We start from the raw sequence: 123,312 nt of genomic DNA, 5'->3' as shown, positions 1-123,312 counted from the left end.
TTTGAGACCTTAGTCCTGCTGAAACTGCCGTACGTGATTACATCGGGTGTCTCCGCCTGCTTGAAAGCTTCAGCACGGGCTCGGGACTGATGCAAATAATTCCCATCCCTGCAGGAAGAACTGGCTGGGTTTGTCGTTCGAAGCCTGAGCTTTGCCGCCCGCCGCAAGTTTTCTTAAAATCTGGCTTTACAGATGGAAGCCGACAAGAAATGTTCCTGCGACTTTCTCCCCGAGCCAGCAGGCAGCCCAGCCCCGCACCCAGCTGTCACGTGCGGGGTGGCCGTCTGAGCGCCCCAAATCTCCCTCCGTTTCTAGATGAGCTCGCTCGATGGCTGCGGGGAGGGGGGCTCGTTCCTCCCCCCACCAAAATGGAAAGAAATGTCGTCGTCGACTTCACAGTCGTTGATCTGGGGAAGCAACACCCCACCCCCTCCTTCTTCTTCCCCGAACCAGGGAACTGCGAGTTGTCAGTCTAAATGGATCTGGTTAGATTGATATCAGCCAAAGAATTGATATTCTTTCTGGTATTTAACCAAAAAAGTGATAGTCTTATGTCACTCCAAATGTGGTTTTAGATAAACAGATTCTCTCCCCTCTGTTGTTAGAAAACATTTAGTGTGTCAACATTAGGGACTGTATCAATTATCTGGCTCTAGCTGCAATGGGAGGGAGGGGGATTTCCCTTGTGTAGAGGCGGAGGGATTTGGGTTATCATCCGTATTTATCGAGAGCCCTAATGATTTTGCTGCGTTTACTTTTGTGAAGTACGGGATGAAACCTTTAGAAAAAGAAGAGTTGCTTTGTAAAGCATTAGTCACAGCAAAATGATTTTTTTTTTTTCCTTTTAAGACAGCGTTAGGGCTCCAAGCAGTGTTAGACCCTGCCTAGAAGAAAGCAAACCCGAATGACACGCTCTTCTTCAGGATAAAGATCGACGTCGTACCACAAGCGGAGGGATAAGAAAGGCAGCGGGAAAATGTAGCTGCAAGTGCCGTGGTTGTGCTGGGGGGTCAAAAGGAGGTTTAAGCCACGTGAAACCCTGCCCTGGTCGCACAGCCGGAGCAGCAGGCAGCAAGCGCTCCCCCCGGGTTTAATTAAAGTAAGCAAACCGTTAACTCCGAGGACAGGGTACAAGGATGGCAGTGGGTACGCTCCTGCGAGCAGGATTTGTTGTTGGATCAGATCTTTGCTCATCATCTATCCGCTCCTGGGGAGAGCTGCGTTTTCATGCTTGCACGCAACGAGGCAGGGAGAGGGCAAAAGGAGAGGCGATGCTGGCTGCCAGCAGCCTGTAACCCTGGGGGAGCAGGTTGGTGCAGCACAGGAAGGAACAACTTGATTTTCACAGTATCTCTAAGGAACAAGAAATGAGAAAATGCCACTTTTCTGTTCTGGTAGAAGCTCCTTCCTCGTGCCGGTGCAAGGGGTAGGTACGTGCGCTTTGGCGTGCTGTTTTGGGCTGTGTGTTACAGCGTCTGCCCCCACGGCAGGTTAAAGCTCCGGTAAAGCACGGTTCACCTCTTCCCACGTAACCCGAGTGACACCACGGGACTCCCCCTCAAGAAAACGTGGCCAAGGGGCCAAGGCTGTTAAGGCAGCGGGCGGTCTGAGACCAGGCAGAGTTGACAGCACGAGGCTCGGGGGACGGCACAAGCTCCCTGCCCCGGGGGCGGCAGCTCAGGGAGCCTCTCACCCACCGAACGGCCAGCTGCGATGGGGTCAGCGCTTCGGATGTGACCAGAGGCGGCAGGCTCTGCGTCGGGCCCCTTTTCTGCCCCTTTTCTACCCGAAGCTGCAGGAGATTGGTGATTCAGTGAAGAGGATCAGTGGTGAATTAGCCTAAAAAGAGAAATCGGTTTTGCAGATGGGAAGGGAGCGGAAAAAAAATCAGCACCACATCCATAAAGCAGAGCAGCAGCAGCATCCCCACAGCAAAACGTTGTGATGTTCATATTTTTCCCTGTATAGTAGAAAAAAGGGATTTTTTTTTTTCCAGGTATATTATTTAATTCCTCCTCAGATGGAAAATCTGCTTCTGACCTGCTCTGTAATCTGTTGCCTTTACTTCTGCTGTGCCAAGCCTTCCTCTTACACCCTGACTGCCTTCCCTGCTTCATCCCCATCTCCAAGTCTATTTGCTGGCCCTTTGCTTTTCCTCGGAGAATTGATCCTAATCCTCCAAACAATTTCGCTGGCATTTGAAGGGCCAGGCACTTCTTATTCCACTAATCTAGGGAAGAGGATTCTGGAGATCGCTTCGTACGCACCTCTTCTGCCCCCAGCCCCGCATGACCTTGCCTTTATCTCCACAAATAGTAACGCTGAGGAAGCAGACAAATAAGTCTGCATCAAAGTAAACTTATTATTTCCAGGTTTCCTATTCTTTATTTTTAATCACATATTTTAAAGGTCAATAGCAATTGTTAGGCTCCCATCAAAGTAAGAATATGTATTTCCCCAAGGAAATGATGAAATTTGAATTTTTTTTTCAGCAGCTTTTGGGCTTTCACCTTTCTATGTCTTACTATTTGCTCAAACAATTTCAGAATTAAGGCAAAGTCTGCTTTCCATGTCACGTTCCCATGTATCTTCTATCACCACCCGTATTCTGGCTGCCATGTCGGTGTCACTGAGCGAAAGGTGTTTGCGTTCAAAAAAGGAAGAACATTTTGGAGTGAGTCCCTCGTGGTCAGAAACATGCGCCACGAGGTGTACGTGCTTTTAGGGCAGGAAGAACGGAGCTCCGTTATCGGGGCATGGCTGGTTGCCTCAGAGATCTCTGTTAGTTGCTAAATTCAACCATTATTTCACAAAAAGGAGAACAGACAGGGAGAAGTGGCAACCGAGGCAGGCGAAGACTCACATATGCTGTGCGTGGGCCTCGCAGAGCCTCGGCGCCATGCGGGACTACCCTCTGCGGCAGCAGTAGGGAGGCCCTGCTCTACCCAAACCCTTTGGCCGCTCCCTCGGGGCCTCACGCTCCCCTCAAAGGCACGGCCGTGGTGGCAGCCTGGGCAGGGGGAGCCAGCCTGGGGCCCAGCCCTGCCGCAGACAGGGTGGAGGCACACCGTACAACCCCCCCGGCCTGAGGAGAGCCCCCTCTCCCTGCTGCCTCCTACTCCCTCCCGGGACTCCCCTCAGGTTCCCGCCAAACCACATTTCCCGTCGTGCCCCGGGCCCCACCCCGGTGCGGACTCCATTTCCCATGCCGCCCCGCGCCCCCGCGCCCTCCCCCATTGGCTGGCAGGGGCGGGGCCGCCCTGTCCCAGCATCCCCCTCTCTCTCGCCGCTCGGACTCCGCCTGCCGTGAGGCGCCGGGCGGCGGCGGACTCCATCTCCCGGCGTGCCTCGCGGGAGCTGCGGTGGGCCGCGGCCAATCAGCGCGGCGGCGCCGCAAGGGGCGGGCCCGGCGGCGGGGGAGGCTGTTTAAAGTGGCGCTTGCGGCGCGCGAAGGGGATGGCGGAGCCGGCGGACTATCCCCCGTTCCAGCTGGGGAAGCCCCGCTTCGAGCAGGTACCGGCGACGGGGGGGAACGGGACACACGGGACAGGGAGCGGCGGCGGGAGCTGCCCCCACCCCCCCCGCGCGGCGGCGTTCCCCCCCCCCCCGCAGTGAGGAGAGACCCACTCTCCCCGCTCCTCTCCCCCCCGCCCTCCCGCAGGGCGGTGCGCTGATTGGTGCGCAGCCCCCCTGCCGTTGGGCCGCGCCGCTGTCACTCAGAGCCACCGCCCCCCGCCCCGCGGCGGCTCCCGCGGCGGGCGGTGATTGGCGCGTCCCGCCGTGCCCCTGTGGCTCGGGGCGGCGGGGGGGCGGGAGCGTGAAGGGCTAAGGCCGCGGGTTCGAGCCCCGCGGCCGCCGCCGAGGGCAGCGGGGTTGGGCGGGGGTCCCGGGTGCCAGGGCACGGCGCGGTAGGACAGTGCGAGGGCTGGGCCCTGCCCCGGCGGGCGTGGAGGCGAGCCCAAGGTTGCAGGGAGGTGAGGAGCTGCCCCGGGAGGGAGCAGGGCCTCCAGGGCAGGGCCCCGGGGCGGTGGGGAGGAGTGGGTGGGTGTGGGAGGCAAGGCCGCTCCCGGGTGGGCGCTTCGGCTGCCTCACAACGGGCTGTCCGTGCTGTGGGTTCACATGGCTGCTCGGCCGCCTCCACGGGGTCGGGGTGGTGGCTGGGCAGGGTCTGATGGTGGCGAAATGGCGTCGTGTGGGGTGTCTGAGGTGGCCGCCGAGGAAACGTGGTTTGGGACGACGCGTGAGGTGAGGAAGCAGCACCCGCGCGGCAGAGCCGCCCCGTCCTCGGTACCCGATGAGCGGGGAATGGCGAGGAAGGCCTCAGGCCCACAGCAGCCGTCCCCGGGTGAGGAGAGCTGGTGCGGGGGTCAGAGCAGCTCGGCCCTGCTGCCGCCTTCCACAGCCTCTGCTCGCAAGTGCTCTGTGCAGTCCCTGCCACGGCACAGCTGACAAAGACCGCTCTTGGTTCTCGCGGAGCCATGTCAGGCTTCTGATACAGCTGACAAAGTTCATAAAACCTCCTTCAGTCGCTCTTGAGCTGGGTAGGATGCCTCTGGAGAGGAATGAGCCATTGCAATTACCAAATCAAGAATGAGTAGCAGGAGTCTGCTCGTTAATAGGTGTTTCCCCCACACACACACTATTGGGGCAATTTCCAAGGAGACTCTCTTCCCACCATCCACATGAAATCTGTATGGGACTGCTGTTTGCCAACCATCTGACTTGACAATTGCAGCTCGCAGAGCTTGGCTTGACCGAAGCCACCCGTTCGGGTTGCTGAGAAGTCCAGTTGCTGATTTCCCATGGGGAGCCAGCTCTCGGGTGGTGGGTCTACGCGCCTCTTCCCCCGCTGCCTTATCCCTATCCGGGAGGTTGTGGTGGGACCTCCTCGGAGCGACAGATCCCCCGCAGCAAGGAAGGGGTGACTTCCCCGTGCCGGGAGCCTGCTCGGCTGCGTGAGCCGAGGGATGCTCAGGCTGGGGAGACGGAGCTTTTTAATAAGGAGAGGAGGAGGAGGAGACGCTACTCCCTTCTAGACACCACAGATGATTCGAGGCACACTTGGCAGCGAGTCAGGCACAGAATCGGTGCGTTCTGTTCATTAAGGAGCGACTGTCACTTGTAGCAACATTTAGAAAACGTTTCGAGGGGTATGGCAGGATGTTAATGATTGCGTGCGCGTTTGAGCGGAGACGTCCTCTCTCCTCGCTGCCACTCGTGGGAGATGAGCTGGGTGCATTTACACTGCAGCCCAGATCCAGGGTGAGGGTTGCCCATCAGCAAACGCGCCCTTGGGACTAGATGCTTTGGGAGTGCTTTGCCGGAGGGCCACACCGAGCATTGGAAATCATCCCCTTCTCTTCTATAGTGGTTTTATTCCTTTCCTGTAAAATTTTCTGCAAAGCAGCGTGGAGGTCCAGTGGGAGGTGTAGGATGGGTCGTGGTGCTGGTGTCCTGCCGGCTCTCACCCCGCGCTCCCCTGTTTTCTCCTGCTCCATCTGCCCACGTATGAAGCGCGGCTGGACAGCCCAGTTTAGGATCCGGCAGCGTTGTGGGGTCGCAGAGCAAGAGCAAGGCTCGAGTGTTGCCGTGGCTTGGGGTGCCCGGTTGGATCCTGCGGTCGGCTCTGCTCGGGTTGGGACCCAGCAGCCTGCCCCATCAGCGCTGCAGCCATGTGCCCGCTCCCGTCACCCGACCGGGCAGAGCCGAGGTCCTTCTTCTCTGGGTCGGACAGAGGGATCAGCAGACTTTAAACACCGCCATGCTTTTCTATCAGCAGTTCAGTGCCTTTCCCCCCCCTCAGCTCTCTGCGTTTCCCATTCTTTCAGTGGCCTGTTGCAGGGTTTTATCTGTTTATAAGATCTTGGCTTGAGGGGCCTTGCTGACAAAGGATGCCCTTACTTGTTTTGGAAAGGATTAGTGACGCTTCGGGTAGTTGTTTAAATTCTAGACGTAGCCCAGTGTGATGACAGCATTTACTTTTCCTCTGAAACGCTGGCTGGGAGCGGGTCTGGGGCTATTTAAGGGGAGATTTGACTAAAACTGGGGCTGGGAGAGATGCAGGGAGCTGTGCTAAGCATCTTTGTCTCTGCGGGGGAAAACAAGGAAAAGTTGTGTGTTAGGAACAAAAACCTTGGAGAGCAAACTCGGCTGCCTGGGGATGTGGTTCAGAGGAGACACGGTGGTTTCCTTCCCCCGCCGTGACCCAGAGCCCCCGGAAAGTGGCTGAGCAGAATTTAGGACAGCAGGCGGGAGACGTCCGTCCCCAGCACCACCTCTGGAGGTTATTAAATTCCCCTTTTCCCCTTCCTTGTTTTGCAATTCACTTGTTTTTCTTGATCTTCGGGCAAGGGGCATTCTGTTGAGTCACCTTTTTTCTTCCCCCCCCCCCCCCCTTTTGCTGGAAAGAGCCTCTGTCTCCCAATGAAAGCAGGCTATTTTTAGGTAAAAGTCGAAATGAGGATGTTAGGCTTGAGAATGTGTGATAAGGACTTAATTTTCTGACGAGTAGTTCTAATTTGTTAGGCATACTCCTTTATTTTTTTTTCTTTTCTTTAAGGATTTGCTAAGTGCTCCCTCTGCTAGAGCCAGAGCACTAAATGTGTGTTCCCAGTGCTCTGGGGTCTTTGCCTGTAGCCCAGGCATTTACCCTGGGCAAAATAAATGCATTTTTTTTCTGTCAGAAGAGCTGAGAAAACCTTTCCAGCAAGGGTCTAAATAAGGTGTGGGTGCGGTTGTTTGCTAACCAGGGGTGTTAACTGCTGGAGGAAGATAGTGCTGGTTAAACTCTGGTGTTTTTATTGGGCTCAGCCCTCTAAAAACAAACACGAGGTTGTCTGGGCTGGTACAGGAGGACTGCAAGCACAGGGGAAACCAAACAAGAAGTGAGCTGACTTTGTTCCCAGCTGAAGTCGAGGGTGGTCATCTCAACAAGCAGAACTCACGAGCATGCCTTGTCCTCTTTGCGAAGTGGGAAATAATAATAAAAAGAAGTCGCAGATCGTAGGGGAAGGAGAGGGAAATAAACCCAAACCAGAACTGTAAACATCTTTTATGCCTTGAACAGCTCAGCGCGTATGTACGGTCATGGAGTACATGATGTGCTTAGGATGTTTTATTCTGTTGGGCAAAAATGCCATTTCTATGGCTGCGATACTAACAGCATCGTTAGAGATGTGCTGTTGTCAGAGCTTGACCTTGCAGATATTTTAAATGATGGAACTCAACACATGTTAATCTCAGAAATGTCTTATAAGGACATAGTGCTAGAAATCATTATTTCTTGCTCTTTGTATACTTTAATCTGGTATGTTTAAAGCACAACCAGGGTTTATTACCCCCCTTAGCAAAACCACGTCTCCTATGTCCAAGATAACCCTTGCAATAACACACAGATAAAGACGCTGTTGATTAGATACGCCTCTCAGGAGCTTAATGGCTTGCTGCTTGCGTACTGGGATTGCCGAAAGCCCTGGTACAGGCAGCGGGAGGAACCAGAGCTGTATTGTAATGTTAGCACAGAAGTTTCTCCTCGTGCTGCTCTGTGTCACGTTATTTTCCACTTTAAAAAAAGTGAATGAAACTCCTCTCTCCTAAAGGGTCATCATTATGGAGAAGGGATTTTCTTAAAAGGCTGCGGAAGGATGTTTAAGGTTGGTTCATAACTGCTTTAACTCTTGTGTACGTGCAGGTCCAGCCCAGCATGTACAAGCTGCCTGAGATGAGGTTGGCAGATGCTAACTGGTGTTTGCTGTTGCCAAACGTGGCTTTCTCAGCCCTGAAGTCGGGCTGACCCTGTTTATCCTATGCAATCCATTGGGTCCTGCAAACACATGCTTAAAGACGAATTGCAGAGAAGAGGAGGAAATACAGACACCTTTGGGTTTGAGGTTTATCTGTTAACTTCACAGAACCTGCCAAAAAAAGCCATCCGTTGGCTTTTTTACATCTCTATCAGCCAGGATTGGATTTTAAATAGGGAGTTTGTTTGTTTGTGTCTTGTGCTACAAGATGTAAACCCCTACTACTCCATGTAATGCCCGTGAAAGGTTTCCATGCTGCATCCTGGCTGCGTTCACATTCATGAGCACACCTTTCAGTGCAGGTGGCTGAAGTTACTGAGATGCAGGAGCTACTCCCATAGAGACTCTTGGCCCTTTAATACTGTAAAGTCAAATTGGGAGCAACAAAGGACTCAGAGTCCGTAGCTTTAGCCTAAACTTGTAATGGGCTGGACTGCAAGTGTGTGTGCAATTATACAGCTCTGCTGTCCGGCCATACTTTGCCAGAATCCCGTTGCTCAATGGCTTGAATTTTCTTAATTTTGTTTGGTTTAGCTTAAATCTCTTCCTAATTAATTTAAAGCTGACATAAGCCTGATTTTTTTAGCTCAAAAAAAACCCCAAATCTGCATGCCTTTTGCTCTGGCTTAATTAAATCCTTTTAAAAATCACACTGTAATTAAATTGGTAAAGTTGTGCATATCTCCTGTTCTTCCCAGGGCTGCCCAGCATACAACTTTCAAGGAATACTCGCCCTCTTTAAGGTGATAAACAAGCACTTGCTAATGGTCTCTCACCTGTCTCTCGCTGCCCTTCTTCAAATTTCTTGAGCCTGCAAGGAGTAGTTTCCCTCTAGTTCTTACCTCGAGTCAGCTGGATCTTGCATGGCCCGCACCACAGGCACTTTAATGAGCTGGATCTGTAACGTACTCCTGTGCTCGGTATGAACTGCTGTGCCATGGAAGGGAATTAATATTCCCAGCCTCTTTGCAGAACTTCATCTTGCTTGCAGGCTGGTGAGAAGTGGTCCCAAAATAACCGCGATTAATCACAGGGAATTGGTGTTATTCCATTTTCTTCCCGATAACTGTTTACTACAACAGATGTTACAGGAATAAAATGGCGAAAAAGACCACGGATGGATATTTGGGAGCTGAAGGTCAAACTTCTGGGTGTCTTGCAAGCTCCATCCCTTGCATGAGTATGACGGCCAGAGCTGGAAATGATCCTGTTAAAAAGGAACCATCCTGAATTCTCACTTAAATCTGGGTTTGGTTGACTGCAGCGTGCTGTAGGGCTGCCGCTGTGCTAGCGCGCTGAACAGTGCCTGGCTGTTCCTGTGCTCCGGGGCTTGATCCTCTATTCCATTCACTTGTCCTAACAACTGTTGGTTTGCTGGATGGATGCAGAGTTGGTGTGTCCAGTTCAAACCTTGGAGGGAGGTGGAAATACCTTGCTTTCCCCTTATTAGATGATAATGGGCATGGAATGATGGAGGAGAAAGGGTCAGAAGGAGGTATGGGAAAAGAAAGCAGTTCATGTATGATGTACAGCAAAGGAAGACACGCTGGAACAGTGAGTAACACTGTTTTAGGACTGAAATGGCATTTAAAAAGCAAATAAAATCAAATTCCCTCTTCTTAGTATTTGTAATAATGAATTAATGAATGAGCGTGTGTTTGCCAGAGCCTGGGACAGGGCGGTAGCTGGCAGGAGAAGGGCTGAGCAGTGCCTTGGCTGTCTTGAGTTGCAGGAATAACAGGGTGCTCCATCGTGATGACCTGCAGAAAGTGGTTCCCTAAGTATAAGGATTTACAATATGGACTATGGGCAAGTACTTGCCACAACGCCTGGCCTTTCCCTGCTTGTCCTGCACCCCAGGAGTTTGTTTTGGCACCATTTTGCTCAGATAATTCTGTTACGTACAAGAGCGCGAGCTGCTTTGTGTATCCTAAAGCCCTCTAACTAACAGAGCTTAAAAAGAAAGCAGTCATAACCCAGGGAAGTAAACACTTGTTAGCAATGGCAGAACTTCAAGCAGTTACAGAAGAAAAGTATAAAAACTAGAAACTGGAATATTGTGCTTCACCTGAGGTCAGTCTCTTGTTTTCCCGAGGCTGAGGCTTTCAATGAGGCATCTCTTTGCTGTAGAAACCCCAGTATGATGTGGCAGTGTCTGGTCTAACCTAGCTTAACCCCAAATTTTAAATAGCTTTTTCTGATAATAAAGAGAAAGGAATAAGAAAAATGTCTGTGTAACATGTTTCTGAATTTTTTTCTTCCAGCGGTTTTAAATTAGCGTCTTCATAGGGGCTTCTCCATTCCTCTTAGCAGAGCCAAAAGGTCCTGTAAGAAAATTGAGAAGGTCAGGTCAGCGCCTGCCCAATCGCTTGGCTTTACCTGGTGCTTTGGAGTGCTCAAAGAGAAGCAATAATGTCCAATGGATTCATTTGGTGTTGGAAAATCATTTGGGAGTTGAATGTATTTTAAGTTGCAAGAATTTTGTTATGTCTTTATTTATTTATTTCTCATCACTTTTATTCACAGTTAAACACGATGCTCCCATCACACAAAGCGCTGCAGTGCTCAGTGAAGCCCGAGTGCAAGCAAGGAGTGTAAAATGTCAGTGTGTAAATGAAAGTAAAGGTGTTCAGGGGGTCTCTGGGTTGAGTGCTCGTAGCCCCACTGTGAGAACCAATTTTTTTAGTTTGTTAGAGCCAAAGAAGCCCTTCTTGAAGGCTTCTTGTCTGTGGTCAGTCTGCAAAAGAGGCTGTTGTATTTTGGCTATTGATTTCCTACTTATCCTGTAGAAACTTGGTATTTGCAGGAAAGGATTTGAATCGGGATCGGAGAGCAAAATCCTGATCTGTTCTGTGAATTCAGTTTTGTGGTTATGTTCACGAAGGCGTCTTGAGTTGCAATTGATGTGCAACAGTTGGATCTGATTTAATTTGCCCCTAAATTTCTGAATGATTTGGATTTGGGGTTTTTTTTGCCTTTTGTTTTGCATGCAACTGTGTGAAAACAAATAACAATCTTTACACTAATGAAAAAAAAAAAATCTGATGGCTTCTAGTCAGGAGAAGCAGGGAACTGATCTGGATGATGAAAAGGCAACCAGCAAGGTCTAGAAGTCAAGCAGCTTTCCGTAGTCATCTGAAAAGGGAAAAAACAAAGTCCCATGGCTGGATGGCAGTAAAAACAACAGATATTTTTTGCTCAGGGGCTGTACAGTCGTGACAAATACACTGCCGCTTAGGAGGGCTGAGCAGTGAAATACGCAGTGATGATGTTTAGATGCAGCCTCAAGAAGACAACTTTGCTCTTGGTTTGAATTTGGTTCCATTTTATGTGGTTCGCAGAGAGACCACAGAAAGAGAGCTTTTGTTGTGGAAAAATGAGGTTCTCGTTCATCAGAGTTTAAAACAAAACAAAACTTCTTCAAACTCATACTCTTCTACTTTTTGGGGCTGTTTTTTTTCATGAAACAAGGTATGGCACCGTGAATTGACTTCAAGATGTTTTATGTGTAGAACTGGCGACTTCCACCCATCCTGCTCTGCCACTCATCTCGCTTTCATGTTGCTCTCCCCCGTCCAAGGCTGAACTTTATTTGCTTCTTTTCCCCTGGGTTTTTTGACTGCAGGCGAGCCCAGCTTGCATGCTCCCGAGGGGGAGAAGCGGGATGGGGAAAGTGCTTTTTTTACCCATTAGAATGTTTTTTTTTTTTCCCAGTTGCTTGATTAACAAAGCTGCTCTATTTAAAGTCTTGGCCTGGATGAGGGAGTGAAAGAGGTTTAATGCAGTTGCCTCGTTTGAAGAAACTTGGACTAGAGGCAGCAGAGCAAGCATGTTGTTAATGGCTTGTCTTCTGTTGTGCTGTCCCGTGGTGGTGATGAGGGATGTTGAGCCGACCTGTGAGCATGCTGAGCTGATCAGGAATGTGTTAAAGGATAACTCGTTGTCACGGGACTGCAGCTCATCCTGTTTCTTGGGATCTGGGAAAGAGAGCAGGCAGATTTTGGCTTCAATCGCCGTGATGGAGATTGAGCCTCGGGTTGACAATAGCCCTTCTGCTGGAAAGGTTGGGTGGTGGTTGAGCACCAGAATCCCCTTCGTGGGAGACTTTTAAGAGGGGTTTTTCACTTCCAGGTGGCTCATAAGAGCAACAAGGAAAAGCAGGTTTATGTAATTGCATTTTAGAGGGCTCATGGTAATGCAAAAAGAAAGTGGAAACCATAGCCGATGAGTTGGATCTTGTTGCCTGCCTTAGGGGAGGGAGGATGGACTCGAGCTCGGGCCTCCCCGCCTGGTCTCTTTGTGCATCCCTGATGGTCAGAGATGTTCTTGAGAACTGGCTTCTGCCTTGTGTTTCAGCCTAGGGAAGAAGCACATGTGCGTTCCTGCTGTCCTTTCTTTGAAGTAGCAGTAGCAAGAGGGTAATTTCTTTATTTTTTTTTTAAAGTGTGGACGAAAGAAGCAAGCACTGAAATAGTCCTGCCTGCTGGCAGACAAGCGGTTGGCCCTAAGTGACCTTGCATGGTCAAGTGCCTTGTGGTATCTGAGAAAAGGACGCTTTGGCCATCGTCTCCTAGCAAGCCCGTAGCACAGTGCCTGCTACTTGTCCGTCTTAATTTTCTTGGTTCCTAGCCTAGCCTGTATATTCAGACTTTTTTTTCCAGGAAGAAGTTTAGGAGGATAAAGTGATTTTGCTTCTTGGAGAAAGCCTTCAGAAAGCCCCAAGACTTTCTCATCCAGAGCTTTTTAAGTTTCATGAGACTAGAAAAGCACTTCTTCCCTTACTGGGTTGCAGCATTTCTGGTTGGTTTTGTGTGTATGTGTACTGAAAGGTATGAATGTTGGCCATAAGCGTTTGAAGGAATGGTCAGCAGCTCTGCATGGTAGAATTCGCTTTTTTCTTTTTCTTTTTTTTTTTTTTTTTGTTTTTTTGCTCTGGACCTTACTGTACAGTTCCATGGGAGCCTGAGTGAGGGCTGTTGTCCTGACCCTGCTCAAATGGTCCTGCCCTTGCCCTGGGGCTTGTCTGACTGCAGAAGGAACAGGTTCAGGCAACACCACCACCTGAAAATGAATCCCTCATTTAAGGATTAGACTTTTGGCACTCTTAGCTCCCCGATCAGATGGTTGCAGCATCGGGTGAGTGTCAGCGCTGGCACAGGGCAGGAGAGGAGGAGGGGACGTGGGAACAGGATTGCGGCAGGATGGGTTTGAGCTGCTGAAACGTGTCCTTAGCTGGGTGTTGCTCAGGTTTTACCAGGCAAGGATCAGAGCAGGAGACCGGTGCTGTACCTGAGCCAAACAAACAATAACCCTGGGCTACGGGACCGGCTTCCTGAGAGCCTCTGCAGCTTTGCAAATTTAAATCTGTACTTCTAAAATAACATTTATATCATGCACATTTGAACTTACGGTCTCATTCCCCCTTCCTTGTGCCTTGTACTGTCAATTACAGCTTTGTAAAGGGGGTGTAAAATACTGTTGTTCTATTTAGTTCTATTTAATACTGTTTTTCTGACTGTGAAATGCATATCACAACAATAAAGGCAGTGGAGAAGTCGAGACCACTTAAATATAAAAATCCCCCCCTTCTGTTCTTGTTTAAACCATGTACTTACAACTGCTCCGAATTCTGTCATTGCTGTTCGGCGTTGAGCAAGTGCAGAAGGATGGGCAGTGGGAGAGGGACGATGGTACGTGGGAGCGCTCAGGATAACGTGACGAGGGACCAAGTGAGTCACGCGTTAGTCATGTCACTCCCTGCACCACTGGCAAGCATCGGGCAGTAGTGATGTGGAGGACAGTGACATCTGCAGAGATCTTTATACTGAAAAGGCAGCAAAATGTCAAGCTCGCAAAAGCTAGAAAGTACCAGAATTAGTGTTAATTAAATCAATGCTAATTAAAAACTGCTGGGCTTTTTTTTTCTGAAGTTATGTGAAGCTATTTTGTTTAGTTGTGGGTTTTTCTTTTTTTAGTGCAGAACATGGAAAAATAACAGCAGAGAGTTTTGTAAGCAGCTGAGAACGGGGTGTTGCAACGCGTGGTGGACAGCAGTGTTGCTGGAAGCTGCCATTAGAGAGGGATTTCTGCCTGAATAAGTAGGCAGTATTATTGGTATTTCTCTGTGCTCGATGCATTCAGCAGAGAAGAACCAGCATGTTTCATAAAATTATGCCAGGCTGTGATTAAATGCCATTCTCGCTGCTGTATCCATATTCCACTCCTTTTATTTATAGCACGCTTCTGCATTACAAACGCAAAAAGAGATTTGCCTGCATGTGGCTGGGGAGCACCCAGGGCAAAGGGGTCCTGATATTCAAGAGCACGTGGAGGTCCATGACCTGCGTCCTTTCCGCATCCGCGACGGGCTGCAAACTCTGCTGGGGAGAAGCCGCAGGAGAGAGAGGAGCCGCTGGACCGGGCCGCCCCGTGTCCGTTCGGCCTTGCTGATGTCCAGATGAGAGTTTAGGCTGCAGTAAAGCGGCGCTGGCACTCAGCCTACTTCTGCATCCAGATGAAAGAGTCCAGACTGATGTTTCAGTGATGGACGTACATGTATCCTGAGTGCTCTTAATATATCAATATCTCATGGTCCGGTGCTTTGGGCTTGCCTAAATTCAATTTTTGTTTTTATATTTTTTTCTAAATGCTGAGTCAAAACTACTCTCCTTTCCTTTGGAACTGCCCGTGATCTTTCCAGCCTGTTTCACAGATATCTCCCCCTTCTTTCAGACTCTGTTCCCTGTTCTCTGGATCCCTTTCTGGTCCTTCAGCCACTTTTGCTGCTCTAGGTGAAAGGATCTTCACCAGCTTTTGCACAGTGTTATCCCTACGCAAGCATATCTAGATTGGATTTCTCAAAATGTGCCACTAAGAACAAGCCCAAACCATAAAGTTATGGTTTCTTTTACATATGTTAAGGTTCATGGTCCATCTTCTGCTCTGTGTTTGTGTAGGGACTGGCACAATGAAACCCAGCCCTAGTTTAGTGCCTGGACAATTCTGCAATAAATGTAAGACATGAAACTGGGTTTGTACTTAGTCTCGTCTTTTACCTTTCTCATTCTTCCCATCAAGGAGAAAACTGCTTGTTCCCTTCTTGAGACTTTAAACTCTTTTTAGAGCATTTGGAAATATAGTTTCACGTACCTTTTTTCTCCAGCAGTGTACAGGTGGGGGAGTTTCTTCACACTAGTCTCTCCCCAAAATCAGAGACCCTGTGGTAATGCTGGTCCTGCGAGGTGGGTGCTAGCAGGAATGAGGACAAGCAGGACGGGGACCATGTTAAAGACGTTGCAGGGTGGGAATTCCTTCGACAGCATTGCTCGGTGTGGCAGGTCTGGAGCTGCGCGTTGGGTTTTTGTGGCCTCAGACATCTCCCAGGAGTCCCATAGGGAAGCAGGCAATGTTTCATTTTTGGGGAAAAAGTAAAGGATATTGTAGCAGCTTGATAGTATCCCTTTATTAAAGCATCTATATTGGTATCCTGTTAATAACGACGCTGCTATTAGCAGGGTCCAAGCCCTCATCTTTTCCTTTCAGACTTCCTATCACAAATTACCAGTGAATAGCTTCTATATTATTTCTTTTTAGTTGCTACTTCGTTCTGCAGAGGAAATAAAACCTTTCTCTGCAGCAGGTGAAAAGCAATTTCTAACTGAACATGTTTTGTTTTTTTTTCCTGTCTTCCAGACTTCATTTTATGGCAGATTCAGGCACTTCTTGGACATCATCGATCCGCGCACTCTCTTTGTTACTGAGGTAATGTATACGAACCTTGTTTTCTGAAAGTACTGTTTATTAGACAGGTTTAGATTAAAAACAATTTCTTCTGTGAACAGCAGAAGTAATGAAGCCGGGTTTCCAGTGGATTTGTGTCTCACAGTTGATTGATTGCCCAACTGAGCTCTGTTAAATCCGTAGCAGAAACTTGCTTTTTATTAGACATCAGTGAAGCCACAGCTGTCAGTCTCCCATCTCCCTCTAGTAACTGGTGAGACCCTGAACTGGTTTCAGTCAAACTTGCCAGTGATGTGGTCTTCTCAGAAGGAAAATTCCTACAGGTCTTCATGGAAAAAAAATGCAGGTGAGTAGATGAGAGAGCAAATATTAATCCTCGTGGAAGAAGTGAGCTGGGTGGGTTCTCACCGCAGTTTTTCAGTGGCTGCACTCAGTAAGACCTCTTCCGAGCAGAGTGTTGTAGTTTTCCTGTAGTTATTACCCTGTTTGTAACGGGCTCTTGGGTTTCTGGCCCATTTGTGCTTCATTAGTGTTGTTGAGCATTATTGCATTTCTCTGCTTTCATAAAATAGTGACTAATAGTTGTGGGGACTCCTTTAGAAGAAATATTCTACTGGTGATCTTAAATTCTGCCTGTTGGCCAGAAAACTTAGGATTTTGCTTTCAGTGAAGGGCAGCTGCTTTTTCCTTTTTCTTTTTTCTTGTTTCTTTTTTTTTTGAGGCGGGGTAGTGTAAGATGAAAATATATATGCAAGCAATTCTCAAAACACAGGGAGCTGAACTGCTCATTGTAGCTAGCGGTGAACTGAGTCCAGTTCCTTACACACTGTGGTGGCAGGGGGAAAAAAGACCTGATGCAACTTTAAATAATCTTTCTTCTAAATCAGCTAGCTTTTTTTAGAAACATACGGCTAAGATGTATCGTGTTGTTCATTTTGAGTACCTTTTGTATGTGTGCCCAAGAGAACCGCACACAATAAAGTAGCTGTTCTTAGACCATCAAATTGAAGATTATACTTTCCCTTGTAAAAGCACAGGTTCAGATCAAGCTGAGATCAATTTTCAGAAGCCACCAACCTCAATACGGAGCTCAGGCTGGGGAGGTAACCTGCTAGCAAAAGAACGTCGCAATTCCAAAGAGGCGTCGTTGTGTCCTGATAAAAGGGAATGAAAATCACAGTATTACCTGAGGATGCAGCGCACTTTGTAGATGCTAGAGCTGCTGTTTAAAGAGGATGTAAGCATATATGCCAGAATAAAAACAATACTACACATTAAAGGCTTGGTGCTGCTCTTACCTTAGCAGAGATTTAGTGCTGAGTGGAACGCAGTGCGTACTGAAGGAGTGTGTTTGACAGCGTGGGGAACCCTCCAGTGTGCATTTGTGGTGATGCAAAGGCCATTGTATGTAGTTTGTCAGCTCTCTTTATATATTTTCGTAATTTTGATTCTGAAATTCATAAATGGATGCAAAGGGCCTTCACCACCTAATGATGCTTTTTGGAGGGAAGGAGAGGATACTTAGCGTGCAAAAGAGAATGAGATGCTGGAGAAGGGAGACCGTCTGTGTCCATTTTTGTCATGCACCGAGAATGCTAATTGAGCACCTAAAGACAGGGAGGAAACTGAGGCTCAGAAATGGATCCAGACAACCACTGAAACACCACTCTCTCACCAGGCAAATTTGCACCAGAAAGCTTTGCAGAGTTGGTATTTGGTAGGTTTCCGTAAACGTGTGCTTTCCAGCCTACTGCTCTGGGGCACGATGTCTGTGACAGGATGTGCTCGGGATATTTGAGGGTGAACACGGGTCCTGGGCTCCAGGCAGCTGCACCAGGCGGTCCTGAGTCAAGGTCACTTGGACAGAGGTTCTTCTGGTAGGTAGGACAGAGGCAGGTGATTCTGCTCATCTTTTTGGTGGGTTTTGTTATGCCTCAGCTTGTTTTCTTTTCCTCTTTTTGGAGGAAATGTCTGCTAGGTGGAGATCATCCATCCAGTTCTGTTCAGTTAAAATTTCTCTTCCTTTGGGAATGTTTCCATGTTCTAATAATAATCCTCACCTTTCGCAAATCTCCGTTTAAGCCTATAGCGTGTGTATGTATGTAGGTTTTGTTTTTTTTTTTTTTTTTAAGCTGGGTAACCCACTGTGCACAATGCAGGACCAAACTATTGGTTTTTACAATGGCGTTAATATAAAAAAAAGACACAATTCTCAAACCTCTGGTGTATCACCAAAGTGGGAGGATATGAGTGAACTTGATTGAGTTAGTGGTTCTACTTTTTGCAGTTACAAAATAGGTTTAAGAAGGTGGCACTGTGTTCCCATTTGGGATGGGGTAAGCACTTTCACTCTATGGTTGTGGTAGTATAATGAAACAATTTAAATTGAGCACTATAAGTCAGTCTGGTTTCACTGTGTACCCCAAACCTGTCATTCTGTCTGCCCATTTTGTTACCTCCAGCAACAAGCAGTTCTGGTTCCAGAATGAAGACAGGCATTTTTGATCCTGAAAGGCTCACTTTTCCCTCCTTTGTGAATTTCTTACTTTTTAAGGGCTGAATCTCTTCTGCCCTTTGAGGGCAGTCACCTCTGTTGAATATGGAGAGCATCTAAACTCTTGGGTAAGCTATCTGTGAGTTGGGTACATCCTCTGAACTTCGATGAGATGATCCCTCCTTTGGCTCAGCCGCATGCTTTTCTACCTTCCCGTTGTCACCTTTTCAAATCGTTAGAAGTTTTTGAAGAGGTTGGTGAGGTTGGGGGTACAGAGTGGTCAGCTGGTGTAACCTAATTTTTCCAGACACCTTTTGACGAGGTTCTTCTAAGAAGATGAGACCTAGGGGAAAAAAAAAAAGAGCAAAATCCGAGTGGCCCATTTTTATCCTGGAGACAGCTGTCAAGGTCTGAGTGCCTCAAGCAATTCTGGACCCCAAACTGAACCTCAGCGAACGAGGGAGGTTTGGTGTCCTTCTGTGGGGTCTAATAAGCATAGGTCTGAACTTCATGGTCTTCAGGAAAGGCTTGGTGGCTTTCCAAGGAAGGAAATGCCCTCCGTCCATTTTCTTTGGGAGTTTGAATTACATGATAGTGATGCTTCAGTAGACCTTCTGCAGCACATTTCGTGAAGTCTACATGAGTTCTCTTTCCCTAGAGGAGTCTCTTGGCAAAGTAGACGTGAACACCTGGGGTCACGGGAAGCACTTCTCAGAGCACAAAAGCTGCTTTCTTGATTGTCCTGCTTGCTGTGCTCTGTATATCTGATCTTGTGCTTTAAAATACTCTGTGTGTATACACGTATAACTGAAAGCTGTTTGGTTTCCTTTGATAATTTAGGTGGCAAATTAAAATCTAGAAAGGGTTTGATGAGAAAGCAACCGTTTACGGAGAGCTCCTTCCCGCTGACAGATGGCTGCATCTTTCAGGCCCGGGCTTCTCGGGGAACAAATAAATTGCTGTTTGTCTTGGAGGAGCTCAGTAGCAAATGAAAAAAAAAGTAGATAAATGAATCTCTAATGAGAATGGAGGTTAATCCCATGGAAAATGCTGGGGAGTGTAATAATTTTCTTTTTTTCCCCCTACATCCTTTTTTTAATTGCTGTGTGTTACATCATTGCATCCTACTGGTGGCTGTGTTTTGAGGAAGGATGAAGTGATCCCTCTGAGTGGGGGAAACCAAGCACAGTGATATCAAGTATAATTAGTCTCAGTGACAGTCCTCTCTTACTCATTTATTTGTCAATAAAGCAAATTCTTAATGCAATTAAGAACTTCCTTGTCTTTTAGAGGTTCTTAAGCATTAATCCTCAAGAGATGCGTACTGAGTACTGGATTATGTTGTAGCTGTACTTTGCAGTCTGAACTCGCAAAAAGAAAGCGCGTGCTTGTGCGAGGCACGTGGCAGGGGTAGTTGGAAGCTAGTTGCTCCAGTTTTATCTTTAGTGGGTTCTGGTAGAATAATTCTCTGTATCAAACTTACCTACCAATTTTATTTGCTTTCTGAGTGCATATGATACTGAAACAAGGCACTGACCTTGTGTCAATATTGCATGTAACCTCTAAAGAGGAGGTTTTCTTGTGCGCTAATTCATATCATTACTGGCTTTCTAATGAAATGATTTTTTGGCAGCTGCAAATTTGCAAACTTTTCCAATAAGCAGGAAAATGTGTCATTTTGGAGGTCAAGCCCGACAAGTGCTGTCGCTGAGACCATGAGAAACCCCTCAGTGGGTGTAATGCCTATTTTTGCGATGTGTGAGGTTAAAATGATTGGAATAATACTTTTAATTGCTCTGTAATTAAGGTCCATCGGGAGAAGCAGTAGGGACCAGCAGATATTTTGATAAGGCTAACTTATCCCATCTGACATTAGCCTGGACAGACTGTTAATGCTCTGTGGGAAGCTCTTCATGGAGAAAGCTGTGGATCTGATAACAATTCAAAGCAAAAGTGAAATAAGAATTAAACTGAGCTCAGAAGGGCTGTGTGTTATCTGCTTTTGCTTTATCTCATTGTTCAAAGCATAAATCTGCAGAGCGCTGAGCATCTTGCATTCCCATATTTGGGTTGAAAATGGAAGCAGGATTAGATGTATGTTATTTATATGAATGATACCTTCTTACTCAGCAGATTGACTGTCTGTGTTTATTCAGTGTCACATCTGCTGGCTCTACTTGAACAAAAAGTTTCTGGCTCCTGTTGTCTGTCACTGTAGATCCAATACAATAGGGCCAGCTGGAGTCAAGTCTGCCGTATGTATCGTTCGTAGAGTAGTGAGACAAAATCGGAAACTGTTGAGTTGCTGATGGCAGAGCACAGCTGGATTTCCATATCCCACGTGGAATTTGTGGTGCCGGTGGCCAGAAGACTCTTGCTTTGGATCACGTGCCAGTAAGTCATCGTTGGTCCGAACCTAAAACCAGTGAAACTCGCAGGCACGCAGCGCATCATCACTGGGGTAATGCGGCCTCGACACCCCGATACAAGCCCGGTACGAGCAGAGTGAGACGCAAACTGTTCCATCGTGCCCCGTCCCATCAGTGGATTTTCTCCTAAAAGCCTCAAATGCAAAACTTGACTCTTTTTCTGTTGATTCTGTAACAGTAATGTTGTAGTACTACTGGCATAATGACTGTTATTACGGTCTGTATGTGCACATATGGGTTTCTGGAGGCAGCTCTAAGCCATGTGTAGGCATCAGTTGAGATCCAAGAGAAGACAAGGCACAGATCTTTCAGACAGAAACAGTGTGCCCTTGAGCAAGGAGGACAAGGTGAAAAATCAGTACCAGAGCTCACGTGCTGGATGGAGGTGTCTGACGCCTGTACGTGTGTGCAGTCATCGATGGGACCCAACGCAGTTGTCGTCCATCCCACCAGGGTGCTGGAGTGATGGCCGTGAGGGACTCGGGGTGCTAATGAAGGGTTCCTGGAGGTGGTAGTCAGGTCCGTGTGATGTGGGCTACTTTCCTGCTGGCATCTCTGGTTTTGTTCTTTCTCCTCCTTTCTTTGACGTGCCAAACTAAACCCCTAATAACGTGATCCTTCAGCAACTCTTTCTACAAAGACTGAAACATTCTGCTGATGTAGTCCTGCAAGTGTATTTCAGGCAACAACCTTCTGAGTCAAGGCCTGTTGGCCTGAGTCAGGACAGAACAGGTTACATTAGCTCTTTGCACTAAAACCTATGGGTTAAATCTAAGCCGGTTCATTCAGACTGAGTCAGGTAGCGGGTTTTTGGCCGTGCAGCCAGCTGATGTGGCTTGTGCCGTGCAGCTGAGCGCTCTTCTTCTCCAAAAGGTGCCTGCTGGCAGCTCTCCTGGCCCATGGTAACTCCCAAACTGTGACCAGGAATCACTTGGCGGAGGGCTGGATGGTCTGAATCAAAACTATGCCAGAGATCATGCTGATGCAGGCTGGTGGCGGGGCTCCGACTGGTTTAATAGCACAGCCATAACCGTAAAACCCAGGCTCATGGATCAGTGGTAGCCCATTGCATACTTCTCATGGGCTTAGTGACCTGAGCTGTAGTTCAGAAGCTGGGTGTTTTCCAGCCGTGTTCAGCACGAGGCAATGATGGAGCCTTTTTCCAAAGACAACTTCTTGTTGGGTAGTGTCTCCCAGGTGGATGTGGCTTAGACTGCTGTGGTGGAGCACCAAGGGTAGAGTTTGTGCTTCTGAATCGCTGAGCATGGTAGATCCCTGGCACTGCTTCTGGGCTTAGGTTTGTAAGAACATCCTCCGGGTGCAGATGGTCTGTCTAGCACCCTATTGTGAGAGCTGAGACCCCATCATCCACCACTAGAAGTGCTCTAGTTTTTACGGGAAAAGGGGTATGAAAGAAATGATACATACTAGTAAAAACTGTGCTTGCATTTTTTTTTAAGTGACGCTGTAAAAACTCAAGTGACACTTCTTCCTACAGATAGCAGTAGAGAAATCAAGCAACAATAAATATTGAAACAGTAGCACAACCTTGTAGACAGACCTCTTTTTTTCCCCTGTTAAAATGGAAATGAAGTGCAATCATAGATGTTATCAACTATCATAACAATGCTGTATCGTGCTAAAAGCCAGGGAGTGGAGCTGGTTGGCATTTGGAGCTGTTGCACGATGTAAAGTTATTTCCTATTTTTTTGGAGGCTCTGGTTAAAAGAGCATGCTTGACTTTTCTAGAAGGGATACAAGGCAACCGTGTCTTTTCACTAACGAAACTTTTAGGCTGTGGCTCGTTCGCTAAAACTACCTGAACACATCCAAGCCATGTGAAAAGCATCTTCTTAATGTCGTCCTTGCGTTTAACACTTTTGTTCGCTTTCTGTACCACTCTTTTGTCAACCTCGGGAACCATCAGCAGTGTTGGTCTAGGACTCTTTTCTTTGAGAAAGTTCCCCTCTCTCCCCGTGGAGCTGAAAGAGGAAATTCATGAAGACTGCAATTTTAAAAGCAAAATCGGGCTTTTTTGTTTTCTGTTTGTTACCATACTAAACAAGATGGGATCTGGCCAGGGTTGTTATAGTAACTACTAAGATTTCCTCAAGAGAAGGAGAAAAAAATAGAACACAGACCCATTCATCTATTACTTCCAGTTTTTCATTCAGAGTTACATGCTGTTCTGTGGAGATAATTTGCAAGACACACAGTGTAGGTAATTTCAGTGACAAAAACACATACCAATAATGAGCACAAATGGCTCTCCAGAATGTTGTGCTGGCACTCCTGGGTTATTTTCTAGCTTTGGAGGCAAGAAGGGTTGTCTTTCCTGGATCTGCAGTCATTAGTCATTCAGCTGTCTGGCTTTTCACCTCTGGATTATCGGGCTGTCTACAATATTATACAATTATATTTTATTGATACTCATGCTAGGTAACAGCTTTTTCCTAATATAATATTTTTAAACAACAATGAGGCCGATAGGGCAAGGAGCTATCAAGAACAACTTCAAGAGGTTCAAGTCCTGTTGTGATCTTGTATGAGTACTTTTCTTCACAGGTTGGAAATGCCTGAAACAGCCTAAAAATCCTATTTGTTTCTCATGCCTGCAGTGCTTCATAGTGTTCTGGTGATCAGCCAACACGGTCTTTCCTGTAGTTGGTCATTCCAGCTACAGAGCCCTGAGGGTCTTGCAGAAATTTGAGCCTGCCTGGAAGAGCATGGCCACGTATCCGTGCCGTTGGATTTCATCCCATGTGCCCGTTTCTCAAGGTCGGCTTTTCTTCTGTATGAGATCCTCAGCCCTTCTGGAGGACCAGTACATCACCCAGTGCTGCATCACCGGAAAACATCATCCTAATTCATAACGCTTCCTTTTTGTCCAATGTCAAGAGGACTTGGCTTAAATAATAAGGACTCATTTCTCCATCTGGGATATTGGATAGATGTGGAAGAGTATGACCAGTGACTGGCCTTATCCACTGAAGTATTCAGGATGCACTTATGCTCCTAAAGAATGCAGGCTCCTTCCAGGAAAGGACTGATGTATTCACTCTATCACTTGCATATTATTTTTTTATTAAGATAGGTTTAAATTCTAAGACAGATTTAGCATACGTATACATAAGGGAAGGGGGCTAAGAGTTAAGACACAAACTTTTGTTGCTATATACAGCTTGTCTGTTAGGTCTCCTTGGATGATGGCAGTTTGGTTCAAGGGGATACAGAGCAAGCAGCTGGAGGAGAAATCCACTGAAGATCACTAAATCTGCAGAAACCTCATCAGCCTTGGCTGAAAGCAGTGGGAGGCTGGGAAGGTGCTTAGGGGAGACATTATTTCTGCTTGCAGCCTTCTTGCTTTTCCCTGTGCACCTGCTTGTGGCCACTGTTGGAGAAAGTTTGAGTTGGGTGGATGTTTTTTCTGAACCAGTAATGAAAGCTTTTATATATAAAGTCATTCTCTGATTTTTGGAGCAAGGCACAGTGTTTCCACAGCCAGCTTTTTAGGTGAAATGAGTGGTTGCCTGGCCTTTGAAGAATGGGGGGAGATTCTTGAACACACTCAATCATCCTTCATCTTCGATACTCTTTGTAAAATCTGTAAAAACTGATGAATATAGTTTTCTGAATTTCACAATGCCCCAATAAAATGGGAATAGAAGAGCAAAAGAAAGTGCTCGCACCTGGCACTAAAATATAGTCCAGTGTTGGCCTTAACTGTCTTTCTTTGAGATCCTTCCTGCTCTCAAGATAGCCTGGTCCCCTTTGGGACGGGGAATGAACGCGCCAGCAGTCGAGGGCGATGCTTGAATCTGCGAGTGGACCTAAGCCCCATCGGGTAGGAGGAATCCAGAGCAGCTCTGGGAAGTCCCAAGCAAGTGGCTTAGCAAAGCGCGAGAAGGGTGATCGGCAGCTCTTTCTGCAGGGGCATGTCAGGCGTGGAGCGTGGGACAGGCTGAGTCAAAGAGGGAGAAGAGGGAGCCAATTTCAGGCCAGCATGCCCAGAAATAGGGCAGAAAACAGAAGATTTATCACTTGTTATGTGTGTGGTGACGCAGGGCTGTGAGCTTCGGCTGGTAGCACTGACCTCGGCATTAGCACCCAAAACGAACAAGCCCCACCTCTGAGGCCACATTTTGCCAAGGATATATAGTTTTTTGCAGAGGTCGTTCCTATCTGATGCTAAGCCTCGTCTGGCGTCTTTGTACAGACTCTCCACTTCTGCTGAACAGCTGCTGATCAGCGCAAGAATATATAAAATATATAAAACACCGGTGCTGGAAATAACGTGACGCTGATGATGTGAGCTCAGCCAGCGTAAAAACGGCCATGGATCCGATCCCAACCCGCTCGCTCTGCAAAGTGAAGGAATTGCCACTATTCCATATGTCTTGTGTGTTGAATGTTTTAAGGACAATAGTCATTCATTAATTGCTGCTTTCAGGTTGGCGTAACTGCTGGCGCTTCCAAGGAAACAACAAAGTACTCTTTGATGTTTGCATGAAAGGGAGAAAAGTAGTTTCCCTGCAACCGATCCCATGGATGCGAGCTCGTAATGAGCTCAGGGACGCTCGCCTTATTTACAGGAGGGTTGTGAGAGTGGAGCTTGCAGTGATGATGAGGAGCCTTGACACGAGTACACTAAAATCACAGGGCTTTAGATGAGCCACCATCACACTACACGTTATTTTAGACAAAATATTCTGTATTTATGAAATGTCCTACGGCATTAGTATTAGAAAAGCTGCCAAGACAACAGAGCTAGTGTAGAAATGTCAAACTGAAGTCGATGTTACTCATCTGGATGACAGATAACCTGCAGGAGGCTTTTGAAAATGTTTAGTTGAGTGATTTGTTTGGCTTCAAATATTTGGGAGCCATTACTCGATGATCTGGTGCTTTCTGCAGGCTTGGATAAGCAGATTTAACCCCACCGAAGCCGCTCTTTATATCCTGACTTGTTCCTCTTTAGCTTGGACTAATCAAAGAATCTTTCTCCCTGTCTACTTCTGCCTTGTGGTTTTTTTTTTAATTTCAAGAAATATGTATGTATCGTGTGTGTATATATATACACTCTATATAATACACTATATAATAGAGTATGTATATATACACACACGATACATATATATTTCTTGAAATTATTATATATATAGTTCTTGAAAGTATTATATGTATATATAAACTTTGACTGCTTCAACTGCAGAACACTTTTTTTATATTTTTATGTATATGAATAACTGTTCTGGGAGTAAATTGATGATTCTGACAGGCTGGTAGCATGCCTTAATGCTCTTGTGATCCCTTGAACACACGAAATGTATTTATTCTTCTATTTTATCACAATGTGAGGAAGCTCTTTATTTACACATGCATGTATTCGAATCGCTAGTGATAGTTGGAGTCTAACTTTAACTGCACTGATGACTGACTTTGGTATTTTTAGAGAGAACGTAACCGGTTGCGAAAACCCCCTCTGAGTGAGTGTGTACCAGGCGCCGTAAAAAAGCATCACAGGTCAGCGGTTCAGCGTAGCGGCACTCTGAGATCCGTCTGAAGTATATGAAAATGTCATGGTATTTCAGCTAAATTAACTTGACTTGGACTTCAGTGTGCGATTGCAAAGCGGTGCTATTGCGTTGCCTTGCGTGCCGTTAAACGCTAGATCCAGTGGAGCTGCTCTTCTTTATATGGCTGTGCTGAGATCGGGCTAAAACTTGCTGCGTTGTGACTTTTTAGTGGGCACTGAGTTCTTAGTGGTGATGCTTAATATGGGCAGGCTTCTACCTTGCTCTTCCCTTCAGCTGTATCTCCCCAGTACATGTACGGGGAGAGGGCATGGGGGCAAAGTCAGGTCTTCAATCTAAGCGGTTTCCCTGTTGACATCACTGGGAGATATTAATCTGAGTGTGGCATGGGGTGATACCGATGTCTGCGATGGGTATTCTACATTGCACCTGAATATATCCGTTTGTCTTAAACTCTTTTCTACCTTGAAGTGAGAACTCATTCATCTCCAAGATTTATCAGATCTCGTACCACACTGAAGATGCTCGAGTTTTTATGATGTCTTCTATAGACGCATTGCAAGGGGGAGTTTTTTCTATTTTCTCTTTTGTTTCTTCCTCTAGACCACTTCTGTAGTTAGATACAAAACAGCAGGGCTGTGCTAACCACCAAAACAAGTGTCCATGCATCCTTTTTTCTTTTATATCATATGGGTAAAAGGACCTATCATAAGGTTTGCATGAAAAGAAGATACAATTCTGTAATTAAATTCGTTGCCTTCAATAAATGAAGTGCAGGACAAGCATTACAGACCATGCTGCTGTTTTTTATTCGCAGAGTCGTCTGAAGGAAGCTGTGCAGTTGTTGGAGGATTACAAGCATGGGACTTTGCCCCCAGGAGTCACCAACAAAGAGGTAAGAGGAAAAAGCCTTAGTTAAATTTCTACTTCTTCCTGTGGTCTAAAGTGGGGACGATGAGGTGGCATTTTAGGCTGTGTCTACAGTCAAATGCACTACTGCAGGACTTTTTTGGTGTTTCCACTGGTAAAATCCCGTACCGGCTCTGTTCAGTTGATTGCTGATTTCTGCAGTGTTGCTTCTGGTCCCTTGCAGCTCAGCTGCCAGTGTGTTATAGTGAATTTGGGTGGTTGTGAAGTTCCCATATTATAAATGTTGCTGAGCAGAAGTGATAGCAAGGGGCTTGCAATACAAACATACAAGTTTTTGTTTAGAATAAGTAGAAAGTTTGCAGTTTCTGACTTGCAGAGTTATCGATTACCTTTGGCCGATGCTATTGCTTCCCTTCCCCTTGCAAAGCGTGCTTGTACAATTAAAAGAAAAAAAAAAGTCATTTTCTTTTTTTAGCTGAAGGAAACCTTGCTGTCAGTCCTGTAGGTTCTTGTACCAGCAACTGTGATGCATCAGCCCCCTCTCCTACTGTGTTCCTGTTGGTTATAATAACTGCCGTTTCTTCACGGAAATAAATGTTGTTTGGGCTATGTATAACCTTCTGGATGTCCTCACATTGTAGATGATACCATCAGTAGTGGTACTTCTTGCTGGGTGATGTTTCTACTGTTGGGATGGAAGCTGAAGGAGGTTGTGGAAACCCCACTGATGCGAAGGTCTTAGCAGGGTTTAGGCATTTGCTGAGAAAAGGGTCATTTTTGGTTGAACAACTTGATTCTGCTTTGGGACAGAGGGATGGGCTGGGTGATCTCTCCAAGACCCTGTCAGTCCTGTTTTCTGGACTTTTGTCTGATATTCATCTATACGAACACATGAAACTTGTGGAAGCAGAGATGAGTCTTGCAGAGGAGCTAGACTGCTTTTTGAGCCTTTTACCTCCAAATCAGTAGCGTGAAACAAAAATCATTGATCTTCCTGTGGGTATTATCTCAAACTCTGTTCCTTATCTGTCCATGTGTAAACACCTGACCATAACACCGACACCGGGGCTTTTTTGTGGTGCGTGTTTGTGCATCTAGCACAAAAGACTTCAGCCCTGTGTAATTTAATGTAGTATAAAGAACAGCATGAATTGATTGGCAGACCTGCTTCAGGAGGCATAAGAAGCAGCCGTGCCAAAGGACCAGCGCACCTCCCAAGTAAACAGTGATGGAAACAGTAGAGAGCTCTTCTCCCATGCCCTGTAGGTCAAATAACCTCTTTTATTTCTTTTTCCTGTTCACGTGTGATAATTTCTTCTCATGAAAGACAAGTATAGCAGGTAAATGAAGAAAATTAAAATTTGCATGCACTTTAGAAAGTGGCTACTTGCGTGGTAGGTGCTGTGTTGGGAGAGAGGCATGGCTTCAACAAAAAATAAACGGGAAATATCCCCTCCCTGCGCGATGTGCAGTACGAGGCGTTGCTCTCCTGGTCTTTTGATGTCACTGCATTCTTTCAACCATAATCTGATGGTAAGAAAAAAGAAACTGAGGTTGAGGAAAGGAGAAAAGCAGAGAATGATGCAGCAGCAGATGATTCAGTTCCCATCTGCCTTAAGGCAGATGAAATACAAGTCATTCGCTGTGGCAAACCACACAGACTTTTGACCTACATTCTGGGTTTGCGTAGTGACAAGCCTAGGATATACCCAGAGTTCATTCAGAATTGCACTGAGAGAGCAAACAAAAGTATCGGGTTTCTTGTTTCCCTGGGTCATGACATGCAGGAGGTGAACCTTGTTACGCAAGTTGGAGGGTTCTGAGTGTAAAATAAAGGTACGGGGCAGAGCAGGAGAGAGAAAACGATGCCAAAAATGCCTTTCCTAGAGAAATGTTAGCACATCAGTGTAAAAAGTAGTATTTTTTTGTAGTAAAATCTTGACACGGTTCACTTTGATCACAGTGTCGATTATGTTAGAGGGGTTTATGTAGTTTTACTGACTGTAGGATAAAGTAGCTCTCCCAGGAGGAGCCTGGGGTAGAATTGCAGCATGTGCTTGTTATTGTATTTGACTGTGCTTTGCTGCATTAATTAAACCAAACCACAGGGAACGGTGAGCAAGCTATGGGTAGATCCCAGCAAGGCTGTGAGACTTGAATGTTCACCCAGGATACCACAACCACTCTAAAAAGGGTAAAGATGGAAGGGACCTGAAAGCAGATGACAATCAGTGTGCCCGGGCTGCAGTGGGACCGGAGCAACCACAATTATGAAGCAACCGACGCTGCCTTGTTAACCTGGAGAAAGGATGCATGAAGCCAGCAGGTATCAGTCCTTCATTACTCCTGGAGCTGGCTCGTTCTGATGAAACAGGAGGTAAAATGGGCAATAAAAGCGTCAAATGCTGTTTGGCACTCTTGTGTTCCATCTGGGTGAAGGTGAATGGGAACTTCTGACTGGGTTAATTGGGAGCTTCCCAGCGTGGCACGATGGGCTGGCCAGCTCTTGGGCCGTGATGGTGACGTTCCTCGAGGGACACCTGAAAACCCTGAGTCCCTTTTGTCTGAACGCTCTTCTTCTCCCAAGTGTGCTCTTGAGTGGACTTGAATAAACGACTTGCCTGCATATGGTTGCAGCGAAGCAGGTGAAAATCTGCAAAATGGGGTTGTTGATTATCTCTTGTGAGAGCATGATTATCGCCAAACGGGTGGCTGTCTTCATCCTCTCAAGCAGAGCCACCAATTTAGAAACAAACTTCTCCCGAGGGAGGGCATTACTTTGCAGTTTTAAGCTGTGGAATTGAAAACTGCAATTAATCATTGCACACGTGGATATTCTTATGTGCTTTTCTCTTTGCATCAAAGGTGATCTTTGTCGTCTTTTATTGCCATTAGTTGTTTCCATCCCCTGGGGCATTTTCTTGTCCTGCAGCTCACGTGATATCATTCTGCCTTTGTGTTTACTGCTGTGCTGCAGTCACAAAATAACGCTGAACTTTCAGCTTTGCCGGTGATGACCATTTCTACCAAAGAACTAAAAGGGCCAGATGATCTGTATGAAAATGGGGTTTCATTGAATGCGAAGGTTGTGGTGACATCAGGCGTTAGGTACTTCTCATGCTGATTAGCCAAATACTCTCCTTTCCTCCTCTGAGACGGAGAGGAAGATCTAACAGTAAATCTGATGGAAACAGGGCTGTGGTTATTGTCTCTACATGGAGGACGTAGGGCTGGATGCAGCTCTCGGTGTACGCCACAAAACTTGCGCCCTGAGCATCGGTTGTTTTCTAACTCCAGGGGCAGAGGGGAAGGTGGAGGGGAATGTGTGGGGAGATCTGGGTGGCTGGCAAGCTTCCCAGTGCTGAGTTAAATACGAGTGTGCCAGATATATACAGCTGTAAGTGTCTCATTAATTACTGATGCATTTGCAGAACATACGATGTGCCGGTTGATCGCTTTGGGGGAGGGGAAGCATCTCACTTGCATAGATATCACCCCAAATTCTCTACCGGTGAACCAGAGACACCTGGAGAATACATTTTTGCTTTCCTCAAGCTAAGTTTTACCATTTTTATGGCTTTTCTGTGCACCACTGTCTGCAGGATGGACTCTGGCTACAAGGCATTAACAATTTGCAGTTGTTCTAGTGCTAATTCGGGAAAGGGATTGGATGCAGCTCTGGAGAGGTGCCCACTTTGGGGCTGGCGTGCATGGGTTGATGTTGGAATAAAAGCCTGAGCCGTCTGATGTTTTACGTAGCTGGTAACCGAGTGTCACACACACCTCTGATGCACTGATGAAGTTGCCACATGCTGGCAGAAGACCAGCAGATGAGAGGTAATTTGATTTTTGACTGGTTTTTTTTTTTTATTTATTTTTATATTTTTTTTTTACCACTCTGCCTGCGAACAGAGCTAATCACCTCGTGTTCGCTGCGGGCAAGAAGCGTATGCTGGAGCAGTAACTTGGCTCATCTGATGTGGTAACGCAATTGTATCTGAGAGAGGCTGATTCGCCATTGTTACACATCTAAGAGGCTGGGTAGAGCTTCATGTGATGCTCAAGAGAGAAGCACTCAACTTTATCTTCTTTGTTTAAGAGCTGATTCAGGTTTGGTTGGTAGAGCCCCTTCGAGATGCAGTTGCTACCCTTATAACAGGCTCTTCAGGCATGGATTGGGTGTGGCATGTGCGTGAAGAGATGCCTGAATGGGCTGCTAGGCTTCATAATCAGAATTAAAATCATGATCACCTTAGAAGCCTTTAAAAATAACAGTTTGGGCAGAGTTTTAATGCATTAACTTTCTAAGAACCTAACACCCCCCTCCTCCAAATATCAGCTTTGAGATCAAGAAGACAAGTTGTTTTGACAGAGTTGTTTCGCTAATCTCCTGACTGATCCACTTTTGTGGTACGGCGCATTTGACAGTGTTCAAATTCCTTTTTTTTCCCTCATTCAGAAATTCGTGGTTCTCATGAAGGATGGCAGGCAGTAGCTGAAAGCATAACAACCGCTCAGCACAATCTATATCGCTTGCTGAAATGGTTTCACCACATGAAAAATGGAAAATATAAAAGCCTAAAGCTATGTAACGTCAAGTATCTCCTCCACACTTATCTTCTTGACAGGGTTCTTGTAGAGCGAGTCTTTCTCTTCTGCATTTTCAGAGCAGATTTTTCAAAATGAGCTGAAATGGAACAATTATGCACTATCTAAAGAAAAAAAGCCTCTGAAGAGCCATAATCAGCTAAAGAAAAACACTGAAGAGCCGTAATCGTACTTTGCTCCAGTTCCCCATGACCATCTCTAAGGCAGTTTCCAGAATAAATGCTGCTTCGCTCCACTTACTCTCTATGAGATGATTCATGGGCAGCAACACTTCCAGCACCTACATCTCTTCCACTTTCAGGTCTCTCGCGCTCATCCAGTAGCTCTTGTACTTGCTCTTGAACTGGAGTGATTTCACCGCTCAGGAAAATGACCATTAACTCAAGGTGGTAAAAACCTATTTCTTGGGCGTCATTAGCAAAAATGAAGAATTGATCTCTTAACTGTCAATAGCTGCTAGACTGCTGATAGCTTTTTGTTGAGGGAAACTATAGGGTTTTTTTCCTACATTAGAAAAATGTTTTAAAAACATGATTTTTATCATAGGTGTATCAATTATGTACTCAGCAAAACAGAGGACAAATAGCTGCTTGATAAGTATTTATTCAGTGCTATGTATTGGAGCAAGAAAACATGCTCCAGTCTCCACTTCTTCAGCTTAGCTTATTTGCTCAACTTTTTCTTTGAATATTTAAGAGCCAGACTTGTTTTTTATTAGATATGAAGTTGAGTGTTTCACATTCCACTTATTAAAACCCCACAAACCAAAACCATTCTGTGTAGCGGAAATACCCCACACTGTAATTAAGCCCCCTCTCTGACAGGCTCTTATGATTTCATAATTTTTCTCTAAATAAAAAGATATTCTTGGTAATGCAACCTTTTGGGGTGTATTTCTGTTCTCTTGGTTGTTTGGATTAGATATTTTAAGAGGATTGAAGAATATGCTTGGAGAACAAACCTCCCTGAAGGCTTTGGGGAGGTTTGGTCTCCTGGTGGGGGATTTTGGGTGGTTGCGTGTTTCTGCATTGGGTGATTGAACTCCACGGATCCAGAAGTGTTTGATGGAAGAAACAACTGTTTCTTATAATGGTTTAGAAGTATAAATTTTTGCTGTGAAAACTTCAAGAGAATTGGTGAGTTCAGTAAACTTCCTATTGCTTGGTGACCGCATCCATCGATGTCCTCCACTTGGCTCCTTCGGCAGAGGGTAAGTGCATTTGAAGTGCCGGCGTGTCATCTGATGGCGTGTATCCCCTTTCATCTCCCCGTCCCAGAGGAAGCTAGAAAATCGTAGGATCCTTAGAAGGAAGGGGGAAAAGGAAATGTGTAGGATTCATGTTGACGGGAGAAACTGGTTCAGTTGTCATTTATGTCCCGTCTTTTCCAGCTTCGTAGGTACTGTTGTATTATTGCCCTTCTATAAGGATTCCTTCGTCTTGATCATACATTCTTTGCACTTTGTGCTCCTCATTTAAGTGGCCTCTCCTTATACTTAAGCAACCTTTTTAGCCTGCATTCCTTACAGACCTCTCCGCGGCAAGAGAGAGATGTGCTAAAAGGCCCACTGCTGCAAGCCGTTTTTAATGACGGTTTCCGCCGGCGGCTCCCGGGGTTGGCAGAATCCGGCCCTTCGCACGAAGCTCCGGTGGCTGGTGCGATCTGCGAGTGGGTAGGTGAAAATGACACACACAAGTGCACTGGGAGCCAATTTGCAGCAGAAGGTATAGACTGTAACATATCCAATTCTAAACAGGGCAGGCAATTCCCCAAACTGCCTCCTGGAGGGAATCTCCGCTGGAGTAAAAAGGTTTCATTTGAGGGAATAGTTTCTCCTATAAAAACAAGGGCTGTAAAATATCAGCCTGATAAACAAGGATGAAGAGCCAGCTCGCTTAAAAGCGGACGTTTTTGCTAGCTCGGGAGCGTCGGCGCTGAGGTTTACCCTCAAACCAAAAGGCTGTACCAACTGCAGGGCATAATGATGTGGCTTTTGTCCTTTATCCTCAGGCTTCTTTCACTAATTTGTAGGATTGCATCTGTGTCCTCTGTGTGTGTGAGTCCCTTTCCCAACCTGTCCAACAGACCAGCACAGATTGGAGGAACAGATTGATGCTGGCATGTCAGCAGTGGTAAAAGTTAAGAGAAGCAGCACTCGGCGGCTATCAGATACGGAGAGATTTAAATCACTCCCGTTTTACGACACAGCTGCTTTTTACTGTGTGATTTTTGTGCTCAGTGCCGCAGAAATGTGCACGGCAGAAAAGCCCTTTTAAAAGCTGATGAACGTCGGATGTGGACAACGGTGTGCGGGCACTGAAGGTCTGCCTTGGAAGGACAGCAGTAAGGTATCGGTGCTGGGGAGATTTCATTATGAACTTCAGGCTGCTCTTGTCTTTCAGCTTTTCCCCCAGAACGCCTTATATTTTTCTTTTCTTAGCTAGAATTCCCTGCAGTAATTCCATGCTTGAACTACGCTGCTGGCATGCCTAGCAAAACGTGTCCTTTCCATTGCGTGCTGAATCATTTTTGCCTTTGAAATTGGAGTAGAAATAGCTGCTAAGCTATCAGCTTAATATCACTGCCTAATATCACTGCTCATCAGCCTAATAGCGCTCCAAATATTGAACAGCAGCAGCCTAGGCTGCTGCTGTTCAATATTTGGAGCGCTATTAGGCTGATGAGCAGTGAAGTTAGGATCAGAGCCCTGATTTTTGCCCCATCTGTAGATACCTACCACTCCGTCCTAAAAACGTAGTATCTAACCAAGAAGTAGAATACCATCTAAGAAATACGGCGATGAAGGTTCATTGTCCTCTTCTACCTCCCCTCTGTCCCTTTGGTCCTGATCTCAGGCTGGCACCCCGGTTTCTCCCTATGGTCCTGCCAGCAGAGAGAGGTAAAGAGCCACAGAATAGCAGAAGTGTCTGAGGGTGCTTCGTGTGCATTGAACAAGGACTCTCAAGAGTGAGTGGCGCTTTTTCTGTGCGAGGTTTTTATTTTTTTAATGCCAGCATAGGGCCAACAAGAGGTTTAAAAACTCATGGAATTAACTAAATGCAACCCTTGTACATATGCAGCCGTTAGTCTTACGGAGATGACTCTGACCTTAAATGTGCACCCGCAATAAAGACGGTACCTATTAAATTTATCATTCCCTGAACTTTATATGTGAACTGGTACAAATTTGTTCTGTGCCCAGAATATTGCAAGGCAAAGTGCGATGCCATGGCAGCGTGAGCTGATCTAAGTCAGCACTGCCATGTCTCTGCCTTCTCTCCTCCCGGCCATGTGTTCCCACCTCCTTGCTGGCTTCCCCTGGCACAGCTGGTTCAGAGAGCTGATCTTAATAAAAACTAAAGCTCCCTTCCCCCACTCCCAAAATGCTTCATTTTTTGACTGGAGCAGCTCCCTATATTTTCTGTCTGCTTTACGTTGCCTGTACAACGTAGGGGATGGAGTGCAGGCCCAGGATGGGGAGGGATGGTGGGGCTGTGGTTCCATAAACATATACCGGCTTGAGCTGCTGAAGATAAGTCTGTGATGGAGGCAGGAAATTAATCCAGGTTTCATAACACCAAGACTAAACATCTTGGCCTGGGGATCTTTTGCTGACTAAAATCCTTGTAGCTCCGAGACACCAGTTGTTCAGATTTTTGATCCATCCGGATCTTCCTCTTTCTGTGCTGTAGGATCGTAGGCTAATTCAGGCTGGAGGGGACCTCAGGAGGTCATCTAGTCCAACATAGGTCCCTAGATTTACTGTTAGAAATCTGTCTGGTCATTTGACTGTATGTTTACGTATACATGCCTGTTAAGATGCATGAATATCTATTTGTTAGAAAACAAGATAGCAGCGAGACAGCTCTATTACCCGATTTTGTACCCTTAGAAACTCCACCCTGAAAGCTTCACCCCTTCAGTGTAAGGGGGTGGTTGGAGGGGGGAAAAAAAATAATTAAACCCAAACTGAATGATCTGTAGTGAGAGGAAAAATGCAGCTTTTTGAAATTGTCCCTTGGAGACAGACATTTGCTATTCTCCAGCCAGCCCCTTCCTGCGAGCGTTGGCGGAGCATGAACTGTGGTGTGTCAGTTGTGACTTCTCACTCTTCAGCCTTTCCAAATGCAGTTTTGGCAACTTGCTGTTTTGAAACTGTTTCATTTCTTCCCCATTAGTATCAGTGAAGTGAAAAGAGGCTCACCAGCTTAATGGGCATATATTTATTACTGTGTTCTTCCTTCAATCATGTTAGCAGCGGGAAGAGCTGCTCATGCTGTCCCAGACACAGCAGAGAACAATGAATCTATCAGAGTCTAAACAGCATCCCTTTTGGAGAATAATAGCTTTTCTTAACAGTGTTGATGAAGAGCGAAGAGGTCCATTTGCAGTAAACTGTACTTTTTTTCCCCTCTGGTCTCTTGCAGGATACGATAAAACGGGAGATATATCGGTTGTCCTGCTGCTTCCTTTTCTTTGCAAGAAAGTAGCCTGTTTGCTGGTCCAAGGGCTGAACTTGGACCTTCTCTCTTCTGCAGTCTAAATAGTCTCTGTGGCACTAAGATGGTCTAAGATGGGTCAAACATTTTAGGCATCATTTCCAGACTGTCAGAGGACAAAAGGCACCTTGGGAGCTTGGGCAGAAGTGGTGTAGGTTAATGCACCTTAAAGAAACCGTGCTAGATGCTACTGTTGATGCTCTTACTCAGTTACAAACCGGCTTGGCTTCATCTCATCATTGGAGGATTAAGACAGTTTATCTAAATTCACGTCTAGATTACAAATCAAATTAGATTCGCAAGCTCCGTATGGCTAAAATAAGCTGAAACAAATCTGATCTTGAGCAACCTAGTTGGATTAGCAAGCCTGGTTTCCAAAGCTGTACTTTAAACCATGTTATGGCATCTAAGTCCTTCTGCAACCCTGGTGCAAGTAATAGTTTTCTGTGAGTGCTTCTTACTCTGCTTAAGTCTTTCCAGTAGAATGCTGTGAGGATTAATTAGTTAATGTTTATTGAGTGCTGCAAAGCTGCAAAGTGTTATTTAAGTGCTATCTTTTTTTATCAGTTGGGACTTGATTCTGTTTCCACCTACACTTGGGTTTGTATCTGTGTAAATCTGTGTATTGCACGGCAATTGCTCGTGGTTTCCAATCCGGTTCCCAACGCCGAGGCGCTTGCCTTGCTGTGCTGCCGTGCAGGCAGGTATCTCAGCCGATGCTCTTCAACACATGGATATGTTCGAAGGCTTTATGGTTCTGCAGACGGGCAGCAGCTCGTGGCGCTGTGACTCAGCAATGCTTAGGACAGGGAAGGAGTTTTCCATTGGCATCCAAGAAGAGCAGTGGCTTCTGGTGCCTCTTCTGCTGACTTATTTCAGTACCAGGTGCAGGGCAGAAAATGTATAGATACCCTTTGTGATTTATCCCACGTATTGGGTCATTGGAGCTTTATCTCCTTAGAGCTAAAACCTTTTTAATGTAAAGATTATTAGGAGCAGGGTTGTAAAAGGTCCATTGGTGAGATTTCCTACTGAGGAGTAAGTGTAGACAGTGGTTTCTGTTACCTTGTTTTCCATGTTTATTATTAAAGCCAGACATCAGATTCCATACATATTGGCAGGTAGGGTTAGGCGCATCAGCCAGGTTGACAGCCATTCAGGTGACATGAAACGTGGAACCGAAAGGTCTGGGATTCCACCATTGTAAATCTATAAATCTTGCTACAAGCATTCAGCCCTAACTGAATGCTTTGGCTGGAGCTTGTGGTGTGCATTTGTCTCTATGTTAAATATCACTTTTCAAGAAATGGGATTTTGGGACTGAAGCTGGAGAGAAGTGGGAGAAAGCCACGCAAAGCATGAGTGATCGCACTCCTGGGGGAGAAAGTACGGGTGGAGAGCGAAGCAGAACGTGTTGTAGCTCTGTCGAGCTGCACCAGACTGCCTTGAGTTTGGCACTGGTGTTTAGTTTTAGTGAAATACTAAAAATAGGTAGATACTTCTTTGTTTTCATGTGACCTGCTGAGAGGTTCTGGGGATGCTGCCTGGAGTGGACTGACCACCATAAATGCCTTTAAGAACTAGGAAGGCAGTAGGGAAAAATGTGGTGCTGTAAGAGAGGATGATGTGTTGGAGAGTGCAGTGCAGCGGGCACTTGGGAGATCTTCATCCATAACCGTGTAAACTTAAAAATGATAAAAAATCTCAGAAGCATAGTGAAATAAAAGTGAAATAGTATCACTGAGAAGCACCTGTTGTCTGGGATGGACCTCCTGTTTCAGCAAGTGGGGCTGCAGCAGTGAGGCCATGGGTGGATGTTCTTCTCTAGCTGCATTTGCTGCAGACTCTACCTTCTTGCCAAAAGGGCTGCGAGGAGCAGTTTCAAATGGAAATGTCCCACGGTACTGCTGGCAAAAGGGATCGTGTGAGTTTTCCAGTATGTTTAACCTTATAATGAAGATTAATATGAGCTAACCCTGCTGACGGGGTGTGGTGGAGCTGCTGCTGAGTGCTTCTGGTTCAAGCTGGTGGCCCTGGGGAAGGACCAGATCTGCTCAGCTAGATTTGTGGGAGATCTGTGTGGACAAGGTGTAGTGCTTAAGTCTGGGATTTCTAAATGTTGCAACATGAAATCTTCAACTTTCATCAAATCCCCATTGGAATCCAAAGAAACCGTATCTTTGCAAGCCATGCTGAAGTCGGTACGAGCTGCAGGTGCTTGACACTTTGGGATGTTTTTACATCTTGAGCCAAACCCGATTTGAGCCAGAACTAATCGTGTAGGTCCCATCTTAAAGTCAACGGAGAAAAGCAAGCACTGCTGGAGTGCAGGTTGTGCAGCCTGTACTGGTCATCTAGTCGGGATGACTCGAACCGCTGACATAAAGGAAATCCAGAGAATTTGCTGCAGTAGGTATTTATTATGTTGTAGATGTCTGTTAGAGGGGATGAGTCCCGCCTCCAGTGTCTTACTCTGGCCATTCGACTACCAGTTAAGGGATCTAGAATTAAGTTAAAACTTGTTCAGGGTCATCACTATCACTTGACGCTAATGCTGTGCCAGATCCCTGTTGCTGGTCTGAAGTGTTCCTCAGTGAACTTTCCAAGCACAGTAAGTTATGCCTTTTGAGCAAGGTTTTCTTTCTTCTTTTTTCCCTTTTTTTTTCTTTTTCTTTTTTCCCCTCTGATTTCATATCATTTAAACAATTGGGGTTATCGGAAAACACATCTGGTTTTGGAGGCTGTCCCTCCGAATGGCCACGCACATGAAAGCAGCTTGCTGTTCTTCAGAACGAGCTTTGCTGCATCACACGTTCTGCTCCCGACACCCAATATTTGGAATTCAGTGTGGGATAGATAATCCGAGCTTTGCTTTAACAAACCTTGCAACTCCCAGAGTGTGAAACTACTGGCAAGTTCTGATGGGGTGCCAACTCCAGGCTGTTACCTTATTAAAATCAAGATTTCGTGGGTGCAGGTGGGGTCTCGTGAAAGGGTGAGAACCTCCCTGATGGAGCGGGAAGGGGATGAGCAGATTTCGAGATGGAACTGTGTCTCCGCTTGACTGGACAGATGACATAAATTAACTAAAAATGCTCATTCTTCTGAGGATTTCCTTTTCAACCTTGTCTTTACCGGGGGAATTTTGCAAACTGTTGTGAGTGATGATGGTGCAAAGTCTAACGCAGGTAGACCACTTAGTCTTTGCAGAAGTTAAATTGCTGTGTTTTCTCTTACACATAGGGCTCATCTACCATGTGACTCCTCATTAGCTCTTTGAAAATAACTGTGCCTTGTCATTATGCATGTTTAATGTGCGGTTAATCAGTAAGGGCTTCTCTCCGTAGAGTTATTCCTGACGTGGCATATCCAGAGCACACACTCCTGGATTTAAGATCATTTCAATGTCTACTGCAGTATTGCGCAAGGGACGTGGATCCTGTTGGCGCGTACAGTCGAGGGAGGGAAGCATTAGAGCATCTATTACAGATTCCCGACATCAAATCTGCTTTTGTGTCTCCAGTGCCTGTAGGGAGGTGGTTACTGGCAACGCAGGGGAGTAGGTGGTGTGAATTTGTCAGTGCTCTCCTGACCTTAGACACCCGAGGCCAACTTCAGCGATGTAGTAGGTGGTCTGGATACAGCCAACTGCACTCGCATAGCTGGCCGCTTGTCTTAGCAGCGCTGGAGCCTGCTGTAAACAAGGGTGAACAATTTGTAAACGTGGTTTTCTAATCTAGGTGAAACTTTGTGCGGGGAAATCCCATCTTTAAGTCCAGGACCATGAAATCTTACTGGATTGAATAAGAGGGAAGTTAATCTCTTAAGAATAGCTGATACCCTTTGTACTGTTTTTATAGTGGCAGGTGTTAGCTAATAGATTTGGGCCGGATTTATTCTTTAAATAAATACTTTTTCTGAAAACTGTCTCTAAGCTGCGATTCTGCTGCTAAATGAGGGATGCTAATTAATGTCCTGTCAGCCAAAGATCATATCTATTCCCCAAGAGTTATTCCAGTCTCTAGCTCCTTACCACAGCTTTGATTCTCTTTAGATCATGGCAGTCTTTGATACCCTTCCTTAAACGTCATAAGCACGTGATGTTTCTGTATAACTGAGCTCAGTTCATGAGTTCAAGGTTTTAAAGCTATCTGCTGTGGGTGGTGAGCAAAGTGGTGAGTAGCTTTTCCTCAAAAAATTGTAGAAAAACCAGAATCCTGGGAAGGATGGATGGAAGTCTCATCCATGAGTCCGCTGTCCTGAACTGCTGGTGCTGGGAGCACTTGCGAACGGTCCTGGAGCCGATTTCTCCACAACCATGAAGGACATCTCCATGAAGCAGAGCCTGATCTGTCCTGGTGGAAGGTTGCAATGGCCACAGGCTGGAGAAACTTGTTCATCGCTGCCTGCTTAGGTTGCTGGGCAGATAGTGAAATATGTTAACAGTATTTCAATGCTCTTGCCCCCTTGTCCTCCGGGCTTCTTTGGTGTAAACCCATGTATGAGCAGGTTTTGTTCTTGCACCCAAATTTGAATGGTGGCAAAAGTCCTCTGTAGCTTTGAGCCAGTAATACACAGCAAAGCTGATGTAAAGGAAGATCATCTATACTGGGAGACCCACCCAGTATAGGCTGACTATATTTAGAGATCATGGACCCAAATCTAACATAAATTAAGCACTAATCTGGAGTCGTTCCATGTGCTCCAGTGAAGATGCTTTGGATTCACGCTAGTGTAAAGGAAATCAAAATCTGACTGCTTCTCGAAGGTGGCCAGAGCGAGCGTGCATGAAATCCCCGGCAAAAAGAGAGACTTGCTCTCAGAAGCAAGCCCCCCGGCTGGCGAGACTTGTCAGAGTACTGGAGCTATTGAAAAATGCTGCAGACAGAAAATGAATTAGAGGATAAAAAAGTAAAAATGAGCTGGCAGAATCTTTAGGTGACTCATCAGGTGCATCTTGTAAAGTCTCTTTCTGAGAAGTAATGAAATCGCATGTTCTAACAATATTTGCACTGCAGCAGGAAAATGCATAAATATTGGGATCAATTAATGAAATTAGATAATTTGACCAAAAAAGCCATAGCGCTGGCTCAGAAACCATCCCTCCTCCTTTTTGCTAGTCTTGGTGCTTGCAGTTGGAGAGGAAAATCCCGTGTTTCCGTTTTACATCTAAGATATGCGAGACCTGGGCAGCCACAGGGTTACTGGGACGCTTTGGGTAGTCACCTGCAGCTCCAGGACTTCCACTTTCACCCCATGGAAGTCCTCGAGCTGGTGGGCAGGCAGGTGCAGAAAAGCCCTGGTAGCCGTCTGGGCACGCAGCCTCCCACCCTTTGGGTTTTAGGATTGGTGAGGGTAGATACATCTTGTCTCTACCAGCCACGAAGCTTGTCTCTTCGTGTCCTTCAACCTCTGTTTTTCAACTGTAAAATGGGGAATAATGATTTTCCTTCAAAAGGGAAGTTTTCCTCAGGAAGGAGCCCTGTGGATATGAGCATCAGCCTGTGACATTTAGATATTCCAGTAACTCATTGCACGCAGTGGAGTTCATCATGGAGCTTCAATTCTGGAGTGAGAGCTGAATTTGGAGTGAAATACTGGGGTTGCTGGTATCAGTGGGTCAATTTATGCCATTTATAATAGAGTAATTACCTTATTCCAACAGTATTTTAATGGATTTATATTTGGGGAAGGCACTAAACCTCGAGTAAAGAAGAATGGCAGAACGGGGCTTAATTTATACCATAATAATGATAAAATCTTAAGCGTGAATGCCTGTATTGCAGAATATGCACACAGCGCTTGGGTAAGTATTCTGGTGGGTAATCGTGAGCTCTCCAAGCAAAAAGAGCTATCGCCGTCTTCAGATTTATCAACAGCAAGAGCAGAACTCATCAGGTTAGCCTGCCCTTGGTTTGGCACTGGTACAACTGTTGTTGGAATAATTTATCTGGTTTCTGGCGTCCTCGATTCAAGAGGATGTTGACAAATTGGAAAGATGTAAAAGAGCCACGAGGGTGGTTAGAAGATTGGCAAACGCGCCTTGCCAACGAAACAGCCAGTCTCCTGGCTCGGGTGAATTTTATATTTTTTTTTTTTTTTTTCCTTTAAGCGAAGGTTAAAGGGTGGCTTTAGCAGCTCTGAGTACCTGCGTGAAGAACAAAAACAGACAGCGCTGGAGGCTGTCAGACAGAGGTGTAACGCAAGCCGGTGCCTGGAAGTTGAAGCCAGACTTGAGCTGAACAGAACAGTTTTTAATAGTAAAAGCAATGATCTGTTGTGATATTTTACAGGAGTCCTGGTTTTTCATCCATCTCTAGAATTATATACATCAAAATTGGGATTTTTTTTTTTTTTTTTGAGATTATAATTTATATTTAGGCATAATTCATGGAGGAAAGCCCTCTGGCTTTATTAAGCAGGGGGCAAACTATGGGTTTATGATATGCCAGAGCGTCTCTTGATGTTGTGCACCTACTCATTAGCTCTACCTGCACCTCGTGTAGGATGTTTCTTCCTCGGTGCTCGTAGATCTCCGCTGGCTGAGCCTGATTTGAGGTGTTTTGATGCTGCTGAATTACAGGCAGTAAATAACAGTAGGCGCTCGTGAGAGTTTTAAATGAGATTTTTCCTCTTCACGAGCATTTTTCGGTGTGTTTCCCTTGTGAAAAATGAAAACTAGTGGTGGTTTATTCTGAATCCAGGTTTTATCCGAAGAGATACTTCTTGTATTTCCATGCAGGGCTTGCTCCACCTTTGTTCCCCAGCAAGCCTCGATTTCCGTAGGAAGCTCGTCCAAGGAGAGGCTGTGCTAAATTTACCTTGAGATCTACGTGCGGCAGAGTTACCGAGATGATTCTCGATTTCTAAAGCTTATAGCAGAGCGTGAAGTCTGGCTGTTGTTATTCTTTCTTACCATTTAATGTAAGAAAGAATATCTTCTCTGCCTTGCTGGTCTTACTGGCCACGCAGATTTGAAGGAGCTCAGTGTGTTTAAAGGATCTTTAAATACATCCTGGAAGGATGCAGAAAATGAGTCTGTTTTAAAGCAGTTCCTCGCATTCGTTTACTACAGCAGCTAAAAGATGAATTATTTGGGGTTTGGTATAAAACTACACTGCTCATTTTTTTAAATGCACTGTTCTCTTTTATTTTTCTAGCTGTGGGGAGCTCAAAAAATAAAGCAGGTAATACGCTTTTTTTATATTTCATTGTTGTTTTCAACTATTGCTGCTTTTTTCCTTTTTGCTAAGCGATGCTGTCCCCTTCTCCATCATTGACTTTGCCAGTTGCTGTTTTGTCTTGCCACAGAAATGTAAATGCAGAGAACACTGTTGCCACCAAAGAGTCTGATTTTTTTTTTTTTTTTTTTGTATTTATATATTTTGATGTCTTCATTTTCTCCTTCCTGTCTAGTCAAGAGATGTCTTGCCTCCAGTCTTTTGAAAATAGTTTGACAGTTCTTTGGTAAGGCTTGTAACTGTCGTACCCTCCTCCTCTGCAGTACCGGATCACTTGGGTATTGATTTTTCATCCCCAGCCAGTTAATGCCAGTGCAGCCTCCTGGGCTCAGTGTAAAATTTGGTAAAAATGGGCCAAGTGAGCTTTGTTGTCTGTTTATCGGTAAAATAGATTTAGGATTTCCGTGGAGGCTGGGCTGTCCACAGCCGGCAGCGTTGACTGAGAAGCTGCGGATACACATAAAGGTTGAATTATCTGGCAAATCCAAATCCCGTGGCACGCGAGGGGATTTTATTTGGGTCACCCTTATGGTGACAACCAGAGCAGACCATACCTGCACGTTTTTATCCCAACTCAGCCGGATCCTGAAGCAGCATTTCAGGCTTTCTACGACATGCCGCATGGGCTTGTGCAGGCATACCTGCAGATGGGGAAGATGTTCCTCGGTCTGAATCCGTCCGCCGTGGCTAAGCCACACAAGTCCTTACGGGGGTCTCCTGCGACCCATTCGCTTCACGAGCAGCATCGAGTGATTTACACCCTCGTTCCCTTCCGAGCAGGCAGCCCTGCCCTCCCCATCCCTCTGCCACAGTGAGGGCTTTTCCTTTCTTTCATAGGGAGAGTTTCAGCCAGGACATTAAGCTGCACCTCAGTGGAGATGCTGAAAACAGGCAGGAACAGAAAATAGGTTTCCCTTTTCCCCTCCTAAATCTGCATTTCCCCTCCTGGGGTTCAGGTACAGCGGTGGGTGGCCTTTGGGGATATTATAGTACCAAGACAGAGCCACTTTCTGTATTTCAGATTAAATTATTTACTTCTAAATTATTAACTTATGCTAAATTATTTAAGGAGAGGGGAAAGCAGCAGTGGGAGGAGGTTTGGTGGAGGCTGCCGAACAATAACTGCCTCTGGTCGGAGCTGCAAAAGCAAGGAGGGTGCCGAGACGCATGAAGTCCCCCGGTACTCTCTGGTTGAAGGTGCTATTTGTAGAGGCTGAGTGCTGGCTTCGCTGCGCCTTGCCAACTGTTGCTGTGCCTTCACTGTGTCTGTCTGCTGACTGTTTTACAGGCCATCATCCATCCCGATACAAATGAGACCATCTTCATGCCTTTCCGAATGTCAGGTATAGTATGTCCCGGTCAAACAATCATTTATTTTACTGGGAATTTGTACAAAATGTTATTTTGTTTTCTCCTGTTTTTGAATTGAATCTTGTAAACATTTAGACCAAGATCAGAAGGTAATGCAAATGCCTAAACCACTTTGCAGTCAAGGAGAATTAGGATCCTAAATGCCTATGCGAGATCTAGTGCTTAATATTTTCCCTTCCTTCAGATATTTTAATGTAGACTCAAGCTAATATCCTTTCTGGCATTTTTGAGGTATCCATCGCTATAACAAGCATTTTAACTTTGTCGTAAACAACGAAGCTTGATGCCCCACGAGCAGCTTAGGGTTTTACACTCCAGGAGAGAATGGGATGAGTCCTATTTTTCCGTCTGCGGGGGTACCTAATAGCCATGGCATTGGGAGCCCAGGAAGGATCAGCTTGTCCGTGGCTTAACCAGGCTGCTTAATGATTAAACCATTGCGTCCTTCTTCCCGCTTTGGGGTGTCCCTCTGCCATGCACAGGTCCACAGCTACCTCTGCTGTGGGTTGAAGAGCAGCTTTCTTGAGGATGCAAATGCAGCCTTGGTCCTTTCCCAAAGGCTCTATTTAAATAAATAGGACCTTTTCCATATTTTTGGGGGGAATGTCTTCACCGGAATACTAGGCACAGGGAAAAAATAACAGGGTTGGTGGGTTATGTTCTCCAGTTCTTTGAAGAAAGGTGATGTTGAGGGTAAAGTGGAGGGGAGAAAAGCCAGGACCCACTGCTTTGCTGCCTTGTTTTGTATTTTTTTTTAAATTTTTCTTCCTCTTGGGTCTTTCCCCTTTCTGACTGTAAATTGGATCCATGAGGCTTAATTCAGTAATATTGGTAAAATACTCTGAGACCTTTTAGTGGAAGTCATAGAGATGAATTATAATTATCACAAAAATTGGCAGACTTAGCAGGGGAAAAACGTGAAGCATTTGATTTTCGTGGCGCTCAATAAGATTTGGGGTAAAGGCTTATCTCTAATACAGCGAGCTTTAACTTACACCTGTGATTAAAATAGTCCCTCTGTCCTCCATGATGCAAATATACTTTCTTCAGCTTATACCCTGTTCCTTTTTCTACTGACCTCGAAATAAATGAGCTCTCCTGGTATAAAATCACTAGCGGAGAGGTTGATAAAGCAGATGGTGAAAGAGGGAGGTCCCACCGATGGTGGCATGGTCCTGCTCCTTAACTGGCATGGGCTCTGCAGCTTGTTAGACGGCTTCATGAGCGTCTTCAGCGTGCTATCCTGGTGGGACCAGGCTCAACAAGAGGGGAAGGGGCACAGAAAGCTGGAGAGTTTTCTCCTGGGTTAGCGAGGGTAGGTTGTGGGAGGGTCTGATGAGCAACAGAGCTGGCACGAGGGAGGGAACAGATTGCGTGACTGAGCCTGGGAAGGGGGGCAGGATCTCCCCCTTTCCGTGGCAGCAAGCCACTAGGTCAGCTCAGTTAGCACCACCGCGGCAGCATCCAGCTCCTCCTGGTCCGGACTGAACAGCTCCTGGTCTGAGCTGTCAGCCCTTCGCTTCTGCGGATTGGAGTTTTTGCTGGCTGCCTAGCCCAGCTCAACAACACGATGCCCTCTGAAGCGCTAATACCACGTACTGGCAGAGACTGGGTTTACTGGAGTAAGCTTTAGGGTCTAGATGTTACAAGTTTCAGGGAAACTCTTAGACCGCAACCCAAGAAAAGCAAATGGAGGATGGGAAGGAGATTGGGGAAGAATCAGGAGGCTGCTCTAGTTGATGCTTGGTGCGTCAGGTGTAGGTCCACAGACGTCCCCGTGGTGGTACGGAGCTTGTGGAAGTGATGTGGCTTCTACCCTACACTGGTAGATGTCTTAGATGTGATTTTTTTTCCATCCCAAAACTGCGTATTAAAATGCATGCATCTCTTTTTTCTTTTTTTTCTTTTTCTTTTTGTTTTTTAATAGGTTACATTCCCTTTGGAACACCCATCGTAAGTATTTTAACATCTCTCCCCGCTTTGTTTGCGAGTACCAAGAAATGCATTTTTTAGCACTCGCAGACAATTCTCCAAATTCCACCTTACCTCCTCGCGACACGTTCACACAGGGTTCCCACCTTTCCCGTCACACGTTAGCAAGGGCTTCGTCGTGTAAAACCTGCCCTGTGGATGCAGATTGTTGTGCTCGAGGTTATTTATCTATTTAACGTCGTTCGCCCAGCCCCCTGCAACGTCTTCAGCTTTTATCTTTCCCTTCTGGAAAGGGAAGACCAAGATGAGCTCATTGCCTGCAAAATGCAACTTCTACAACTCTCGGATTTCATCTTTGGACACTTTTTTTTTCCATTTGCATGTTTTACAAGTCGCTTCCCGAACGTGACGAGCTACAGCACGGCGAGGCCGGTGTCGTGCGCTCTCATCTTGATTAATTAAAACGGCGAGTGCTTTCCGTGGGGTTATTGCTAAGGGCATTTTTAGTTTGTACTTGTTATTGTGAAATTTGTAAGCATTTGGGTGCTCTCGATAACGAAAGCCAGAAGGGAGCTAATTCTGCCTGTCTTCCTAATGCTGAAACCTCAGCTCGTCTTCAGGAACAGGAACGGTTAATTAACCCCATTTTATGAATGGGGAAACTGAGGCACACAGTTTTGCCCAAAATCGCCCGAAGTTGGTGCCAGAAGGTAGTTGGTCCTCCTAGCCGCCAGCTCTTGGCTCAGCTTATTAGATCACGCATATTAAAATGGTTGAAGGAGCAAATTCTGCTAAATTTAATCTTCCTAAACCCAGTGGACCGTGGCATAGTACTTGCTTAAAGGTAACGATCCTTTCCCGAATGGCGGTAGCGGGGTTGCTAGCACCTCAAAGCAGAAATCATCGCGGCTGTTACTATTTGTTGTCGTGCGTAAGGGTTTGGTGGTAACTTTGTATGGGGCATTTTAAAAGAAAAGGTTAAACAAAAATGAGTTAACGATCAAATTGACAATGAAATCGGCCCACATCCAGAGCTGTCAGAGGAGCCGAGAGCTGTCAGATGAGCCCAATTTCACTAGCTGTAAAGGATAAACTGGAACCTCTTGTCATTTAAAAAAAAAAAAAAAAGAAAAAAAACCCAAACGTTTCAAATGTTAAAATTAAAATGTAACATTTATGCCAATCGATCTGTGAAATTTAGTGACAAAATTGGCAGCCTGCTCTAGCATAAAAACAGTTTGAGTCTTGCATTTCACATAGGGGGATGGGATTTCCTCAAGAGAGACTTAATGTGCCTGCGGTGGGCTCTGGCTGAGCGAGCGTGGCTGTCCTCGCCCGCAAAGCCGAGCCGGCGTGCCGTTGCACCCGCGCTAATTGTCCCGGTGTTCGGGGGTCAATTAAACACCCTGCATAGATACCGGCAGAAACGTGATCAGATTATGTATTAACAGGTTTACTGCCTATCAATCAATACATGATGCTGCCTATATACATGGTGGTTTTTTTTTCCCCTATAGCTAATGCAAAATAATTCAGTATGGTTTAGCTCATTGTGAAAGAGATTAAGGTCTTGCTGAAAATAATTGTTTCTTTTCTGGCCGAAGCAGCTACTCCCCTGACACAACCAAATCCTGCGGCTGTTTGTTCTTTCCCCGAATTGCAATCGTTTTCTTTTCTTTTTAGCCTCCGTCCTTTCTGTGCTCAGGTTTACGGTTCGACCCCAGAATCGATTGCAGTGGCAGAGTGGGGACAGGATGGGGTATATGTAAGCGTAGGGAGAGTTTGTGTTTGCCCACCTAGATTTCAGCCCAGGGGGGAGCAAATCCAGCCGCTCGCATGATCTCCCTTTGCTGTAGGGGTGAGATGTGCAAGGCGGCTGCGGGGCTGTAGCCTTTTACCCTGGGTTTGTGTTTCATCCCAAGGATGAAAGGCTCCAAGGAGGAAGATTTATCTGCATTTAGGAAATTCAGCCTAAGACTCGGGCAGTGAAGATGGAGCAGAAGCCGTGCTGCTGTTCCCAGCTGCCACCCACAGCTTTAAGCACCTTATTTTCCCCAGCCATTGAAAAATGGGGGGGTCTTGCTGAGGTTTCGAAGTGCGTAGAGAAGACCTGGGTGTTAATACGGGGTTGCAGATGACTCTTGCAGACACACGAGGCAGGACTTGGGGCTTGCAAGAGGAGAGCTCGTAATGCAAACGCGCCGCGAGGCTGCTCAGAGCCGACAGATGTCCGAGCGGCGGCTTTAGCCCTGGCTTTGGGGCCACGAAGGGCCGTTCACACCTGATAGGCAATTAAATCTTGTAGCTGGTACTTTTCTAGTGTTTAGAAGCTTTTTTTATTTTGTTTTCCTTCTTAGTTATTTTTTCCCCTCACAGTAATTAAAAGTGAAACTGTACATTTCTTGACAGACTCTTGCACATATGGAGAGTTTGCATTTAAACGTGCCTCTTTCAGTCATACAGATTTTGGGTGCTCTTTTTTATTTATTTATTTTCCTCCTTTATTTTTCTCGGCGCTCAGCTTCAGCTGACAATGTAAGTAGCTGCCTGCAGTCTTCCCTCTCCTCCGGAGCCTCATTAGCCCGCTGGCTTCAGGCGCGTAAGTCAGTCCTGGGGTGAGGAGGTTCATCGCCTGTTGAATTCGTTTGGCTAAGACCGGCGATGGAGTAATTAATGACAAGATCCGCATACTGAATGGAAGCGGTAAATTAGTGTAACTTGCACAGATTGGCGCTCGGCCAGCGTACAAAGTAGCTGTAACTTCACGAAAGGCTGTAGGAGGAAAAGCTGGAGGAGGAGGAGGAGAAAGGAAAGAAGATGTAAATGAAATCAAGCCTCCCAACCCTATTACCCTTTTGTTTGTTGTTATTTCTCTCTTATGTCCTTAAGCGTAGAAGTTGCCTCCTCTTCAACTGATGCTGCTGCAGATGTGCAGAGACGGCTTTAGCTTATCCCTCCTTGCGGCAGGCTCTTGGTGCTCTAACAGGGAAGTTTTCTTTCTTCTTGGCTTCTTAGGAATAAACTTAAAGAAAATGGTGCAGAAGATGGTCTGAGTGTGGGAATGAACTCACAGCCTTCTTGCCCACATGCCACAGAGACGTTTCAGCTCATGAGTGTCTTGAAAATAAGTGTATTTGGAATTAAAAGGAGTTGTTCAGTCTTTATACTCTTAACAAAGATGCGAGTGTGATTTTGCAACAAGAAGACCATCTTCTTCAGAAACTATCAGAAATTTAGGGCGCAGGAGGGGAGAAAATGACAATGATGTAAGGAAGTATCTCATCTTACCTGTTTCTTACCCAAGAACTCATCTTCCTGTCCATGTTTGTTGGGTTTATTGTTGGGAGTCCCATTACTTTGCATCCCTTTCCTCTTCTTCAGCTTCTTAAAGAGGAAAGATTGCCATAAAACAAGGTAGGAAGGAGTCTGGCAGTGCTGCGTTGTGTGTAAGGGATGGGGTCTTTAAAGAATTGCAGAGGGTGTGCCTATGTGGTATATTGAGACGTGTCCCAGGGATGTTCTCAGGACTGTATAGGCAACGTACACGTGTGTGGCCTCAGGTGCTGCGATGGGTGACCTTGCAAAGCCTGTGGCATCTCGCGTTCACGCAGCAGCGGGCAGCACCTGGCCAGACGTGCTGGGACGGGCAGCCGTAAGCCTCTGGGAGACGGCGGTCGTCAGCCTGAGCTCATAACCCAAGCAGGAGTTTTCGCAGTTCGGAGTATGACACATCAACAATTCTCTTCTCTTAAAACAAAATTCAGGCTCCCAAACAGGAGCACATGTGCTTCCAGGTGGCACTCCTGTCTTCAGATGTTCAAATCTGATTTCTTTCTTGCGCTTGAAACAGCGAATGCGCCAAAGGAAAATAAGAAAAACCCCCTTCACTGCCAATAGTAAGAACTTTGAACTCTTGCATTCATGCAGTGTTTGTGCTATTCTCCAGAAATACCCGGATTAAAGAATTGATTATATTTTAATGAACTAATCTTTGGACAGTATCTGCTGCCAGACTCTCTTCAAGGTGTGTTGCAAGCAGTAATTAAAGATGCAAAGCTTTCACGGGCAGCTGTGTTACCCAGTTTCACCACTGGACAACTGAGAGACAATAGGCTGAAGGGAAGTTCAATAACTATAACGAAATAAAGCCATAAATGAAGATAATTTATTCAAGTCATTAGAAATAAGCTTGCTGTTTGCATGCCTAGAAAAGCACTGAGAGCAAACCAACAATGCATTTGCTAATGAGAAAAATCTCTTCTCTTGCAGGTTGTTGGTCTCCTCTTGCCCAACCAGACGCTGGCATCCACTGTGTTTTGGCAGGTAACACTCGTCTGAATGGGTGGAGAATGTGATGGGAAGGAAAGCAGCAGTTGACTCGTGTCTAGAGGGCAAACTGATGCACATGGTTTTTCTGCGCTGGCAATGCTTTAATGGGGAGATAACGTGGCTGGATATAATCCGGGAAAGGTTTGGCAGGTCTGGAATGGGCTGTAAGCAAACTGTTGGGTCTGCTTTCCAGCACCCAGCTATTTATGCCATCGCAAGGGAGATGCAAAATAGCCCTGGATCTCAAAATCAGCTTTTTGGACCCATTTTGTACAGGTTTAAATGATTGCACAGTGCATACTTCCATGAAAATGTAGGCCCTTAAGCTCACACATCTGCTCTTTTGAAGACACCCTGTCAAGTATTTGGGATCTTCCTTGGTGAATTCCTGTTGGAAGTGCAACGTGCGCGCAGGGCTAGGGGCAGCGGGAGGCCCATGCCCCGGAATTTCAGGAGTAGCTGTGCATTGCAAAGCCAAGGACCTCCGCATTCAATGCGCTACACAGCCTTTGGGGAAAAAAAGTCTGTGTGTAGGGAGGTGTTGGTGTTATTTCCCATTAAAATTCTGGGAATTAAGAGTAAGAGGAGGAAGCGTGCACGTGAATGAGTTATATCCATAGTAAACACCCCACTTAAGTGTAATTTCAGCACTAACTGAAATGAAAGAACAAGTTATTTTCAGACTTATTTTTAGTTGCGAATGTCTTTTTATTGTCTACAGTGTGAGTGATGATAGAGAATTATGCAGTTAAGAAATATCAAAGCAGAATGGGATCTGCCTAGTATGTTAGAAAGACTGCAGAACCGAGAATGTATTGGAACATGCCAGTAACTTGTGGTTTGGTGTATTTAGCTATGAGTTGTGGCCGTGTGGCTTTACATGCTGGGAGTGGGATAGTGGCTGGAGTCATCTAGACTCATTCATATTTTTGAAGGCAACTTGCCTCACCTGTTTTTAGATGTCTACGATGGAAAGAGTTGGCTTTTGGAGATGTTACTCTTGTGTGAGTGAGGAGCGAGCCAGCCCGGATAGCTGGCTTGGGCTGGGTACCTTGTAAATGGCTTACATGAGGAGCTCCTAGTCCCACCATGACGGCGTAGCTGGGAGGAACTTTTGGCTTTAAAGGGATGGAATAATCCTTTTAAAAATAGAAAGAATATTTCAAATGCAGAACGAAAACGAGCCCACTCAAGGAGGAAGTTGTAGCAGGCAAGTCCAGCAGTCGTAGCCTGTCGGAGCCACTGCCGCTTGACGAGTGGTTCTCAAACTCTTCCCTCCACCGTGATGGGCACATGGGTCACCCCTTTCTGAAAAATGCAAGTAGGAGGAGTAGCAGCCTAGAGAGGCATCACCCAAAAAGCTCAGGAGGGTGTCAGGCGGCCGCCTGGGAAGACGAGGGAGTCAAGAAATGGGTAGTGGGGATGTCTTCAACCTAGAGACGGCTTAAACTCTAGATTAAGGACCGTATCTGACCAGTATGTCTACATCTCTCTGAAAAGGAGATTTATCCGGGTAAATAGCATAGGATTTAGGGATGATGCATATTACTGCATTAACAAACACTGGGTCCTATAGGAGCGCGCTTGTACAGTGAAGCAGTTGTTGCTGATGCCCAAAATGTACATGTCTCAGGTTAGCTCTAGCCTGGTCCTGTGGACCTGCTAATGTAGATATGAGCTGTAGGGGTTAAAAAAACCCCACCACATCTAGAAAATTGCAGCAGATTTCCAGCACATATTGGCAAGATGACTTTGTAATTATTATTATTAAAATAAAACAATAAAGCAAGGTTTGCTAGGTCCAAAGTTCCAGGCTAGAGAGCTGGTCAGCAGGAAAAATGTGCTCCTGGGTTGTGGACTTGGCAATGACTGATCCCCGTGTTGTAGTGCCTCGTTTCACTCTGTCTCTCCTCACCCCCACTTCATTCCCTTCCACGTCTCAGTTCTGGCCACAGCTGGAGAGGAGTCCGGTTCTGACGTGCTCGGAACTGGGAATGTGGTGTTTTGGGGACAGAAACTATCATTTTCTTTACATTGCCAGCAGCTGCTGTGGGTAAAACCCTTTAGGAGTATGGTGCTACTCATCCCCAGCTGCTGCCATGCTGCTCTGGTGACAGATCCTGCTCCAGAAACACCAGTTTAGTGGCATCCGTATCCCTAAGGTGGTACATCTGTTCATCTCCTGTTCCTCAGCTGAAGCCTTCTAGGACCCTCTGTTTGAAAGTCGTGGAGCTTAATAAATGACTGACGAAGCGGCTGCTGGACTTGCTGCTACATCTTAACAGCAGTATGGATCTGGCACTGGTGAAAATAAAGACCAGTAGCACCAAGGTGTTGTGTGGAGGTGGACTGGGCCAGGAGAAGAGTTGCACGTCAAGCGTACGGGGAAGCAGAGCTGCCCTCTGGGCACTGGGTGCCTTGGGATTCCTGTCCCTCGCTTCGAAGGGAATTAGCTCTGACGTAGGGTATGCACGAGCCTTTAAAAAGAGGTGGCAGGTTGCGAGCCGGTCTGAAGGGAGATGAATTTTCCCATGGCACTCCCACGTTTGTAGATTTTTTTTCTTTTTTAATTTTTGTGAAGTTATGTTTATGCCTGTCTCTTCTTGATTCCTCTTTAGTGGTTGAATCAGAGCCACAATGCCTGCGTCAACTATGCAAACCGCAACGCGACAAAGGTAAGGAGACCCAACATATGCGGCGTGTGCAGCACGTTAGGTCTGTTTTGACATGGAAACGTAAATCTTGTCTCTTCGCTGTTAATAGAAACTCCGGAGTCGGCACTGTGATGAATTTATAGACTGGCCGTTCTCCTGTGTAGACTTCCATTTTAAACCTTGCCTATAAATGGCATGAGGATCTCGAAATCACTCGAGGCACATAAGTAACGCTCAGTGCCTTTGAGCTGAACCAATATATAGTTCGAACTGGTATGAAACGGTTTGATATGTAAATGAGCACAAAGCAAAATGGTATCTGGGTTTTTGGATAGCAGAAGGTGGCTCCATGATCACGCTGCCGTCTCCCGAGGACTTTATATGTGCTACCAGCAGTGATGCCGGGAGGTGGTGGGGCTGCTCCTGCTCTGTTCCATCGCTTTAGCCTTCCTTCGTCCCATGTCGGGATGTGGGAAGCTCAAGATGGGAAGCTGAGTTGGAAACCATCCAGCTCACGGAGATATCATTTCAAAGACAGATATTTAATGTGGAGAGTTTGAGTTCATCGCTAGTGTATAAGAATGCTAATTTTGTACCATTTGCTGAATTTCATTCACAAACTTCCTTTAAGCTGCTATTATTATAATTTTCTGATGCCAATTAATTTTCCATTCCCTTTAACCTTGCTCATGAGGCTACAATTTTCCTTGCTTTTGCCACTGCTAGATGACAGACCATGTGTCACAGAACAATATGACAAAATTAAACCTGTCTCTGGTTTAAAACAAATAAAATGAAAACAAAACAAACAAAAAAAGCTTGGTTGCATTTTAATAACCAGAAGTTTGTTTATTGAAAATATGTTTTGTTTTTCTTTCCAAAGCCTTCTCCGACATCCAAGTTCATCCAGGGCTACTTGGGAGCTGTCATAAGTGCTGTCTCAATAGCAGTGGGTAACGCTTTATATCTATATATTTCATTACTAAGTAACTGCTCCCTTACAGTAGTACTGCAGTGCTTTTGAGATGTTTGTTTGAATTGCCAAGCATGTTTATCTTTTAATTGACAGAAGTCAGTCTACATAACCAGAAAATATTTTAACCGTGAGGTGTTTCTGGCCATGCATGCCCAAACTTTTCAACAGAAGGAGATTTCTACTGCTGATGGCTTCCAGCACGTCCTGCACCGTGCACTGCCTGGGTCTCTGCACCGTGGCTTTGCTGCTGGGTGAACTCTAATTATCCACACGTGCATTAACTGGTGGTGACTTAGCCTAGTCCAAGTTAAAAGCGTGACTTGGAGGCTGCAGAGTGATAGGGTGACGGCTGACATGCTGAACGGAGGCAGGCTTTTGGAGATATTCTCCTGGTGGGTCAGCATCTTGAATTGAAAGAACCACAGTGCTCGAAATGACATCTGTCACCTGTGGACGGCTTTCAAGCTAGAAACGGTGTCCAAGTCATATCTGAAGTAATCTGTAAGAGAGGAGCTTTTAACGTTGCTAAAGTCGTGGTCTCGTGGTGCAGTCATCAGGCTTTTAAGACTCAGGTTCCCCAGAAGCACAAGTTGACATCTTTAGCAGGGTCAGCTAATTCCCAAGGAGGCAGGTACATTTTTCAGGAGCAACTTATGGAAGTTATTTCTTACGTTGGGTTTTCATATAAGCCTCTGAAACGTATGGTTGTACCTTTTCTGCTGGAACATTAAAGATCCCACAGCAGTTTGTATTTTTTTCCTTTGGCCAAGACTTTTTTCCTTTTTCTCAAGCCACAGACATCCTTTTCCAGGCACTTTTTCTGCAAACAGGCTGTGCCATGGGAGGAGGTCGGCACTCAGTCTGATTACCACACCGTTTGTACCCAGGTTCCCCAATCGGGAAGAACCTGCATGGGCTTGTTTAGATTTCTTTACAAGGTAAAATGTTTGTCTAGAGCAGACTGGGAATCGTTAGGAGAACTATGGAGGCAGGAGCTCCTGGCTGGGAACTGGCAGGGAATGATTTGGCACATCATGTCCACAGCGGACAGCAGAAAGTCTGCAGAAGGTATATCTCTGTGTTCTCGTGCAGCTGCCAGACAGCTTTGCAAAGGGCGTAGAGTTCGTGAAGTGCCTTGCAGTTTTGAGTGGAAACTGTCCATTTTATTGGATACGCTTCTGCTTGATAGTTTTCCGTATTGCTGGCTTGGCTTGCTCACTGGTTGCCGTACTGCTCCTCTGGATCACCTGTATTATGCCTTCACTGCAGAATTAACCCAGAGTGTGCACACAGACCAGCCTTGCATTGATGTGAGCTCCCACGCTTCATAACCCCATGACGATGCGTCCACACCAGCTCCACGCTTTTGCAGCTGAAGTACAATCTGAGTCCCCATCCCACCAACCTCAACGCTTCGGTTAGCAGCCGTTCTCTGTCCACTGTTTTCCGGTGTGGCGTGGGAGAGCTTGACTGTTCTCCTCGGTCCTTAGTTCAGAATTTTTTCCACCTCGTGAATTAGTAAAGCGAAGCTCTCCAGCTTGATGTGCTGCTGCTGCTCACAAAGTGCCTTCCAACCCCCAGCGCAGCTGCAGCGGAGGGATGAGGGCTGGTTCCATGTTATTGGCGTTAATGCTCCTCTCCGTTTTGGCAACAGGGGCAGATAGAGGGCAGGAGACACGGAGAAGTGATGTTGGCAGAGTTTTGTCACCCCGAGAAGCTGACAGGCTTTGGTAAGGAAACCACTTGGGCGGCGAGCGGAGATGTCCAGCTTGGGACAGCTGATGCAGGTCTTTAAAATCTCTGGTTCCTCCTAGGCTGACTGCAGAGGAGCGGAAGCAGAAAGATAGGTTCAGAGTGCAGAAGTGACCATCAGTGGTGCTGTGAGAAACACTCGTTCTCTGAAGCAGAGTGAAAAGCTACACCAAGATTTGTAGATAAAAGAAATTACAGCAAACCAGCAGAGGCCTGCTGTTCCTGCAGTGTGGCTGTCACCGCTGGTGACACGTGGGTGGCTCCTCAGTCTGCTGATGGTAGATCAGCTCTTCGTGCCGTGGTGGTTTGTACCTCCGTTGGTTGCACTGTTTACTCCCTGGTGGTGAAGGAGCTGATGGTCTGTACAGAGCAATAAGCTTTGAACAAATGCAGAACCTGAAACGATGCTGGGGTTTATCTGTCCACATAACTTGTAGGTGCGTCTGCAGCAGGAGCCCCAGTGCCTGGTTATCTTGCACCCCTTGGCTGGCCATCACGGGAGAGCTTTAAAAGCACCACGAGGAAAGACGGTGCCACAATATTCTGTACTTACACCATTTCAAGCTTGTGCAAGAGAAAATCTTCCTTCAGTGGTGCGGATGCCGAGAGGGTGTTTCTGCCTTCTTGTGTATGTGCCACGATGGCCCCACCAGACTGGGCTTCCACTGGGATGTCCTTAACGTGTGTGAAGAGCATCGTGAGCTCTGTAATAGCAGTGGTTTTGTAGCTGTGGTGCTCTGAGGGTCAAAATATTGTTACGGGGAGGCAGGAGCTTTCCTTAGATCCATCGATGTAGTTGGGGGAGCGGGGAAGGGCAGCAGCCTTCATGGATGCTTTCTCCTTCCTGATGTTGGAAGGAGGTCTTCTTCCAAGTGGAGCATGCTATGGCACATAGGGTGTGTGAAAATGAGATGAGGTCGCTGTGCACTGATGTCCCTGTAGTGTCCCCTGTAGACGAGCCGTTGGGGACACTACTGACGTGTGTGTGACCGCAGAATAGCTTGTGTCCTGATAATCTGTAGCAGCACTTATTCCATGCTCAATTCCCAATGCAGAGCAGCCTAGAGAAAATCCTGGAGAGCAGGGAGTGATTTTTATATTGCAAATACCTGGATTAATAACCAGCATCTCCTCGAGCGTTTTTTTGGGTTTTGGTTTTGTTTTTTTTTTTTTTTAAATCGTGATGACAAATAATGTAGAAGTAGCCCTGAGGTTCATTACGTTGGATTGTAAGGCCTCAGCCCTCATTAAGTGATCTCTGCTGTCAGTTAGCAACAAATCACCTCCCAGTGTGAGCCTATTAGGACCAGATGACCTGAAAACAAGTGCCACTGCCTCCAGTGGTCTGCTGAGACCCGGTATTAATTAAAGTGAGCCCCTTCCATGTTTGCAGTTGGCAAGCGACGCGGGGAGAAGGCTCACCAAATGACAGATCAGTTGACTTGTGATTGTGCTTCCCATCGTCTTCACCCTCCGTGTCTTTATCTAACGAGAGGGGCAAACAAATTGCTTTCTCACGCGTACGGAAGACCAGATTTTGGCTTTACGCTTCTTGCAATTAAACTGGAAGTCCTAGCAAATCTTTGCAAATAACCGGATTCTTTTCCCATTTTAGAGAGAGAGGAATTGCTGTCAGAGAGAGGCGATGCTTCTCTCCTAGATCCAGTGCTACGTCTGGGACTCCTGATTTGCAGCCCTTTGGGATGAGTTTTTGGAGGAATCAATATTCTTTTTTTCAATATTTTTCAATATTTCAATATTTTTTCCCCAATATTCCTTTTTTTTCCACCTACTCCCAGCCCAACCCCATTCACAGCATAGCTTCATGCAAGGAAAGCTATGCCAGGTCCAGAATTTTATCTCTTCTCCCATGCAGTACTCAGGTGAAGCAAGCACTTGAAGTAAGGCTAGAAAAGACGTCAGAAGGGCTAATGGTAAGACTGAGTGTGGGGGAAGAGGTGAAAAGGCTGATGTAACAGATCTCTTCCATCTCTAACTTCTTACATGACACTTCTGCACCGTCTCTGCCTCCGGGCACGTGCCGAGACCTGGGCTACCCGCTCCGCACGAGCATGCGACATCTCCGAGCTTCGCTTGCGGCGAACAATATGTTTAGAGGAGTCTGATTACCGTTAAGTGACCTAGATTTCTGTTTCTCCTTCTGTGATTGTAGTTTATTTTTATCACATTCTCCATACACCAGCCTCCTTCCTGCATTTTCTTTTGATTGCTCTCGTTTTACTGCTTTTCCGAATGCTGAGCAGTAATTGTTCTGGTTTGTTTTTTTTTTTTAAACAATTGAGTGGATTCCTGTGATTAGGCCGTATTTTCTGATATCTGGCTGCTGTTCATGATGGTGGTGTACGAAGTGCAATTAATACCAGCTGGTTTTCCTAAGCAAGGCAAACAAAGGCAGGGAGTAGTAAAAAGACTTGAGAAAGACCAAGCGTATTTTAAATGTTTGGGGTTTGTTTTGTTTTTTTTTTCCCCCCCAGATTTTCTGGCGCCAAGAGCTATAGCGATCAGAGGGTTTGTAATTATACAGAAACCCTTTCCAGCAGACACACACACACGCACACTTTTGCTCTCTGCTGATTTTGTCACGCTTTTAAAAGGTTAAAAAAGCTACGTAATCAAACCCAATTTTATTGTTAATAACTGGGTTTTTACATATTTTATAAGTCAGTTTCTTAATTTCAGATCCAAACTCAATTCGCTACTGTATTGCTGATCCCTTTTGCTTCTAACTCAGCTCTTCAGTACTATGGCTTTAGACTGTAGCTTCAGTTTGAGGTCAGAAGTGATTCTTGTGGCTGCAATTAAATGCCTGCAAATTAAACCAGATCCAGAGAAGGGCTGTGAGCAGCCGCGCTCTGGTTTCTGGGTTGTCACTGGTGCTGAGACCTGCAGACTGGAGACCGGTGGTGTTAGCCTGGGGGTTGCCTCACCTGGAGCCCGTGGTGGGGAGTCGTTGGGTTTCTCTGTACGTTCTCCTTGAAGCATCTCGCAGCAGTGGTGTTACTGCCGTTGCTTTCCGTGTCTTTGGATCAGAGCTTTATACATCAGGCTTCTGATTTCCACAATCACGGCTTCAGGTTCTGCCAAGACCAGCTCCAAATCTCGCTCCTTGTGATACTGAAGACCCCGTGAAGACTCTCCAGGGGATTTCTCTTTTCTGCCAGTATCATTTGGCCACGTTTCTGACGTCTCCCAGTAAGCAGTGTATTGTCGCTCAGCTTGGTGCTCAGGTCATTAGCTCGTTGTCCATCTGTTGTCCACTCCATGTACCCTGGAGGTGCCACGTACGTCGGTACTGCTGGCATTGTCCTCCCCTGTTGACAGGATGGGCTCTAATTAGACCACAGCAAGCCTGGCAGGCATACGGAGTGTGTTTTACATATATAGGTGTATGTAACTTAACCAGGAAACATTTATTGTGAGTGCCTAGGCACGATGGCACTGAGCTTCCCCCTTGTGATAGGGGTTCGATTCTCCCCCAATGAAAGGAGAAGCAAAAACACGTGTGTGAGATCAGGCACCTCTTAAGTGGAGGGATGGTGGGGTTTGCCCCAATTAAAAAAGTAGCCAAGGTCTCTCCTTCCCCTTTCAAATATACGGGGGGTTGTAATTTCTAACAAGGTTTTTATTAAGTGCAAGTTTGGGATTTATGGTCTTGTCAATACAGAGGCAAATAAATACGCTGTTCTCACTTAGCAACCTGAGCTAAATTCTAACAAAAGTAGGTGTTTTGTCATCTTTTGTATAAGAGAGAGAGATGCAATGTCATGTAACCATGACTGCCAGCCAGGCTGTATATTTTGTATTGATCTATACACTTAAAATGTACCTGCTCAGGACTTGAATGTTTCCTTTTGACTTACCTTACGGGGTAACCTTGGGTTAAAAAAATCAGGCGATTAATGCCATTAATAACTTTGGTGCTGTCAGCTACTAATGACTCACCTTGGAGTCACTGCCGGTCGTGGCATTCGGGAAGGTGTTTAAAGCATTTCTTCACAGGCAGACCCAGGTCTTTTCGTTTTAGAAGTGCCTCCTTGCTTCCTGACCTTAAATCCTGACTCCGGACAAGCCAGTGGAGGTAGGGAACTGATACCAGTATGGTTTACTGATGCTCTGGCTTACTGTATGGTGTACGCCCGGTGCTTTAACAAACTGAAAGTATATGGAGTTAAACTTGAATACGTATAAAAACAAACTAGGTTAAAACTGGAGAGAAGCAAGACAGTTTTAATGACCTAATGTGGTTTGCTGAGGTATCCCATGATACTTTTTTTTTCCTTGGAAAATTGCAAGGGAAGAAAACATTCCTGCTAGTCTAGAGCTTTGTACAGATCAGGTTTAGGACCCCTGACACTCTTGATCTTGGTTTGTGGGTTTGGATACGTTTTCATCCAGAGAGCTGCTGCAGCAGTTGGAGATGTTACCTCCCTTCAGATGCTTGTCACCCCTCTTGTCCCTACAGTGGCTGTGCAGAAATGGAGTGTGTGAGTGCTTCTTGGCTTTGGGCAAAGAAAAAGATGGCTTAGGTGGTTCTGTGGTTGCAACCAGCAGAGCCGAAGTGGAGGTTGGTCCCTCCAGCCGCTCCTGCCTACCTGCCCACTTAAGGCTAGTGCCTCCACGAGCCCACAACAGGAGTTCAAAGAAGAAACCAGCAACAATCTGCTGAAATTAAATGCAACTGGATCACTTGGACAGGAGCAAAGGGAGCTCTTGCTATGGAGTAGCATATGTGCTGCAGTAGCCTCCTGTATGGGAACCCCTGCAGATCTTTGGGGTGCCCCTGGGAGGTTGGGCTTGGCTCTCAGCTCTGTTGCATGGTTGGGAAATGGAGACAGAAGCTACGTGACTTGGTGTCGGGACTGATGTAGGAAGCTTTTCAGAGCAGAAACTCAAAAACCTAGATGCTCCAGGACTCAAATTCCTGCTCTCGCAGTGGGAAATCACTCCTCTCTGATGCAGGCATCTTAGTAAGTCATCCTGGGGCAACTTTCTTCTGTACAGAAGCCTTGGTGATGTTATTTCCAAAAAAATGCAGCTTTTTGGGAACTCCTGTAGTTACTGTGGGGTTTCTGCAGAGCTTCTGAATTCTTGAAACATGATAATTTGTCTTTGAGATCTTTGGTTATATTCCCACGGGGTTCATAAATCATAATTCGGGCAGGAATCTCAGCTGCAGTCGAAACTGGTTGAGCACAGAGGTTACGTAAAAATTATAACTCCTAATTTTGTATTTAGCTGTATCAGAAAACAAAAGTTGTGTAGGATTCTAAGTAGCAAAGCCCAGTGTGGGTCTCAGAGATCAGATTAAAGCAGAGGCTCCTTCTGGACAAATGGACATTGCAAAAATTATATTTTTAAACAAGCTGGATTTCCCCCCCCAAAAAAGTTAAGATTTTGCAAACTCAAAATGTGCTTTGTCTTGAAAACATCCCTTGCAACCCAAGACATTCTCACAACCACTTAGAATTTCAGCAGAAAGATCTTATTTTTCTTCTCCTAAGGAAGCTGAGAGGTAAAGACTGTTCAAGCCTAAGGTTATCGCTGTCAAATAATATTAGCATTGTAATGGTTGTGTCGCGGCCGGCTGTGGCAATACCTGCCCTTGCAGCCCTGACTCCCACAGCTCAGCAAACTGTATCGCTGATGCCATTTACAAGGGGTACGTTTGCTCCGATACGCAGGTTTAAAAATCTTCTGAGGCCGGGGAGTGAGAATAATAAAAAGGTGCGTTTACAGCTCTGTCCTTTAAAAGAAAGCCAAGTGCTGCTTGAGGGTGTCTAACCAAAGCTAGAAGGAGAATCTAAGAACTTTAATTAGATAAATTAGAGTTGGGCTGGCTCATTACACTTAGAATATTCATGAGCAGTAAAAAAACAGGATCTGGATTTTTTTTTTTTGCCATGTTCAGGAAGGACAGGAGCTTGGTGGACCAAGTTTTCAGTCTTGACTGCGTGCGGGGAGAGCATCCTTGCAGGCAGCACTCGGGGGCAGCAACCCTGCTCCTTCCCGTGCTGTCGGTGCCACCGGCCATGGGTTGTTCCTCCGCTCCCATTGCACACGTAACTCACACACACACATACACACACGGATGCAATTTTTCACTCTCCTCTCTAGGTGGAGGGGCCCCTGTGGATTTTTCTAATCCCAGCTCCTTCTTCCTGATAATTGTTTGTGAGCCGTGTGGAGCGGCTGCATTGACAGCCTGCGAATTTGGTGTGATGCCCGTAATCAGCTTGTGAGACGGCACGGGAGGCCACCCACTGCCCTCAGGACTATCCGCCACTTAGGGCGGTCAAGAAACACTTAGAAGCCGGAGGAAGTCGGTGCAAAGTAGGGCGAGGGATGGGAGGGGATGGAGTGTGGCCGTGCACCTCCTCAGAGGTGAACCGTTGCGGGGAGCCAGGAGGAGGAGGAAGATCACAGTAGATTGGAGGAGCTGGTGATAAACTTCTGTTTGCTGCTTAAAGTTTTTGAGTGAAGCGGTGCCCGGCTCTGAAATCTGGATACCTGTGCTCAAAAGCTCCCATTCCTGCACCTCCTCTGCTCTAATGATTGATACCAATTCCAGATATGAGAAGACACCAGAAGAGAGTGGTATGATCACTCAGACTGGAAACCCAGCCCGGTGATTCCTCCATCAAGCCCATAAATCGTTGGAGCTGTAGCAGCCGTTGCCCAAAGGCACAGCCTCGAGCCTTTGGCATAGTGGAGGCAAAGAAAGACACTGTGTGCTCTGGGGAGGCAGCCAGTGCCCATCACCCTGCCTCAGGGCTCAGGAGTACATGGCAACCGCTGGGTCCTCGCCAACTGCTGCCTTCCAAACTCCTTGTTCTTCTCTGCAGCATTTTCTCTCTTGTTTCACTGGTGTCTCTTTGTTTCCAGCGAATTTGTTCTCATCCGTGCCCTTTCCTTCTGCCCCAGCCCAGCCCCGCAGCGCCCAGGTGTGGTGTTGCCTCTGTACAGGATCCAGATGCATGGAAAGCTCGATGTTGAAACAACAACCTCTTGTCTTGGGCATGGGACCCCGCCATCCTCCTCTTCTTTCTCCGTCATCTGCCCAAATCAAGTTTGTCTCATTATCAGCATTAATTCCCTCTTTTCCTGCTCATACCTCTCCTGCAGTCTTGCTTCTTTCTCACAGCTATGCCATTTTCTTCCATTGAAACATCTAACTATGGGGCTACTGTGGTCGTCATCCCTTCCGCAGTCATCTTGGGTGTGACTCAGGTTTCTTCCTTTGCTTACTCTTGCTCCTCTCTAACTTCCTTCTCCACTCGGATTGTTATTGCTTTCCCTTCCCTTATACTCCTCCATTCTGTTCTCCTTGACTTGGTAAAGCTCCAGTTGGTAAACAGCCCAGTTTTCCATCTCTCTGCCTCCATCTTCACCTCTCAGCCCTAATGAATGATTTTTTTCCTTCCTTCTCCTAATGCTCTTTTTTTCAGTTCGGCTGTATGGGACTCATCAGATCCAATTAGTGTTCTAATTCAGCAATCTGGTGATTTGAGGGCTGAAGGATAAGCTGCTTTGGAGCCAGTCCCTCCTTCCAAGTTGACTTTCTAGGTCACTTGGAGCAGCCAGCTCCAACGGCAGTGGTCAGGGTTGCCCCAATGCTGCTGGAACCTGGGAAAGTTGAATCCCTTAAACCAGTGGAGATCTCACCAAATCAGTTAATGAAGTCTAGAGAGCTGCTCAGCAACATTTAGGTGGCGTCATCTACCAACCAGTGTCCACCTTGCTCGCTGGACTTCTAATATTCCTTTATTTTATAAAAATTCCCTTTCAAAATTAAGTGAAATAACTTCTTGAACTGCTGATGTATTTACTGCTCTAGAACTGATTTAAGAGGTGTAGGGTTAGACCTTTATCAAATGGCTTGGTCGTTGCCGACTTTGGGCATTCAAAAGCCATCTCTCAGGCTTCAAAACTCTTAATAGTCATAAAGGAAAAAAAAACAAAGCAGGGATTTTTTCAAAAACTCCTGTGCTTTTAAAATTCATATCTTGGTGGATAGGAGGTCAGAACTTTTTGAGACAAGGAAAAGAAAAGGGAACAGAAATCTGCGTTTATTATTACACGGTCACTCTGTGACAGTGTCTGATGGTACGGCTTCAAGTATGGCAACATCGTAAACTCTGTCCTTCTGCTGAGATAACGTTGTTGATGCTGAAAACAAAACCAGTAGCAAAATAAATAGCAGGAATTCTCGGCCCTTGAAGAAGAGGGAGGGAGGAAGGGCAGAGTGCTGCTGGAGGCATAGTAGAGCCCTGAGTAAGGTTGCTCTCCTGTTGACAGCATTCGGCCCCGGTTTCGTGTTGTGGGACATTAGCAGTTGCGGTGTAATGTATCCCGTGTGCCCAGCTTGTCGGGATGCTCTGTCAACCAGATCAAGGAAGTGCTCTGGAGAAAGAAACCTCAAAATATAGTCAATTTGAAAAAGCTGGATTTGTTCCCTAATTTGGGTCACAGTACAGGAATATCCCAAACCAGTACTGCACTGAAACCAGTACTGCACTGAAACCAGTACTGCAAATCCATGCCCAGAGCTCCCAGCTGCAAGGAGGAGCACTTGTCTTGCCTGAGTTGAGGCATCACCAGCGCAGTTATCTTCATCTGAGCTGCATCCCTGGATTCCTTTGATAGTCAGCAGGAATCAGTGGGCATTGTTGGGGACATTTCGCATGAGCACCCGTAAACGTCTGTCTTGGGAGGAGAATAAAAACCCTTAAAAAGGCTCATTTCTCTGTGCTGGGCTGCAAAGGGAGCCTATAGGACAAGAGGAAACGGCCTCCGGTTGCACCAGGGGAGGTTTAGGTTGGATATTAGGAAAAATTTCTTCACCGCAAGGGTTGTCAAGCATTGGAACAGGCTGCCCAGGGAAGTGGTTGAGTGACCATCCCTGGACGTATTTAAAAGATGTGTAGATGTGGTGCTTAGGGACATGGTTTAGTGGTGGACTTGGCCGTGTTAGGTTAATGGTTGGACTCGATGATCTTAGAGGTCTTTTTCCAACCTAAACGATTCTATGATTCTACCACATTTGATGTGATGAATCCCACCTGACTCTCCGTTACGTGTTTGTACAGCGCCAGTGTTGTAGATCCCAGATCTGTGACTCAGGCTGTAGGCAGGGTGATGATAATAATAGTACTCCTGCGGTTGTTTTCTTAGTGATGAATTCGCCTCGATAGTCAAGTGTTCTTTCGCCAGCCCCTAGGAATTAAACTCATTAAGCTCTCCTCGTTGATGGCCCTTTTGCTTACGGTGGTCTGAGGCTGAGGAGTACCTGCTTGTTGTTGGATGCTCGCCTTGACCTGTTTACCTTCATCCCACTTCGTGACCTGCGGGAAAGAGTTCACAGATTGGCTAAAGCAATTTCAAAACTGTAAAAAACAAACCCTCATTAGTTTCCTAAATCTAGTCCTCGTGTTGGGAATTTGGGAGATTGGATTTAAATCTATAGCAACATTTAATTTCATATTCACAGCGGGGTGGTTGCTGTAAGTGGAGGAGCGAGTTCATCTGCAGCACCAAATTGAATCTGAAAGTAAAATGCTTTTATTACCACTAGCCTCACAGCGGTGTCTCTCCCAGACTCATCTTTTCTGTTTCAAAAGCTGCTGCTCTTCCACTTCACGGTCAAATCCTTCCATCAAACCTACAAGCAGAGGCTGCAAACCCAACAAAATTTGTCATCTACACAGGTGAACTGTATCCAGGCTATAAATACCCGAATCCATGGGGCAGTACCAGCAAAGCCAGGCTTAAGACTGTCTTACCTTTACTCTTAAAGCCACCTTTTTTAGGCTGCTTTACAGTTTCTGGAAGAGTTCAGATTTTGCAAATACGCATCCCAGCACTTGGAAAATGTAAAAAAAACCCAAACCATTCAGTCAGTTTTGAGGGGGAAGAAGATTAAGACAAAAGCCTTATTCTTGCCCAGACTAAGAACCACCGCTGTGGCTCTCGGGCTCAGCGCTAGAGTCGCGGTGGCCAAGGAGGGGAGGAAGGGTTCCTGCTTGGGGTCCTGGTGAAAGCCTCACAGGGCTCTGAAAACGCTCCATGGATTTTGAAAACCAGCACTCTGCTTATGCAGGGCTTACCCAGCAGTTGTGCTTCTCAACATCTTCCTCTCAGCCTCCAAAAAGACGAGATGCACTGCGGATGCATGTATAATGTAGCAGCTTGCAAAATATGTTCTCCCATGCTTTTCTTTTCTTTTCTTTTTTTTTTTTCTTTTTTTTAAAAGCCCCCAAATGACTATTTGCTGGCAGGTTTTTGGCTTTGGCTGAATTTTTTTTTTTTTTTAATTTTGCTGCATTTTTGGCTGAAAACTTTTTGGCCAGGCGTTGCTAAAGACTTCCATTTCCGGCCTAAAATTCCTGGTTTGGGGCTGTTGGGTTTTGTTTGCGTGTTTGGGTTTTTTTGGATGAAAAAGAGAAAATATTGTGAGGGAGAGTAATTTGAAGACAGAAGTAATTTCCTGCGAATAGGTTTGTTTAATTAATAACCTCAGTTCTGCTTGAAACAAATTTTGATAGAAATTCTCCGACTATCACTACTATCCATCCACGCTGAGGCTGACGAGGCAGTGACTCTCCTCCGTGCTGTTTATATTAACATACGCAATGACTTAGATCCCTGCAAAACTGTGGAGAGCTCTGCATTATTCAAGTGTTGGAGGAGGCAACAAAAAAATGATCCATGGTTATAATAAACTGCCTGCTATCTCTTGTTTCTATTCGTAGCTCCTTTATAGCCCAAATGTTTGCATTGCAGTGGGGTGGTGTAGTTTGCACAGACCCTGGGAGGAGGAATGAATTGTGTTGGGCCAACCACCGTCACTGATATTTGGCTTTTTCCTAGCCAGGTGAGGACTCCCAGCCCCAATGATTTTGTGCTGAATGGGGAAAAAGCCAGTGAACTGGGTAAAAATGCAGCTACGGGCATTTCCAGAAGGACTGAACGCTGTTGCAGTGGTTTCTAGCTTGTCTTTTAGCTGGAAAGGGTGTAAACCCAATGGTTGGGTTCAACCCAACCCTTGGGTTCAACCCTTCATTTAAACCCAATGGTTGGGTTCAACTCAACGGTTGGGTTCAAACCTTCATTTCAGCCCAATGGTTGGGTTCAACCCTTCGTTGAATAAAGGGTTGAACCCAGCACAGCTAAACTCTGCAGTGTGGGGGGGTTTAGTTCTCAAATGCTTCTCCATAACGAGAGACACCAATGTGTCCCCCTGAAGAGCTCTGCTGCTGTTTGCAAGCTGTGGCATCTGCCCTGCTCCTTGTAGCTAAATGTTTCTGCTTCTCTGTTTTGTTTTTTTTCTATTCAAAGGTGGGCCTTAATGTTCTGGTTCAGAGAGCGAACAAGTTTACGCCCGCCACTCGTCTCTTGATCCAGAGGTTTGTGCCATTCCCTGCTGTCGGTAAGAAAGAACGCCTTTTCTCTATATTCAAAGTGTTGGCTGTAAACCTACCGGTGGCTAAAAGCCACTGGGATGGACACCTAACTCCTGCCTTCCTGCTCTATGCCGTCGCTGCCGTGTCCCCTTGGCGGCGGGTCCCTGAGTCGGTGCAGGCAGCAACGGGATGGTGCAAAGCAGCGTTTCGGCAGGAAAACGATGCAAAGGTGCTGGCGGAGGCAGCTCACGAGGCTTTATCAAGCTGCGCTTTCCACTCTCAAGCAGTTTAAAAAACGATTGGTGTTGACTGGTCCTTGACTGTCCAAATTCAAGAGCATTTAATTTGCAAGATCTGGTTTGAATCATGTCAAATCATATCTTCAAATAAGCGGTAGTGTCAGGGTTTTTTTTACAATAAAAATGCAATGAAATGCTCCTACTCTGAATATACAGATTTCTAAGAGCCACTGATTAAAAAAAGACCGAAGTGTGTGAAGAATTAAGGCTGCTGCTGGCTTGTTGGAGCACAAAATAAACCCTTCTGCATTTTATCAGCTAACTGCTCAGTGTTTGAGGGAAGGGACATGCTGGACTCAGCCTTTGCTGAAGCCCGTGGTTACAACGTTCAGCAAATGATGAGTTATTTTAGCTGTGAAGAAATCGCCTGTTGTGTTAGGGTAGTTTTTTGTATAAGCTTGTTTATTTATAAAGATGATGCAAAAATTGTCCAAGCATGGAGGAAATCAGTAAACATAGGGGTTTTGCTGACTGTTGCAGGTCCCTTTTCAACCGTGTTAATGGAAAACTTTCCTTTAAGCTTTTTCATTTGCTGTGCGAGGGCCATGTCCTCACAGCTTTGCTCGAGGATGCCGAGCCTCTTTACCTAGCTGTTGCTTTCAGTTTCTCTGGTCTTTCTGCTCCTTTTTTTACAGAGAGCTGGTTGCTCTGACCCTCCAGCCTTCAGTTCCTGAGTTCCTGGGTTTTTTTTTTTTCCCTTTTCTGCCAGAAAAACAGCCGCTTGCCCTGTCTGCAGAGCAGGGGGTGACGGGGATTGTGGCCTGTAGGTTGCACTCGATCTTGTTTCTGAGCGCTTTGCTTGTACATGGGGGATCTGTGGATGTTATTACGGTTTTCCTGGAACTTTCCTGGAATATATTTTTAGAGGGTTTCAGGGTTTTTTTTATTTTTATAACCAGGAGGGCACTAGAGGTGAGCACAAGACCTGGGAGGCAGCTCCAAGGCTGGGTTTGAGTCAGAGATGCACGCGGGAAGTCTTTGCCACCAGGTTGATCTATTTTCATACCAAGGTGTAAGGAGAAAGAGCTTATGCTTGTGTTGGCATTGATTGAGGACCCATAATTAATTTGTTTAGCCTGTAATTAATTCTCTAGTTCTTATTTTATTTGTGTACTGTCATGCTTCGTTATGTGCTAGGACATCAGGAATCCTCCCACTAATTGCTGTTTTGTGGTTTTGAAAGCTGCGAGTTACTGGTTTGCAGACCTGGACAAACTGTTTAATTAAGATGCGTCTTCCCATTGCTTTTGAACCACCAGCCCCCAGCAAAAGGGCAGAATTTCACTTTTTCTACGTGAAAAGCCAGATGCTGGTGTAAAGCTCTTGCTCCACTACCATTAAGCAGTTTTCCCCTGGCCCTTCCTTGCCTCCCTCTCCCACCGACCTCGGCTGAGCTGTGCTGGTTGCTAGCAGCTGGAAAGCTGGAGGTATGCATCAAAGCTTTACGGTCTCTCATCCCAAGGGGTCACGAGAGATGGAGACTTGGGGAAGTGCAGCTACTGCTTGGGTGGAAGGCAACCAGAGTCCTAGCAGAGATATTTATAAAGACTCTTGTAAAGCCTTGGGAAGCTGGGGTAGGCACTGGGAGCCGATTTGTGGGTCTTACTGCCCTCAAAGATGCTCTACATGTTGTGTCTGTCTTCTCTGTGTCATGTAGCCGTTGTCTTTGCCCGATAAACTAAACCGTATCTGCAGAAATGCTGCCTGTAGGGCATATTTAACAAACGTGGTTCCTCCTTGAAATGCCACTTTCACCATGGGACCCCAAGATGAGTGCAGGGCATGGGGATGTATCTGCAGGGGCCTCCAGACCTCACTCGTGATAACACAGACTGCGGGCAGTTAGGAAAGCACCCAGATAGCTAGTGCAGGCTCCGATTGCTCCGATCCCCACGTTGTGGCCGGTGGCACGGGAGCAGGGTGCTGGGAGGTCAGGCTGTGCCCTCACCCTCCACCACAGGTAATTTGTAGTAGCTGAAATCACAAGTTGTCCAAAAAATCCTCCCCAGCCCCAGGGGATGGATCCAGGAAACCAACCCGAGAGGAACAGCTCATGGAAATGGCCAAGGCTCTGCATAGCCAGCGGCTGGCTTGATGTAAAAGGGGTTCGTGCTTGATGTTGGCCACCCTGGAACATCATCTGGGTGGTGAAGTTGTTCTCCAGAAGGTTTTCAGTGCAGAAGGGAAGGAGTGTGTCGGTGCTGTGTTCTGGAGAGCCGTGATTCCCAAATTTGAGCAAGGAGGGGCTTGACCCTTTCTCGGAGATGTAGGTGGTGAAGAATATCGATGCCCGGGGTTATTGTAAGGAACCCAATTTACCCTCTTCTTCCCAAGCGCTGGGTGTGGATAGCTGTCACGAAGGTAAGGGGTGTCGTTGGTGATGGTGTGCTTTATACTGGAGATGTACGTGGCTAAAAAAACCCACAGAAAACCGCAAAGGTTGCATCCCAAACCTGATCCAAAGGAAGTTAAAGCTGGTAGAAGGATACCCGTTGGAGGGAAGGGAGGTGAGGAGGATGAAGGATTTCTTCTCCTTGGGCTTTTTTTTTTTGTGGGTGGGGTTAAAATCGTTAAATATGTTTAGGTGGTGCACAAGTATGCATTTAGTGTGTGGAGAGCACCCTGGTTTAGAAAGGATATATATACACATATAGAAGTAGGGTAATGGGTTGCTTTTGTATCTGAACCCAGTTCCCAATATGTCACTAAGTGTTTTCACAGAAGTAGTTTCCAGGCTATATTATCAGAATTTCTTTCCAAATTCTGAAAATCAAATTGTCTACCCATATATTTATTTCTTTCTCATTCCCCTGTGTATTTGAGATGTCCATAAAATCCAAGTTTACCCATAATTAGCAGCGTTTTCTGCTTTCTCAGAAAGCAGAACGGGAGCAGCAAAGACAGTTGCTTGTCTCAGACAAACAGGCTGGAATCAGGTTTTGAATTTGGGACCTGGTCTATGAAACCCGAACAGGATCCAGAGACTTGGAGAAGCATCTAACTGTGGTGGGAGCTTCAGGTCGTGAGTCTCGCAAGAGCCTTGTGCCAGTGCCTCTTGGCTTGGCCAGAACATCTCTGCTGGTGTGTTTTTATATGTTCAGTCTTGACTGATAGCTAGAAGGACGGGGCATGTGAGTGTTAAAGAAGAAAAAAAAAAGGGAGGGCTAAACTTGCTTTAAATGAAATGCCTGTTTTCTTTTTTTATCTTGGATTAAGGAGCTGAAGGATTGGTAACACAGATATTTTGATAGATGGGAAGAGTGGTCCAGTAGTTCGAATATTAAAGAGAGAGACAGAGTGTGCGTGTGTGTATGTTCCTCTTATTCTCAAGTGTAAGGAGCGTTTGTCACCACAAATCATCCTTGATTGCAGAGAGCTGCATTTGTATAGGGCTCACCCACCCACCACCCTCAAAAAATTAGACATTTGTTATATGACATGAATTGAGATTAATTAGCGAATATTAACCCATCAAGCAGTACAGAAACACATTTTTGGAAGCAGTGGTACTTGCAGCAACAGTGGGTTTGTATTAGCTCTGGTTGGAAAGTTTGCAACAAAATGTGATTGGGGGGGTGTGTGTTGCTGGAAAATGCCAGTTTATCAAAACCAAAACTTTTGTAGGAATTAGCAGCTTTTCTTTGGAAAAATTTAAGAAGTACCTGGGCCCCGGAGAGGAGCTGCACCTGGGAAGAATGTTTCTCAACCCCAACTCTTAACACGTTACTTGAGGAGCAGAATTTGGGGTCATCTCAAGAAGGCTACAAAAGCCACAGGCTGGGCAAGGGGAGGGTTGTCAGAAAGGGTCCCAGACCTGCTCCCACCCCTGCCCTGAATGCGGGGCTGAGATCTGGGAAATGTCAGTTGGGAACCAGAGCCATCCAGAGCGCTGCTGGTTTGTGTCATAGTTCAGAAAAATATTGTTAAAGCAAAGAAATGGGTCTCGAACTCTAGAAAATAAGCCCACAGAGCCATTTTCCTCCTAAAACGTGTGAAATAAGGGCAAATAGTCAGCAGGACCCTCGCTAATGGGATACGTGTCCATGGAAGCAACCCAACCTTGTCTTATTTGATTAAAAAAAAAAAAAATTCTGTCCTCTTAAGAGCTCAGATCTAAGCTGTCCTTCATAGCTCAGTGAAATCCCTTGCAGTGTATTTCCATCATACCTGCTAATATCTGTTATTTAAGAAGAGTTTGTCTGCTGGCTTAGTAAAGGGAGTTAAGACCAGCTCTGGGATGTACCATCAGAAGAGGCAGCTGTCAATCAGCAGTGCCTGGTTGGCCAAGACCAACTCGCAGCCCAGTGCAAGGACCTGTTTTGACTTAGTACATCGAAATGTCAGGTGAAGGATCACTGTGGAGGGTGGGAGCATGTGTGAACACCAACGTCTGGAAATGCTGGTATTCCTTTGCATCAATACGTTTCTGATTGTGGCAGCAGATCCCTTTGCAAGTAAAAGAAAATGATCTTGGTTATTATTCTGCTCTTCAGAATCACATCTTTCTCTTGGTATAAGAGTGGCTCCTTGACTTGCAGAAACTTCTTGGCAGATTGATGCAAGCAAAGCTGAAGGGCTGTCACGGCGAACAGAAGCCTGCCATTTGGTATTGACCAGGACTGCTTTGCTAATCATCGTGCTTTTCTCATCCTCAGCTAGTGCCAATATCTGCAATGTTGTCCTGATGAGGCACACAGAGCTGGAAGAAGGAATTGATGTTTTGGACAATAACGGAAACATTGTCGGGTCTTCCAGAATTGCTGCAAAACACGTATGTACCTGTGATGTTCCTGGCGAGCGCTTGGGTGAGCTTGTACACAACTGGCTTTCAGGCTCAACAAATCCCGCAGCCGTAGGAATCGATGACTTGAAAGAGCTAGAAATAGATGAGCTTTACCTGTCATGCAGGAAGAAAGAAGCGGCAAAACTTAATGCCTGCGTTGTACCCATGCGTGCAGTTGCGTAGCCACAAAACTGAGTGAGCTGGTGACACAGGCTCGTGTCACGCAGGCAAAGTCGGTGACTGACCTTGATGGTTTGGAAGGGCGCGGATTGACATCAGGAAGATCCTGTACTACCCTGATGCTTTCACAGCCTTAGGATTTCTTTGCGGAAACTTGTAAGCAGTTCATGTTGAATATGAAGCAAAGATAACTTACACCTTTTTCTAAATGAGGAAGACTTCATTTTCGAGCTGAGTAGCTTTTTAACCCTTACCATGTCAAAGCTGCATTAACAATTGCCAACCAAAGCTTTGTGAGGGTAGCCAGATGTTTTTATCCTCGTCCTAACACCTGGTTTGTTTTCCCCTGTAACCTTGTACTCTCTGCCATCTGCCTGCAATTATTCCCTTTTCTTCCCTTCTTACATAGTTTTGTCTTCTGAGCATCATCTGATTGTCTGAGGCATGTTGTTTCCAAGTGGGCTTTAATCTGAAATGTAAAGCATGTACCAAAGCACACGCCCAGGCAGAGGAGTTAATAATATAATGCTTGGCATTTCTCTCGCTCCTTCTGTCCAAGGCTCTTAAGGCACTTCATAGACAGCAATTAATGTACAGATTTACAGTCCTCGGCAAGAAATGGGAGATCTCTAATATCGCTCCATATTGTTGTTTAACAGGGAGATTAAAACAATCTGTTGAAGGGCTCAGAGATACTTATTTGAGCCAGTTTTCCTCACTTACATTAACTGGCTTCAGGACCCAGCTTCCCCTCTCCATCCTAATGGTCGAGGGGAAGACAGACAACATAGAAAATAAATAGTAAAAGTGAAGGTACTGTAAGTGTGATTTAGGTGGAGTTTAAACATTGAATTTGGGACTTCTGAGAACTTCTGCTCAGCTGCCATCTAATCCCAATGCTTCTTCCTGAATAGGTTAGTACTGGGTTTTGTCGTGGAAAATATGGCAGATCCTTAGTGTAACATGTCTGTGCCTCTCTCAGACCTTCTCCCAGTTTGGAATGAGCGAGTGCTCCCAAGCCTGGCCTTAGGCATAAGGTTCAGCATTTCCATCCAAAATCTACAGTATCCTCTGCCTAGGCCTGCCAAAGCCCCACGCGTGGTCGCAGTGCTTGGGGCTTCCCGGGTGGGTGCTGGCAAAGGTGGTTGGAAGAGGTAAATGAAGACACGGTGGTGCTTAAACATCTTGCTAGAGCACCCATGATCTTCTCTGGGTCTCATCTCAGGGTAATTTATACGTATCATGCTGCCAAGCTGTTCTGTTTGCTGCTTTCTGGTGAATCTTGCCAGGGAGAAAGCACCAGCGGAGGGACAACTGTAGCTCCACAGTTGGGTATCTTCCTGGGAGAGCCCTGTGTGTTACAATGCTTTGCAATAAACCACCAGTGATTAAAAACCAGAAACAAGTCTTGGAGCAGGCAAGAAGGTGCTGCTTTCCCCCAGCACGTAATGGAAATTGAAACTCAGTTGAGGGAGGAAGGGTTGAAGCTGCTGCTCAGCCCATACTGAGATATTTCACCTTACAGCATCTTCCAGGCAGCTGTTTGGCCTCTCTTTCTTCCTCCAGGCAGCACTAACATGTTTGCGTAGGATTATGATGAGATGTTGGGGCACTTTTGGTCACATGAAATGAAATCGGGGAAGCTATTAGGTGTCTCTGTTCATTCCACTGGATTTGTGACCAAGCATGGGCTCCAGCCCATAATTTGTAGCAACGGAGCGAAAATAGGTTGTACACAAATAGCTGATAGCAAAGTTGAAAGTGTGTGTTGATATATTCATTCACATATACAACAGAAGAAAGGCCAGCCAAACCATTTCTGTGCCCACGCGTTGATTGCTCAGCGCAGGTACATCCTGAGATTTGTTTTAAATGTCTTGGGTTTGTTTGTTTGTTTTTCCTTTTCAGGCACTGCTAGAAACGGCCCTGACTAGAGTGGTCCTGCCAATGCCTATACTGGTTCTACCTCCAATTATTATGTCCATACTGGAAAAGTAAGTGTTGGGTAATATGAAGGGAGGGCTTTTCAAGGGGAAGGGAGACTAGATCCTTAGTAGGTGTTATTCATTGGTATTTCTTAGCATTGGTCCATCAAAGACTTTTTTTACTTATTAAAATTTTCATGTTCCATCATTTTTGACCATTGTTGTAGGCTCTTAAAGTGTTACATTGATGTGGTTATTTTAAGTCATCTTTCTGAGACCCCAGCAGTTTGAATAACCCTATTCTGTAGGATCAGTGTGAGCCAAAACTCTCTGAATTCAGTGGAAAAGTGTCCGTAAGTTTTCAGTCCTCCACTTAGCAAACATTAGAGCTGCCACATGGGGTCAGAGTAAAGGTCTTGGCTCGTGTTCAGCCGGCGATAGGGAGCGTAGGGACTTGCTGACCACGCACCGCATCCAGACCACCTTGGCCACTGTTGGACTTGCTTATGCCCTGTTTGAACTCACTTGTACTTTCTTTCAATAAGCTCCTGTGGCTTGGACTTCCCCAGAAGAATACATGCTTCACATGTACCGCAGAAATTTGCTTTCCATCGCTGTTTAAGGCAGAATCTCTCCTGGCAGATGTCTCTGTGGAGCATCAGTGCTAGGAGAGTAGGCAAGAAAGGGCAGGGTCGTTATTTCATGTCCCGTTATCTCCTAGCAGAGTTCTTAATAGCAAAAAAAACCCCAGACTGCCCTGTCCGTTGGCCATTCTCCCACCTTGCTTTCCAACACCTCTGCTTTTTCTTCTGCCCGGAGATGCTGTGAGCCTGTTTGGAGCTGTTGGGCGCCTATGGCTCCTTAGGGCACCCATCAGCGGCTCATTCGGTGTGAATGATCCGTGGGGTGGGGATCACCTTGCCAACCTCTGGAGACTGATTAGTGCATTGAGAGATGAGGGTGCTAAAGGGCTTGCTACCTTTGTCCAGACAGCCGAGCTGGAAGCACTCTTTAAACAAATCTGTTGATAATGGCTGCTCTAAAGCACTCCACTGACAAAGTAAATAGCAATTAGTACAATTAGGGATTGACCCATAACTTTGGTTAGCCTTATTTACCCTTGTAGAAACACCCCTGGGCAATTTTCTCTCCTTAACGGAAGGGTTCGGGACTGCTGCTGTAAATTTGGAGACTGATTTTTAACATCTAAATTTAAAAATATAGATATAGTCTGGTACCCCTCTAGCACCTACAGGCTCTCACCAAGATCGGTTTCTCCCATGGCCTGGGTATGGGGAGAAACAGGGCAACAAACTCTGTTTTGGGAACTCTAAAGTAAGTTCTTTCAGCCCTTTTTGGCCAAAATACACTGTTTTCCTCTCTCTTTCAAAGGGACTGCGGTGGTTCCCTGCGGCAGGGCACAGTCTGGGTAACACTTGCTGCAAGCCACTGTTTGGAGACGGCTGCTGGAGACACACAAGGACAAGGGGTAGATTCCAGTCCCCCTAATTTTGTGCAAAGCATTTGATTTTCACTTCGTGCTCCTCCTTGACAAAAGCTCTGCAGCCTCTTTCCTGCTCCGAGACCCTGTGTCACCCACACGGTCCCCCAGCCCATGATTTACCTGCAGGAGAGATGCTGAGGAGTGACCATGTCTTACTCTGGAGTACCTTACTCAGGGCTTGCTCAAAGTCATGTGTAAGAAGAACAGGGATTGTCACTTATGTTTGTACCCTGGCGTCTTGGCAGCTTCCCTGCTCGAAATTCAGGCACGTGATGCTAGGCTTTATAATCCCATCAAAGCTGCTTTGCTGTTGTCAGTTGAGAGGACTTCTGTTTTCATCTGTCCACATGCCAGACACTTCAGAAATGCCACCGATTTGTGATGTTCTTACCACAGAGCTCTTTCTTTTCGCCTTTCTGTCACGCTGAGGCTTTGCACCGAAGTGGCTGCGTGTGTTATCGCTGGCTTAACACAGGCACTGGTTCCAGTCTAACCCTACCTTGGTGATTAGCTCATCCAAGAAAGATCACCCCAGAGGGCAACCTGGTTTATTACCATAATTCAGGGGATCTTTGCTGTTCTGGTTATCAACATGAACAGACAAAAATCTTTATGTGCCAAAATTCAACGTTTGTAGAAAGCTGGTCTCTAAATTATTGCCTCCAACAGAAACACTGAGGACCATCATAGGTCTTGCTAAGCATCCACAAGCTTAAATAAAACTAATAGTAGAATTTGCTTCATACTTGAGGGCATCATAACTTCTTGTATTGATAGGAGTTTTACTAAACACACCTGTGCTCTGTGCAAGACTTATCAAAACTAATTTTATCTGTCAAGCAAATGTGGGCATGCAGGAGATTGTCTTCAAAATGTCATCATTTTAACTAATAGAAAGACTTAATACAGGTTTGCGAGAGAATGCTTGCCTTCCCACCACCCCCAAATGAAACTCTGTAAATAGAAAAATATCTGGGCACTGCTTTCGCCTGCCTAAATTCTCCTTAGAGCTTTGTGCCTACTGTTTCATTTTCCATCAAATATCTTTGGATTCCTGGAAGCCTGTGAGTGAGAAACAGCAGGGATAAGGAGTGGGGTACGGTTTGGCCACGCAGCTAGAGGTGGTGGTATCGCTGTAGGACGTGGAAGCGTCCACCTGACGTGGAGAGCATCCCTTTCCATAGCCGGGGGGTTCGCAGTCCAGGTGTTGACTCACAGATCTTACAAAGTGGTCCCTGAAGGACACAGTTTCAGAGGTGAAACCTCATTTTGGAAAAAAACTTGGAGCATTTGGTGAAAAGTTTAACTACTAAAATTCTACTAAATTTAAAATAGACTAGGGCATTTTTAATGGGAGCCATATCAAGGCATGCATTATCAATTTATTTATAGAAATCCTTGCAGTGTCTATAAATGAGAAGGACGAGAGTGACGGCTTATTATTTGGAGGCTGGAGATCTGGAATCAGAAGTTGCAATCTGGATCCTCTACTAAGTCATTTGCATTTGGGGTTGTGGCGAAGGAGGAGAGCGATTCTCCTGCCTTGCGTTTAAGTCCGGGTGGAAGTGGGTGACAGTGCTGCAGTTGGGTGGGAGTTGCACCACCCCAGGAGCAAACCACATGCTCCCAGCGGCGGTTTTCAGATACGTGGAAAACTCGCTCCCTCGTTTTCTCCTCGGTATTCAAAAAGTTTATTTTAAGTGGCCAGTTCCTGGTCGTCGTCTTTCCACTTGGATCCAGGTCTTTCCTCTCTCTCAGCCATCTCTCCATCTGCATGTTTTAACTCCCCCAGCTGCCTCTCTCGTCTCTTGTGCCATTTTTTTCAGCTCTCTTGGCTTCTCTCGTCTCTTTGCCTGCTGTGTATTTTAACTCCCAGGGCCGCCTTCTCTGCTCTCCAAGTAATTCAATGTTACCTCCCACTGCTGAGCTCCGCAGCGCGCCATTCTTTCCCCATGTTTCATGCATTTCCTGCTGCTTGGACGCTCTGTTGAAGCAGCTAACATATAGAATCAATGTTTATTTTGAGACTACATATGCCATGCGGGGAACACGGTGTCAGTTATTTTGTGCAGATGTATTCTCATTTAAGTTTTATAAATAATATCTGTGTTGGCAACTTTAATACGGAAAAATATTGGTTTCACATTGTCTGTGAGACGAAGATGACTTATCTATGGGATGTAGCTGACTTTGGAGCAGACAGTGGAAACTTCATTAGTACCTCCATGTCACGGATGTGCGGATGTGTGGGGACACCTACATCCACTGCATTAAGTTGGGCGTCTGGTCCCTCAGACGTTTCCCTTTATTCAGGTGCTTCTGTGAATCCTTTTGTCTGGTAGTTATGATGAAATTTGGGAACTGGTGCAGGTTTCTCCCAGCCATCATCCAAGACTTCTCCAGTAGGCTTTTTCCGGCTTCTGACTCCTTGCAGAGTTGAAGCCCATCACGCAGCTGGTCTATGTGTAGACCGTCCAGGTCTGTCTGTAAGTGCAACCTTAGGCTCCCCTGTAGGCTGAGCTCTGTGGTGGGAGAGCCCAAATCCAGTGGTACTTGGTTCACGTGGTCTGGACAAGTGGTGGACAAGCTCAGTCCACTAGCACTGTCTGCTGTGGACGCTTTGAGCTAATAGCTGGCGGTGGAGATTGAAGAACGTAAGCTCTTCTTATCTCCTTATCCTAAAGCCTCTTCTCTGCCTCACAGTACAAGCAACCTCAGAGGATCTGAAGCGCAGCAGAAGGTTTGAGGATGGGTTCCAAGAGCTCGTGTATGTCAGGCTAGACAAGAGGAGGCCATAGAGCTGACTGTGCAGTGTTTATGGAGGAGAGATAAAGCTGGAACTGTTGGCAATGGACAAGAGCTGAGAGAGAAGCGGGGAGCAGAAAAGTTGTGTCCATAAAAGAAGCGCGGTTCTACTCTTTCTTCATCTCCACATCATCCTGATCTTGTTGCAGAGCTGCCACAGCCTGTCAGCATCCTCACGCAGCAGTTGTCAGGGCTATTTGCCTGTAAAGCTCATAAAAATAGGATGCTCCCAGGCTGGATCAACATTACAGAGCTGCTCTGGCTTAGCTAAATCAGTCTAACCATGAAAATGGATTCTCTTGATGGATAGCCATTGCTCAGCCCATGGTTTTGTGGTGCTGGAAGGGAGTTTTCTTCAGCCTAAACCGTGTTTTTCACTGCAGAAATGTGTGTGAGGTAGGAGGCCCTCCTGGACCTGGTGTTCATGGCCTTTTGCTGGAGATATTCTCCTTCTGACAGTGTAAGCAGAACGTTTCCTACAGGTGCTCTTCCTCCTCTGAAGTGCAAAGTCTCTCCGTCCAGCTAAACCCTCGCTGAAGTTTGTTTAAACTAAACAGCTGCCAGCAGTGACACCTTAAACTGCTGTGGCTGTTTCCAGAGTAAACATTGAAACTGCTCCTTTAATTATGTCAATCAAGCACAAAAATCCCCCCAACCTCCCTCTGTCTGCGTCTGCTGTGTCCTCTGGAGGGGGCACTGGGGCTACAGCCAAGAGCAGGAGATGCTCCTTGGCAAGGACAGCGGTGGCCTGGCTGGACAGGACAGCAGACAGAGCTACTGGTCGCTAGAAGAGCTCAGGATTCCCAAAATGACCCAAAATGAGTGAGAAAAGCTCAGAAACACCCTCTGCAGATAGCAGAGAGCGCTGAAGCAGAGACCTGGTATGGTGCTGGCTCTGGGAGGTTCTCAGCAGAACTGGGAGCTGGGGTAGGACAACCACCCCAAAGTTTGTTTGCACATCAGAGGGGTGTTTTGAACCCCGGGCTCTGAGGAGCCTGAGATGCCTCGGGATATCCAGAGCTTCAGCCTCCAGTGCTTTTCTTACCCCGCCGGCATCCTCGGCGTCTTGCGATGTATGTATTAGCTTTGAACCTGTTTATACCAAACACTACAGAAACTCCACAGAATCTGTCAGCTGGGAGACTTTGGTTAACTCCTGTCATATTTAGTTTAGCATCTGACACCTCCTTCTAGACAAATACAGCTCTGGTTCACTGAACCTGATAACTCCTTTTTAGTACAGCAACTGACTTCCATATGGAATAAATTACAGTACCTCTTGAAAAATGCCAGAGGCAGCTGCCAAATTATGCAAAATTTAAACCACTAATGAACAATGTGATGAAAGTTGAATGAAGGTGTATTTACAAGATCTACAACACACTGTCTCTGCGGAGCAGATGTACTGTCTGTACAAGTATGCGTGTGTCTGTGTATATACCTACGTACATGCACACTCATGCATATTGAAATGTTATCTGTAAGGTCTAGCTGTTTTAGGTATATCCGTTAACAGTAAGCGCTACCTAGGATCAGTAAGCCAGAAGCTCCCCAGCGTGTTCCTGCCTTTTTAATATCTGCCAGGCAAACTTTATGAAGGCAAATTGCAGAAAGAATAGGCCTTAGGGGGTTTTGAAGGGGGATAAAGAAACAAATGTTTAAAAAAAAAAAAAAAAGAAGAAGAAAAAAGAGAGAGGAGGAGGGAAGTATTGCAAAAATGCATGTTCTTTGCCATCCAAAGGTCGATGCATAAACATGGATCACTTATACTAGCGAGGCAGACCATTGGTGCCAAAAATTTGGCTTCTAAAATTTGGAACAATAAAACGTACATATTATTGTCTTCCCGCAGATATCCAATGTGAGACCTTCTCTTGGTGCAAACTTTTCAATCCCATGTTGTCTAATCTGAGCACCAAGGTTTAGTTCACCAGAGCCTGGCCAGTCCTGTCCTGTCTGCATGGTGACAGTCTGTAAAACTACTGTTCTCGTATGAAAATAGCTTCAAGTACTTCTGCGGAATTACTGGTAGGATTAGATGATATTTGCTCTTGTGGATCTAGCAGTCTGCTTCAGAAGATGCCGATGGCAAAGTTGGGCTGTCAGGAGGATCTAAAAGTCCAGGCCTCCACTCCCCTGATCGAACCCCTTGGCAGAGCACGCAGGACACTGTTGTAAACTAATTCACTCTAAACTAATTCACTCTTCAACAAATGGATATTAATATTATTTATTTTTAATCTGCTATAATACTCTGCAATTAAACCCTTTGGAAACATCTAATCATTCACTTCCGATGGGGGGCTAATGGGTGAAAAGAGGGTTTTTGATTGCATTTGACAGCTAATAAAATGCAGCGTGCAATATTTAATATTCTTCTGAGATCTGTGTTGAGAGCAAAGATCCTAGGGACAGAAGAAAAGTGGACCTCTTGACTAATTATGAGTCATTTATTCTGAACCACACAAATTTTAGAATCTGAATCCCAATTAAGACATTACACTACATGTGTTAATTAGTCTCCTCTCCTTTTTAAATCAAGCTATAACTCTTCTTAATTAGGAGGTTAGCCATTGTAATTTGAACTGGCCTGAGTTTGAAGCACTCCTGGAAATCACACCTGGGGGCTGTACCGGGGATCATTTTAAATTGGTTGAGTTTTTACTTGGTTGATTATAAGGTCCCCAACAGGGCAGTAATTAAAGAGGGTGCAGCTTCCAAATTAAGATGGCAGGGGTGGTATAAGCAGTGATGTCTTGGTTCTAAACTGTACTCCAGGGAGGCTTGAAGGATGCTGGTCATATGATTTTCCCAGCGAGGGCTCTCATGGATCACGACAGCTTAAGCAGGAGAATAAATCAGTTCCAGGAGTTGCCCCTCTGCATCCCGGGGACTAGTTATCACAGCTTATTGATGGCAGTTCTTGAACGTTGCATTTGTCAAAGAGCATGGAGCAAGCTAACCTGCTTTCCTGACTTGGACAAAATCCTTGTGGACTTCTGCAGGAGTCTTTTAGGTTAGATAGTGCTCTATGCAAAACAAAGTAGCTAAATATTGGAGAACAGAAGCTTGGCTTTCACAGCACAAATTGATAGGATCAACTCCGTCTCGATAGCTTATTAGCGAGGAGCTGAGAGATTGGAGGAGTTAAGGCTCTGGATCTTGTTTTCCTTCCCCACTTCCCCCAAACCTTCTCAAGAAGAAGACAGCTTTCAGCAAGCATTGCTAGCAAAGGGCGAAGAGTCTGCATGTTCAGACACACAGACAACGTACAGCAGGGTAACAAGTTCCCACACATCAGCTGCTCCGTTATAATTCATCAGGTGCGTGTTTGTAGCCTGCAGTAAACGTGGAGTAGACGGGGGTTGAGGTAATCTGTTATCTTGCGTTGGCTGCAGGCACGGGCTGCACGGGGAGATGGGCCTGCAAAATCACTTGTGCGTGTGCCAAAGCAGGCTAGCGGCTTGCCCTGATGTGGGAAGGGTTGCTTGGCTTGGTTTTGGTGGGCACCTTGTGAATGGTGCGCATGGGATTAGAAATGCTTTTTAAAACCCCGGTGATGGTAACCACAGTGATGTTTAGCTGTTAGTGTAATCTGGTTGTACCTTCCTTGACCAAAAGAGAGCTCCTGTGTTATCACCCCAGTGGAAGGGCATTAACTAGCAGATCTTTGCCCACGTTTGGTGGCAGGACACCATGAGGCATCGGCATCCTCAAGATGAAGATGGACAGAGGAGAGATGCACGTTGAGACTAAGGCCATAGCTGATGACCCAGCAGCGAACCTGCTGACTCTCTACGTTGCTAATACACACTCAATATTCAAACAAAACTCACTATCAAGTTGCTGATTTATATTCCCAGTTGTTTCAGATTGGTAGAAAAAAGTTGAATGACAGGTGTCCTTTTGGTGTAAATAGCTCCAGAACAAGCCCCTCAAGAATTACATTTTTCCCCATAACATTTGTAAACTGTCTGAGGTCCTGTATCCTGGAATATACTTAACATGCCACCTTCTACCAGCTAAATGTTGTCCCTGTCATTCGGTGTTAATTGCATCAGAAGGGTCACTTAATGGGTCATTATCAGAACCTGACCTTGCAGGTATCTTAAAGTGTTTGCCGTTAACAAGTCTTGAACTCATAAATATCCCCTGGGGACAGCAAGTGTTAAAACATCCTTATCACCCGCTCTGCCGACGTTTGATTTTTAACAAATTAAGGTATTGTCAAGTTTACTACTTTATAACTCCATTAACAAAGTTGTGTGCCTTTTTCAGTACCACCTCGTGATAGGGCCGACAAAGTTCACAATATCTCTCAAGAACCTAATTTCCTTCTGCTCACTCAATATAGTCTCCAAAGCCTTAACGCAGGTGGCACCTGCGTGCGGCCAGATCACCTCGTGTGCCGTTTACTCCAGCGTGAGATGGTTTGAAATGGGGGAAGCGTGTGTGAAGTGATCCTGTTTTAATTTAGAAGTGAGCACTTAGGTTGGCACAGGCTGTGTAACCCCAGCAGATGCAAAAGCACAGTGCGCAGGACTTAGGGATCTTTTGTGGATGAACTTGTTGATGACCTACTAAGAAGGAACCTAGACCAGTTAGGGAGAGGGAGACCAGTGGGTCTGGGTGAACACCAGTGTCCGTTCTGATGATGGCATGCACTCACCTGGTCTATGAAATGGTCTAACGAAACCTTTCCTTTCCAGAACGTCCCTCCTGAGGTCCCGTCCCCGGATGATTCTCCCAGTCCAAAGCCTTGTGTGCCTCGCTGCCTTTGGCCTGGCCCTCCCCTTGGCCATCAGTCTCTTCCCGCAGATGTCTGAGGTCAGTACATGTTTGGTCACTGCAGTGGGATATCTCAGAGGGGCTTATCAATGCCATTGCTTGTTTTGCCTTCCTGGATAATGGTCTCATTCCTGTGGGGCCTCCTCTATTTTTGAATGAAGTCGGTTGCTGTCTTCTTCGCTTGAAGAAGTGCAGATTCACTGGGCAGATGATGGTTACGTTAGTCCCTCCTGTTAGTGCATGCATAGCTAACAGATAGCACGTAGCACAGATTAATATCACATGGCTTTTCCGTACTTCTGACCGGTGTTTGGATGGTGGGATGTACCTTCCAAGCGAACAGAGGAAGAACTGGACAGAGGAACCTTTGTTCCACCCAGCAAACGCAACTTTTACAGACGTGGAATGGTCACGTGTGATCCTCCTCCCTTCCATCGCATCCGTTGTTCTCCCACAGGAGTGGTCTGCTCCAGGCCTCTCCCATGTGGAGGACATTTAGTCATCAAAACGCCAGGGATCAGGGGGACAACCAGGTTGGAATAAGGCGGTTTTTTAAATGTATGAGAATAACGTTCTGCCTGCTTGATCGCCAGTCAGAGGAGTGTCTCAGCTAGCACGGAGCGTATCTGGTCTGTCTTTAGTGATACCCAGGTCAGGTCTGGTCAGATCACAAGTCAAGGGAAGTTGGTGTTTCTGACATGACTTCTGCTCTGAGACTCCAGCTGGGTTTGTCCTGTCTTGCCTGGGGACATAAGCTTAGTCAGAGCTGAGATGTACCGGGGCGAACATGGTTCAGCTCACCCACTCCCATGACAGTGGTGTTTCCTTGGTGTTAACATAGTGAAAACAAGTCTTTGTCCATTAAGCAAAGAGCCTGGGATATACGTTTGATGTGGATGTACTTTCCCAGAGCTTCTTTGAGGGTTTCTGCCTTTTGATCTTCTAGCCTGGCTCTGGGAAGACACAGCCTGGGGATGAACAGAGGAAAACTAGCCAAGGAAGCAGGCAGAATGAGTAATGAAATCACCCGTAGCTAAATTAGTTGAACAAATTGCTAAGGGGTATTTGTTTGTAAGTCATTAACTTTGGCCATTCAGTTTTTGGAGCTTATAGATTTGCAGACTGTGAATTTGTACATTTACAGGGAGGGTCACTATTATAAAGTGATAAAACCTCTGTCAAACAGAGCAAAGGACTTTGCTGGAGTTCTTTTTGTGTCAACTAGAACAGTTGATCAGAAGTTGGTATCACAGTCTCTACTGGTTAATTCGGTTTTTTTCGGTCTGTATGGGTTTATCTACGACTTCTAGCCAGGGAATCTTGTTGTACACTTGTCTGCTAGACTGAAAAACGTGTTACAAATTTTTTGTTGTCCTTCTAGCTGTTTACAGGCTGAGATAAAACTGTCCCTTAATCTTCTCTTTAAGAAACTGAATATAGCTCAATCTTGGAGTCTTTTGCTAAAAGACATGTTTTCTGAAGCTTTAATGATTCATATGGCTCTTCCTTAAACTTTTTCTAATTAGTCAGCGTCCTTTTTGGAGCACTTCCATAAGAACCAGACACAGTATTCCAGTAAGAAGTTGCACAAGTACCAGTTGCAGGAACAATGTGATTTGCCTGCTTGTACTTGAATTTGTACATCCACAGAGCATGTTAATCATTTTGGCATGAGCTCAACCTTAGCTCCCTGTCCATCGGTTTTCTGCTCTGATCCCAAGTTCTGCTCAGAGGTTTTAGTTATGAAAGACTGAGGAGTATTTCCAGGTCTCGCACTCGTTCGAGGTACATGCCCAGAGTATGTCCAAAGTTCCTGTTGGAAGGAGACTTGGACATAGGGCATCCCCTGTGCTCCTATTTCCAGGGAAAGGAGCTTCACCCACCAGAAGGTAGCCCCAGCCTTTCCTGGGAGGTCTCCTTTCAAGATAATCAGGGAAGCAAGACCACAGGAGGTACCACCAACCTCATTTACCCCAAAGGTGACATTGCCACCGTTCCCCCCAAACGGTGCCCCATGCCATAGGTACATCCACTCTTTGTGCCGAGAGGCAATTTTGTGTTTGACCATAGTACGATGCGCATTGGCTTCTTTTCCACCATGTGATCCAGAGGTCTCCGTATCAGTGACCTGGGCTGTTAATTACTTACCGCTTTCCCAGACTTTGTGTCATCTCAAGCCTTAAGCGGCAGTCATTGTGTATTTTCTCCCTTCGTTACTGACGACGCACATGTTTAATAGCGTTGGCCAAACCAAACCATTCTTTCAACATAGACAGGAAACTCACCCTGCAATTCTGTTTTGAAATGTAGCGTTTTGTACATTTCCAGTATTTTCTGTAGGTGTCGCTTAGCGTGGGCTTCTCTGAAATAGTAAGTGCCTACTAAGGTCAGTGGGAACTAAAATTTTGGTACCAGAATCTGAGGCGTTCAGAGGTAAACACTTCGGGCTCTACAAAAATAATTATTCATTGCCGTAGTTTCTTTATCTAAAAATGAAGCTCACAAGGTCTTTTTGCCTTTTGTACTTTAGCTTTATGGGTGACAGATAATTTATAATGTATAGGATCTGATATTACAGCATGAAAAATTGTGTTGATGCTAACAGCTGAATGAATTCTAGCCTACAAGGAAAATTAAGGTCTGGCTTCCTTCAAAGGATATTCAAATTGCAGGCATCAGGCAATACTGAAACCATACAGCATCACTTGAAAATGACCTTCTAAAAGCAGATGAAATGTTATCTGCGGTGTAAACATGAATCAGTACTGATTAGTAGATCAAACAGAATGACGTGCTCTCTGCCCATGCTTCACGTCAATGAAAAGAAACCATTACAGCTGGCGGTATAGCTCATTACCTACTGGGATCTTGGCTCTGCTCAACTGGAGTTAGGTCCACACGCACAGCTGGACCTCACATCTGTTGACACCAAGGAATCAGATTCTCCGTAGCAGCCTGGTCTGATCAGTCTCCCGGTTATGTTTGCATTCATTATAAATGTGTGTGAGGGTGTGTGTAAAGGGCGTTCCTCCCATTCTGCAAAGTCTCATTGGTGGTGACTGTGGGGATGCTCAAGTGAGCAGAGCAAGTGATTTATCTGAAGCAATCTCTCCAGAGCCATTTCTTCACAGTCTTGGATAGGAAATCTGAGTTTCCTTGCAAAGAGCATTTCTCAGAACGTGTGACTTCTTGGTCACTCATCACTGGTCCACGAACTTGTCAGACAACTTAGTTAATAGACTACGAGTGTTTGAACATTGACCTCTCTCTGTATGTATGTGCATGTGTATGTGTGTATGCGTGTGTGTATTTGCTTTTTCTCATAACTGCAGTAGGTGAAGCAGCTATGAACATAACACGACTGAGATGATGCTGTTGTAATGAGCACTACCTAGGGAGTAAATTATTAACAACAAGATGTAATATGCGTGTTCTGTTCCAAAAATATGATTATGGTCTGAGCAGCAACCCTTTCAGGAATTGTAAATGAGCCAAATTCTGCCCTTAATCACACATTCACAGGCCTTTTTCTTTAGTCAGAGAGCAAATACAGAAGCTGTTGTGTTATTAAGCGCTTGTTTTAGCATGGGAGCTTGACTGGCCGCCTTTGATCCACTCTTCTAAAGGGGCTCAAACTTACAATTAGTTTTCAAGCAGAATTGAAGCCTTGCAATAGATTTAATACATGTGCTAGGTAAATGCAGCCACCTTATCACATCAGCTGTAGCTGCTTCAGAGTTATACCTGTTTTAAAATAACATAAGAGAAATCAGAATTCAGCTCTGGTTGCATACAGAAACACCAATATCAGGTAAATGAAAATTCTGGAGCTGAACAACCTTCATGTGCTGGGAAGGATAATGCATCCAGGTCTTCTCTGGGGTCGGTAATTAGTCTAGCTAAGACCTTATACCTTCCTGATTTTGTACAGGTGGAATCCACTTTGATGTCTGCAACAGTGCTCCAGAATTACAGCTTGTTTCTAGACGTTATGGTTTTGAAGATCACCTTATAAAAATAAAACCCTAGCGTCAGCTGTAAAGACATGGGTCCTTGCGACTAAGCACGCTTAAGATGCTGAGAAATACACTTTTCATCCCAATATAGTGTTAACTCCGGTACGTAAATGCATCAATATGCATTAAGTAATTCACTGCTGTTAAGTTTAGGAGAAACATCTAGTTAATGCATTTAGCCCACAACCTCCAACTGCCTCCCATGCCCCCCGGGGAATCTCTTTTCTAACCGCCTATCCTACAGCATCCCCACTGACAACTCCTACTCAGCTATGCACTGCCAATAGAAACAGCTGTGACAGTTCCAAACTGAAAATGGGACTTGTGCAAATGAAATTCAGTGTAGCAGCAAAAGAAATAATCGTGGGGTTGCTCCACTGATTTTCCACCCTTTGGTCCCTGCTCATCCAGATCATTCATTTTTCAGCATCCAAGAGGATGCTGTTGAACTTCCAGGGTGCTGCAAACCCACCGAAACTTGCCTCATCCCATCCCCAGTATGCTGGATCGTGCCGATAAAGAAGGATAAACCCAGGTGAGAAATGGAGCTGAAGCAAGAGCTGATGGCAGAGAAACCCTTCCACTAGCTATAATACACATGCCCTCACCGTGGGTTAAATTTAAAGGGCCTTGGTTGCTGGTTAGGGCTAAACAAGCCATCTTCTGGAATTAGGCTGATTTCAGCTGAAAGCCTTTTCTTAAAAATAATCTTCCTTTTGGATCTCCAGGACAAGGGGAATAAACAGCCTAAAATCCAAGGCTGAGCTATTGTTTTCCAATCTGTTTTAGCCTTCATCTTGTTGGCAGGCTGCTTTAGAAAAGCAAAAGGTTAATGAGCCAATGTGCAGTGGGATTATTGCAGTAAAGATGACAGTGAACCAGTAATTACTAATTAGATGCAGTTTAACAGGAGGAACAAGTGAAATCTCCTCTTCACCAACTGTCAATAATTAGCAGATTTGGTGAGGTTGAAATGTGTCCACAGTTAAAAGGCTGATTTTTTAATGAAATGGCACTTGACAAAAGAGCTGTATGGAGGTCACAGCCATAGCCCTCGAGACGCTTCCCTATACCATACTTAGGAGGGAAATCAGATGCAAGACAGCAGGGGGTCCCCGTGAAACCATTTCTCCCTTGGGATTACATTGCACGGGGGGAGGGGAGCAGGAGGGATTCTCTGCAGTAATTTTGTCCAACTTGGATGAGAAGCAAAGGAAAGGATTTGCCAGCTGCCATGGGGAAAAAATGTTTGAGAAGTGAGTAGTTCTGTGGTATTTCTTTGCTTCTGGGTCTGAGGAGCGGTTTCCTGAGAGTGTCGTAACCTGAGTGTGCTGGCTAAAGTCTACCCTTGGGATGGAGGTTGGTCTTGGAAGGAACTCCTCTTAGAAAAGAAGTGGCACAAGGTCCTTAAGGACTGGCAGGAGGCTGGAAGCTCAGTGGTGTGTGTCTCCCAAAGACTGCAGAAGATCCAAGCCGTGCCCTGAAGGTTTGGTTTCGTACTGACAGACAGGCGAAGCTCCATCGTTGACTTCTGAAGCGTGAAGAGGTTCATCTGAGGTTCCTCTCCTATGTACTGATCCAGTTTCTCTTCTGGCAAAGTAACTGTTGACATAGGCAAGAGTATCTTTATCTTCCACGTGAACTTAAAATGGAGACGTGATCTGTGTGAGCTTCTTTAATGCCAATGAAACTTTTTACTTGAGCAGAAACACCCAGGATTTGTATGATACTGAGTGGTTGAATACTGATGTGGTTCAGGTAGGGCTGGGGAGAAAACCTATGGTATTTGAACATATTCGGATGAAGGATAGTACTTAACAAGGCTTGTGTCTGGTGTTCTTTGGTAAGGATGGACTCGTTCCTGTCAGAGGCTGGAGGACAAATGAGTGACCCCTTCCAGAGCATAGTCCTGCACCTGGAAGAGTTAAGTGATGGGAGAGGAGGTGATGTTTGGGGAACAGCAGAGTGATACTGCCATGGCTACACACAAAGGCTGGACATGGTTGCACAAAACTCAAATGTAGGTTGCTAACCCATCTTTTTTAAGAAATAATAGCCTAAGGAAATCATAAACTACGTCTATACTTCTAAACCTAGCAGGGTCTGAGCACAAGCTGGGTCACTGGCCGATGGCGTCCAGCCTGGTTAATTGTCTGCGTCCTCTCTGGGTCAGTTTTGGCTTCCCAGCTAATGCTGGAGGGTAGCGTTCCCAGGGACTGCTCCCGACGAATAGAGCCTCCCTCTTTGGGGGAAGAGTTTGGCCGTATGGATGCAAGCTATGCCATACCGGTTGTCCCTGAGCCTGAGACTGGATTCTGGTTCATGTTGTTTCACGCAGCTGTAGCCCCGCCTGTCCCATTGCAAGTATTCAGGAAGTTGTGGTGCCATAATTTTAGTCTGAGACCTCTCTAGGTTAATTTGGTTTATGACTTACAGGGCTTATTTGAGCAGAGTTTTGACATCAGAGGACCATGGCCTTAATCTTGCGTTACGGGAGAGTCATGTCTTCCTGCACCATGACAGGACCATGCCTCAGCTGAGTGGTGGAAAGCAAAGATCTCTTCAGCCTTTACTTTAAGTGTCTGAGACTGTTGCACACAAAGCGAAGGGTACATCTGTCCTCCTGTACTTCTGACGGAGCCTACCCTTGCCGTCAGCCTGGAGACTGAAGTGTTTGTCACCAGCTCTCTTTGTGACAAATCATTCCCTGCTCCAAATCAAATCACAACCTTGGCCATGAATCTTCATGAAGTCACCAGAGCAGCTCAAAGCACCACGGCACCAGTCCCCAGTACTCAATTCTGCTGTGTCAAGTAGCTCATGCAGAGAGACGGGACCTTAGTCATGCAGCACAACAGGAGTCCTCACCTGTATGTCTCAAGAAGGTGACCGTGCAGTAACTGCAACCTGCTGAACAGGGAAAGTTGGCCTGAGGCTGCTCGCTAAGGGATGAGCAGTGAACTTGAACCCGACTCTGGGCTAAACAGCCAATTTTTTGGAAAGGTTTCAATCTCCCTTGGTTTGAGACAGGAGTGCTTTTACCATTTGCTTCTCTGACGTCTCCCTTCCTTGCCTGCTGTCACCAGCCCTCTCTGGTTGAGAGCATCAAGCAGGAGAGAAGACGATCTGTTCCCAGCTTAGCCCCCCCCTTCTCAGCCCCTAGCTCAGGTTTTCCTTCACCTGCACCAGCTGTCGGGGCAGGGTTTGCAGACCCGGCGTGTGTTTCCCAAGGAACCAGACTTCACACACCGCTTCCCCCTTGGCCGTACCCTTTGGCTTTCCCTTTACACCTCCACTGCTCTCCCCCCTCGCCCCCCTCGGCAGCCTGACATCTGCAGAACACCTTTCCTGTCAAAGCAACCAGGAAAAGAAAATAAATATCACAGTAGCTTGTTTCCTGTGCTGCAGATTCCCTCAATTCCCTCGACAACTTTTAGTTTCCTTCTAATTGCGTCGTGCAGGAAAGCTGCTGCCCAGGAGCCCGCTAGCACGGAGGAGTCTCTGCGTTACTGGAAGTATTTAGGTGGCCTGAGATGGTTTGGCTGGGTTCGTGGTTGTGCTTAGACTTGCAGAGAGGTACGCCAGGAGCTGGAAGGGTCTCTCCAGAGGACGGCGGTGAGCTGTTATCATTAACTATCGCAGTAGTTGTTGGTGTTATTCCTGTGCACTGTAGATGCCCGTGGACTGTTCCCAACCCATCGTAGGCCTCCTACACAGGTTCTTCTGTCAGGAGCAATCTACCTAGTGGAAGGTGTCCCTGCCCATGGCAGGGGGGTTGGAACTAGATGATCTTTAAGGTCCCTTCCAACCCAAACCATTCTATGATTCTATTCGATGATTCTCTGACTTGCTCTTGGCTGCAGAGATCTGCCCCAGTTCCTGCTCCCACCTTGAGTTTCTCTCTCTCTGCCGTCATCTCCAGTGTGACACAGACAGAAAGAAGCCTGGAGCTTTTGCGGTGTTTGCTTTAGAGCTTGCAAGGTCAGACCCACCCTCCATACTATAAACTTCCAAGTCAAAGTGGCAGCAGAGCTTTTTGGGGAGCTCAGGCATATTCAGGGCAAGGACATAGGCAGACTCACATCCTCTAAAATCCCTTCTTGAGCACACCTCCCAGGGGAAGGTATTCCTAAACACATGAGGACGCTTCAAGCTCAGTAGCCCTCTCCTCCGCTTCCAGTGGTGCTTTAGCCCGAGTTGCTGAACCAACAGCCGCAAGCTCCCTCCTGCTTCAGGGAGGGCTTCAATACAGTGGTTGATGTTTCCGCAGGGAGCTTCTAAAAATCAAACAGACCCAAAGTTCTGAATTCTACCTGACTGTGGTATCCTTGTTTCCCCCCACAGGTCATGAAAACCCCCAAATTCTCATTATTATATCATAACTCCCCACTGCTACTCCACAGTGCTCCCACACTGCTGCTGTGTGGTGCTCTTTTAAGTTCTTCTTCTGGGACTACAGCAGGAGGATAGGGGAGATGTTGTGGCGCAGTAATTTCCTTCTGCCCTCGTCTGGCTGGATGCAGCAGCAGTTCCAGATGCAAACCCATGGGTGGTAATCTCACAGACACCGCATCTGCCTCATTGCAGGCCACTTCCCATTTCCCAAACTTGCGGAATACTTCGTTGCAATGCCCTGTTGATTCACGTCCTGGCATGACTGAAACTCCTCTTGCTGTGGAGTCACTTATGTGAGACATTGACCAGGAGAGAAGGAACCGCTTTCACGAAGTGAAGAATATTTCTGGATCAGGACATCTCCCTTTTCCATGTTCTTTTTTCCCCATGTCTTTCTCAAAACCAAAGCATTTCCCATGCCTACTCACTCCCTAATGGGTTGGGAGGTCTCAGTCACTTCTTCTGGGAGCACATGTCCTTCTTTCCAAGAGGAAAGAAGATGTTCTTGCAGGGGCATGAGCTCCACTGTCACTCTTTAGGAATGTTTAGGAAACGTTGGGATGGTTAGATTTACAACTGCTCAGCCTGTTTGCACCTCGCGGTGTAATTATTAGGCTCAATGACATTTCTCGTCTGGGGAAGGTCACGAGTGAGCAGTGCTCTGATTGATTTGGAGCCTGTGTCTTTGTTCTCACGTTCCCTGTCCGAAAGGCTTTGATTTGTGACCGAGCTGGTTTTTGAAGTCTGCTCGTGAGAGTGGTCCTTTGTTTCACGACCAGCGTTCGCGGGAGTCAAAGGTGCTGAAAACTTTACAGGATCTGGCCCTAAAATCATAACCGGGACCGGCAGAGCTTGTTCTTGCTGGGAAGCAACGGCTTGAACCGAACTGTTATTTGTGGTCATTCGAGGTGGGTGTGGGAGAAAGGACCCCTTTGTACTGCCCAGGGGCTTCAGCAGCGGTGTCAGATGGGATCTGGTTTCATGTTTATATCTCTGTCCCTGGGATACAGGTTCAAGTATGTAAACTATCTATCCTGCAAGCACAGGCTCCTGCAGGTGTGTGGGTGCTAGTGGGCATAAAAAAACATTCCTGACACCATCTCTTTTGAGGAGTCTTCACCTCCTGATGGCTATAAGCCATTAGGAGTCAAAAGAAAGAGCTGACATCCGACAACTCCGGATAAACAGCTAAACATTAACCCTTAAAGTGGCTCGAAAAACATACTTAAAAGGCACTTTGTGGAAAGAAGCCATTTTTTTCCAGGCCTGTTAATTGCTGTCTTTCTTCAGGACACCTTTCAGCAGCACCTACTGTAAACAGAGCGGCTCCTCCCGAAGCACTTCCCCCAAGGATTCCTGCCCTGCTCAGGGCAGGCGGGGGGAGCCTGCAGAGATGGCCGTCCCCGTCTCCTCCTGCCCCGTGCAGTCCTCCGGCGGGTCTTTCGTTTTGCTGGTTTCTTCTTGGCCTGAAAGCCAAGACCTTTCCTCTCTTTCTGCCAGCCCACCCTGAAAACTCAATCCCCTTTCTTGGTTGCCGTCAGCCTCTTTATTTGGTGCAACCGGGTTTCTCCCCAGCTCTTTCCCGGCTGTTGCTGGGCTTACCCCTCTTTTTCTGCATAGTGTTGGGTATGTCCTTTTCTTCATACTCAGAGACAGTTGTTTTAGCTCATCTGAAGCAACCGTAGCTCAGACGACTCCAAGTGAGACGTTAAGGATGCGAGCTGAGGAAGGCGGCCAGTTGTCCAGACTTGCCTGCTGTAAGCATGCTTGCTTACTGCAGAGAATGCCTTATTAATCACATTTCCCAAGCACAGGTATATATAATTAGCCGTAATTGCTTTTGAAATCATTTGGATCTAGCAGCCTGTTTCTAGTGAGGCTGTCGGTCCTTCAAGAGAAGGAAATGTGCTGCAGGTTGGGATCCTGAGGAACTTGCTTAGCTTCTTTAAAGCAACGAGGACATCCCTAAATCCTGCAATACTTCTCATGCTCTTCCTTCTTAATAGCAGGAGAACTGCAGGGTTTGATGTTCTCACCAAAGAGCAACAAATGCTCTCTTCCTCGACAGAACTGCTGGAGGGATTCTTACCAGAATGGACCTAATAGCTCATTTTCATCAAAAGGGAAACTTGCTACGTTAATAACGTCCAGATTGAAAAGTAGGATTTTTTTCTTCCAAAAGAGGAGAGACAACTCTAAGTCTCTTTGTAAATGCTTTTCATTCCAGCAAGGAGCAGTGACCCTAACTAAACTCTGCAATTTTGGGGGTTCTCAAGGTCATATTTTAAGTGGGCTGATGACTTTTCCACCCATCAGTTGGCTTCAATGTTCCCCAAAAAAGTCTACATCGTGTAATGTGAGGCTTCTTCCTTGAGGCCAGGAAGAAGTTTCTTTTGCCCTACACACTATAGACCAAATGCGCTGCACAAACAATTTTGGGACAAAGTCCTCTCCTGAAGAAGGGTCCTTACCTCATGAGGCCGGGTGACCTGAGGTCAGAACACCTCTGTTTCTGCTCAGGTACCACCCTAAGACATCCACTGCTCCAGAGCTCCTGTAGAAATTAATTTAGTGTGGCAAACTGCGAGTTTACCTCATGAGCACTTGTCTCCTACACGTGAGCAGACCTTCTTCTCCAGAGTAAAGGAGAAAAGGCATCTTAGCTCCTGCAAAGGCCTTTTGTGTCGTTCTTCACTTCATGGAAGACACATCATACCGTGGTCTTAGCTTCTCTCCATCACAACTTTGCTTCGATTCTTTGTTCAGTCTCGTGCTTGAGCTTCTACATTTCTCTGTATGGGTGGTAAGTTTGTGTTACTTGTGTCTTACCCCCTGGTCCCTTGCGAAGCATTGCAGAACAAGGTGCCATGCTCACCAGGAACACAGGCTGGCATCTCCTGGATAGCAGTGACTGTGTGAAAGGAAGGAAAGCCCTTCGCCTTCCTGGATTGCTAGAGAGAACTGGAAATGCCTCTTTTCTCTGGAAGACAGACAGACAGAATTATTTTTTGATCTTGCTATTTGAAACCTTATGTCTCAAAGCCTTTATTTGTTTTTGGTTGTGTTTTTAAATACTTGAGGTTTCTGGTGCTTTGGGCAACCCTCTTCTTTCCCAGAAGACTCAAACCCATAATTTTGCAATGACTTGGAGACGGTGTCATGTGGGGGGTTGACCTTTCAATCTGTTTATAAAGCTGGAAGACTTGAGAGGGTCTGAGAGCCGTGCAAGCCTAGTGCTAACCAAACCCAGCTCCCAGGAGTGGCTTTCATTCATCTCACCGTGTCTCTTCATCATTGATGTCATCTTGAGACACCAGAAGGGTTCCTCATGGGGAACTGGAAGGTTAGACCTGGTATCTTACTGGTGGACTGGTTTGGGGCAGTGAACGAACGTGGGGGCCGGAGCACAGGAGTGAGACGCGGCTGTTGAGCTGCTCTGCTACAGGACAGGCAGGGACACGCCGGGCAGTTGAAGCTACCTTGCAGCCTTAGGTGGCTGCTGTCGTATATTATTATCCCACCTGCTGACACTGTTATCATCAGTCATTTCTAGAGCACCGGAAACAAACGTGCCGCTGGGCGAGGGGAGCTCGTTGCCACGTGGGCAGTTGTGCTCTGCTCCAGCCTGGTTGGGCAGTAACCTAAACCACCGTGTTTTCCTTCTTCCCGTCTGATTAAAATGTTGGGTTGTTTGGGTTTTTTTTTTTTTTGATATGCATATTGTTTTTCTTTGGAGAAGCTGTGATACGCTAATTTGCAGCTCCTGAAGCTGAAGTTAAAAACTCCCACCCTTGATCACAGAATCATTTAGGTTGGAAAAGACCTTTAAGGTCATCAAGTCCAACCGTTAAGCTAACACTGCCAAGTCCACCGATGAAGCAGTGGAAGTTGCTGTCCCATAACTGACCCATAAATCCTACAAACTCTTCCGCTCTGCTTTCAGGCAGAGTCAATAGTTCCCATTTAAGGTGAGGGCAGTAACATCTTAAGCCTTGTAGCTGCCTCAAAAGCAATTGCACATCTTTATCCAAACATCTGTTGAGCATGAGGAATATTCCTGCTCGTCTCGATACAGAAACCTGATGGCACCCAAGGTGCTGCTGACACTTTGCATTTCGTGCTTTGCTAAAAGCAGTGACGTTTTCAGGGGACGGTGCAGAGGTGTCAGCAGATGTGATAGAGCGTGAATAGCTTGTGGCACTAACACCGTCACTGACATACTTTATATCTAACGGATGTCATAGCGGGGTATGCGTGATGCCACATTCAGACCCTTTCCAGCCTGGTCTGAGAAGAACCTCTGTTTTCTGCCCTGTCCTACAGGCAGCTGGAGGCGGATGCTGGCGGTCAAAGCATCCCTGGCAAAAACCAGAAAAATCTTCTGAAATGGATAACCCTCAAGAGCCAGAACAGCCAAATATTCCAACTTTCCTCCTTTTTTCAAGGAGGGGAGAGAAAATGGAGATAAAATTAATTTCAAGCAATAGTCCTTTGTAATGGCAGTTCTAAGTATGTCCAACCAGAGGTTAGACAGCAGCACTGAGATACATCTTTGGTGTAAATGTGCTGGCCAGAGGTCTTGTCAGAGGCAATGCATTTTTCTCTTGCACTTCAGTGTGAGCCTGGTTCACTGTCTGCAGAGAAATGATATATCCCTGAAAACTTACTGTGTGGAAACAGGGCTCTGAATTCAGAGCTGGTCATGTGAAATCCTCCGCGAAACTACTACACTGCAGGGATTGAACAGGTTACCCACCTGCTAGACACGTGGCAGCAGTTCCAGATTTGCAGTCAAGCAAGAAACTTTGCAAATTACCCAGACTGCCTGATAGTTCCTTACTTTACCTATATGCTGAATTACACGTGAATCCACTTACATGGCAGTGAAAGGGTAGTATAAATGAAATGCATTCCTGAGCTTGTTGCTCACCTGCTTATTCCTGAGCTGTCCTTATCTGCTACTGGCTTTGCTTTACTTCCAAGCACGTAAGAGAGGAACCTCTTACTCCATGAGTGTGTCTGCCCGGCATGGTGCATCAGGGGTTTAGTTCTGTCCATGGTTGTAGGCTCTGATCACTTGGGTGAGGCTGTGCCATGACTTCAATAGAAATATAAGCCAGGCACTAACGGTAGTGGTTGTCTTGATGCAGGAGTACGTGACAAATTTTGATCTTTTTCCTAAATAGATGGGTCCAGAGCACCAGAGAGGTTTAATCTTTGCTTGTGCAGCAGCTCCCAACCCTCAGTGTCTTCTCCTTCCAAAGCCATTACCTTCCCAGAACATCTTCTGGTGATCTCTTTTCTGCCCTGGACCACACCGCTGCACACCCCAGGTTGTGTGGACGTGCCGTGCGGATGCACGGCCTTCACAGCGCTCTGCTTGCAGCATGCACGGGCTCTGCCCGACCAGCAAGGCTGCTTCCTCGGCACAGCCCCGGCTGGAAAAGCATGTCTGCTCTGCTCCTTGCAGCGTGGTGGCCGGGGAGCATCGCGAGCTCTTAGGGAAGGTCAGTCCCTGGGTGCAGTTGCATACCTTGTCGTGTCAGACAAAAGGAGATGATCAGAGCAGGGATGGTGAGAAAGGAGGCTCTAACCCCTCACCGGGAAAGCACTCGGTGCCTCTGCACCAGGGGGTGCGCAGCTCTTTGATCACAGAGTTGTAGAATGGTTTGGGTTGGAAGGGACCTTAAAGATCACCTAGTCCAACCCCTCTGCTGTGGGCAGGGACATCTTTCACTAGATCAGGTTGCTCAAAGCCCTGTCCAGCCTGGCCTTGAACACTTCCAGGGATGGGGCATCCACAGCCTCTCTGGGCAACCTGTGCCAGTGCCTCACCACCCTCACAGTGAGGAACTTCTTCCTTACATCTAGTCTAAATCTGCCCTCTTTCAGTTTAAAGCCATCACCCCTTGTCCTATCACGACATGCCCTTGTAAGAAGTCCCTCTCCAGCTTTCTTGTAGCCCCCTTTAGGTCCTGGAAGGCTGCTAGAAGGTGTCCCCAGAGCCTTCTCTTCTCCAGGCTGAACAACCCCAACTCTCTCAGCCTGTCTTCATAGGAGAGGTGCTCCAGCCCTCTGATCATCTTCTTGGCCCTCCTCTGGTCTCGCTCCAACGGGTCCCTGGGTTTCAGGGGGTCCAGCCCTCCCTTCCCGCACCGACCTCAAAGTTGGCACTTTTTTGGGAAGGTGGATGGTGTCAAACCCATGAGTGGGCTCCCACCGAGCCACAGGGCTCTTGCATCCCAGGCGGGGCTGGATGCGGACATGTTGTGACCAGTGATGGGTGGAGGGACGCCCGGCTGCTGGGCTGCGAGCTGTGCCAGTGGCTTCCCAGGCTCTGGTTATGTTTTGTTAACACCTTAGCCAGCATCAAGGATGGACATGGAGTCAAGTAACCTGTTTCCACGTTTTTGAGAAAAACATTTTGACTAGATACGAATTTTTTTCTTATGAAAACTGAACGTTTCTTTAAAACAGGGGGGTCTAAAAGACTTGAGAGAAACAAAAAATGGAAGAGAACTGTACCAGTCAATTCCTAAGTTCAATTTTTATTATTAATTTGAAGGAAAACCTAACAAAATTCAGGTTTATGTCAAAGTCGTTTTCCCCCAGCTTTGTGATTTGGCCAGCAAACTGATATCGATTATTTATGAAGTTATTTGTTACCATGTACGTTAGTCATGAGACCATCTCTCAACCAACGTGTCCAGTTCTGGGGTACATAGTTTTTTTAACTATGTAGAAAAACTGGGAAGTGGTCAGAAAAGAGCTATAACACCACTATTTCAAACAATAATCTGCCTTGCAGAGAAGCAGCATGAGATTGGTTTATAAATTTTAACAAAGGTGATTTAATAATCTTTGAATACTTTCATGGGAAGAACATTTCTGGCAGGAGAGAGCTCCTTAGTGCAGCAAATAGATAAATGCAAAGCTGGAAGTCTAAATTTAGAAAAATGCGAACCGTGGGGATGGCTGATGCTCTTTGAAGCAGGATACCGAGAGGCCTTGTAGCTCTGCTGTTGCTTGGACTCCTTAACCAGAGGCTGGATATCTTTTGAAAAACATCTTCTGTGATTTCATCAAAAGGTTTTTGGGTGAGATGGGACATTTCCCGAATTCTCTCACCTGTCAGGTCACCTTCAGTTGGCCATAGGTCCGTAGCATTTCCAAGAGACACTCCCCAGCAAACACCAATTTCCTCATCTCATTCCTTAGCGAGTGGATCCGTGGAGAGTACTTTAATTTTTGATGTCTGGGAAAAGCTTTGCAAAGAGTTTATCTGAACAGAGGAGGAAAAAATCTCGCTGTCTTTAAATCATTCAGTATACATTTTCCAATTTTGGAAAGCCTTATAAAATTAAGCACAGGTTCAGATTTGTGATTTTGGCCCCATCAGCATTCTTTCAGCTACTGTCCCTTAAAAGAAGAAAAAAAGATCTGAACTATCTGAAGGAACACTCAGGCAGTCTTACCACGGGAACAAGGCCATCGAAAACCCAATCAAGTTGGTTTTTGTCCCCAAGTAAGCATGTTAAACCAAGTTTAATGAGGTTCTGCTTCTCAGCAGAGTTGCATTAGGTGACCGTGGGTTGAAGGTGAAAGGAAGCCTCCGTAGACCTGTACAGAGGTGCTTTCACACCATGGTTGCACCAAGCTACAAGCAGAGGTGCCTGGTGACCATGGCATGGCTGATGAGCAGTAGCTCATCTATCCAAGGGAAAACATGGTCTTTTTTCACTGAGGACACCGAGGACAGAGCAGAGTCTCTTAGCGGTGCTGGATGTGCCCCACCTCTCCGTCTAGCTGTGTACAGAGCCCACCACCGTGGTAGCAGCAGCTGCTGGTCCTTCACGGTGCTTCATGGTGCCATTTATTAACTGTAGTCCTTGTTACACCTCACCGAGCTTCGCTAGGGCTTGGCTCAGCCCTTGGCCGTTGCCCTGATGTCTAATGGCCCAGGAGGAGATGGCAGAGGGCTGCTGGAAGGGCCGGGAGAGCCCTCCTGGGCTCTGAACCGGGGCCACCGCCGACTCTCCTCGCTGGCACTGCCAAGGCAGCAGCAGAAGACGCGGTGACCAGCCTGATCCTCCCTTCCCCCACCTCCCGGTGCAGCATCCGTCAGTCCGCATGACCCTCCCCCTACCAAAATTGGCTGCTTTCTTCCTTCTTCTCCCCCCCACCCCCCTTTTTTTGGCTGAGTGATGAGCTGTATGCCAAATCCATCTGCTTCTGTCTCCCCTAGCTGCCTTCCATATCATTACAGGATCCCTGGCAGCGAGCCTAGACCTATCTCTCTCCCTGCACTCTTAGGAGCACATTCCTTTCTACACCTTTTCCCGAGCTGGGATAGAAATGAGTATCAACCCCAAACAAAAAGCATCTGCTTTCTGCCTGCTTCTGCTTCACCGGACGCGCATGTACGCTACACCCGTGTCAGCAGCGAATGCAAAACACACACAACCCCCCACCTCGCCGCCCCGCATCCAACATGGGCTGACGAAACTTTGGGCGCCGGGAGCCTGCCTCACACCCTCTCCCTCTCCGTCTCCGCAGCACCAGCTGTGACCACCGCACCATTTGTTCCTCCAGCCCACGCCAGCACTCGGAGCCAGTTCTTTATCACCCCAATTAGCCTTGTCTGTGCTGATGAGAGGAGAGAGGCTTCCACTGCAAGGCAGAGACGGGGGGAAGAGAGCTGGCACGCGGTGGGCACCGCGAGAGGCGATTCCCTTTATGGCGGCTTTGTTCCCCGGGAGGGATAGATTTCACCGGGTCAGGAGCACCGCTAAAAAGCCAGCGCTGTCATCCCGCCTGCATTACCTGGGTGATGCTGGTTTATAAACAGTTGCTTGAATAAGGTCAGGGGACACCGTTTCTGGGTTTTTTCCCTTTTTTCTTCATGCGCTCAGCTATGTGCCGGAGAGAAGAGGAGCGTCCTCAGGCCACACCGGCTCCTAGGTGTTGCGACGGGCTGTGGCTAGCGCCGGCCACAATTCTGGATGAGTTTGGAGATGCACCTTGGCCGTGTCCCCAGCAAGGATCTCCCCGCATCTATAGCAAAGCTCCCAGTAGCCTCACAGCGGGATGAAGCAATTCCCGCTCCTCCTGCTGCCTCGGTGTAGTGTCTCCCGTGCTGGTCTGTCAGGATACCAAGTGGCCGATGCTGCAGTGATGCTCATGCAGCCATCAGCCTGAAAGCCTCTCTTTTTTTCCCCAAACCTTGTGGCACTCTAAGAGTGGTGCCTGTACACCACGCTTCCCGGAGTGCTGGTTGTGACCTTGCGTCCCTCCTGCACCTCTCTTCTCCTGGATTCATTGTTGAAGGCCCTTTTGTGGTAGGCACCTCGGCGCTATCATCCCAGAGCCAGGAAGGGGATCCATCCTTTGCCCCAGCACAAGTAGATCTACCCCATTGGGAGGAAGAGGGTGGACACAATTCCAACCCAGTCCCGTGGTGGGCACTCAGTTTGGAAGGACAAAGTCACCCCATATGGGGTGGGGCAGGTCTCGTCAGTGTAGTCCCAACAGGGTTGAACCTGTTCCTCAGAGCACCCTCCATGGCAGGCGTTCCTTGTTAGAGGGGTTCCCAGCACGGCCGTGACTAAGAAGGACCCTGCTGGGGGTCTTCTTTGAAGCTGAGACACAAGAAGCTTGACAAGAAACCCTGTGGTCTCCAGATCTGTTTCACAATGCCATGTCCAGTGGAAGGTTGGCCGAGCAGGTCCAGGGTGCTGGGCAGCTAGAATAGCAGTCTACACCAAAATAGGTGACGTTACGCTTTCCAACAAAAAACCCTGAGGGATTCAAAGACTGAACGGGTACACAATAAGGTTGTGTCTTAATGTTGTCTCAGTATCTGTAGCCCACCACCCGAATGCTTCTCCCTGTTCTTCTGCATTTGATTTCCCAGTGAGAGGAGTAAGTTACTCCTGATGCATTTCTGAATGGCTTTGCCAGTGCTGCTGTGGAGTACGTCCTTCCTGTACCTGCCTCCTTGGTGCAGACGCACCCCTTGGAGCTCCTGTAGCTGAGGCTCTAGAGCGGTTTTTAATATCTGCTTTATTAAAGTCAACCAGAAGGAGATCTGCAGAGATTGCTCCAGTTCAACCAGTCACCCCCCAGCAAATTTATTTCATATCTTCCCAGGCTTCAGAAAGGGGCTTAAGTGAGTTCAGTAATACGCAGCTCCAAACCAATGCCTGTGACCAATTGTATCTTCTTTCAAGGTCTTCAAAGGAGTCCCCGACCATGTGTCCATCTTGCATTAGGCATTCATTCCCTTGTCTTTCTGCTCAGACGCCATAATCTGTCTCTGAACTATCACACCTCAATCCTGTCCCTCCTAAAGCCATCCCATCTAACAGCCTTGTGTACAGCCTTGCCATGAATGAAGAGCTCAGCCATGCAGGGAAAGGAGGCCGTTGCCCTCCTGGACCCATGGGAAGGAAGCTGAAAGGACCTACAAGCAGTTATCTCATCTGTCTCCTTCCACCAGGACAAGCTCAATTCTGCTGAAACTATTCTTGATGGGTTTCATCTAATTTGTGCTGAAAACTTCCCACCACAGAGACACCACACCTTCCCCAGGCATTTGGTTGCAATACTTTGCTCCTTCCCACTAGGATACTCTTCCTGCTGTTCAGCTTGGATCTTACTCCATGCTTTTTGAATTGTGTCCCAAGAGAGCGTGAACAAAACATTACTCCTTTCTTCTGTGCCGTAGCCTCTTGCACACGCAAATACCGCCATGCCTCCCTTGAACTTCTCTCTTCTAAACTCAGCCCATCCAAGTCCTCAACGTTTCCCCATAGATCTTGCTTTCAGACCACCAATCTGGGGTCCACCAAGGCAGATGTGACTTTCCTTGGAGCTCCCACCTCTCCAGCCCCCATCGGAGAGGAAGGGACTGTCGTGACTCTCCGTTATCTTTCTGCGGAGACTTCCCAATAGTAGGTTGGGTTTTGCTCTGCCCGAGCTGCCCTGCATCCCCAAGCCCTGCCAACACCAGCATGGACAGTCAGGGTTGGACCACCCAATTCCAGGTCATTTTAAAGCACTTCCCACCTTGATATTTTCATACCGGTGGGTGAAACCACCCAGCCCCGATGCCTCGGAGCTTTTCTTTCTGTCTCTGGAAGAAAAATAAGAAAACAATAGGAAGAAAAGCTGCGTCAGAGCCAGGCAGATCAGAGTTAATCCTCCCTCAAAATGGATCCCGTCAGTGCCAGTGTACGTGAGAATCGCCTCTCCTGCACCTTTGCTGGGTACTCTCCCCGGCACAATGCTTCACTTTGTGTTTCAGCACAGAAAGAAATGGTGAAGTTGCTAATAATGGCACTAAAAGAAAATATGCTACATCTGTTATGGATAGCAGTACAAAATTAGCTGATCACACCTCTGACACCCAAGATGTCTTCACTTAAAATACTCGTTGGCTTACTTTACATAATTTGCTGATTATATTTGAAAGAAATACAATTTTGCAATTACTGTTCTTTCTGGTGTGCTATCTATGCATCATTTTCTTTTTATGTTTATATATTTCTCCTTCATTAGTGCAGTCTGAAGGGTGATTAGATCCCTTCAAACATTTTACAGAGGTTAAACGTTGATTAAGATTTAATTATTACTGTAAATAGCTTGGAATGACATATGGTGCAAAAACCTGACATATGTGCATTTGAATAAATGAAGTGCTATTTCCCATGATGCTTCAGTAGCTGTTTAACAGCTTTGCTGAAGGGTTATGTTGCACCTCATGTTAAGATTGCTTTGATGTTATATTTTGTTGGGTTTTTGCAGCTGAAAGCTAAGAACAGTTTTTCCAGTTTTTAAAAACATTGAATATTTTAAATACCTAAATTGTTTTGCACAAATTTTTGCTAATTTGTCTAACTAGGTTAAACATTTTCAAAAGCATTTCGATTTTAACGTGGGTTCCTAGCATTGTGTCAGCAACAGCATCAATTCAATGTATAGGATTTCTAAAAGTCTGGTCCTGCAAGGTGCCCTGTCCCAGTTGGGAGCAGGATCTTTGTTTGCCGTGGGAACCGGGAGCACCACGGATCCCTCCCAGGGATGCAAAGGTTCGGAGTGATTTCAGAGCAAGGGAAAGCTTCGTGCGAAGCCAGCGAAAGGAGAAAATTAGGAAAGGGCTGGAGATTTTATGGAGACAGAGAAAGGAGTAGGTAGATTTTAGCTGTGATCCATCCCTGTTGGAGGCTGTAGAGCCCTGGTCCAGGAGCTGAATGAGGGTGTGCTCTCCCCTCGTGTCACCAGGCAGCCCTTGGCTTTGCCGGGTCCCTACGAGTGCAACCCGCAGCTTCGGCGACTGGATTCCTTCTAGCACCATGCGAGGGGACCTTGGCTGCGGGAAAAGGAAGGGATGTCTCCCTGGAAAATGATGGGTGGGATCCGTTTGATTCTCAGAGACGCTCTGTAATTCATTGAATGTTGCAAGGCAGCGAGCGTGCATCATTTCACGTAATATAAGTCAATCCAAACAGGGTTGTTTTGAGACTTGAGCAGAGTAAGGCACATCAAAATGACACGGAAAAGGCATGATTGACATTGTATTATTTACATATTATACTTCTCCACATTAATTTATTGATCTATCGAGCTCCTGCTGCAGCACAGCAACACGATACCGATTCTGATCTCGCCTCTTCTTTGATTTCACAGATTGAGACATCTCGGCTGGAGCCAGAAATCGCAATGGCCACTACCAGTAAGACTGTAGTCTACAATAAAGGATTGTAAGTGGAAGCGGACCACCTCAGCCCAGAAGATTTGGGGAGGGAAAGGGGGAAACTTGAGATCCCGACTGGGAAAAAGAAAACAACAACAAGAGAAAACAAATAATAGAGCTCAGCGATAGTAACGTATTACTGCTCCCGGCGAACTGGGAGTAAATTAACACTTGCAGAGAAGTGACACCTCACACCAGTCAAAAAGATTAATATTAAAAGTTTTAAATTAGCAACAGGAGCAGCAACAAAAAAATCACATTCAAACACTTTAGAGAACTAGCTAAAGAAGAATCTCAGAACTTAATAGCACTGCATGGAGGGATGTTTAACGGCGTGTTTACGTGGTTATACCTAACTACATGAAAGTAGGCTTCACCGGGCAAATTTTGTTTTCGATGCGAATTAAATCTCCACACTGATGCTGCACAAAAATAATTCCGTAGAGATCAACGGGTGCATGAATGTGAAGCACTTGGTAGGGTGTTTGATGTGTCCTGTATTGATTTCATGCCGATCCTGCCCCAGTGATCATGTGCAAAAAGCAGCCTTCTGTGGTTCGACGTGCAACGCTCCGTTAGCACAGCGAAGGTCATAGCCTGTGTGCCCTCCATCCCTCCTTCCTTCTTCTGCAGATGGTCCTGGTGGCACCCTGCCATTCGCTGCACTTGCAAGACTTTGTGTCACAGGAGCCTACTGCTGGGCATATCCGCAAGGGCTTTTGCCCGGGCTTCAAGATACTGGAAAGCCAACATGCCCACACGTTGAGTAGGAAGGGCTCTGACAGCAAAAATACGATAGATTTGCTCTTTTCCTTTGCACAGACATGAAGGATGGGGTTTGTCCCACCTCACATAGACCCTCTAAAAGAAAAGTTGTTAATCTAAGCTAATTGGCTAAGCCACACTTTGCTAAGCTAGTTGTCTAAGGACAGAATATGCTTTAACTTCTGATCAGCCCTGTAGTGGTCGGGCAGTTGGACTAGATGATCGTTGTAGGTCCCTTCCAACTGGAACTCCTCTCTTTTCTCTTCTCCTCTCCTCTCCTCTCTTCTCCTCTCTTCTCTTCTCTTCTCTTCTCTTCTCTTCTCTTCTCTTCTCTTCTCTTCTCTTCTCTTCTCTTCTCTTCTCTTCTCTTCTCTTCTCTTCTCTTCTCTTCTCTTTTCTCTCCTCTCCTCTCCTCTCCTCTCCTCTCCTCTCCTCTCCTCTCCTCTCCTCTCCTCTCCTCTCCTCTCCTCTCCTCTCCTCTCCTCTCCTCTTCCCTTCCCTTCCCTTCCCTTCCCTTCCTTCCCTTCCCTTCCCTTCCCTTCCTTCCCTTCCCTTCCCTTCCCTTCCCTTCCCTTCTCTTCTCTTCTCTTCTCTTCTCTTCTTTCTTCTCCTTCCTCTTCCTCTCCTCTTCTTCTCTATTTTTGCCAGCGCTTTCAGCCAGTAAAGCCAACGCCGCCCAAAGCCTTGTGCCGGTGCAGAGGAGGACCCAAAGCAGAAACCGATGGGCAGCTTTGCCTGGCAGCCATGCCAAGCTGATGGCTTCGTGAGACTGCAACCTCAGAGGGGTGGACCATCTCCATCTCTGGAGATGGCTGTCTGTCTGTCTGCCTCTTCAACTGCTCCACTTTGGGGTGCTTAGAGTGAGGTGGGGCAGATGCCCCCAGCACTGCACCAAATCCTGCCCTCACATGGGTTTGGGGCCATAATTTGGCTTTCTGGTATCTTGTACCCAAGAGTAAACCCCGAGTGACTCCCTGAGGACCAGAGGAGTTAATGCAGGTTTTGAACACGGTCACCAGCAGAAGACCATGCCGATAGCGAGATCTGCCTCTGGGATCGTTGTAGGGATGGAGCCGTGGTGGTGCTGGGCACGGCCGAACGCACAGGCTGTCATCTTTCAAATGCCAATTTGTTGGGGGTTTGGGGGAGGGTGGGGGGAGCAGGGAAAACCAAATCGCCACTGACGCAGAATGTATTCGAAGGATTTATTGCAATGCCTGAAATCGGGAGGCCTGAGCCCCGCCGTGTGCTCCTCCACCCTTGGCTGCTCTTGCTCCCCGCTGGAGTCAGACCCGTAGGAATTGGAGTCACGCAATGGTCGGGCCAGCTCAGGAAGACTGATTCTGTCCCCGCGCTGGTGTAAATCACAAATAATTGCACGAAACAAATCAATTTTGTGGATTTACACGCCAGCGTGCAGGGGAGGAGAGGCCAGCTCCGGGCTCTCCATAGCTGCTGTTGATGGGCCAGCTCCCAGTCCCTGACACTGGTGGAAACGCAGAGTGGGTCCAGTTACACTCATGGAGCTATTCTGGATTTACACCAGGGTGAGGGACAGCGGGATTTGACCCAGTAGAGTTCTTCTAATGCACTAGATGAGATGAATGTATGCTCCGGAGGAAGTAAGGCCACCCCATCTGCTCCGGGTGGGATTTGGAGAGGCTGCAGGGAGGTGGCATCTGTCCTATGGACATTTTCATGGGCATTTTGTCCTACGGGCAGCACAGCGCAGAATCAGGCCCCGTATTTTGCCCTTGGAGCGAGTAACTCCCCGCAGCAGTGGAAGAGGGGGGCAGACCTCCAGCCCTGGGACGGGGACCGGAGATGCTGGCAATCCCCGAACAGCAGCCTGCCGATGGGAACCGCAGCGGCAAGGCTTCGGAGAGCCAGCTGGGATGAGATGTGTGCCTGAAAAAGGGCCCTTTCCATTGCTGCAGGGTGTGGGAGGAGGCGAGGACCGCTGTCGGATGCTGGGGGTACCGGTACCCCCTTGCACGCGCATCCACATGGGCGTGCGGCAGGGGAAGAGGTGCTCTGAGCCTAAAACTTCACTTTACGGCTCTGCTGAGCCCGCAGAAGTTAGGAGCCAAGCCGCATCGTGTTGCACGGAGGCACAACTTGCCGCCTTCCTCCTCCTGAATGGAAATGCGAGGCTGAGACAGAAACAGCCTCTTGTGTTGACAGGGAGAAGCCTCCTGGCTCCGCCGTCTGTCTGGGTGGATCATTTCCCCTTCCCCGGTGGGTTTTGTTGCTGCCTGAACCATTCTGCTGCAAAGCTTGTTCATCCCAGGCTTTTTGGGGGGGGGAGAGTGAAGGGAGAAGCGATGGAGACTGTGCTTTGCCGTGAGGTTTCGGAGAGGTGGAGCAAGGAGGGAGACGGTGATTTGGTTTTGCATCGTGATCACCGATCAAAGATTTCGGTGGCTGTGAGCTCCGGCTACCTGCCGGGCCCGCAGATGGAGCGAGGAATTTGCAGCGAAGGAAAGGAGTCAGGGCTTTGCTTGCTGTATTTCTTTAGGAGGCACCCAAGGAAAAGCACGGATTGAGCAAGTTCTGCCTCGGGAAAGAGCCAATTCCCAGTTTTCTCCGTGATGGGAAGCGAGTATGGATGCTTTCCCTGCACACACATCACCTGCAGAGTTTCGGCTGCGCAGGTCGTTAATTAGCAGGGGATGCTCATCACGTTAAGCCAGTGGTGCTCAATAAGAACTGCGTTGGTTTGGAGGAGAATAGACTTAGGGCTTATTAAGCCGTGCGGCCCCTGTGAGTCGCGAGGGCCTGATCCTGCTCGCGGGGGTGAGGACCAGCTTGAGGGATGTCAGAGGAGCCGCGCTGCGAGATTATGGCTCAGCTCAAAAGCAGCTGCACAGTCGAACAAGTGACAATCAAACGGTCTAAATGAGTCTGGATTTATCGTCTTCCCATACAAACCCCGTCAAACTTGTTTCGCTTTATGTGTCATGAAAATGAGTCTCAGTCAACTCGGCAGCGTTTGTGCTGAGAAATAAATACATCCCGGGGTCCCGAGTCAGGCGTTCGCCGGTGTTTAAGAGCCGATCGCAGCCTGTGGCAGGTTGGCAACAATGTCTGCTCTCAAATTTTGTTCAAATGCAACTCGAAATGTTGTGCCCCCCCACCCAAAGCACTGGGAAGATGCTCCTGCTTGGAGCTGGGAAGGGAGAGCCACCACCTCACGGGGTCCGGTTCCCTTTTCTAACCTCTTCTGAAAGCATCTGCAGGTCTTGCGTTGCGAGGTCGCGCTTGCATCAGTGATACCCATGAGGTTGGAGACCTGCGGACTTGACCCCGCCATCTCCCAAACCCATGTGCGTGTCCCCTTCCTCTGGACGGTCGGGATGGTGCAGCTCCATCTCTGCTGCCCTTCCCCATGCTGTCCCCTGGCTTGGTGGCGAGCAGGACGAGGTGCATGTATGAGGAGCACGTTTTGGTGGCCCCACGGTCCCAAACTCACGGAGAACACAAGACCACGGTGTCCCCACCGTCCCAAACTCTTGGAGAGCACAAAACCACGGTGTCCCCACGCTGGGACACTGAAGCCGGCTGATGCGGTTCAGCTTTTGAGCCACCACCACCCAGTGCAGAGGGTGTCGAGATGCATTTTTATTGAAAAGCAGCAGAAAGGCTCAGCAGACACAAACTTGACCCTTACGGATCTTAAAAGACCGTTCCACTCGCAGGCAGCTCAAGGTTGGGCTCCCTCGTGCAGCGGTTCTAGCACCGGCTCAGCGTGGTTGCTGCCATCTGTGGTGGGACCGCCGGCGGGCACCAAAATACCACGCTCAACTCTTCCTACAGCAGTAGAAATGAAAAGCACGGAGCTGGGAAAGCGGTACCACGTTAGTACTGTTTATTAGGACAGCGAATTGTGCCAGAAAAGACTACACACAACAGCTAATGCTAACATGATGCACAGTCACTTAATAGCTAATTAATCTCTTCGACTTCCCTAATGTACAAAAAGGAGCCTTCGGTTTGCGAGAACAACCCAACCATTTGCATTTATTTCCTATAATTGGGGAAGTGGAAGAAACGGGGAGCGAAAACCCCACCACACACATCAAGTTGTTCACCTCGGCAGATAATAATAATAATGAGATGATCATCTCCTGTAGTATTTAATTAGAAATGTCGCAGTTAATTGATTTCTTGGATATGTTAATTAAGAAATAATGAGGACCAGGTTGCAGCAAAAGGTGCCAGCGAGAAGTTTTGAGTCCCTCCTGGAAGATGTGTCTGTTGGCTGCTCCCCGAGCCGGCCAGGGGACAACCAGGGGACAACCCCGGGGTTGTGTTACCCATGTCCCGAACCCACCTTTAAGCTTGGGCACAGCTCAGCTCCTTCCATTTTTGCTTGTTGCTCATTTTTCTGCTCTGCATCCCTGCGTGTGGCCGGATGCCCGGGTCCCGGCAGGACAGGCAGCAGGTCACCCCGTTTGCTGCCCGTGCCAGCGCCGCGCATCGTTGGGATGCGGGATGACCCGACAGATGCTGGACCCTGCCACCCTGGGACAAGCGATGCTGGTAGATCTCGGGGTTATACCGATGCCACGTAGCCGAGAGATGTAGGTGTCCCCCCCAGCTTCGGTCGGCTCCTCTTGAAGGGCTGTGATGGAGATCCAGAGCCTGGGGTGCCCTTCAGCCGCGCGGGGGGAGCCCGGGGGCTGCTGGCGTGTTGCGGCGAGACCCCGACAGCCTTTGAGCAAAGGTTTTTAGGGTACAAATAAGCTCACCCGAGAAGCTGGCCTGGCTCTGAGAGCGTTCCCGGTGTCGGGTGTGCAGATGGTGGAGGCTTGAAGTGATGCTGGGGGTGGTAGATAACCCCCAGCCCTGGGTATCTCCCCGGGTCGCTTCAGGAAATGTCCGCTTTTGGCTTTTTTTCCCTTTTTTTATGGCTTATTTTGCACCCAGCATCCTCAGCTGCCCCTTCTCACGCAGTCACCCTCCGGCACCCGATCTGAATGCACCTTACAACCGCGTTAAGGGCAAATCCCTTGGGACGCGGTGGGGGGGGGGGTCTGTGTGTGTGTGTGTGTCGCCCGCCAGCACCGGCACGTCTTCCAGCGGTCCCTCCGCCGGACCTCCGCGGGCGTACGTACGTTACCTCCGCCGCCCTCGGGCACCCTGCCGCGCGCACCGTCTCTTTTTAACCTCCTCGATAGAGTTACCGACCACGACACTTTGTGTAACACTCGGATCTGTCTGGAATAAAAGAGTTTAAAAGACGTGGCGGTGTGGTCCAACCTCCGTGCGGCCGTTTAACGGGAAGGATGATGCGGATGTTGGGATTCAGAGGTCTCGTCTAAAAAGACAAGTTCCTTACGGGCTGGTTTGGCAGGGGAGAAGCTGCCGGGGATGGGGCTTTTCCCGGCAGCACGAGGGGACGCGGGGAGGGGGCTTTCCCAACAACAGGTATGATTATATTTGTATGTGTGTGTGCACATATAATATATAATATTATATATAATTATAATCTATTAGATAATAAATATGTAATAAATTATGTAAATATATATTATAAAGATGTAATTATATATAATTATATATAATATACATTATAAAATACGATGTATATACACAAATCTGTGTATATATTGTGTATATATACTACTAAAATATACATAGTAGTATATATAAAATATACATTATAAAGTACAATATATATACACATATACACACATGTGTATATATTGTGTGCATGTATATATGTGTATAAGTGTGTATATGTGTGTATATATGGTATATCTTACATATAATTATTACATTTGTGTGTATATATTTTTTATATTTTATATATATATATATAAAAAATTATTATAAGTGTCCTTTCCCCCAAACTTGGGCGAGACGTGGGAAGGACGCCTGACCTTCGTCCCCGAGACCCCCCCCCCCCGCCAAGTCCCTCATTGCTGGGGGGGTCCCAGGAGTGCCCGGGCACCAGGGGGGTCCCACCGCCAGCCCTGGGCACCCCCTGTCTCGGGAGTATCCCCGAGGCGAGGGATATTCCGGGGGGGGGGGAGCGGGAGGGAAGCAGAGCTGTTTGGAACCTCTCCCCGACATTCAATCCCCGGCGCAGGTGTGAAGCTGCCGGCCCCGAAGCCGCCGCATACCTGTCATACCTGCGGCCACCCCGGCGGTGGCCCCCGAGGGAGACCCCCATCCTCACGGCCATCCTCATCCCCCCGACACCCACCACGATGGGACCACCAAGCTCTCCTGGCTCCATCGCTCCCGTGGGACCCATCCCTCCCCGGTGACACCCAGTCCCCCCCACACCAGTGTCCCTGCGGCTCTTCGGTCCACACACCAGTGTCCCCTTGTCCCCCCGCCTCCACCGAGGCAACCAGACAGGTTTCCAGCGCATTTTGCTTTTTATTACCACGCAGTAACACACGCTACAGCTGCTGACTACCTACGACAGGGAACGCACGCACACAGGCACAAAAATAAAAGAATAAATTAAAATAAAACTGTGTAAAAAAAAACCCAAACAAAACAACGGAGAAAAGGAGGGAGGCGGGGGAAAAAAAAAAAGGGCAAAAAATGAAAAAGGAAAATGAAAAAGGGGTTGGGTACATTGAGCTTCTAGGTAGGACGTTTTTATTTGATCTCATGGCTGACGGACGGCTTCCAGCGCGGAGGAGGATGCGCGGTCGCGTCCCGGGGCCGCGGGCGCCCTGGCAGCCTCCTCTTCCTCCTCGGCTCGGCGGCGGGAGCTTCCTGAAAAGCACCTCCGAGGGATGCCCCGGGGCGGCGGGGGGGGACGGGGTGCGGGTCCCCGGTCAGGCCGGGCACCCCGGAAGAAAGGCAGCGGGCGGCGGCAGCGGCGGTGGCTTGGGTGACGTCCCTAGAGTTCGTTTGGTGATGCCGCCTGTGTCCCCCCTTCCTCCCCCGGGTTCCTCTCCATGGTGGCTGCACCAGGAGCCTGTCCCTGCCTTAGTCGTTGGAGGTGACGTCGATGTCTTCTCCGCTCGACTGCTTGGTGGCGAGGCGCCATCGGTTGATGTGGTGGGAACCTTTCTTCTTCTGATCCGAGTCGGGTCCTTCCTCCTCCAGCTTCTGCCGTTTGTATTTCGTCCGCCTGTTCTGGAACCACACTTTCACCTGGGGGAGAGGGAGAGACGGGCGCTCGCGGGGGTCCCGGCACAGCCGGCCCCGGCGAGGGACGGTGCTGCAAGCAGGCAGCAAGCTCAGTTTTCCTCGGAGACCGGCAAAAAAGAAGTCCCTGTCCCTCCAGAAGCGCTCCCACGGCCACCCTGCCCTGCCTCGGTTTCCCCTCTGCCCGCGGCAAAGTGGGATGGGGGGGGACGACCGCGGCGGGTTGCAGGATACGGGGTGCTGCCGCCTCCCAGCTCCGCTTTGCTGCACGTCCCAGCCTCAGAGAAACCCAAGAGGGGTGAAGGACTCTCAGTCACACCTCAGACACGGGGTCAGCAGGCATGCCGGGACCCTCCTTACAGCACCGCAACCCGGTGCCCATCACCCTGGTGTCTGGGCTGCGCACAGTGGCGGGGTCTCCGACGGCCACGTGGGACGACACGCAGAGCCATCCCCACACCTCCAGCGAGGACCTGTGTCCCAGGGCCAGGGTGGCATCGTTAGGCTTGGGCTGGACTGTATATAACCAGATAGCTAATTATAGATAGATTATAATTACAATTATAGATAATTAATTTACCACATTTAGGTTTCAGGAAACCTTTTCCACCATGGTGGTGGTGAAACACTGTCCCAGGAGCCCGGAGAGGCTGCAGGGTCTCCATCCTTGGAGATAACGCCCTCCTCGCCTGCCCAAGGCCCCAAGCATCCTGCTCCGACCCCGCACGCCCTCGGTGCCAGTGCCGGGAGCACGGCCCGCGGCGGGGGCTGGACACGGCAGCACGGGCACGGCGGTGGGTTTGGGATGCTGAAAGCACCCACGTGGTCGGTGGTGTGGGATGCTGCGGGCACCCATGCGGCTGGCGATGCAGGATGCTGCGCAGCCGGGGATGCGGGATGCTGCAGCGAGGGATGCGGGATGCCAGAGGCAGCGGCGCGGGATGCTGCAGCCGGGGATGAGGGATGCTGCGGGCAGTGGTGTGGGATACTACAGCCAGGGATGCAGGATGCTGCAGGCAGGGATGCAGGATGCCGCAGATGGGGTGCAGGATGCCGCAGATGGGGTGCAGGATGCTGCAGGCAGCGGTGCGGGATGCCGCCCCGCTTCTCGGGCCCCGCAGAACACCGGGTGCTGCTCCTCGGCCACCGCTGCCAGCCCAGCACGGGCCAGGCTGAAGCATTTACCCGTTTGCAGGTGGTGCGGTGCCCGCAGCCCCTCCAGCAGCCACTGCCACCCCTCATCCCCCGGGACTGTCACCCCCTTTTCCCCCTTCTCCTTCAGCATTAATCGCAGGCGACGCTTGCTTTCTGCTCTGGAGCCTTTCGCAGCGAGGCGAAGGCCAACGTTCACACCTCCCTGCGTTCCCCAGGTGAGCAAAACCCTCGCAGGGTGCCGGGCAGCCGGCGCAGTACGAGCCCTTGACTTTAAGGCATGCTTAGTCTATTGAAACAGCTGCTTTATGGCACCAGTATATATTATAACCGCCCCCCCCCCCCCGCCCTGGACTCAAACCATTTGCTTTCCTAGCTTTGGGGCATTTCTGGAACAATACGGAGCTGGCGCCTTTCATTCAATGACTGCAAAGCACTTTGCAAACTTTAATTAAAGCTCTCAGCCCTCTGGGAGCAGGGAAGTTGCCTTATCCCTAAATTATAGAAGGGGAAACTAAGGCATAAAGCAATTAAGATGCTTGAGTGAGGCTCTGTGGAAATCAGGGGTGGGTGTGAAGCGGCTCCCGCACGTAAAGCCTTTCCTCCCCAGCTCTGTTCAGCTCGGAGAAACGCAGCCAGGTACGGCCGTCTCCTGCGGGATGAGGCTCCCCTGCACTTCCCGACTGTCAAGGCTGCGGGAATGGGGATGTTTCCAGGCTGGATGGGCTCCCTGACCCCTCTGATACCGTATCCCTCGCTCCAACAGGCCAGAAGCCACAATGAGAGAAGTGTGAGAACCTCACAGTGGGCAACTGGGGGATAAGCTGCCCCCTACGATGCCTCATCCTGACTCCAAGAGTAATTGGTTTAAACCCCCAAGCTCAGGGGGTTTTATCCCTTCCCAAACCCTCGCCGCATTAACCGTTGTCATGCCGGGTGTTTGTGCATCCGACCGGTGTGATGCTCCCGGGGTCCCTGCCCAGCCGCTCCCCGGGACTGGCCCTGCCCTCCAGGGCCACCACCGTCCCCACGCTCCTGCTGCGGGATGGGGACGGTCCCTGGACGGCTCCTGCGTCCCGACCCTGCCTCTATACACAGCTCCCGTCCACTGCTTTGCCCGCACACGCCGTGCGCTCCCACCCGTGCAACACTCTGCGGGCCATCGCGTCCACCGAGAAATCACGCTCTGCTTCGGGGATGCTGACAGCACCCAGAGAATCAGCTCTGGCCGAACGGTGACGTTGCCAGCACCAAGTTGGGGACAATTAAAATCCGGTGGCTTCATGTGCAGCTCCCCTGGACGATGACCCAAACCCTGCCAAAGGCTGAGAGCACGGGGATGGCTCTGTATGGTGACCGAGAGCGACCAGCCCCGCCGTCACTCGGGGCCAGATACGGTGACACCGCTTGTGCCGTGCTGTCACCTGAATATGCCACCACCTCGAAGGGCCGCGGAGCTCCCCAAGCATCAGCGCCGCACCCTCGCCTACGCCTGCAGTCCCAGCCGGGACTTTAACACCCCAAAACTTTCAAGAGCTTGTTTTTGGGGAACGGTCCTCGGGGGAGGATCACTGCCAGCCCCGGGCTTTGCAGTGCGGCCGCTCTCCGGCTGTATGTGGTACGCGCATCTTTCGCCTCCCCTGACTCCCAGGCACTCGCTCGGTTAATTATTCCCGCTCCTGCCAGAGTGGCTGCGATGCCCGGCCAACCCGGACCGCTGTGCCTCCATCCCTGCACGCACGATGCTGGGAGGGGATGCTGGGATGTACGGCATCTCCATAACCACCCCAAAGCCGGGCGGAGATGCTGGGATATACGGCGTCTCCATAATCCCCCCAAACCTCCCGCTGGCAGGAGCCAGGGTGAGGCCTTTGCTTTGGGAAGGCAGATTTGAGACCCCGAGCGCTGCCGGCGCTGGAGAGGCTCTGCCCAGCCGGCCAGGCTGCGTCATGCAGAATTAACTCAGGGAAATTATTTCCCAGCCCAACGCGTTCCCCCGGGAGGTGAAGCGACCTGACGCCACCGACGATGGGCACGGCGGTGTGACCGCCTGCGTTCCCCAGCCCGGCACAACCGCAGCGCGCAGCGTTGGTACCCCCACCTCCTCCCCGCTCCCCACCTACCCGGCACGTGCATCCCACCCCCGGCACGCCAGCCCCCGTGCACCCGCGCTGCCTGGCACCCCCGCGGCACGCCGACCGCCAGGCTCGTTATGCCGCCCGGCTCACACACCCCGTGTGTCCGTGTCCCCCCGCGTCACCCCATCACGCACAAACCCCACAGACGGCTCCTCTTGCACGGGCCACCCCGCATCCCCCCGCGTTTCCCCCGCCGAGCCCTCCCTACGCGTACTCCAGCCTCATCCCACTTGCGTTTTTGCTTTGGGACCCTGCGCCGCTGCTGGATTTTCTCCCATTCCCTTTTTTGTTGTTGTTGTTGTTGCATGGGCCTGTCTTATCCCAGACTAACGCAGCTCCCTTGGTAGGAGAAAGGATGGGAAGGGGTTAAACACCTCCACCCTTCCCCATTCCATATCCCAAGGCGTTTCCTGATGCTGGGCAAGTATCCGCACCCTTTTCACCTTCCCCCTGGGCTGCTCCAGGTGTTGCTCCCCGGCCAGGGGACCCGGAGCGGGCACAGCCCAAAGGGCAAAGCTCCCTTTTCCAGGGGGAAAAGCAGCTGGGAAATAGGGCCAGGCACAGCCGTAACCAGCAGCCCCTTCTCGGAGCGGCTAAACCCACCGGCAAATAATAAAGCACACCCACCCGTGGGTTTGGACGTGGGGCTGGGTGTCTGCAGTGGGTGAAAACACGCCTGTGTCACCCAGCGTCACACCGGGGATGCGTGTCACCGAGGACGGGGGGTGGTTTTCCACGGGAGGTTTGCGTGCGTGTAGGATTCGTCACTGGATATGTAATAATAATAATAATAATAATAATAATAATAATAATAATAATGACACCTGCTTTCGCACAGCCACCGGTCAGGCTGGCTCTCCCACCCTGCCAGTCCTGGCACATCAATGCCCATCCCGTATCCCATCCCTCTGCACATTGGGGTTATTTCCCTCCAGGTAATTAAAAGAAGATTTTTTTAAAAGATTATTTTTCGAAAGCCACAAAGCCGAAAGGGAAAAAGTCTTCCCTGCCACCCCCGGTCCCCAGCCTGATGCTCTTTTCCCCCAGGAGCCGGCCCCGGCCCCACGAACGCCTCCCACCTTGACCCGCACTCGCTCCCTGCCCGCGAGTGATGAATTACCCTGCGCCGAGCAGCTGCAGCAGCTTCCCAAAAAAACGTGGAAATTCCGTACTACAAAATACGCTGCAGTGCATAAAACCCCACAAATCTATCTCTCTACATTGCCTCTTTCTATTTCTAAATCTCCACCCAGATTTAGGGACGGATGCCTCTGCTTTTTCCTCCAATAAATTGCATTATTGCATTTAGGCTCGGGGCAACGATGCCAAAGCCGAGGGACTCGCTGAGCTCGCCCTCGGGCACCCCGCAGCTGCCCTTTCCGCCCGGACAAGTTGCTGTTTGTTCTTTACCTTCCAGTTTTTGGTTTTGTTTTTTTTGTTTTTTTTCCTTTAACATCATTTTCAGCCCGGTGAGGTGACAGAAGCGGCAAGGAAAGGACCCGAGCCGGGGTGCCAGCGACTGCCGTGCCCCGCGAGCCGCGGGGCTGGGGGGGTCAGGATAGCATCAGCATCAGGATACAAACGGCCTCTGGATTTTTTGGGCTCGGTCCGTCCTCCCCGATATCCGCACCTGCGGTTTCCCGCTGTCCCTGTGACATTTTCCTCCCGGTAACTTCCCTCTCGCCTCTCGCAGAGATGCATTTGGAGGTTTTGCTTGGCAGAGCCTGGGCGAGGATGAGCCAGGCGGGTACCGGGAACACCCACGGCTCCAGCTTTATTTTCCAATTAAATTAAAGGATTAAAATTAAATTAATTCAGAATATAGGCCAAACTACCTAGCCAGAATTTGGAGAAAACTTTCTCCATCGACTCAGTTACTGAATATTATGGGAAATAGGGTACCTTTGCCCGGAGCTTGGGAATAGCTGCTCGCCAGGACACCGGCCTTGGACACGCACAGAGATGCTCAGCCCCGACTCCCCTGTTTTCCCCCAGCACCGTACGCTTTTCCATTCCCTTTCATCCCTACGGTCCTCCTGGCTCTCATCATTTCCAAACGCCTGTGAAATGTCTTTTCTAAAAATCAGAAAGTTGCAGCTGAAATAAACGCCCTTCGGCAGGCACCCATCTTTGCACCCATCCTGACTTTCGGGCACCGTGGTGTTTGTGTACAGAACCAAAGCCGCACAACTGAGGCGTGTTTCTGCAGCTCTCCGGGGAAGGGTCTCATGCTGCTGCTCCTTTTTTAACTGGATTTTTAAAAACTGTATATTGCTCTCGGGGAAAACACCCCAAGCAAGCAAGCAATAACACTGGAAAACCGCTCCGGAGAGTGGCACGGCGCAAGACCTGCATTCCCAGCCTCAAGCCCTGCCGGGGACGACTGTAACAACCGAACGCTGCGGCAAAAAAAAAACCAAACCCCAAACCCAGCCCGAGCCCACGCGAACCCGCACGGTTCGGCCACCCTTTCCACGCGGGATTCCCAGACAAACCCGGCCAGGATTTTGCAGAGCGCAGCCTGAGCCCTGCGCGGGTTCGGCGCCGTCTCCGCCACCCGATGCCGAGCTGCTCTCACCGGCGGACGGACGGACGGGCGGACAGAGAGACGGCGGGACTGAGGGCTGTGGGGCGGGCGGGCGCATACCTGGGTCTCGGAGAGGCTGAGGCTGCTGGCCAGCTGCTTGCGTTCGGCGCCCACCACGTAGTGGTTCTTCTCGAAGGCCCGCTCCAGCCGCAGGAGCTGCGACGGCGAGAAGGCTGTGCGGATGCGCTTGGGTTTCCGGGCGAAGGGGCCGTGGAGGAGCAGGCTCTCCTGGGACACCTCGCTCCCTGCGGATAGAGAGCGGAGTCAGGGTCCCATGCCGGCACCCCCGGCACCCCCCAGCCCCGCAGCTCCCCCTCTGCGGGACCAGGGGGGGATGTTGGGGAGACCCTCTCGTCCTGTGACACGGGGAGGACAGACAAAGTGGTATTGGGGGGCCCTGGGCACCTTCCCCACCCCAAGATTGCAGGATTCCCCCCTCCCAAGCACCACGGTGCCATGGCCGTGCCCCCTCCCCAGCTGCCCTCGGTCCCATGGTGGGACTGGACATGGGGGCTAACGGGAGGGGAAGGGAAAGGAGAGAGAAAGAGAGGGAGAAGGGATGGATGGGGAGAGCAGGAGGAAGAGGGAAGAAAGAGAGGGAGAAGGGGGGAGGCAGAGAAAAAACAGAGAGAAAGAGAGAAAAAGAAGATAAAAAAAGAGAAAGACAGCCTAAGAAAGTGACAGACAAAAAAAGAGACAGAAAGGGAGAAGCAAGAAAGAAAGAAAGAAAAAGAAAAATAAAACAGAAAGACAAGAAGGAAAAGAAAGAGTGAAAGGGAGAAAGAAAGAGAGAAGGAAAGTGGGAAAGTAAGAAAGAAAAAGAAAGAAGGGAAGGAAGGAAGAGAGAGAAGGAGAAAGAGAGAAATGAAAGAAAAGAAAGGAAGGAAAGGAAGGAAAGGAAGGAAGGAAGGAAGGAAGAAAGGAAGGAAGGAAGAAAGGAAGAAAGGAAGAAAGGAAGAAAGAGAGAGAAAGAAAGAAAAAGAAAGAAAGAGAAAGAAAGAAAGAGAAAGAAAAACAAAGAAAGAAACAGAAAGAGAGAGAAAGAAAGAAAGAAACGAAAGGAAGAAAAAAAGAAAGGACAAAAGAAAGGAAAAAAGAAAAATAAAGAAGGAAAAGGCAAGCAAGCAGGGCAGCAAGGAGGCATGGGAGGGAGGGCAGAGGCGGGCAGGTGGAAGGGCCGGGCGCGGCGCAGGCAGGGCACCCGAGGAGGCAGCGGGCCGGCTGCGGGCTCCGGCCGGGAGCGGGGCCGGAGCGGGGAGACCGCGCAGCCGCGGCCGGAGCCGCTCCCGGGACGGGACGGGACGGGACGGGACGGGACCGGGGCCGGGACCGGGGCCGGGCGGCCGCTCGGGGCGGCGGGGGCCGGGCCGGAGCCGTGTCCCGGCGGGCCGGTGCCCCCGGGCGCCGCCGGCAGCGGCCGCGATCCCCGGCGGAGCCGCCGGAGCCAGGCGAGGGGTTGGTGCCCGGCAGATAACCCTAATCGGGGCTCCTCCGGCCCGGCCCGGCCCCCGGCACCCCCCGGGGCATCGCGGCGGGGACAGCGGGGACAGCGAGGGGACGGGGAGGGGACGGGGAGGGAGAGGAAAAGGAAAAGGAAAAGGAAAAGGAAAAGGAAAAGGAAAAGGAAAAGGAAAAGGAAAAGGAAAAGGAAAGGAAAGGAAAGGAAAAGGAAAAGGAAAGGAAAGGAAAGGAAAGGAAAGGAAAGGAAAGGAAAGGAAAGGAAAGGAAAGGAAAGGAAAGGAAAGGAAAGGAAAGGAAAGGAAAGGAAATGAGAAAGGGACAGGACACAGAGAAAGGAAAAGAAAGGAAAATAAGAAAAGGAGAGACAGAAAAGGAAAGAAAGAAAAGAAAGCTAAAGGAAAGAGATAGAGACAGAGAGTCAGAAAGAGAAGAAAGAAAGAAGAAAGAGAAAGAAAGAGAGAGAGAGATAAAGAGAGAGAAAGAAAGAGAGAAGGAATAGAGAGAAAAGCTACAAAATCAAACAAAATCTCGCCGTGCAGCCGAGATCCACCGCAATCTTTCCCTCCGTTCCCGAAAAGGAGAAACCCGAACTCCCGGCTCCGCCAGCCGCGGGGCCGCGCAGGGAGGCGACAGCGCCGGTCCCGTCCCCGGGAGCCCCGCGATGCCCGGCCGGGACCCCGCTCCGGCCGCGGCGGCCGAGGCGGAGCTGCCGCGGGGCTGCCCCGGCCTCCCCCGCCCGCCCACCGGCACCGGCACCGGCAGCGGGGCCGCAGGGCAGCCACACGCCGGCTCCGGGGCTGCGGCTGCGGGAGCGCACCGGCACCGGGTGTGCAAATGCACTGAGCACCGGGTGTGCAAACGCATCGGGTGTGCAAACGCACTCCGGCACCGGCTGTGTAAACGCACTCCGGCACCGGGTGTGCAAATACACTCCGGCACCGGGTGTGCAAAGGCACTCGGCACCGGGTGTGCAAATACACTCCGGCGCCGGGTGTGCAAAGGCACTCAGCACCGGGTGTGCAAACGCACGCCGGCGCCGGGTGTGCAAAGGCACTCAGCACCGGGTGTGCAAACGCACGCCGGCGCCGGGTGTGCAAACGCACTGAGCACCGGGTGTGCAAACGCACTCCGGCGCCGGGTGTGCAAACGCCCGGAGCACCGGCTGTGCGTGCAGGCACGGCAGCAACAGGTTTTGCCTCCGGCTCTCCCTCGGCCTCCCCGGTTAACGGGCCCGGCGGCCGCCCGGCGCTGGCCAGGGCAGCCGGCAGCCCTCGCTCCGCTCCCGGGGGGGAAGAGCCAGGCGCCGGGCGGCGATGCCCGCAGCTCACCTTGGAAGCGGTGCCCGAAGAAGCGGTTCCGCAGCACCCAGGGGTAGAAGTTGAGCGGGTCGCGGTGTTGCGGCCCGAAGAAGGAGTGGGGGTGCGGCAGCGCCGAACCCCCCAGCTGATGGGGCCCGACGGGCAGCGCCGGGTGCCCCACGGCCTCCGGGAAGACGAGCTCGGCGCTACCGTAGAGGGCCCGGCCGGCGGCGGCGGCGGCGGCGGCAGCGCCCTGGAAGCCGGGGGCGAAGGCGGCGGCGTCGGCGGCGGGGCCGGGGTAGCCGAGGGCGGCGGGGCGCGGGGGTTCCTCGGGGCTGAGGTGGGTGTCCTTGCCCACCAGGGACTCGATGGTGAAGCAGCGCTTCGCAGACGGCTGGAACATGGTTTGAGCCGGGAAAAGGGAGGGGAGGGGAGGGGGGGGGGGGAGCCCGGAGCGGGGCTGTTCCTCCGGGTACGCGCGTGTGTGTGTGTGTGTGTGTGTGTGCGTGTGCGTGTGCAAGAAACCTCCCCCTGGGCAGCGCACACACACACAGACACACGCCCCGCAGCCCACCCGCGGGCGCCCACGCACCCCGCAAAGCCCCGGGCAGCCGGTACAAATACGGCCGGTACCTGGCGGGGCCCGGAGGAGGGGGCGGCCTCACCTGCTCGGGCCGGGGCAGGGGGAGGCAGGGGAGGCAGGGGCAGGCAGGGGCAGGCAGGGGGGAGGCAGGGGGAGGCAGGGGGAGGCAGAGAGCGCCCGAAAAACTGGACTGGAGCCGCTCCCGCAGGCGCGCCGCGAAGTTGTGGGAGAGGGGCTCCGGCTGCGGGGTGGTTTTTCCTTCTTCTTTTAAAAAAAAAAAAAAAAAATTTAAAAAAAAAATCTTTAAAAAAAAAATCCTCTCTTTTTTTTCCCCTCTTTTTTTTTTTTCCTTTTTTTTTTTTTTCCGCTTTCTGAATTAAAAAAAAAAAAAAATATCCGCAGCGGCGGTTTGTAACTCCGCGGCTCGGGGAGCTGCCGGCCGGGTGGGAGGGAGGGAGGGGAGGTGAAGCCCTCCCCCGCGCCCCACCGCGGCTCCCCGCCTCCCGCGCAAGCTCCGCTCCCCTCCGCGTACCCCCCCCCTTCCAAAAGTAGGACCTTCCCCCCCCCCCCCCCCGGACAAAAGCCCGCTCTTCCCACGGGTCCGATCCTGCGCTGGGAAATAAATAAAAAAAACAAACCAAAACCGACATTAAAAAAACCTTCCCAATAACTCGTGATTTTGGCTGGTTTTTCCCCGGCGCGGGGGGGATGCGCGGGGCGCGCAGCTCCTGCGCGGGCCGGTCCTGAGTTCACTCCGCAGTTTGGCTCTGCTCTGAGTTTTGTTGGCCCGCGGAGGCGGGGGCCAGCCCTCCCCTCCCGCACAAAGGGGGTTGAAAGTCTATTTTCCACTTGGCTGGACTGAAATACTCCGCGCGGGCACCCGCGGAATCCTTCCCCCCGCGGAGAGGAGAGCGCTGCTGCGCGCCCGCGGGCTTTCCGCGGACACACTCCCGCAAGAGGCTGCGGGGAAGGAAAGGGGGGGGGGGAGAAGAAAAAAATACATGAAACCCCACCGAAATGAAAGCCTAAACATGAAGGGAGCGCGTCGCCAGAGCGCTTTTATTTTATTTTTATTTTTATTTCCGAAAGGGAGAGAGAAAAAAAATAATCTA

General features: G+C 47.9%; 2 protein-coding genes across 2 annotated transcripts; one reads left to right on the top strand and one right to left on the bottom strand.

The window, feature by feature from the left end:
• Nucleotides 1-3,456: 3,456 nt before the first annotated feature.
• SFXN5 (sideroflexin 5) lies at nt 3,457-74,911 on the top strand. Its single transcript, XM_050895803.1, has 12 exons — nt 3,457-3,513; nt 15,495-15,563; nt 26,817-26,894; nt 43,137-43,163; nt 44,506-44,560; nt 46,516-46,541; nt 50,790-50,843; nt 53,468-53,524; nt 54,387-54,452; nt 67,587-67,677; nt 72,606-72,721; nt 74,822-74,911. The coding sequence occupies exons 1-12, from the start codon at nt 3,457-3,459 to the stop codon at nt 74,909-74,911; spliced, it is 786 nt and encodes a 261-aa protein (XP_050751760.1).
• A 37,908-nt stretch (nt 74,912-112,819) lies between these two features.
• On the bottom strand, nt 112,820-122,020 carry EMX1 (empty spiracles homeobox 1). The gene is made up of 3 exons (XM_050896465.1): nt 121,648-122,020; nt 118,919-119,103; nt 112,820-112,987 (listed from the first exon to the last, which is right to left on the bottom strand). Exons 1-3 carry the CDS (start codon nt 122,018-122,020, stop codon nt 112,820-112,822), a joined length of 726 nt encoding a protein of 241 aa, XP_050752422.1.
• Nucleotides 122,021-123,312: the final 1,292 nt, after the last annotated feature.

The sequence above is a fragment of the Gymnogyps californianus genome, chromosome 4, assembly GCF_018139145.2.
Source record: "Gymnogyps californianus isolate 813 chromosome 4, ASM1813914v2, whole genome shotgun sequence".
Lineage (NCBI taxonomy): Eukaryota > Metazoa > Chordata > Aves > Accipitriformes > Cathartidae > Gymnogyps > Gymnogyps californianus.
The sequence above is the reverse complement of the archived record's forward strand: the minus strand, read 5'-3'. Positions and strand labels throughout refer to the sequence as shown.

What these genes read in the sequence shown, in the direction of transcription:
- EMX1 (XM_050896465.1), bottom strand. Translation starts at nt 122,020, where the DNA reads ATGTTCCAGCCGTCTGCGAAGCGCTGCTTCACCATCGAGTCCCTGGTG. An exon ending in CTTCGGGCACCGCTTCCAAG is followed by an intron (nt 119,104 to 121,647) that starts GTGAGCTGCGGG and finishes CTCTATCCGCAG; the next exon opens with GGAGCGAGGTGTCCCAGGAG. An exon ending in TCAGCCTCTCCGAGACCCAG is followed by an intron (nt 112,988 to 118,918) that starts GTATGCGCCCGC and finishes CCTCTCCCCCAG; the next exon opens with GTGAAAGTGTGGTTCCAGAA.
- SFXN5 (XM_050895803.1), top strand. Translation starts at nt 3,457, where the DNA reads ATGGCGGAGCCGGCGGACTATCCCCCGTTCCAGCTGGGGAAGCCCCGC. An exon ending in GGAAGCCCCGCTTCGAGCAG is followed by an intron (nt 3,514 to 15,494) that starts GTACCGGCGACG and finishes CCTGTCTTCCAG; the next exon opens with ACTTCATTTTATGGCAGATT. An exon ending in CAAACCGCAACGCGACAAAG is followed by an intron (nt 53,525 to 54,386) that starts GTAAGGAGACCC and finishes TTCTTTCCAAAG; the next exon opens with CCTTCTCCGACATCCAAGTT.